Genomic DNA, 144,179 nt, shown 5'->3' with positions numbered 1-144,179 from the left:
CTCGCATTCAAGTCTTTCAACAAAAGACAGAACAAGTTCTCAGTAGTAGAGCTGTTTCTTTTATAAAAACAAAGTACATTTTACCAACATTAGTAACACTATTGACAAAATGTCAAAATTTCAACCTGTTATTTCTGTCAGACTGAAGCTGTGGAAGCTATAAAAAAAATGTTTTTTATGCAAACGTGCAAGACAACAAATTACCTTCCTGTTATATAAAGAACCTAAATATTGCTGTTTTTTTTTTTTTTTCTCTTAAATATACCAAGACTGGTAATATTTTCCAGGACAATATCTTTCAGTGACAAAGAGTTCAAGTTTCTCATCAGTGGAGCAGCTATTGGCAGAAATTCTCTGTTCACTGCAACCTCTATTTCACGTCCTCTGAACCCTCTGATGCAATGATCCATTTTCTCAATCTGACATAGCAAAGTCCAAAGAGGGCAGGAATCTTGGAAGTAATGGAATAGAGAGGCCAAGCAGAAGAGGCAAATGTATAAGACCAAATGTGCAAAGAGCTGCCACAGTAAAAAAAGGCGAAATGTCTCTGATGATTTGATGATCTGAAGAAAACATGTTCAAAGGCAAAGCAAAGCACAACCCTGGAGGACTCTGACCATCTCAGTCTGGGAAGATGAAATCGTGTAAGATCCGGGTGGGATAAGAGCGTCAATAGAAATGTCCTGAACTTTCTGGATAAATGACTTGATCTCTCTCTGCAAGTGAGGACAGGATAAAAAAGACCACAACTTACGTTGTCCACTTTGAAACTGAATTTTATGTTTGTTTGTTCTCTTTAATAATAAACTTGACTTTTTCCCCTATTGTTTTATCCAACAGTTTTAATTTTTTCAATATATGGCCTGAATGAAAAGAAGCAGCAGAGAAAAAGATGAGAAAAAGTAGTCTGATAAACCAAAATGCTTCAAACGAACAGGAAGCCAGAGCTTTATTATGCATGTCCGCCCAATAAAATGACAATAACCTGCTTGTTTTTCATATCTCCACACACATTTGTATCTTTAAAACTTGATTGAGCAGACTTGAGAACATTGCTTTCAAACATGCAATTGCAGTAACTCATTAAACGTCCCCATAAGCAGACGTAGCCTCCATGTTTGGGTCAATTTGTCTTCTTTTTGCATCACCATAGTTATTAAATAATGAAAGTCAAAAGATCTTGTTCTAAATGTTTTAAATATTATTTTTATCTCATATAATTGTCAGAAATTAACATGCATAAAGCTGTGAATATAGACTCCTTTTTTACCCTCTTAAAGGCTATTCCAATAACACAGCAATGACTCTACAGCTGAGTTCCTAATAGGATACACTTGGAAGATTATAGCAGTTTCCACTTAGAAGACGGTCCAAAGAAGAATATGCTGTTAGATCATGTGTGAGTTCCACAGATCCACGCTGCTGCATGGGAAGAGGAAAAGCCTGCAAGTTAAATAAGATCTGTAGGAATGCTCAAGAACAGTTTGTACAACAATGAGGCTTGTGAGCTTCAGATTATCGTTCTTTCTGAAGCCACTTTGCAACATAGATGCAAAAGCAGAAAGAGAGAGAAGGGGGGATGCTGTGCATAAAAAGATGCAAATAAAGAACGGTGAAAAAAAATGAGGAGAAGTGCAATAAAGACAAGAAAGAATTCCCTCCTCAGCAGCACAAAGACATTTGTTAAAGCTAGAATTTCCTGCAAATGTTTCCAAAAAATATTCCATAAATATCCCATTAGCAGCTTTCCAGACAGACACTGTTGGGATGTTCATCATGAAATAGTCAGAATTTGTTTAAGGAGAAAGTAGTCCCGAAGATGCGTATTACTGGTTGGAGGTTGAAGTTATGTGAGCTTGAACCATTATAGATTTGCATGGCCTCCTCCTCAATCTAAGCCTTAACAGGATCGTTACTGAGTGCATGTTTGAAGTTCAGAATCTTGTCTGCTGAGCCAAGTGGCAGAAACTAGAAAGCAGGAAAGGGTTTCACCAAAGTGCATGTTTGGAGACATTTCTTTTTTCTTTTTATTATTGCAGATTTGTATAACCAATTGTTTTTTCTCGATGGGGGAAGGATGCTGCTTTTAAAGTCTTTCCTAAGACATGTAAATGGAATTGTCTTCTCTTTTTTCCTTGGAAAGCAGGGTTTGGTGATACTTTTATGTTATTTTCTTCCTCCCTCTTTCTTTGGAGGATGATCATAACACACAGCTTTTGGTTCTTTTGAGCTGAGGGCTGAGATTAAAATCTGTGACATCTCCACGTCATACCATATGATCATATCTTTCAGAAACAGCTGTGATCTGCAAATAGCACCTGTCCAGAGCTTGTTCTTTGAGACTGCGTTGGCCAATGAAAGACTGAAATACAACTAAACAATTTCTTTTCTCATCAGAGATGCTTGCAGTCAAGCGGGAGAGCCGCTGAGATAGGGGAAAAAGCTGACACAGACTTATAACTGCACAAATCAAAACCTCCAACTCATCAGAGGATCAATTTCCCGTGTGTGCTTTTTTCATGCAGAGTGGCTGATAATGAGGAGAGCGGCTCTGACACTAAGCAGTTAGCTCAAGTTTAACAATTACTTTAATGACTTCTGGTCAATAGTTAGATTACTGTTGCCAAAAACACTTATACACCAAATCTGTAGTCAACGAGGGGAGGGAATTTCTTTCTAAAGGACAAAGACCTTTTTGATTCAGGTTTTCTCATATTTTTCCAGACGACTGTGCCTGCATGGAGTGTTACAGTCACATGATTTTAAAGGTATAAAACGTTGTCACACAGGAGCCATTTTTCTTAGAGATTGTTAAATTTCTCTCTGTTCCTTTGATTTACAGCTGAATACAAAGACTTTTTGAGCTTTTATTTGGCTGGAAGTCTCAGGTTCTAATCTTTTGTATCTGTTTCCACAGTAATAAGTCGAACTGTAGATTTCAATAAGAGTTAAACCAGTATATTTATTTCGATAACATTTGTACTCCTAAATTAGGAGTCTAATATTATTTTCATAAGATGTAGTTTTTTCCTGGCATGTTTCCAATGGTTTTTAAAGGAACTCATCTGGGATTGTAGCCATAGAAACAGTTCAGAGAGGCAAGAACTTTAAATATTAATTTTGCTTTAATTGGCTCTTTGAGGGAAAAAAGCATGTACTTGAAAATAGCATCTGAATTAAATGGATTAAATTTATCCATGATTATTTTGTCTATAACTTAATTTGTCATCAAAGTAAAGCACTGTGATTTTGAACATCTGGGATTCTCTTTTTTTTAAACAAAAAGAAGAATAAATATGATTATCACCGAACAGGCTCCTGTAAGAAATTGACTTGTCCAGATTAGTCTGTTTTTTTAGTTTTGCTGTTTATTCTGATTTAGACAACAATTTGGGTGTTTGGCAGATATAACACCTTATTCATGTGCATGAAGACGTGCATTACTAAGTAGAGTTTTGCTGTATGGGCCACCTGTGTCCAGGTTTCCCATTTTTTCACCTGCAGTCAGCTCATATCCACCTGTAAAGGGCAGTTGTGACTAAAGCATTTTGAATATGCTCCTTTGGCGAAAATACTTTGAACATCAGGTTTACCACTTGAAACTGTGTGCTCTTCATCAAACTCTGATGATCAGACGATAAACTCTTGTTTCTCGTAGTTAACCTTGGTCATTCGGTTCAAGGTCAAGGCTCACCGTGTGGCTTTATAATTTTTTTTGCTTAACACATTTGAGAATATAATTTGATCAGACTTCCTGATCACAAAAAACAGCAAAATTGGAAAGTGACTGACAGTTAATGGCATTTTGACGATCAAGACAGCAAGAGCACTACATTAGCTGGGTCACCTTACGTGGCACATGCTGAAAGCATGGAAAGAGACAGAAACAGTCGCCGCATTAAAATTCAACAACAGGATGTGATTCTACATCACTTAGAGAAGTGATAATTATGAGTGAAACAAATGACAGGACCCTGCAGGGGGAATCTAAGACACTCTTACAATTTCCTGAAGAACTTATTTTCCTAGAGTGTCTCAGAGTCTGCAAAATATCATGGTACATAAAGTCAGAAGCTTTGATACACTGTGGTGACTGCTGTAAACAAGAATTTCAGCTTCTGGTGTTTTGCGATCAGACGTTACTTATAAAAGACCACAAAATGATAAATTTTAACTGAGGGCACCCCAGTGGATGTATTTTATGCACATATTCCTACAAAAAGGCTTGATTTGCATTACACTGGAGAACTGATGGAGTAGAAGGAGACGGATGAAGCTACTGGGATGAGCGGCGAAACGATTCAACAAGAGAAAAAATCACGTCCAAATGCAACGACTCACTTTAATACGTTGCTTTGAAAAATCAATAGGTTTCAACCAAATTTTGCAGCGATACAATTGTGAACCAGACCGTCCTGTTGCTGGAGCATGTTTTAGCACTGTCTTCCCCAATTCCCCCAAGTTCATGAAATAACTTCAATTTCTGAAAAATAATTCAATGTCCCTTCAAACAAGACAACAGTCTTTCTACAAACTGAATGTATGCCACAAGGAAAAAGGATTTTCTCTGAATTCCACTTCCTAAACTTTGGTCCTGCTTCCAGAATGACCGTCTTCATTCAACGTCAGTCTCTGTCTCTAGTGGATTCATATGTGCTCCTATTCCTCTGGTTTAACCCTCATATTATCCTCAAAAATTACTCAAAATTTTCACTCTTGGAGTCAATTTGACCCCAGGGATATTTGCCTTCAGGAAATGATTTATATAAAATTATTAACCACGTTTTTTGTGTCAGGCACATTGTTTATTTGTTGAATACATAAATAACCCCTTGATAATGAAACAGATGAGTGGGGTTGACCTGTTCTCTAGCGCCACCATCAGGCCAAACTTTTAAATTAGAATTAATGTATCTTGAAAAGTTTTCTCAAATTTACTGACAACATTAATAACCACAAGAGTTTGAACCCTATTGGTTTTGGTGACGATATGACCTTTGCTGTAGTGCCACCATCAGGTTAAACTTTCAGTTTTAGAGTTAGTGGATCTTGAAAAAATTTCATCTAATTTTTTTTCTAATTTGGGGTGCACGTTAATGTCTCTGACAAAATAAAGCATATTGGCTGATGTTAGTGAACCACTTTCCTTTTGTGAACATATTTATTTATCTCCTTTTCTGTGACATGTTTGTGGTTGGTCGATATGAAGTCTCACTTCACTGGCAGTGGCAGACTTAGAGAGTTTTTTCTTTTCTTTTTTTAGTGTTTTTGTGTGAAACAGAAAATCATACTGAGAACATAAGTCAGACAGTCAGAACATGGAACAGTTCTTTATGCCCAGAGTCAAGCTTTTGGTCTGCACTACTGTACACAGGATGTGCAGAGAGTTTGTGCATGCTCCTTGCAGACATATTTCTTGCTAAGATGGGTCCCACCAGTTCTAATTACAGTTGGTGTTTTACTTTGAAAACCTGATGAATTCTTCATACATTTCTTCAGATGCATACATGACCATTGTCCAGTCCAATCTGCTCTGCACAGAATTGTATGACTAAATGCCAAAAAAAATGTTGATCCAAAGATAATCGACAGCAATCTAGATGAGTAAATTGTCTTTCACAGAGGACACATGAAGGCTGCTTCTGAACTGTAAAGCAGTAGGAGCCTCTCCGATTGCATAAAGTGGCTGCAGTTAGTGATGGCTGGTGTGACTGACTCAGCTGGATTGTTGAGGGGAGCAGTCAGGAACATCTGTTATCTGGAAGCAGTGCCTGAGGCATTAAACTCCAGTGAGTGTTTTTCCAAAATATCCACAGCAGAAGGCCTTGAATATAGATCCAAAAACCTCTGAAGAGATTATAGCTCATGACCTACGTAGACACGCTTCAGCTTTCCTTAAATGAGTTAGAGAATGTTTTTAAGGAGAAAATTCTACAAGGATTTCTGCTTTCTTGTTTTTGACAGTTACCTTTGTGGTCTAAATTGAAGACTCTGATGTAACAATTCTACCACATAAAAAAACTGTTTTTAGCAATCAAATTATTTGTGTATATTTAAAAATATGCTGTGTTAGAAAATAATTTGTATTTTCTGCTGTTGTTCTGCTTTTTGCAGTCTGTCGTTCTTTAAAGTTTTCTTTCTGTTCTTGCAGATGTTTGCTGATTTACCAAGAGCTAAACAGGAAAACGTGGAGAAAAACAGGATTTTGAGGGACTTCTGTCATGTTTCCATAATTTCAGTCAGACAACTCTTGCAGAAGAATATTTATTTCACAACATCTTTAGGTTGCCATTCACAATTTGATTCTCAACTTCGTTTTGGCATAAGGCTCCGTTCAATTCCTTGAGACAATTATTTTTTCCATACACTTTCGGGTAACAAAACCCCCAACACCAAAATCATCCAGAAGAAGAAAATGTGAATGTATAATCAGTGTGTAAATAAGATGAGGTGTGTTTTCGGCGGCATTCCATTTTCACTTCATTTCATTTTCAGTATGACTGCTATGTGTTTACCCGGCACCATTGACCGTTGGGCCGCTTCCGTTCACCAGGGGAACACACTATCTGAAGAGAGAGGAAAGAATGAAGGGGAGCCAACAAGATTACACAACCTGATTCAATTTTAACACCAATGCAGTTAATACTCCTCATTCTCGGCTTCCACCTGACTTAACATATTCATCATTCAAACCAGACTTATTTTTCTTTGAGCCGCTAATATTTCATCAGAATTTAATCTAACATATCTCTGAAAAGCGGAGGAGGACCACCTTCCCATTGCTTTTAGCGGAGATGATGGAACATGAAGAGCAGCAGTCGTAGCGGCGCCTATTCTCAGGGAGTGCAGGGTGTAAAGGTCTGACGGAAGACCGCAGGACAAGCAGACGTCTTTGCAGCACCAGATCAAGGAATGCAGGGGTGACATCATTCGCCGGAAACGGAGAGCAGACAGGGAAGTAGGGGTTCGCAGGCTCAGGATGCAATGCAATAGATAAAAACAAAGCATAATTAGTCTCGGCAAAGAATATAGAAATAACCCAGAAACCGCTCAGTATTAAATTCTGGATATAAATGGAATAACAGTGCTTTTAAAGAACAATTCTGAGAAGTGAAATTTAGTAGGTAATTAAGTAAAAGTCCCTTTATGGATTCATTGCACCATAAAAACCGCCAGAATCACAAATTCCAGGAAAGAATTGATAGAGAAATATAGAACCTGCACGAAATCTTAACACCAATTTTATGTACACTAATGTAAGAGAAGTAACCTTTGACAATTCCAGAGGGACGCACCTTCAGAAGGTCATCGAGGAGCAGGCGATGGAAGGGTAACCAAAGACCAAGAATATTTGTAGATTAGGAAGGTCAACATCCCACGTAGCAATGGATCGCAGGTCGGCCGGTTATGATATCAGTGGTCCTCAAATAGGTGGACAACAAAGCACAGACTATTGAAGTTTTAATTAGCCAAGGGCGTCTGGATACTGCAAAAGAAGAACTTCAGATCCACGAGGGATCGTAGGTTTAAGTATTTTAGCTAGACTGAACCTTAGCATTTAGAGGCGGAGAATAACGAGCCTCTAAAGGAGATGCCTCTAGCCGAGTGTCATCTGCTTAAGCAGGGCAGATAGAAAACTAATGGACACAAGATTTAACTCTTGAACTAAGCTTGAGAGTGTAAGATATAATGTCTCTGGTCAGGGTTAAAATTGCTCATAGTGTTATTAAAACATTACCCAGTCAACCGATGACACATAAGATTATCATCTCACATTGAAACAGTTTCAATATAACCTCCATGGCTGAATTCTTAAATTGTACTATGCACAATGACAATAAAGCAAATCTAATCTAACCACATGATCCCTTACGAACCATTAGAGCTGTGAATTCAGGCGGCCGGACATACGGAAACCACTCGTCATAAATCTTTCCCCCCAAAACCAGAGGGCGCAGCCTCAGAAGAACAAGTGGAGGGAGACCGAAGACACAACAGTCATCATAACAAACCACTCCAAGCATAGAGAGGGAAAGATCAACGCAAAACACGAAAATCCAGAACAGGAACACAGGGCCCAGGATTGAACTACCCAGAACAATAACACAAGATTAACGGATGACCGTGGTACCAAAGCCACAGCAAATTTCAGGTGGCCCAATCATTGACAAATCATATTCAACCGAAGAATGAATAAACAACACGCTGCACAAAAGCCGGAGATGACATAAAGGGGAGAGGCAAGCATCAATGAACCAACCAGGGGGCCTGTTTCACAAAGGAGGTTCAACCAACTCTGAGGTCAAACCTGAACTCTGAGTTGGTCAATCGAGAGATTGACAACTCTGAGTTTTCAGTTTCAGAGCAGCTGATCCGCGTTAGATCAATCAACTCTGAGTGGACTGATTCGGAGGTGAGCGTGCGCACCGCGTCTATAAGAAGCCATTATCAATGGAGCGCAGATATCACGAGTCACCATGGCAACCGTGAAAACAAAGAGGTCTGCGTATTTTTCGCCAGCTGAACTTGACGTGCTGCTGCAGAGTTGCAGTGAATATGAGAACATATTCCAGAAGAAAAGCAACACCGCTGCATCTGCAAAACAGAGACAGTTAGCGTGGAAAACATAGCTGCTCAAGTTAATGCCTAAGTTTGCATTTAAATCATTGTTATAAATATTGACTGTAATAACTTTTTAAATAGCGTAAGGTGTGAAATAAAAAATGGTGATATTTAGGTGTACTTTTGAAGTGTTATTCCTGGTGTAAATGCATGAAATGCTGCATAGTGTACAGAACCAATCTGGGGGAAAATGCATTTAACGTCGGTAATGTTTAGAGGACTTTTTTGTTAACCTTCCCCTCTAGCAAACGTTGGTCATTTTAATATTAATACATGCAATTGTGTTTTTAAAAGTGAACTTTTGTCTACTGTTGAACCTTTCGCTGCGCAAAGACTTCCTTCTTTTCTCTCGTCTTTCCGACCGTGCGTGGTCAGAAGCGCAGGGGAGATTTCCTTCAGGGCTGAAGGGAATTCTCCTTCGGGGTTCACTTCCCGTTGGAAACCCTCAACCTCCAGAGCGGAATAAGAATGACTCCAAAACAGTTATTCTGGGAATGACACCTTCTCCGTCCTCCTCATCCGTGCTCACCCCACCCCCCCCCCCCCCCCCATCTGCACCTGCAATCGCCCCTCCCCTTCTCTCTCGTGGATCGCACCCCGCTCAGCACACACACACTGCAACACTACCCCTGTATTGATCAAGTGGTATAGGTTTATATGGGATTAAGAAAGTAAGCAGTGCTAGAAAATTGTGTTTCCAAAAAGTAATTGTTACATTAATCTAATTCAATGTCCCTGATTTCATTTTCATGTAGATGCAATCCTGCAGGAATTAAAAGAAACATGGCAGCAGCTAAAAATGAAGTATAAAAACATAATTCAATCAGGTCAAATGTGAGCATGTCATAGATGTAGGCTTTGTTGACAATATTTGACATATGAAACATCTACATAGCAGGACCTAATGTCGTTTTCATTTTGTATATGTAATTGACTGCAACGAAAAACGGTAACGCTCAAACAAAAACGTATGGGGAAATGACAAAACATCGAGTCGAGGTCTCAAAATCCTCGTACGACGTAAATGTAATTCTCTACGAATTAATGCAGCCTCCTCATCTATTGGGTCCTCCAAAAAAGGACAAGCCATTCTTGTCACTTAGCTCGCGTGACGGAAATGTGGGCAATGAAGGTTGAAGCCAAATATAGTGCTTCGTCTTTAAAAAGGGGAGGGGACCGGCAAAAACTTCGAGTTTGGAGAATAAAACCTGCTCCCGACCAGGTTAGGTTCACAGCATAAGTAACCATGGATACTGACTCCGAGTAAAAGTTACCTCTCTTTCAGAAACGGGTTTGACTTACTCTGCTTTCTCTGGTTTGACAAACCTCCGATTCTGAAACGGAAAACCCAGGGTTTCCCTGATTTCCGGGTTTATGAACTCAGAGTTTACACTTAACCTCCTTTGATAAACAGGCCCCTGATCCATAGAAGAAAAATAAATCCGGATGGGTGGAGAACCATACAGTATAAACAACGTGGAAACCCAGATTCGAAAATAAAGTTCTTCCACAGAGATTCAAAAGACCAGGGATACAAAGGAAATTTGGCCACCGAGAAATCATCAATAACTCGCAAAATGAAGGGGACCCATCGCCTACAAATATCCAGTACCGGGCTTCTGATAATAAAGTTGATATGAGGACTGCCATGACTGCTGAAAGGTAAACCGACAAACACTTTGAGCGCCAACTGAATGCCAAGAGACACCACTGAGAGGCATAGAGGCAGAACAGTGAGAACATCAGCGATAACAGTCATCCTCAGCCTTATATTGCATTCGGAGGAAAATCGTGGAGACAGCATGGGCAGCTGAAGAAAATATATACTAATACTGAAAGCGCATGAGGACTAGGCCACTGATCCCCAGAAAGATGAACTGCGAGGCGCTAACAGGTCTAAATCAAGTCACGTCAACCTGAACACTTCCTAGGTGCCACCCTCAGTGGCGGCTTTGAAAATGATGCCCCGGAAGAATCCATCACGTAGCCCCCACAACCTCCAAACCAAACCAGAGAGAGAATAACAAAGTAACTGTCCAGCCGAGAAAACAAGGCCACGACGAGACTGACACACTCACTAATGCGGCCGACACCAGTCCCCGAAGCCAGGACAGGACCCACTGGGGTACATAGAATGGGGAGAAACAGGCAGAGCAGAACCAGATGCAGAAAGTGCGGGGGAACGAACGAGGATCGCCGAGTGAATAAAATGAGCCATAGACGCTGCATAAAAGAGACTAATCATAGGGAAATTGTCCACAGAGGAGAGACGGGTCCAAGAGAGACTAATTCACATTCTGACTAACCAGCAGCTACAACAACGAAGAAAACAAACAGAAGAACCGCCATAATAAAGCCAGCATCGAATTAAAGATAGTCAATATTCACATTCAGCTCCCAAAGAACAAAACAGCAACAGAAAAAAATGCTAAAAGCCACAACAAATTCAGCCAGCATGAGAAACCTGTCCAGACGAGGACCGCCAGCCTTCACAACCACAGAAAAGACCCCACAACCCTTGAAACAATAACCGGACGACGCAGAACTATGGAGTGATATTTCTGCCACCATGTTGCACACAAAACTATCTAAGTTGAACACAAAACTTTCTAAGTTTTTTGCTCAAAAATTTTTTTTTTTTGCTTTCTAAAACGTTTTTTTGCGTTTACAAAACACATTTTGCAAACGCTTTTGTCTCATCTTTGATTTTGCTGACTACTTTGAGCACGACTTAGCGTGATATGACTGCCACTGGCATCGCCAAAAAGAAATTCGCATGCGTTGTGTGTCATCTCACTTTTTTCCTATCTTTGCTAAGTTAAGTTTCGGTTTGACGTCACCAAGCTGCCAACTATGGTGTCAAATTAGCGCCTAAAGTATTGTGCATCAAAACCCCAAATCTGCGAATCAAAATGCATAAATTGAGAACCAAAACCCACAATTTGCAACCAAAAGCTATAACCCAAAGCACAATCCTATTTCTCAGCTGCTGATTTGTTTTCTCGCCATTCTGAAATCCTGTTTTTTGAGTTGCAGTTTTATTTTGAAATTGTCTTTTTGAGTTGCGCTTTTATTTTTTGAGTTGCGCTTTTATTTTTTGCGGTTTTGATTCTAAAACCTGTCGACACGTAAAAACAGCGACATGTCAGTCAAGGGTCGGGGAGGCGGGACATCCCTGAAATCCAGAAGCTCATTGGCTGCCGAATAACACCGAGTCTTACGTCAACAGTACAGTTTAGAATGTGCCGGTAAGTTTTTCATGTTTTTCATATCTTTTACTATATTAAACGATCAAAGTTGTACTTTATTTAACCAGAGGACGCCAGCACAGTCAGATGAGGAGCTCCACCAGTAGCTGCTAGTGAAAAAAGATGTTGGAAAGTTAGTTGTTGCATGAAAAACTATCATCATTGTTCTCCTGTGTTAGCACGCTAGCTAGCTCAATGCTAGCGGGCTTTCCAGCTCTTTTCATGACTTTTATGGATTAAACGAAGTCAATTTTTTACCACAGTGTCAGGATCAGTCTTGTAAACCTGGGAATAATTGCCCGTGAATTGTCACTAGGATTAATCAAAGATTTTTTTCAAGAAGTACATTCATGTATAATTTATAAGGTTTCTCAATATATCTTTAGGGATTACAGATTGATTGAACAAAGAAACATATTTCTGTAAGAAAAGTGCCACCTTTCCTAGTTTGGGATCAAGTTCATCCCTATTTAAAAAAAAAAGAAAAGTAAATTTATGATTCAGAAACACATTATTTATTTGAGGTACCAGAACAAATTTCCCACATGTGTGATCAATAAAGTTTTTCTGATTCTGAACTGTATTCCCAAACCATTTTATTCTCAACCTTAAAGATTGCAGGTTCACAAAGGAAGTTAACTTTCACAATATGCAGCTACTGAGTATCATTTAATGTGTGTGTGTGTGTGTATATATATATATATATATATATATATATATATATATATATATATATATATATATATATATATATATATATATATATATATATATATATTCTGATTTTAACTGTCTTAAATACATTTTTCTTTGTGTGCAGGATGCTGTGGACATTGGACGACAGACTAACTTAAACCAGGCAGAGCAGGGGCCTGTTTCAGAAAGGAGGTTCAACCAACTCTGAGGTTAAACTTGAACTCTGAGTTGGTCAATCGAGAGATTAACAACTCTGAGTTTTCTGTTTCAGAGCAGCTGATCGGAGTTAGGTCAATCAATTCTGTCACCATGGCAAGTCACCATGGCAACCGTGAAAAAAAGAGGTCTCCGTATTTTTCGCCAGCTAAACTTGACGTGCTGCTGCAGAGTTACAGTGAATATTAGCACATATTCCGGAAGACAAGCAACACCGCTGCATCTGCAAAACAGAGACAGTTAGCGTGGGAAAACATAGCTGCTCAAGTTAATGCAGAAGTTTGCATTTAAATCATTGTTATAAAATATTGACTGTAATAACTTTTTAAATAGAGTAAGGTGTGAAATAAAAAATGGCGATATTTAGGTGTACTTTTGAAGTGTTATTCCTGGTGTAATTGGATGAAATGCTGCATAGTGTACAGAACCAATCTGGGGAAAAATGCATTTAACGTCGGTAATGTTTAGAGGACTTTTTTGTTAACCTTCCCCTCTTGCAAACGTTGGTCAGTTTAATATTAATACATGCAATTGTGTTTTTAAAAGTGAACTTTTGTCTACCCTTGTATTGATCAACTGGTATAGGTTTATATGGGATTAAGAAAGTAAGCAGTACTAGCAAATTGTGTTTCCAAAAAGTAATTGTTACATTAATCTAATTCAATGTCCCTGATTTCATTTTCATGTAGATGCAATCCTGCAGGAATTAAAAGAACATGGCAGCAGCTAAAAATGAAGTATAAAAACATAATTCAATCAGGTCAAATGGGAGCATGTCATGGATGTAGGCTTTGTTGACAATATTTGACATATGAAACATCTACATAGCAAGACCTAATGTCGTTTTCATTTTGTATATGTAATTGACTGCAACGAAAAACGGTAACGCTCAAACAAAAACGTATGGGGAAATCAAGTTGAGGTCTCAAAATCCTCGCACGACGTAAATGTAATTCTCTACGAATTAATGCAGCCTCCTCGTCTATTGGGTCCTCCAAAAAAGGACAAGCCATTCTTGTCACTTGTCTCTGTGTGACGGAAATTTGGGCAATGAACATAAAAAAGAAGAAAAAAAAAAACATAAAATTGAGAATAAGATGCATAAAATTAAAATAAATACAAAAAATAGCGTATATTAAAACTAATAGAATAAATTAGCAGTTAAAATCAACTAAAAGCTAAATTAAAAAGGTGAGTCTTGAGCCTCTTCTTAAAAACCTCTACAGTCTCTGCGGCCCTGAGGTTCTCCGGAAGGCCGTTCCACAGGCGAGGACCATAATGGCAGAACTAAGCCTCACCATAAGTTTTGGTCCTCACCTTGCGAACAACTAAGAGGCCAGCACTGGAAGACCTCAAGGTCCGCGAGGGCTCATATTTTAAAAGAATATAATTTAAATAAGAAGGCCCAAGACCATAAAAACATTTATAAACCATTAAAAGAATTTTAAAATCAATCCTGAAACGCACAGGGAGCCAATGCGGCGATTTTAAAACCGGTGTAATGTGTTCCCGCCCTCTGGTTCTCGTCAGAACTCGTGCCGCTGAGTTCTGTAGAAAAAGGGGAGGGGACCGGCAGAAACCTTGAGTTTAGAGAATAAAACCTGCTCCCGACCAGGTTAGGTTCACAGCGTAAGTAACCATGGACACTGACTCCGAGTATAAGTTACCTCTCTTTCAGAAACGGGTTTGACTTACTCTGCTTTCTCTGGTTTAACAAACCTCCCATTCTGAAACGGAAAACCCAGGGTTTCCCTGATTTCAGGGTTAACGCACTCAGAGTTTACACTTAACCTTCTTTCTGAAACGGGCCCCAGGAAACTGTTGGAGTTGTTGTTCCCTCTGTGGCTTGTCCTCTCTCCTCTCAGACCTGTCACTATTGTTCAACCCTTGTGGGACATCGGAAAACCATGGCCAAGACATTAACATTTATGTACTGATCTATGCATGTCATCTCAGCAGGATGTAACAAAAACTAACAATGTGAACAGATCTCATCTGCCTTACAAAATACTGCACCCCTTAAGAAAAGAAATGGCTAATAATCACCACTGGTATTTTGTAATGCTTCATTTTTTAATCTTTGACCATTAAATGTGTTTTGTACAAAAGACTGATGGTTTTGCAAAGATCTTTGAAACACAGAGTCAAGTGTTTTACATTCTGTGAAATTCTGAACCACAATTCAGAGAAATTAAAATAACTGTTTTTAAAACTCCTCAAAAGACTTGAGGTGGAAAAGTCACTGTTTTCGTGCAGGTGGCACTGAGAAATGGGAAGCAGACAGTGTGCCTGGGCATGTTGTCAATGCAATCATGGTCAAAATGGACAACTATTTTAAATGCTTCTCTTTCAGTTAACAGGAGATGTCTGTAAGCCTGCTGGACAGCCTTTGCATCACACCAGGGACGTCTTTGGAGCCTGCATCTGGAAAGAAACAAAGCCAGCAAAGTCAATTAACCAAAAAAAGAAGAGAAAAAATAAGATTAAAATTGTTTTCTTTACCTTAAAGAAGTTGTGGACATCCACTTCGTTGCTACCTCAGTATTCCTGCCTTTTTTGTTATGGCATGCATAACAACGGCCCTTATAGAAAACAACAGACATACAGCAATAGTCCATTTTAAAACCACCACCTAATTAAAAAGAAACTAATAATTCTATTGATGTCTAATACTGGAATAATTTTATGGGGAATAAAGCACGTTTTTGCTGGTCTGCTACAATTTACTCTGCTCTGATTCACTGAACCAGAATTCTGCCTGTCTGCATAGTGCAGACGCATACATACCCCGCTAGCATTGAGCTAGCTAGCATGCTAACACGGGAGAACAATGCTGATAGTTTTTCATGCAACATCTAAATTTCCAACATCTTTTTTCACTAGCAGATACTGGTGGAGCTCCTCATCTGACTGTGCTGGTGTCCTCTGGTTAAATAAAGTACAAGTTTGATCGTTTAATATAGTAAAAGATATGAAAAACATGAAAAACTTACCGGCACATTCTAAACTGTACTGTTGACGTAAGACCCGGTGTTATTCGGCAGCCAATGAGCTTCTGGATTTCAGGGATGTCCCGCCTCCCCTGCCCTTGACTGACATGTCGCTGTTTTTACGTGTCGACAGGTTTTAGAATCAAAACCGCAAAAAATAAAAGCGCAACTCAAAAAATAAAAGCGCAACTCAAAAAGACAATTTCAAAATAAAACTGCAACTCAAAAACAGGAATGGCGAGAAAACAAATCAGCAGCTGAGAAATAGGATTGTGCTTTGGGTTATAGCTTTTGGTTGCAAATTGTGGGTTTTGGTTCTCAATTTATGCATTTTGATTCGCAGATTTGGGGTTTTGAAGCGCGGTTTTACTGTTTTGATGCGCAATACTTTAGGCGCTAATTTGACACGATAGCTGCTGATTGGTCCAGATTCTAACCAATCATATCGCCATATGAATCTAACATGGTGTCTGCTGCCGAGGCTCAGAGGCTGAACCAGCTCTTTTTACGCTCATTTTTGGATGAAGACGTTTTCATTTTTTAAATAATTCGTACTTTCTTTTTTTTTTTAGCATTCGTTCATTTGTATGAAGTCAGATTTGTGAATTTATGGCTGAGGATCTCCTGAAACTGTAAAGTTTATCTGCTGACATTACATCAACAGGTCTGTGTGATCTGTGAATCCTGCAGAGCAAAATCTTAGTGAAAAGTGTGATTTTCTTTAAGGTCTGTTTGTTAAAACAAAACAATAAAAAATTTAAAGCACATATTATTTTATGCTGCACACGTGTTTGGGATCAGATGAACAGCAGTAATAAGCAGAAGAATGATGGCTCACCACAGGAGACTCAATGCATTTATCAGAAGAAGCATTTTTAACTTTTATGTAAATTTTCACCAGTGTCTCATGTTTTAGAACTTGTGAGCGTTTGTCCAAAGTTTTAAAATATTATTCATCAAAAATGCTATTTTCTCTTAATATTTCAACAATTATTTATTAAAATAAAACAAAAGTTCAGATACAAATCTTAAAAAGTTTAACTTCTTCCAGCTGGATGGAGTCAGAGCTCGGACGTTTTTTTTTTTGTTTTTTTGCTGCAGACGTTTTAAACACGGTCTCTACACAGACATGAATAAATACTAAACTCTGTTTTATTTTAGTTGCTTTGCTGCTTCTTCTGGGTTTTACTCTGAGACAAACGGGCAAGAGTGGTTGAAAACGGCAGAACCCCGTACGAACAGAACCGACACAAAGTGCAAAGTCAATGTCAGCCTCGGAGCACCGTCAATATGAGACAGAGACACTTGATTGGTTAGAATCTGGACCAATCAGCAGCTGTTTGATGGCAGCTTGGTGACATCAAACCGAAACTTAACTTAGCAAAGATAGGAAAAAGGTGAGATGACACACAACGCATGCGAATTTCTTTTTGGCGATGCCAGTGGCAGTCATATCACGCTAAGTCGCGCTCAAAGTAGTCAGCAAAATCAAAGATAGGACAAAAGCGAGATTTGACACAACGCACGTAAAAAAATGTGTTTTGCAAACGCAAAAAACGTTTTTGAAAGCAAAAAAAAAATTTTGAGCAAAAAAAAGTTTTTTTTGAGCAAAAAACAGAAAGTTTTGTGTTCAACTTAGAAAGTTTTGTGTGCAACATGGTGGCAGAAATATCACTCCATACAGAACTACACAGCAGAAAATGAATCAGAAGTGCATCTTGAAGTGGACCATGAGTCTAAAAACTACGATTCCCAGGGTCCTTAGGGGCTTGACGTCACCGAAGTAAACAGGAAGCAAGAGCGAAGCCTTAGAAAAAACACGGGAAAAGAACCGCATGCATGAAATTCGGCTGACCACGGCAGACGAGAAGACCCGGACTGCTTCTGCGGAAAGCACACCCCCTGCAGATGCACGCGACCGTGGCGAAACGAACCCGCTGTGCGCCGACAGCCGCCCGCTGATTGCCGCAAAAGAAAAGGAGAGCAGACGCGGCGAAACAAAAACCCCACATCAGAAAAATGGGGATCATCCATCCAAAGGACGGGGGAACATAGCAAGACGCCGACAGAGAAGGAGAACCGCGGGCACGGAGACCGGCGAAGAATGAGCGCTGAAGGTAAGAGAGAATGAACAATTGTACACCTGACTTAAATAGGACACTGAGCAGGTGAGTTAATTGACTGACCCGCCCTAGGGGAGTAACCTGTAATTCTGCAGTGTCTGCCCGAAATGCGACGAGTCGCTATTTAAACTCATTGTAATGTTAATGTATGATATTCCCAGTATTCAGAACCATTTGGCTTTGTCTTGCTTTCAGCTTCCTGAGTGAATACAGATTTACATATTGTCAACACTGATAAGCAAAACTGGACAGTTGGTCTTTTTTCTGTCTCAAGCCTGAATTTGAAATAGAAAAAAAGGATTCCATTGTCTCCTGCAGAAATCTGTTTTTTCACTTGTGTCTGTAATGCTGCATTCCTGTTATGTTCTGTTGTGCTGAATATTACAATTTGGCATTTTGTTTAAGAATAGCAGATTGCTTCCTAACAGCGATAAGAGCCTCCCATTAAGCAAATGCATTAGGAAATAGCAAGTAGTGATTGGATATAATGTTTAATACTCAATTAGAGCCAAGCTGCAATGCAGCAACAGATTTTGCTGCTATCATTAGATGGAAAAAGGTTTGTGCATTGGCTTGTAATTCTTGATACCCAAGAGTTAATGTTTGTTCTTAAACTGTTTGATAAAAAATAAAACAAGAGCAAAAAGGCAGAACTCTATACACATAGAAGGTGGATATAGTTGCCGGTTGAAAGATGTAAGTGTCCCTTCCAGCCTCCTTTAAAAATTATTCTGTTAGCTTTAGGTCATTTAGTCCAAACTTGGGAGATTTTGTAAGGATTGGTGACATTTTGGTTACGTTTTCATCAGTCATTGTTTGGTTTCCAAATTCTGTTTGGTTTCCCCTTGTCACTACAAACCTGATTGAAATGTGCACATATTCAGCTATTTCGGTTTGTGTTGATTATCCTCAGCCTTATTTTGGTATGTTGTTTTCAAATTGTCATTGTCTTTTATGATCTTTTTAGTTTAACTCATTGAGGTTGAGCTTTTCTTGGTCGTGATGGAGAACAAAGCTTTCGAAACCACTGAATCAATTATGTTGAAATGGTTTAGTGTTAAGATTCATAACACCCCAGGAACTTCAAGATAAACATGGAATAAATAACTTTTTGGAATAACAGCAACTTAAATCTATAATTACTAAAAAATTTAAATACAAAGACAACAAGTTAAAGCTACCAGAACTAGTTGCCTCTTTAATTTTTCAATGAATAAAGCTCTCTCCAAAATATAAAATATCTTATGCAACCTAGATAATACTATTTCAATACCAATAACAAAATGGGATGCAAATTTGAGCATCACATGAAAGCTTCTGGTCAGATATTTGTCTATACACATTTAAACTGACAAAAAGTCCAAACTTCCAAGCAAAAAATCCAATTCAAAACTCTTCACAGAATTTACTATACTGGACAGAGGATGTTCATGATGGGTCTCAGTAACTCACACAGGGCTGGGGGGTTGGCGCTGTGGGGGCTGGGGAGACCTGGGTCCAAGGCTGGGAGGGGGTCTGGGGGACCATAACAGTCCACCAGCTGTCCCCAACTTACCCCATTCCTCATATAATTATGAGGAAATACAAAAGGGGTTCATTCATATACAGTATACATCTTGTATGTCAATAGATTCATTGTTGTAAAGCACTTTCAAATTTGTGATATCTGTGATATCCCAAGCAGGGTTAGTTGATGTTAGTCAATTGGAAACTGGGAAACTGCTCAAAGTTACAACTACAACATGGGACTTTTTAGTGTTTTTATGTGCTGATCCCGAGTTCAGGTAAATCCAAATTTTTGGGTCAGGAGGAGTAGCCGCTGTGAAACTGAAGTCGAATGACAGAGTGAAAAACTGCAGAGACTCCTGAACAAAGTAGCCAAAATGTAAAAAAATTCCGATACAGGCTTTACTTGAAGAAGTACTTTTATTATATAAAATACCATTAAAAGGGAGACTGCTGTAAATGTGATTATTCAATAAATTCAGACAATCATGTCAATCAACAACAATTGGAACATTTGTTGGTATCTTTTGTTTTACCCAATAAACATACATTGAGGTTGACAATCTGCTTGATTTTCAATCAGCACATTGCCAATAATTTGAAAGTCAAGTGCCTTCCAGTTCAGCACATTTCCTGGAGGGAAGCTCCCTTTGTTCATGTAGTTCTGGATCTCACATGGAGATAGGATGTAGTCCCACATGTGGACATCAGACATCATGCCAACAAAGCTCTGGTTAATGTCAAACCTCCCACCATGGCTGTCTTGATCCTGTGAAGTATTCAAAGTGATAAAATATGAAGAACAGATTTTTATGTTTTGATGAAGGTGCAAGCATGTAAAATAAGTGTCAAGCTGTTAACAAAAGACCATGCAGGTTTTGTGTGAAGATTACCTGTCCTAAAAGAACTATGACTGTCTGAGTGATGGCTCCAGAGTGAACAAATTTTCTTATTGAAGGTTTCCCATCAAACCATATCTGTACCAGTCCAGTCACAGAGTCCCATGTGGTGCAGATGGAGTGCCATGTGTTTGGCTTATAGTCCCATCCTCCATATGCAACACTTCCAGTTCCGACATAGGATTGTATTTCTTGGTTTTGGTTCTGCCAGAAAGTCAGGAAGCCGTTGTCGTAAGTGGGTGTAGATAAAGAAAAGAGGGCGTGGTCTCTCTTGAGGTCTGTAACTGATCTGTTGGAGGAGACAAACATGTAAATCACTAAAATCTAAAGACTTACAATGAATTACCAATGCATTTGATAGATCTATCTACCTGTGACAGACGGTTATAGCGCTGTAACCCTGTTTTGTTGGGTTCAGCCTCACATGAGCTGTGTTTGTTGGCTGGGGGAAGGTGAACATTTTTCCTGAAAGATCTGGAAAAAAATGACAAAACAGCTTGTCGTTCCTCCTGTACTTCCATTTTCTATTCTCCATATTTCTTCTTCTTTATACGATTCTGAAAGAGGACTACTGGTAACCTATATTGTACATGATACGTTTGTTATACTCTTTTTTATAATATTGTAAAAGAGTGAAGAAGTGTGAGCTTTTTGCGTCAGACCAAAAACATTAAACTGCAAAAAACACTAAAAGAGACATTACTCTCAGTAAGAAAAGTTTAAATTTAAATATTGATAGATTGAAAATCTGAGGGGTAACAATAAAGCCTCACACGGCTTCTGTCTAGAGTTGGTGCTGTCAAGGTCAATAAGATCCTGGAAATTGGTTTTATTGGATCCATCAATGGATTCTCATTAGTAAAATAAATGTAAGTTATGTTAAGTTTAAAGCAATACTACATTATGTCGTTTTAAAATCCAGAGAACAAAATGAATAAAATAGTAAACGAAAAAAAAAATAGTTTGTGTTTTAATAGAACAGCAGACATGTGGTTGTCACTATTTTTTTCCCCCCAGATATTTTTACCAGTTATTTTTTACCAAGACACTAAGTTTCAAAAAGTTCATTTAATATATATAACAAAAGAATCTTAATCACTTTAGTTAAGACAGACATCCCAGTTTTATCAATTTGGTCAAATAGAAATATTGATAAAACCAACCTTGAACCTCTGCAGATACTGTTCCCAGTACCACAAGTAAAAGCAACAACTTCATCTGTTGGAGGAAAGCAAAGTTTACAACTGATTAAAAAGTAGGACAGTTTGACCTGCACTGTGTGACAAAATAAAATGTGTCATTTGTCTGAAATAATAAAAGTAAAAACTAGAAAGGAGAAACATAAACACATATTGCTGCAATCTTACCTTGATTGACTGGCGAGCTTTGCTATCTGTGAAGGGTCGTAAGTTTTTTTCCCCTGTCATCCCTCCTTTATATGTATCTGTTTTCACTTTCCCTTTCGCCCCCCCCCCCCCTTTTTATTATTTTTGGATGATTCAGAAATGGGTGCGACTGTTTTGTGAGGTCGTAGAGAGATCACGTGGCATATCTTTTAAGATTAACTTCATTTAATAAGTCTTCGCAGAACAATATCGGCAGTACAGGCAATACACTTCTTTTTCTCATCTTCTCCTTCCACATCTTACATCGCCCCCTCGTGGCTACATCAGAACACAACATATTCAATTTTTTCTCAAAATAAAATGCAACGTACATATACAACGACAGGTGTTCCAGCAGGAGTATTTGGCTGAACCTCAACATGCAGCAAATCCAATGCAAAAGCTTCAAAACATTTTTCACAGGAATGTTGGAACGAGTCAAGCGTGAAGCAACCACTTACGCCCATCTTCTAAGAAATAAGTTCCCTGTTTTAATTGTTTTATGACTCGTAATGGCCCAGAGAATCTCTGGTGAGCTTTTGGAACATGGGTCGGCTTCAGAACACACTCTCCCTCTAGAAAGGCAGGAACACGTGCACCATGTCACTTTATCTGTGTAAAGTTTCATCTTGGGTTGTTTAGCAGCTACCGAGTCAGCCAAACGTATCCTAGCATTGTCCATAGGGTAAGGGAGCAGGACATGTACGCGAGTTTGCATTTTTCACCCGGGGAAGTAGTTCACAGGGAGCAACTTCAGTGGTAGAATGAGGTTTGGAACAATAGACTTAAAGGAAATCTGTCACAGTCTGACGCCAAGGCTTTTGCCTATTTACTGTGATAATCCACCAGTGTGATTGCATACTTACGGTCCCAAACAGCAGTCTCAAAAGGACCCACAACATCAACTGGTCGCCTTTCCCATGGCAAAGAAGTAAATGGCACCAGTACAAGTGGAGCTGCAACAGGAACTGAAGTTTTATCACTACTTTGACACAGTTGACACACTTTAAAGTGTTGTGTCACTTGATCATCCATGCCAGCCCACTGGAACAAATCTCGGAGACTCTTTTTGGTTCTTACAATGCTTTGATGACCTTCATGTGCCATAATAATTAGTTGATAATGTGAACTGACTGACACAGCCGAGAACCTCTGAACAAGCCGAGAACCTCTGAATAATCATGTTGTACGGAAAACTCTTCCCTTAACCTGAAGTATGGACGCACATTTTCAGGCAATGCAGCAGAGGAACAAGGGAAACCCTTCACGAATTGCAAACGTAAGGCACACAGCTCAGGGCATGCAGCAGATGCAAAAGCAAATCCTGCAAGCGGTATTGCAGTCATAGCATTTGCCAACATTTCAACAAATTCCGTCTCTGGATCAGCACAAACGGCTGAATCTGCACAAAGAGGCAAACGTGACAGGCAATCGGCAATGGAATTTTCAGAACCTGACCTGTACACCACATCATAGTTATTACACAGCAGGCGAGCAGACCACAGTCCAATTCGCATGCCCTCACGATCGGTTCCGTTCAAAGCGAGTAGTGTGGTTAGAGCCTGGTGGTCCATGCGCAGTGTAAATCTACGACCCCATGAACAGGTTCGCCAAAGTTCCACAGTCCAGACAGATCCTAGAGCTTCTTTTTCAATGATGGAGTATTTACCCTCCATAGCAGACAAGATCCTCAAAACAAATGCGACCACATGCTCTGTGTAACCATGAACCTGTGTGAGAACACCACCTAAGCCATAATCAGATGCATCGGTTGAAACAGTAGTTGGCAGAACTGGATCATACAAAGCGAAGGCTGGAAAGTCAAACAGAGTTATTTTTCCACTCTCAAAGCTTTGTTTTGCTTTATCTGACCAATTTAAACTCAACTCCTTGACAAATGCAAGCACGTCAAGTTTCAATCATGGTAGCAAAGTTTGGCATTAATTTATTATGCCTTGACAATAGTCCCAGAAAAGAACGCAGTGTGGCTACATCAGAAGGAGGTTGTCATGGTGCCGCTGGGAGTCCTCCCCCTCCCCTCTCTGCTCTGCTCTCCAGATTGGACTCAGCTGTTGGCACTCACCTCATCACCAGCCAGCTCTACTTAAGAGGAACCTTCACCAGCATTCATCACCAGTTCGTTGCCCCTCTATGGTGCTTACCTGGTCACCTAGTCAAGCTATTAGGTTTACGCTTACCTTGCTGCCTCGCTAATTTCAGTTTTGTGCCTCGTCTACAGGACTAATTCCACATCTGCCAACCTGGATCCTTTCTCCTCTCAGCCCAGCAGAAAATCCTCAGAGATCCTTTAACTCCAGCCACGCCACGGTTCCGAGCCACGTCACGGTTCCAGGGTTCGCCACGATTCTGAACCACCCCACAACTCCAATCCACGCCACGATTCCGAGCCACACCTCGACTCCAAGCTACACCACAACTCCAAGCCACACCCCGACACAGAGTCACGCCACAACTACAAGTCACGCTACAACGCAAAGCCGAGCCAAAACTGCAAGCTTCGCAACCCCACCCAACAGCTCCTCAAGAGTAACTACGCCTTTTACTAAACATCATTCATACTTACCATCTGGTCATTGTTTTTCAAATTCTGTTTGGTTCTCCTTGTCACTGCACACCTGATTTAAATCTACATGTATTCAGCTATTTCGGTTTTTTGTTTATCCTCAACCTTATTTTGACACAGTTTTCAGATTTTCATTGTCTTTTGTGATCTCTTTAGTTTCACTTACTGAAGTTGAGCTTTTCATTGTCGTGATGGAGAAACCAAAGCTTTCGAAACCACTGAATAAATTGTGTTGAAATGGTTTATTGTTGTGAAGCACATTCTAATTTGTGATATATGAAGCCAAGCAGAGGGTGATGTTAGTCGATAAATGGGAAACTGCTCAAAGTTACAACTACCACTCGAGGGTATGTGCTGGTACCAAGTTCATGTAAATCCATACAGTTAGGTCAGGAAGAGCAGCCGGTGTCAAATGTAAGCCGAATCAGAGAATGAAAGACTGTGGAGACTTATGAACAGAGTAGCCAAAAGAAAAATGCAGTTATGGGTTTATCATGAAACAGTATTTTTATGATATAAAAAAAGGGAAACTGTTGTAAATGTGTGTGATAATTCAATAAACCCAGACAATCATGTCAACGAACCATTTGTTTTAATTGAAATCTTTTATTTTACCCAATAAACATAAATTGAGGTTGACAAACTGCTTGATTTTCAGCACATTGCCAATAATTTTAAAGTTGCAATCCTAACTGAGCAACTGTATTCAGGAACTGAATGAGCATTGAGCTCTGACTGCGTGCTTGCTCTGTTCACTAGCAGTGTTCAAGGGGATGTGTTTGTCACTTGGAAACGGTAACCTTCCTGGGTTGTCTGATTGGCCGGAATTTGCAGGTCAAATCCGGCAAGGCAGCGGGGCAGGGCTTTCATTTTTTAAAGGCTTTAATAGAAAAAAAAAAACGGCTGATGTAACGTAGATTAAAACGTTAACAAACAGCCAGAAATGGGTAAGAAAGTGCACCTTTTTTTTTTTGTTTTTTTGTGTTGAATTTTTTTTCATATGAAAAACCATCTCACAAGATTAGTTGTTCAGTGATTAAGGGATTTCAGCTGGATTAAAAGAAAAAGCAGTTAGGATGCGTCCAGAGTTGAGAAAACTTCATCTCAGAAATACTTTAGAGGGTTTAACAGCTCCAAGTAGTAACGATTAACCACCATGTCTTTAACTAGCAATACAAAAGAAATTAAAGCAGTAAAACGAAGATTCATTTTAAACTACATGAGTGACATGCTGCTCCATTGTTTGCATTTGTTAACCACATATACACGCCTCCTGTACTTTGAGTTGCGTAGTAGCTCTGTCTCGGGCTAACTAAAGTGTACATGTATATTTACCTAATAAAGTGATTTTCACATGAGAAAAACTTAAAGCACAAAAACACTTAGTTCCTCAATACACTCGCTCAGTTTTCGTGTTGTGCTTGTTCATTTAATGGCAGCCATGAAACGCCATACTATCATGTCAATCAACAACAATAGGAATATTTGTTGTAATATTTATATTTTATTTTACCCAGTAAACATAAATTCAGGTTGACAAACAGCTTGATTTTCAATCAGCACATTACCAATAATCTGAAAGTCAAGTGCCTTCCAGTTCAGCACATTTCCTGGAGTGAAGCTCCCTTTGTTCATGTAGTTCTGGATCTCACATGGAGATAGGGTGTAACTGATCTGTTGGAGGAGGCAAATATGTTAATCGCTAAAATCTAAAGACTTACAATGAATTACCAATGCATTTGATAGATCTATCTACCTGTGACAGACAGTTACAGCTTTGTAACCCTGTTTTATTGGGTTCAGCCTCACGTGAGCTGTGTTTGTTGGCTGGGGGAAGGTGAACATTTTTCCTGAAAGATCTGGAAAAAAAGACAAAACAATTGGACAAAACCCCTTGTCGTTCCTCCTGTACTTCCATTTTCTGTTCTCCTTAGTTCTTCTTTAAGAGTCTAAAAAAAGACTCATGGTAACCTATATTGTACATGATATGTTTGTTATACACTTCTTTTTAATAGTGTCATGGAGTAAAGAAGTGTGAGCTTTTTAAGTGAGACCAAAAACTTTTAACTGCAAAAAACATTAAAAGAGACTTTGCTCACAGTGAGAAAAGTTTTATATTTACTTTAAATATTGATGGATTGAAAATGTGAGGGGTAACAATAAGCCCCATATGGCTTCTGTCTAGAGTGCTGTCAAGGTCAATAAGATTCTGGAAATTGGTTTTACTGGATCCACCAATGGGTTCTCATTATTGCACTAAATGTCAGTTCTGTTAAAGTAAAAGCTAAAATGCATGTCTTATGTCATTTTAAAATTCAGAGAACAAAATGAATAAAATAGTAAACGAAAAAATAATTTATGTTTAAATAGAACAGCAGACATGTGGCTGTCACTATTTCACTATCTTTATTTTAAATATTTTTACCAGTTATATTTACCAAGACACTAAGCTTCAAAAAGTTCATTTAAAATATATATATAAAAGATTTGAATCACTTCAATTAAGACAGACATTCCAGTATTGTCAAATTGGTCAAATAAAAATATTGATAAAACCTTGAACCTCTGCAGATACTGTTCCCAGTACCACATGTAAAAGCAACAACTTCATCTGTTGGAGGAAAGCAAAGTTTACAACTGATTAAAAAGTAGGACAGTTTGACCTGCACTGTGTGACAAACTAAAATGTGTCATTTGTCTGACACAATACAAATAAAAACTAAATAAAATGATGAGGAAAACATAAACACAGATTGCCGCAATCTTACCTTGTATGACTGGCGAGCTTTGGTGTCTATGAAGGGTCTAAAGTTTTTTTCCTCTGTCATCCCTCCTTTATGTTGGTTTTCACTTTCCCCTTTCAGCCCCCCCCCCCCTTCCTCACACACACACACACACTTTTCTTTTTAGATGAAGCAAAAATATGTGCAGCTGTTATGACTCCCATATGAAATAGATGAGGTTTGTCATCTTTTTATGTCTCCCCAAGAGTTAGAAAGACATTTGTTTCATTACCTTATTATCAATGGGAGACACAACAACACACTTCTTTAATTATTTTGTTGAATTTACTTTTTCATTAACAATATCAACCAAAATAACATTTATGGTGTTCACGTCAGTTTCCCAGTTATATTAGCTTCAAGAAAAATACAAAGATTTCTTGATTACAAAACATAAATATCAGTACACTGTATTACCATACGTATTCGCTCCCTTCCCTTGACTGATACATGCACTGAAGTGTTATCCCATTCATTACCCATACAGTTCAATATGATGTTTGTCCAACTTTTCAGCTATTACAGCTTCAACTCTTCTAGGAAGGCTGTCCACAAGGTTGAGGAGTGTGTTTATAGGATCTTTAGGTCATTCTTACAATAGTGCATTGGTGAGATCACACACTGAGGATGGTTGAGAAGGCCTGGCTCTCAGTCTCCCCTTTAATTCATTCCAAACGTGTTTTATGAGGTTCAGGTCAGGACTCTGTGCAGGCCAGTCAAGTTAATCCAGACCAGACTCAACCAGATTGTGGCCCTACGACAGACTGGCGACCTGTCCAGGGTGCCCCCTGCCTTCGCCCACAAGTAGCCGGGATAGGCTCCAGCAGCCCCGTGACCCCGAAAGGGATAAAACGGTAAAGAAGATTAATATATTAAATATATTATATTATATATTATATATAAATATATTAAATATATTAGGAAATAAACTCATTCCATACATTTTGCTGATAAAGTTGTAAGTTACTTTATGTTTGCTGTGGTTTATCAGACTGATATTAAAATTTCAGATGAACAATATTTGTCATTTTGAGAGTTAAACATCTTTTCCATCCGGTCACTGAACACTTTTAATGTTGACCCTGGCGACCTATAAAGTATGCACAGCTTAATGAAATGTTTCCCTAAATCATTACATATTTCAATTGTAAGACATTCCAGTATTCCATCTAATACAACTGACAATTTATCAATTACTGTAATCTTAATACTTCTTACAACTTCTCCACCTTTTTTTATTTACTGTGTTCACATAGTTTTCATTCTTTTATGGTGCCTCTGGCAGCGCTCTTCCCCCTCCCCTCTCTGCTCTGCTCCGGAGGACTCCCAGCTGTTTCCACTCAACTCATCTACCTGCAGCCTTCATAAGGAGATCCAGATCCAGCATTCATCGCCAGTTCGTTGCTCCTCCATGGTGCCTAGTCTGGTCATCTATGTTTTTGCTCTCGAACCTTTATTCCATGTTAAATATCTGTTTATGCCTTGCTACCAGGAAAACAAACCATCCCCGAGTGGAAACCTGGGAATGCTCCTTGAACTGTTTGGACCTCCTCACTACGCCACAATCCTGTTCTTGCCTATCCTCCAGCCACGCCACGACCTCGAACCTGTATTCCTATCTCTCGATCAGCTTCTTACCTGCAGCCACCAGCTGTCATACTTGCCAACGTCTCCACAACCTGCAAAGAAATAATTCATCTTCACTTACCTTCTCTCTCCTGTCTTCCTTCCGGGTTCTAGCATCTGGGTCTGTTTTCGTTCATTGCATATCATGACACATTCTGGGTTAACAGTTTTTAAAGTCATCTATGCTGTAGATTCAGTGCTTTGAAGACAGCATTTCACGATCTTAATTAGAGAGAAGTGGTTGATGAAATATTTATTGCTCTACACTACACACAACCCAGGATATTAATACTGATAATAATGTAATGTACTTAAGCCTATTCCCTATAGCTTTATGTATTTCAGTGTGCAAATTGTGCAAATATTCTATATAAAAAAAGCCTCAGAGTGAAACACAGTTCAAAATATGTTGTGGTTTAGTTGACCCTTGTGCTATTGGGCCCAAAATGACCCCCCATTACATTGACGTGTTCTCCCTACCATGACAAAGGTGAATAAAGGTGGAGAGGATTTCATGTAATCCATAGACACCAGTGAAGATCACAAATCATTGAAGAAAAAAGGTTTAGTGCACTGTCTTGTAGGGTCCAGATGACCCAACTCCCAACGTTAACGTGCCTTGGAAAGCACAAGGGTTAAATGTCTGTGTGTGACGGTGTGTGTGTGTGGGTGGGAGCTGAATAGAGAGAACAATATAAAAGGAGAAAATATGTTTAGGATGTCATGGTGAATACATTTAAAGAAGTAAACTCTGGACAACAACAATATATGAAATACTCATATTGTAAAAATAGTAAATACAGAGTAAGGGAAAACTAAAACAATGGTTTGAAAAAAAATTAAACCCGCACTCATTGTTAACAAAACTAAATTCATGATTTTCAATGATTTTCATGAAATCGCCATTTTCCTGCAGATTTAGAAATAAAAGTTGCCATTCAGAATCATGGTTTGGAAAGAGTGTCTGAAATCATGTTCTAATTAAGATTGTGAAATGCTGTCTTCAAAACACACATATCTCTGATTCAGTCAAATGGAAGGATGAGCTTGGGTCAAAAAAAGAAAACTTAAAAAAAATGACCAGTGTTATTCTATATAAGGACAACAAATTAAGCTTGAAACCACAGATACAGTAAAGCATGTCAGAGCTAAACTAGCTAAAAGCTTATCAGTGTTGGGAAGAACGCGCCATACACTCACACACAAAGCACATTCACTAATATATTCACCCATAATACTACCATATTTACAGTACAGTGTAAAAGTTTGGGGAAATACTTATAGAACAAAATCTACAGTGTTTGTACGTCTTACAAAAAAAAGCTGTTTGAATTGTTCATGGAGTGGTTTATGGGACGCACACAAATGCACTATTTTTAAAGTCGGGTTCATTGAAATTAGGGGATCAAGTGAAACTGAATACGGCTCTCATTATGTATAAAGCCAGATACAACTTACTTCCAATAAACTTACAGCAAATGTTCAAAGACAGAGACAGGAGTTACAATCTAAGAAAACAACTGAATTTCAAAAAGCAGTGCATTTGAACTACAAAGAAGAAAATGTGTTTATCAAATTGTGATGTGGATTTATGGAACGGATTCGATGAAGGTTTAAAAAAAAGCAAAAGTTTACAAATATTCAAAAAAACCTACAAGAAGTCACTAATAGATAAGGCCTGAAATGACAAAAAAAAGTCACTTTGATCAGTTGCCATGCAAAAATTGTACCATGAATGTTTTGGACATGTCTGTAAATTGAATTATGCGCATCATCAATTGTTGTAAAAAGGGGTGGGATCAGACAAGATTCCTCTTCAACCCACTCCTTTTTAAACACACTGTATTGTTTTATGTCTTTTTTTTCATTTGTGTTTGAAAATGAAAACAATAGAATGAAATAAAAAATCTGGCCAGGCACAAACAGATTTTTCCTTCCTGATCAATTTATGAATGTTTGGTGCTTCCTTGACTTAGATGGGACGACTTTCCTATGTCACTACCCAATTCGAATCCTTGATTGGTCACTCAATTACCCCAAACGGTTATGGAAACTTGTGTAGCTTAACATAAAGATGGGTATCTTGAACGAGGAAGTCCAGAAGCATGTTTACACGTATTTACTCATTACATAGACTTTTCATTGTAGCTGCCTGAACATGTTTTGCTAAGGGTGATGCGGATGTAGAGTGGAGTGAGAATGAGAGGAAGACCGCGAATGGGATGGACAGAGGGTGTAAAAAGAGCGCTAAATGCTAGAGGGATGACTGTGGTGCAGGGGAGAGGGGCTGCTCAGGACAGGGATGGGTGGAGAGAGTTTGTGTATGAATGAATGGATGCGTGTGGTAGACGTCTGGTCTTGGAATGAAGCGGCAAGGGGAAACCAACCTTAGCTGAGGCCCTGCTGTGGAGGTGCCCACACTGGGCTGTGCAGCTGACCCTGGTGCAGTGTGGTGTGGCTTAGACCAGGCCTTAGACCAGTCACACACACGCGTGCACACACACACACACTGAAGGAGGAGGGTTTGGGGAAGAGAATGAGGTAAGAATGTGTGCCCTGTCTAGGCTACCCCAATTTGGTGGGACACAGCCTGGGTGTATAGATAGATAGATATAGATAGTTTGTCTTAATGGTGTGCTTGTGGGGACCTCTTCTAAGTCAGTTTGGGGCAGTATCACCCCAAATACGTGCTGAGGAGTACAAGAGTACAAAAGAAAAAAATGAGGATGATTAAAACCCAGTGAGTTCACATCAACAACAACAGACCTCTGACCATCATACATTTATGCAATAATAGTTTGCCCACTATGAGATGTTTAAAGTAAATATGTGTAAAGCTTTAGCCAAAACTGCCCTTAACCCTCCTGTTATGTTCCGGGTCAAATTGACCCGTTTTAAAGTTTGAACATCTAGAAAAAATAGTCAAAAGTATTTTTTCAGCATGAAACTTATTCTGCTTGCCTTAATTTGCGTAATCAACATATATTATGAAAATGGTTCATCTCACATATATGCAACCCCCCCCCTGCATGTTTATATAACATAGATGATGTTCGGGTCAATTTGACCCGACAATCAAAATGGAGGAACAAGGATGTCTTATTATAAGTAGTATTGCTTTCTTTGCAGCTGTGAGACATATTTCAACCCAATCACACACACACAAACACACACACACACCCACACACAAACACACACACACAGGTGCATAGTTGTTATGACTTTTGACAGGAACCATCTATGTTCTCGTAGGAAAACTCAACCCACATTCAGTGGACACTCAACAGGGGAGGGGCAAAACATGTAAAAGATTCTTTGCATGGGAGTTCTTCCAACATTACACAGGCAGACCTTTACAAAATGAGCAGCAGAAGCAGAATAATGACAGTCCAGGAGGCTCTGGAAGTCATCACTGACCATGATCAGAAGAGGCTATCTTGAGCTAAATTCTGATTCTAATGATTCTGATTTTGAAACGGATGAAGGAATTGCTATTCCTGTTCCTCCAAGCAAGACATTCATGTCAAAGAATGGTGAAATATATTGGTTTTCGTCCTCAAATATGCGTCAGACAAACCTGTCTTCAGAAAACATAAAAAAGACAGTGCCAGGGCCCACCAGGATGGCAGTGACTCATGTGACTGTCAATTCAATTCAACTCAATCTAATTCAATTCAATTCCGTTCCATTTTATTTGTACAGCCCAAATTCACAACAACTGTCATCTCAATGGGCTTCGTATTGGTAATTGAAAAAGTAAAACATAAAATAAAAAGGATCATGAATACTTAGAATTTAATAGGAAAAAAACTAAATTGAACTAGAAGGTGCTGCATTTCCAGAAGAAAATGCAGGGTTGAATGCTGTATTGCTGAATGAAAGCAGAAATATGATGAAAAAGCTGAACATTGTATAAGTAGAAAGTCTAAAATAGGTCAAACATTGTAGAAGGACTTAAGCATGAAAGCTGAAATTGTTGAAAAAATAGCTGAAATGTCCTGGAAATTCCTGGAATATTTTGAAAAGTTAAAGGACCAAAAGTCAAAGGTGAACATTGTAAAAGTAGAATGACCAAAACAGGTTAAAATTTGTAGACAGAGATAAGCATTAAAGCTGGAATTGTTGAAAAAATGGATGTACTGTTGAAAATTTGAAGATGATGCTAAAATGGCTAAAAGTGCTAGCATCAGCATCATCAACTGACTCAAAAAACCACATTGTTTGAGAGTGTCATATTGTTAAAAGCTACATGTTCTTAGTTGACAGAAAATCCACTTTTTTCAAAATGGTGGCTTTTCTATTAATTTTATCTCCATAGCAAACATTTTATGTTTGGGTCGGCATGGGATGAGGAACAAATCGACGTCAGTTTCAGACAAATCGGAAAAAGTAAACCTTTGGACGTCCTTAGCAACGAAGTTTGTTTGCTAACCACGCCCACATTCCTTATATGTCCAGATCCAGTGAATTTCAATCTGTTCAGTTCCAGCCATGGATGAAGTTTATTGCAATATTTGCTTCAGATTTTGTCATAAAAAGGCCACCAACAGTAGGTTGTGTCGACATCCCATAATGATTTCTAAATGTATTGTATAGTCCAAAGCCTTGTGATCATTTTAATGTTTGAACTGTGTCTCTAGCTAGAAGTATGTTGAAGTTATATTCGTTTAAAGAAAAAAAGTCTTCAGATTTGAAAAACACAATATGGCTGCCAAACTGTCTCCATCCCATATTGACTTCAAACCTTGATGTTGTAATCCAAAGCACTGATTATTGGAAATTAAAAATGGAGTCACTGCCTCCACTAGGGGATTTCCTGTTTATTGCTGAGCCTCAAGATTAATTCTCTCAGCTATTCATGTGCCATCAAACAAAGCACACTCATCCACGAAAAATGGCAAGACACATTGATCATCAGCTAGCTAGCTGTATGACACAGCATTATTGTATCATTTAACCACTAACATATGTGGTGTAACAACATGATAGTCACTTCTCGTAACAGCCACCTAACTCATGGTTTGGGAATCAACACTTCCCATGAGCCTTAGCAGCCGTGGGCGACGCTTGTTCACAAGATGGCTGAAGCACATGTTTGAACTGCAGCTTCCAGCTACGAGGAGGAAAATAAAAAATACATCAAAACTAACTTAAATTTGCTCCCCCTGTTTTTTCTAACATACATTGAAACGTCAAAGCTTATGAGTAACCCCACCTCAAAGAAAATTCTTCCATGTAACGAAATCTAACTGAATTAGTCAAACTCAATTTTATCAAGAAAGGCAAGGTAAAAAAAAAATGCAGCTAAAGTTGTAAGCAAGCCTCAAACTCTGCATGATAAACCCCCTAACTAACCCATTGAGCTAACACTTTTGTGCTGATTAAGTGCAGCCGGTATAAATTAATCAGGCTCGTTGTGTATCATCTTATTGGGAGAGGCCGAGTTGAAACGATTTCATGCCACAGTTAGTTTTTTTACGTAGAAAAAACAAATGAAAGTTTTCACTTTTGAAAAGTCGAAGGACCAAAAGTGGTGGTAAAACATTTGTGGATGTAAAAAAAAATTGTAAAAGGAGTTAAACAAGGCCCGAAATTGTTGAAAAAATGGCTGAATTACTGAAAATTTGAAGATTTGAAGGAAAGGAATGAGCTGAACTGTTTCATACAATGGTTAAAGTAAGCAAAAACCTGTAAAAGAAGTTAAGCACAAGGATTCTCTATGTATTTTAATGGAGCAAAAAATCCTGGAAAATCCTGGAATATCTTAAAAAGTTCAATGATTTGAATGACCAAAAGTAATAACTGTAATAAGTTGAAAGAGCTCAACATTTTAAAAGTAAAATGGTAGAAAATTTTGAAGCGTCCGAACCGGGTGTCGAACCGGGCACCTCATGCACCATAACATCCCTATGCATTTTAATAGGGCAAAAATTCCCGGAAAAACTGGAATATCTTAAAAAATACAAGGATTAGAAGTACCAAAAGTCATAGCATCAATAAGATGAAGGAGCTGAACATTTTAAAAGTTGAATGGTTAAAATAGGTTCAAAATTGTAGAAGGAGTTAAGTGCCGAAAAACGGCGGAAGATAGCATAAGAGAAAAACAAAGGGTTGAATGCTTTACAGCATTCAACCAACTAACTAAGAAAACTAAACTAAACTGTCATCCCTGCCCTTAGACCCCCCTTCGCGGTAAGGAAAAACTCCTAACAAAAAAATGGATTCCGGAAAAAAATAAGAAACCTCAGGGGTGCCTACATGAAGGAGGGATCCTCCCCCAGGACGGACAGGCGATGTACCAGAACTCATAAAGAGGAATTAGTTTATCTAACTCTACAACTACATATTTAAAGTCCAGCAGATGAGCTTCATCCAGATGGAGTTGGGGGGACAGCGGGGGGAGCGAGACGAGCCGGAGACAGGATCCAGGTCAAGACAAGCGTGACCTGTGCGAAATGTGCAAAATTAATTTGCACAAAGCACAGTGTGATGACTTGTCACTCTTGTGCTGAGTAGATGTACAGACACACACACAAGTTCATATTGCGATTGCTTGTCTTTTGTATTGTGATTTAGTTTTTTTCTGGTTGATAGTGCATGTATGTAAAACAAAATTTCAAGATTATGTTTCAATGTTATGTAAAACTATTGTATTTTATATGTTAGTCTTTTAAAAGTAATACAGTAGTAAAAATTCAAAAAAAGTTTGAACATGTATATTTTTCAAGAAAAACTAGTGAATTATCAAATAATTGAACCACTTCCTGTTAGTGGTAAAGAAACACCATTTTAACTAAGTTTTTGAAAGAATAACTGGTAATGGAGTTAGTGATGATATATTCACACTGCTTGTTAGGATTTTCTGGGTTTCAGACATTTTTTAATTAATAAAACATGCACAGGGTCAAATTGACCCGGGAAAATCATCTCTGTTCCTCACAAATGAACAGAACAGGAGGGTTAAGGTGCAAACGGCCCATACAGAACAGCCAGGTGGGCTGCATCAAATAGGAGGGTTGTAGACAGTTCTATTACCGCGTAGAGTGAAAATGTTCATATACATTTCTTTGTGTGGGCATGCTGTGTGCGAGAGGTTGTAACAAAACACTTAACATGCAAGGATAAGTAAGAGTGAAGTGTGTGAGACACAGGCACGTCGTACAGATTTTTCTTTTTTTCAACCCCCTCAAATCCTTTGCGCTGTGCACAGAGCCCATTAGTGCTGTTCATGTGAAAGGTTTGGGTTCTTTGTGTGCAGCCCGACTGTTAGAAATGAAGAAATTACACAATCAGAGTGAGTTTGTGTGTCCTGTGGGCACTTGCTTGTCATGTGCACACACCCAGCATTTGTGCATGATCAGTAAGGAGCTGGTACTCGCACATACCCGCCTTTCTAAGGCTTAAGCAAAATCACCTCAGCTTTATGAGATTCAGCCAACTTTTCTCACAGTTTCTAAAATGTCATCACTATTAAGCCAGAAATGACTGGAAATAAAGTGTTATATGTGCCAGTTTAAAGGATGCTGAATTAAGTACTAAATATAAATGTAAATTTTTATGTATAAACTGAAAAGCAGTCAGTTTAATCCAAAGTGTTCAATCGAAACACTTATCCAAATGCAGAGCCATATTTGTAAATGAACTTTTAAATATTAGATCTAAATGTTTAGACGATTTTTTAAAATCCATGTTCTGTAATGTAATGTAAACACTCAGAACAAAATTTAAATCCTAAAAGTAGAGGATAAATAGTATATCAATATGCTGTCAACATACGTTTTTGTCTGTAAGGCTTAGTAGTAAATGTAAATGTGTAAATTCATGTAATGTTTAAATGTAAAAAGTAACTCTAAATGTCAAAGTGATGTTAAATGTAAGCGTAAATATTAATGGTAAAACTCTTTCCTCAGCTTTTCTTTCTCACACTGAAGCAAAATTTTGGGTGAGCTTTTTGATTTCACTCTGCGATAAAGTTAAAGAAAAGAAACCCTGGATTTATGTTCCTTTACCCATCCTAAGTGTCATGATCATGCGAGACTTGGCAGACCCAAATGCTGGAACCCGGAAGGGGACTCAGGGAAATGGATTTAATTCACAGGCCAAGGTTGGATAATGAGCGAGATGGAAGTCCAGAGTTCTTGAGACGGCGAGGTGATGTGGCTGGAGGGTCTTGGCGGCAGCAACCGGATGACGAAGTCTGAGCAGGATGCGAGGCGAGAGTGAGGAGCACGGATGAGTAACAGCAACCAGGTAAGCACTAGTGGAGAGAATTCCTGAAGGCGGGCAGACAGACAAGGAGTTAGCGTGGGGGAAAACAGGCATGAACATAACATGAGAAGGCCAGACTAAGAACCATAGGAGTACAACGAACTAGCATTGAATACTGGGCCTGGATCTCCTTAAGAGGCTGCAGGCTGATGAGGTGAGTAGCTTCAGCTGGTTGCGTCAGGCACAGAGAGACAGGGGGAGGTGGAGGAGACTGACAGAGGTACCAAGACACCAAGCCTTTTAAGAATTTACTAAACAACAATTTAATTTTATTAAAAAATAAAAAAAAAACGAATTACGCAATGACCTCTGAAAAGAGAGCCTCAGCAGAAGTGCAAATTTATGAGAAATTAAATTTGAATCAAACATAAAACAAACTTAACACAAAAGCCATAATGTAGAATAAAACATCTGGTAAAAAAGAAAAGAAAAAAAGACTGCTCTCTGTCAGGTTTGTTAGTGGGAGTCGGTGTGTGCACATGCATTAATGAGAACATCAATCCTTGAAGGTTTCAAATCACATGTTATTCAGGAGCTACAGAAATTCAAGAAAAGAACAATACCTGTCAACAGTTTGTTACTCGACTCCTGAGCTGAGGGTTTGGCAGCGACACCTTTGTATATAGCAGTGAGGAAAGTTGTGTTATTTGTGTCAGAATCAAGACATTTTTGGAGTTTGTTTGTATTTTTTCCAAGATTGATCGACTGAAAGACACCAAATCCACTCTTACTAGAAAAATAAATCGGCATTATAGATCCACTCCAATAAAAATATATGTTATTTATTTTTTAGCATGTATTTGTAGCATTTTTTTCCCTCTTGAAGGAGAACAATTATAAAGAAAAGTTGGATTAAAATTGCATTTCTGAGTCTTTTTCAATTCAAATCCTTGTGAAACAGGAGCAGACACACACTGCACTCCATATACGTCCACTTACAAACAAATAAATCCATGTACGCATTAGTTTTCCTCGTCTGAGCTGGCATCTGGCTCAAAACTGTTCTGCGGAATAGCTCCAACATTGCTCGCCATTTTTGTTGCACCTGTGATGTTGGGTTGCGGGTGTGAAGGGCTGTAACCTAGCTGGACTGAATGTAAACAGATGGGTGATGGGAAGTCCCAGGTATAGTACCACCCACAACTCAGAATTGAATTTCTAATGAACCATTGCCACTCTTCAGAAACTGTGTCCTAGAAAACGACACAGGTGTATAGATTTTGGCTAAAAACAGGCTATTCATGGTTAAAAGACCGAGAACACTTAAAATCAGAAGATTATGGGGGTGGGACTTTAAGTTCTCAATTCTACATTTCTGCGAGGACGCTTTGTGTTGATCAGTCGCTTTGTCCTTCATGACTGTTAAGTCTGTTTTGTGTGTCTTATAATTAATGCATCCTTGGGAAGATTGTTTTGGATATGATGATATGATGAAGCAGAAACACCTGCGGCTGTTTATTAGGTTGTGAGGTTGTAGAGAGATCATGTGGCGTATCTTTTAAGAAGAACTTTGTTCAATAAGTCTTGGCAGAACATGTTGGCAGTACAGGCGAAACACATTTCCTTTTCTTATCTCCTCTTCCTCTCCATCCACACCTTACATCGCCCCCTAGTGACTACATCAAAACACATGTTTCATTTTTTCTCAAAATAAAATGCAACGTAGATACACAACAACAGGTATTCCAGCAGGAGTACTTGGCATGTGAAATCACAACAGGTGGTTCCACATGCAGCAAATCCAATGCAGAAGCTTCAGAACATTTTCACAGGAATTTTGGAACGAGTCAAGCGTGAAGCATGCCACTTCTGCCCATCTTCTAACAAATAAGTTCCCTGTGCTAATTGCTTTATGAGTTGGAATGGCCTAGAGAATATCTGGTGAGCTTTTAGAATATGTGGGTTAGGATTAGAACACGTACACACCCCTCTAGAAAGGCAGGAACACGTGCACCATGTCTCTTATCTATGTAAAGTTTCATCTTGGGTTGTTTAGCAGCTACCAAGTAAGCCAAAGATATCCTAGCATTGACCCTAGGGTCAGGGAGCAGGACATGTAAGCGAGTTTGCATTTTTCTCCTGAGAAGTAGTTCACAGGGAGCAACCACAGTGGTAGAATGAGGTTTGGAACGATTGAATGTGAATATGTCAAGAGACTTTTGGAGTGAACATCTAATTTTCTCCAGTTTTAAACAGGACATGATATCTTGTAGCCACTGTGAATGAGACGGGGGAGAGGCATCTTTCCATTTAAGCAGTATAGCACGTCGTGCCAGGAGTGATGCAAAGGCTATACAGTGTTTTTTGGCAGTACCTGAAACAGCTTGGTCCTCCACAACCCCAAAAATGGCTGTTAATGGATTTGGTTTTAAATCAGTGTTAAATACACGAGACATTGTGTAAAAAATTGTCCTCCAATATACATTCAAATGTGGGCATGAAAAGAACATATGATACAGAGAGGCATCTGTAAGATTACATCTTGTGCATAGTGGACTAACTGTGGGGTACATAGAAGCCAGCTTTACCCTGGAAATATGGACCCGATGTACCACCTTGAACTGAATTAGTTGGTGTTGAGCACAAAATGAAGATGAGTTTACCAATTTAAGAGCAGAAACCCAAGTATCATCTGATATAGGGAGGCCCATATCTTTTTAAGGCTGCATATAAGGAGACTCTGTGCTCCACACCTCTTCTCTTGATACCGGATAGGTCTTTACAACTGCGAAGTGCTATAGCAAGAGGTTCTATTGCTAAGTTGAAGAGTATAGGGCTCAAAGGGCAGCCCTGTCTGGTCCCACGGTACAGGTTGAAAGGGGTTGATATTTGGGAGTTAGTGCGAATCCTTGCAGTGGGCTCAGAATAAAGTAACTTGATCCATAGATTAAAGGCAGGCCCAAAACCAAATTTTTCCAGTACAGCCAGCAGATAAGGCCACTCGACCCGATCGAATGCCTTTTCTGCATCAATAGTAATCACACATTCAGGTACGTCTTCAGGGGCAGAATAAATTATGTTAAAAAACTGTCTAATATTATGATATGCCTGTCTTCCTTTGATGAAGCCAGTCTGATCCTTGGAAAAAATGGTAGGGAGGACGCTCTCCAATCTATGAGCTAGGACTTTTGCTAAGATCTTAGCGTTCGTATTCAAAAGTGAGATGGGTCTATATGATGTGCAATCTGTAGGATCCTTGTCTTTCTTTGCAATAAGTGTAATGCAGGCCTCAGTAAAGGACTGGGGTAATCGATCCAATTTGCAAGATTCTAAAAAGACTGAACGGAGTATCGGTGAGAATAACCTGGAAAACCTTTTAAAAAATTCTGTAGGGAAGCCATCTGGACCAGGGCACTTGTTTGACTGCATTGACTTGATGGCCGCAACTATTTCTGCCTCCAATATGGGCTCTTCCAATTTTTTCCGTAAGTCCTCTGAAATAGCAGGAATATCAAGATTGCTGAAAAAGTTATGGATGTCACTGGCATCCCCATGGGACTCTGAGGTGTACAGTTTAGTGTAGAATTCTTTAAACGTCGCATTGATTTCTGAAAGGTCAGTTGTAGTTCGGCCAGCACCTACTTGTATTTTGGAGATAGCCTGTTTTGCTTTAAAGCCTTTGAGTTGGTTGGCTAGTAATTTGTCAGACTTATCTCCATAGCTATAGAACATGGTCCTGTTTTTTAGAAGCAGACGCTCAGTATGGTGAGTAGTTAGCAAGTCAAATCTGGATTTGAGTTCAACTCGTTTCTTGTACAGTGCTGGGCACTTGTTTTGGGCATATTGACTATCGTTTAGTCCATTTTGGTGAATGAGCTCATTTCTTTCTCTATTTGTTTTGCGCTTCAGGCGAGCAGTATACGAAATAATCTGTCCCCGTAGGTAAGCTTTGAGGGCATCCCACAGAATAAGATATGATATCTGTGGATCAACATTAGTGTCAATAAAAAAAGTAATTTCCTTTTCAATAAACTTAGTAAAATTAGTGTCCGATAGAAGAACAGAATTAAATCGCCACTGCCTGCTTCCAGAGATAATACCAGGGAAAGACATAGATAGTGTAAGGGGGGCGTGGTCAGAAATTACAATTGTTTTGTATTCACATGTAGAAACAAAGTGGAGAAGTAATTTATCAACGAGGAAATAGTCAATTCTAGAGTATGTGTGATGAACTTGTGAAAAGAATGAATATTCCCTGTCTGTAGGATGTAAAAAACGGCAAATATCCTTAATACCAAACTCCGCAAGATAGTCACAACCCAGATTGGCCGATCTAGTAGCTCCGCTGGGGTTACTAGAAGAGCGATCCATACTAGGGTCTAGCCAACAATTAAGGTCCCCGCCCAAAATAAGGTGGTATGTATTTAAATCAGGCAGTATAGAAAATATTCTTTTAAAAAATTCTGCATCGTCCACGTTTGGAGCATAAACATTGACTAAAACAACCAGTGTTTTGTGTAATCTGCCAGAAACAATCACATACCGTCCAAATTTATCTGATATCACATTATGGGATTCAAATGTGACATCATGACTGATCAGGATTGAGACCCCTCGTGCCTTCCCCTCAAAGGAGGAATGAAATCGTTGACCGAACCAACATGACAGCAGCCGATTGGAATCTGTGCTGCGAATATGGGTTTCTTGTAAAAAAGCAATTTTCGTTTTAAAGCGTTTAAGATGGGAGAAGACCTTTTTTCTCTTGACAGGATGGTTTAAACCCTTAACATTCCAGCTTGTAAAATTGATATGATTAGTCATACTGCATAATCAGAAAGATGTGGTGGAAAGAAAAATAAATAAATAAATAAGTCACAAAGACCCAGTAGTTGGAGCAACAGAACAATTTAATCAGCTCTTTTTTCAGTAGCATTATTGACAGTGACAAATCCCCCCTCCCCACCCTCCCCAACCAAAACAGCTACTAAACCAAACAGCAGCAAGCTCTGTAAAATAAACATCTCAAAAGTCCTCTTCAAGTTCCCAAAAAGAAATACAACAACAAAGCATCAAAAGCCAATGCTCCAGCCCAAAGAAAGCAAATAAGACAGCACCTCAAAGAGAGAGAGGAAGAAAAAAAAAGAGAAATATCACCCAGAATGGCGCTGAAGGCTGAAGAAGCGGCAGTCAGTGTTGGAGAAGTGATCCTTGACCCGGTTTATGTCAGCACATCCTTCAAACGTGACCAGATAGTTCAGGATGCTCATCGATATATTTCTGTGCTTCTTCAACGGTGTTAATCCACTTTCTGGCTCCATTGGGTGTTGTTATGCGGAGGCGGGCTGGGTACAATAAAGCCGGCTTCAAACCCAGTTTATACAGTCCAGCCATCACATCTCTGTACCGTGCTCGTTGGCTCGCCACTTCAGCGCTGTAATCCTCCACAATATGAATGTGCTGGCCTTTGTAGAAAAACCTTCCCCTGCGCCGTGCTTCTCTGATGAGCAGCTCTTTCGTCTGGAAGCGGTGCAGGCGGAGGATGACGGGACGCGGCGGCTTTCCAATAGTCGGCTTGGGAGCTAGCGATCGGTGGGCTCTGTCAATTTCAGGAAGCGATGGCAGGGTTTCCTTCCCGTATAAATTTTGCAGTAGTTGGGAGCATTACCGGATTACCGCTTTCGGTAGCTTCTGACAATCCAAGAATGCGCACGTTTTGACGGCAGCTACGTTTCTCCAAATCGGCAGCCTTAGCCTTTAGCTTAGCGTTCTCTTCCCGGAGAGAAGAGCAGGTGTTCTCCAGATCCATGACACGCTGGCTTAGATCATCAGTGGCAAGCTCAAGTGAAGAGATGCGCTGGTCATGATCGTCCAAGAGGAGTTTATTTTGGTCTAGTTTGGAGTCGATTGCATCAAAGGACGACTTGAACTCTGCGGACAGCTTTTCACAGTGTTGTTCAAGTAGCGCTTTAATGGCATGAAGTGTCAGGCTAGGGCTAACACTAGCGTTCTCTTTATCAATAGCTTTCTGTCCTTTAGGCTGCATTTTAGTTCCTTTTGTCAGATCCGGTGATATTAGGAAGTAATAATAGGAAAAACGTAGACAGGGTTAAAGCGTATGAGGGCTGAAAAGGTATGAAAAGTAATAGGTCGGCCGAAGCGTGCTCTAGATGCAACTACTCCATCCGCTCACCCCGCCAAGGCTTATTTTGTCTTATTATTAAAAGTTGTCTACCAACAGCTCACTGATTTTCTCTTATTAAACAATTCATTTGATGTTTTCCAGTCAGGTTTTAGACCCCATCATAGCACAGAAACTGCTCTTATCAAGGTAACCAACGACATCCGCCTGAACACTGATGATGGCAAAGTCTCTGTCTTAATCCTGCTAGACCTGAGTGCTGCCTTTGATACTGTTGATCATGGGATCCTTTTGCACAGACTCCAAGACTGGGTTGGCATCTCTGGATCTGCCCTAAGTTGGCTCAAGTCTTATCTAGAAGACAGGAAATATTTTGTTGAAATTGGGAGTTGTGTCTCAGACTACATGGCCTTGACTTGTGGTGTGCCCCAGGGATCGATCCTGGGACCCCTTCTGTTCAACCTCTACATGCTGCCACTAGGGCAGTTAATACACAGTAATAACATATCTTATCACAACTATGCAGATGATACTCAGATCTATGTGTCACTGACAACAGGTGGATATGGACCGGTGGATTCACTCAGCCACTGCCTCCTACAGATCAGTGCGTGGATGCAGAACAATTTTCTCCAGCTAAACTCAAACAAGACCGAAGTTATTATTTTGGCCCACAGAAACAAAGAGAAAGTATCAGCAGCTACCTTCATTCTCTGTCTCTTAAACCCTCAAATCAAGTCATAAAATCTAGGGGTGATCATGGACTCTGACCTGAACTTTAACAGCCATATCAAGTCAGTAACATCAGCTGCATTTTACCATCTGAAAAACATTGCCAAAATCAAAAACACAGTGTCAAACCCAGACCTGGAGATACTTATTCATGCATTTGTCTCCAGTAGGTTAGACTACTGTAACGGCCTGCTCACCGGCCTCTCCAAACGAGCTGTAAAACAGCTTCAGTACATCCAGAATGTTGCTGCTCGAGTCCTGACCAGAACCAGAAAGTATGATCACATTTGTCCTGTGCTCAGGTCTCTGCACTGGCTCCCTGTACCTCAAAGAATAGACTTCAAAGCAGCTTTGCTTGTGTACAAGTCTCTCCATGGCCGAGCACCAAAGTACATCTCTGACATGTTAGTGCCATATGAACCATCTCGTACTCTGAGGACCTCAGGGGCCAGCCTCCTGTTGATTCCCAGAGTCAGAACTAAACAAGGGGAATCAGCGTTTCAATATTCTGCAGCCAAAATCTGGAGCAGCCTCCCTGATGTCGTAAGACAGGCCTCTTCTGTGTTCATGTTCAAATCTAGACTTAAAACATTTCTGTTTAGCCGTGTATATGACTGAAAGGTCCTATCTGCACTTTTCTTTGCTTACCTTCCTTTATTTTTAAATCAATTTTCAAATTTTTTCTTTTCTTTTAAAGTAAATTTTACGTTGATTATTTCTATGATGTATTGTGATTTTAATGCATTTTTTGTTTTGTGAAGCACCTTGAAATACTTTGTGTACGAATTGTGCTATACAAATAAACTTGCCTTGCCTTGCCTTGCCTTATTTTTTCAAGAATGGCAAACTGAATTCAACTCTTGAGCACTCTGTGAAACCTTTCAACCACACCATTTGCAGCAGGGTGGTAAACAGAAGTTCTTAAGTGCTTTATGTGGAGGAACGCAGCAAACTCAGCTAAGTAAACTGACTTCCATTATCAGAAATGACAGTCCATGGATTTCCAAACCTGCTAAAAGCTGAAGTATGTAAAGAGATCACCGTCTCAGATATAACACAGACTGCAAAACCCTCTTCTGCCCATTTACTGTGATAATCCACCAGTGTGATTGCATACTTACAGACCCAAATAGCTGTCTTAAAAGGACCCACACCACCAACTGTGTCACCTTGTCCCATGGCAAAGAGGGAAATGGCACTTGCAACATCAACTGCAGTTTTATCACTACTTTGACACAGTTGACACCCTCTAACGAGCTGTGTCACGTAATGATCCATGCCAGGCCACTGGAACAAACATGCAGTCTCTGTTTGGTTCTTACAATGCCATAATGGCCTTAATGTGCCAAAATGACCAGTTGATGATGTAAACTCACTAGAACAACCAGCCGAGAACATTTGAACACATGTGTGTAGTGCACAAATAGTGCACATGTAGTGCTTTTTACATTAAGTTTGCGGACGACACTACAGTGGTGGGTCTCATCAGGAGCAGTGATGAGACAAACTGCAGGAGTGAGGTGAGCCACCTGGCCGGTTGGTGCAGAGACAATAATCTCCTCCTGAACGTGGAGAAGATGAAGGAGATGATTATGGATTTCAGGGGAGCGCACACTCAGCAATGTCCTCTGACCATCAACAACACAATGGTGGAAAGAGTGAGCAGCACCAAGTTCCTGGGTGTGCGCATCACAGAAAACCTCTCCTGGTCGGATAACATCACATCACTGGCTGGGAAATCACAGCAGCGACTCCACTTCGTCCGCAAGCTGAAGAAAGCATCCTGACCAGCTGCATCACGGTGTAGTATGGCGCCTCCAACGCATCCTGCCAGACCTCCTCCCCTCTTGTTGCCCCGTTGCCCCCCTGCTCTGCTGAACTCTGACACACACACGTCATCCATCTCATCAGCACTGAACTTCACCTTCAACCAGTCCACCGGTGCTGTAAAAAATGAAGAACTATACTACACTTCATTTTTTTCTTTTTATAGTCACCTTATTTGTTCAGTTTATTCTACCTATTCTGTAACATGAAGTTAGATTCCCCGTTTTACACTGGAGTTTGAAGAGAAACGGAATTTCAATTTCTATGCACGTGAAAACATTGTAGAGATTGACAATAAAGTTTACTTGGACTTTGACTTTGATTTGGCTGTTAAAGTTCAGGTCAGAGTCCATAATTACCCCTAGGTTTCTGACTTGATTTAAAGGTTTTAGAGACAGAGAGTGAAGGTAACTGCTGACACTTTCTCTTTCTTTTTGTGGACCAAAGATAATGACTTCAGGTTTGTCTGAGTTTAGCTGGAGACAGTTATATTGCATTCAAGGACTGATCTGTTGGACGCGACAACGAAGTGAATTCACCTGCTGTCAGTAACACATAGATCTGACTATTGTCGGCACAGTTGTGATAAGATATGTTATTACTGCGAAATAACTGACCTAGTGGCAGCGTGTAAAGGTTGAACAAAAAAGGTTCCAAGACTGATCCCAAGGGCACACCACAGTTCAAGGCCATGTAGTCTGAGTCAATACTCCCAATTTCAACCACTGAATCAATTGTGTTGAAATGGTTTAGTGTTGTGAAGCACATTCAAATTTGTAATATCTAAAGCCAAGCAGGATTGGATGATGTTAGTCGTTATATGAGAAACTACTAAAGTTACAACTACCACAAGAGGGGACTTTTCAGCGTTTTTATGTGCTGGTCCCAAGTTCACTTAAGTCCAGACTGTTAGGTCAAGAAGAGCAGCCGCTGTGAAACTTAAGCCAAATCACAGAATGAAAAACTGTGGACACTCCTGAACAAATTAGTCAAAATAAAAGAATAAAAATCTGATACAGGTTTCACTTGAAGAAAGTATTTTTATTATACAAAACCCAATAAAGGGGAAATGTTGTAAATGTGATAATTCAATAATCCCAGACAATCATGTCAATGAACAATTGGAACATTTGTGTAAACCGTGTGCTGTCCTAGGCACTTTAAAATTGGGTGTTGGGTCATCTAGACCCCACAAGACAGTGCGCTGAACCTTTTTTCTTCAATGATTTGTGATCTTCACTGGTGTCCATGGATTACATGAAATCCTCTTCACTTTTATCCACTTTTGTCATGGTAGGGATAACACGTCAATGTAAGAATGGGGTCAAAGGATAGAACAAGGGTTAAATTGGCATCTTTTATTTTACCCGATAAACATATATTGAGGTTGACAAGCAGCTTGATTTTCAATGAGCACATTGCCAATAATCTTAAGTTAAGTGCCTTCCAGTTCAGCACATTTCCTGGAATGAAGATCCCTTTGTCCATGTATTTCTGGATTTCACATGGACATAGGGTGTGGTCCCACATGTGGACATTGGACATCAGGCCAACAGAGCTCTGGGAAATGTCAAACCCTCCCACCATGGCTGTCTTGATCCTTTGAGGTATATAAAATGTTAAAAGATGAAGAACAGATGGTGAAGGTGCAAACATGTAAGGTTTTTGAGAAGATTAACTGTCCTAAAAGAGCTATGACTGAATTACCAATGGCTCCGGAACGCACACATTTTCTGATTGAAGGATTCCCATCAAACCATATCTGTATAAGTCCAGTCACAGAGTCCCATGTGGTGCAGATGGAGTGCAACATGTTTGGCTTCTAGTCCCATCCTCCATATCCAACTTTTGCATCTCTGCCATGGGGTTGTATTTCTTGGTTTTGGTTCTACCATTAAATCAGAAAGCAGTTTTTGTGATAGACTGTGGGTACAGAAAAAAGGGTGTGGTCTCTCTTGAGGTCTGTAACTGAACTGTTGGAGGAGACAAACATGTAATTGTTAAAATCTATAGACGTACAATGAAATACCAATGCATTTAATAGATCTATCTACCTGGGACAGACAGTTACAGTACTGTAACCCTGTTTTGTGGGGTTCAGCTTCACGTGAACTGTGTTTGTTGGCTGGGGGAAGGTGAATAATTTTCCTGAAAGATCTGGAAAAAAAGGACAAAACAAAATCTCTTGTCGTACCACCTGTACTTCCCTCTTCTGTTTTCCATATTTCTTCTTTTGACGAGTCAGAAAAATGACTTGGTGAGGTCATGGTGCCTCTGTCAGCTCCTCCCCCTCCTCTCTCTGCTCTGCTCCGGAGGATCCCCAGCTGTTGACACTCAACTCATCACCTGCAGCCCTCAGAAGCAGATCCACAGCCAGTATTTGTCACCAGTTCGTTGAGAGAGAGAGAGAGAGAGAGTGAAAAAGTGTGACCTTTTAGCGTGAGACAAAAAAATTTCAACTGCAAAAAACACTAAAAGAGATTTTCCTTACAGTGAGAAAAGTGGTAGTTAATAGATAAATAAATGGCAGTAATTTTAAAGTTAAAGCTATAATCGTGTCTTATGTCATTTTCAAATTCAGAGAACAGAGAACATCTGCTGATACTGTTCCCAGGACCACAATTGAAAGCAACAACTTCATCTGTAGTCGCAATGATCATGTTTATTTATAATTTTCCTTTGTCACGTAATAAGTTAAGATGTCATTTAGGTGCTACTGTTACCTGTGTTAGTTTGGTTTGTTGGTTTGATACAGAGAGGGTGCACAGGGCCTGGTGTTTTTTGTTGCCTGCTTTGTACTTGCTTTTATGAACTCTGCTTTGATGGATCATATCATATGTGTCATCTATGACAATGATGAAGTGGAATGAATCACGACACACACACAAAGTGGATTTTTTGGTCATATTTTTTGTGAAGCGCGTCACATATAGGACCTGCCGCAGCCTATCTAGCGGCTCATAAGAACATCCGGTTCCGGGTTACAGCAGCAGGACGCGTGGCGTGCCTCTCTGCGATTACAACTATCTTCAAATTACTTAAAAAGTTGATTTTTCTCCAAAAAAGAGAGCTGACCATGCCCCCGAAGAAACCCCAGGAATATGAAGAACTCAAGAAGTCTCTTGACATTATTCAAGAAACGCTGAAAAGTTTTATGGATCAAGTGTCGGCTAAGCTAACACCGCTCTGGGATATGATGGAAGAGTTCCGAAGATTTCGGGCTCAAAACGAGCAGCGAGAAAACCAGGTCGGGATTCTGGAGAAAAGACTGGACGATGTGGAACAGCAAGTAAGGATGAATAATGTCATTCTCACTGGATTACCGATCAAGCCTCAAGCCAGCACTGCTAATGCTAGCGCTAGCGTAGCTGGCAGTGCTAATACGGAGGTCAGTGGAGAGTCTCTGGAACAGCAAATACATTCATTTCTCACATCTAAAGGGATTTCCCTGGATCTCAATACCATCGAGACCTGCCACCTGCTCCCCAGGAGAAAGGAGACGGATAAACCAGCGATCCTCATCAGGTTTGTGAATCACAAACACAAGCTAGCTCTGATGAATCTACGCAAAAACCTCAGAGGATCTACTGTTTATCTGAACGACCATCTGACTAGAAGGAATGCTGAAATCTCAAAACATGCACGGCTTCTCAGGAAGCGTAAGCAGATTGAGAACACTTGGGTTAAAGGCTGCAGGATTTATGTCAAACCACTCGGTCCAGAGGACCGGACCAAGGTTCTGGTCGTGAACACCATGAAGGACTTTGAGAAGTGCTTGATTACGGTTGTCTGAAACAACGTGGAGTAATAAACCAAAGAGCCAAATAATTTCAAGAAATATGACACCAGGAATCATCACTTTCTCCATCGTCTGACGTCACCTGAATAACAGCAGAGTTCTGAGCTGCAGACAACTTGACCTCAACTTTCACCGCAGCTGATATCAGCTGAAGAAGGATATGGACCTGAATCTAATGTCTGCAGTCATAACATCGAAGAGAACTATTAACTCTGTTTTGAACCCAGGAGATCAGCTGTTATCAGTAAAAGAAGAAATACCAACCTTGGATAATCGACAGTTATGGACCCTTTTTATTTTTCCCCAACAGCATTACTTTATTATAAAAAAATAAAAAAATAAAAATAAAAATATATAAAAAGAGTAAAACAAATGATTAATCACTTTTGAAAATTGTTAAATTGATTGACTTTTGATGATATTACTTCACTAGCTCCTAAAATTGATAAATTGATTCAAAAATCTTTCCTAATGTAGCATAACTTTGCACATGTTTTTAACTTTTGATACTTGATGAAATTTTGTTAAACAGTGTTGTCTATTTTACTGGTATAGTATTATTTTTTAAAGCATATGAATGATTTTTAAAAGTAACATAATTTGCATATATTTCAGATGCTGCATTTGCCATGTTAATTTCTGACGTAGTTATTTTTGACGTAGTACTTAAGTAATTCATCTTTGGCATGTGCCTTATTGATACCTTATGATTCTTAATTCTGTCTGATAAAACCTAGGAACCGGATATTGATAAATCATGTAATAAAATGGTTATAGTATAACGGGGTGGAATTATATAAGTTTGCTTCCTTCCACTCCCTTTCAAGCAATATTTATTAATTATGTCTAATTATCCTAAGTTTGATTAGTTACTGTATGAATGTATAACTGATGTTTATATTGCTTTTGTGTATAACTTCTATTTGATTGCTTGACATAAACCATTTCAAATCAAATCAAAATAAGCCCACAGCCGCTACATCATCGGTTGGAGGAGAGCAAAATATACAACCGATTAAAAAGTAGGACAGTTAGACCTGCACTGTGTGACAAAATAAAATGTGTCATTTATCTGAAACAATACAAGTAAACTAGAAAAATGATAAGGGAAAACATAAAAACATATTGCTGCAATCTTACCTTGATTGACAGTCGAGTTATGCTATCTGTGAAGGGTCTTAAGTTTTCTCCTTTGTCATCCTTCCTTTATATGTTTATTTTTACTTTCCCCTTTCAGTTCTTCCCACTTTTTTATCAGTTTTGGATGAAGCAGAAACACGTGCGGCTGTTTATTAGGTTATGAGGTCGTAGAGAAATCATGCAGCGTATCTTTTGAGATGAACTTTGTTCAATAATTTTGGCAGAACAAGTCGGCAGTAAAGCCAATACTCTTCCTTTTCTTATCTCCTCTTGTTCTCTATCCACACCTTACATCGCCCCCTAGAGGCTACATCAGAACACGTTTCATTTTTTCTCAAAAATATTTAACGTACATACACGACAGGTGTCAGCTTCAGAACACGTACACACTCTCCCTCTAGAAAGGCAGGAACACGTGAACCATGTCTCTTATCTGTGTAAAGTTTCATCTTGGGTGGTTTAGCAGCTACCAAGTCAGCCAAAAGTATCCTAGCATTGTCCCTGAGGTCAGGGAGCAGGACATGTAAGAAAAAGGCTTTGAGGAATCTGCTTTCTTAATGCAAAGGTAGCTTAATATAAGCAGATTCTAAACCAAGAGTAGATAACACAGTTGCATCTCTGAGTTTTCATTGCATTCAATCATATGTGGAAGTGGAACTGAACTGAATGTTGTTGTTTTTTTCATTAATAGCATTAATCAAAGCGTCCCTTTTTAAAAAAACGCCTCGGGTTCGTTTTTTTGGTTTGACGCGCCGCGTCGAAAACTATACGACCAATGAGAATGGCGCTTTTGCACACGTGTCTGGAGCTTCTGAAGTTACAGTAAAACACAACTTGGGGACGCTCAAACACAAAACTGCATTTTTGAGCACATATACCTGCGAAGAAGATAGACGCCAAGTAGCGTCTACACTGCCGCGAAGAAATAATGACGGACATTCTAAAATATCCCCGAACCAAGCACCAGTTGGAGCAACTGGTGCTTGAAATAATCATGTTTTCTTTGTATGATTCTGACAAGCGCGTAAATACTTGCTCTCTTCTTCTGAGTGAAAAGCGACTTTAAGAAGGGTAAAGTTGCGCAGCGCCACCTTGTGTACAGGGGTATTTCTGTTTTACATTAAGTGCCATCTAATGTCAGGGAATGAAATTGCATGTTCGCTCGGCTCATCGTCAGCGAAAATCGCCTGGGTGTGAACACAAAAAACGTGGCGAAAAACGCTGGTGAATAACGCTTGCGAATATTCGTCCCGGTGTGTACTGGACTTAACATGTGCATAATATGACATGCTAAAATATATTTAGATTTGTTCAGAACAAAAAGGCTCTTGGCTACTTTGTTTTTTACATAAAATATACGAGATTTCCATGTTAATTTGTCATCCAACATAACCCCTAAAAATTTAAATGCAGACACCTGTTCTAAGTTTATGTTGTCAATGAACAAAGTCACCTCTGTTTTTTTCTTTATTACCAAACACCATAAACTTTGATTTTGTTAGATTCAAAGATAGTTTATTGTAGTCAAACCACATCTTGAATTTCATCATTTCCCTTTCAATGCTTTTAGCTAAGGTTTTCAGATTATCCCCAGAACAGAAAAAGTTAGTATCATCTGCAAATAAAACAAACTGTAACAACTTAGAAATATCACAAATATCATTTATGTATAAATAACGAGTTAAATATGGCAATAAATAACAGCAGCGGTTTCAGCAGTCCTAGACCGTATTGTTGAATAGACTGACTGCTGTTGGGACGAAGGACCTCCGCCTCCTTTTTGCACTGGGGGCGCAGCAGTCTCTGGCTGAACAAGCTACTCATGGTCCTCACCGTTACATAAAGAGGGTGAGAGGGGTTGTTCCGGATTCTGGACAGCTTGGTCAGCATCCTCCTCTCACCTACAGAGTCCACTGAGTCCATGGGACAGCCCAGGACAGAGCTAGCTCTCTTGACCAGCTTGTCCAGTTTCTTTTTGTCCCTTTCATTAATTCCTCCACACCAGCAGACCACAGCATAGAAAGTTGTTGATGCAACGAAAGTTTCATAGAAGGTCTTGAGTAGTGGCCTACACACACCAAAGGACCTCAGTCTCCTCAGGGGGTGGAGGCGACTCTGGGCCTTCTTGTGCAGGACCCTTGTGTTATCTGACCAGTCTAGTTCATTGTTGATGTGAACGCCCAGATACTTGTACTCATCCACCCTCTCGATGTCCAGTCCCTGAATTACCACTGGAGGAGACGGAGAAGCCTTTTTGCAGAGGTCCACCAGCATCTCCTTTGTTTTGGTGGCATTGATATGAAGGTGATTGAGTTCACACCAGTCCACAAAGTCCTTGAACACCTTCTTATATTCCAGATCATTTCCCTCTGACACACGTCCAACGATGGCTGTGTCATCGGAGAACTTCTGGATATGGCAGCTGTTTGAGTCATGGTGGAAGTCAGATGTGTAGAGTGTGAAAAGAAAAGGAGAGAGCACTGTCCCTTATGGAGCCCCCGTGCTGCAGACCACCTGGGCAGACACACAGTCTTGGAGCCTCATATACTGTGGTCTGTTGGTGAGGTAATCAACAATCCAAGAGGTCAGCTGGTTGTCAACCCCAGCACCTTCCAGCTTTCCCCTGAGCAGTTATGGTTGAATGGTGTTGAAGGCGCTGGAGAAGTCGAAGAACATGATTCTAACAGTACTTCCAGGTTCCTCCAGATGTAGCAGGGTTCTGTGCATCAAGCAGATGACAGCGTCATCCCCTCCAATGCCCAGTTGATTCGCAAACTGCAGGGGGTCAAGCACTGGGCTCAGTAGGGGCTGGAGATGATTCAGGATCAGCCTCTCTAGGGTCTTCATTAGGTGAGACGTAAAAGCCACAGGTCTGAAATTGTTGGGCTCTCTTACCTGTGGGGTCTTTGGTACTGCAACTACGCAGGAGGTTTTCCACAGCACAGGGACCTTCCTCGTGTCGAGGCTCAGGTTTTACATGTACGCTACAACCAGGCAAAGTTGGTCTGCGCAGTCCCTGAGCAGTCTGGAGCAGATGCCATCTGGACCTGTGGCTTTCCTGGGGCCTCATTTATAAAACTTTGCGTAGTATTTGCGTCAGAAGTGACATACGGATGTAACATAGGACGTGCGTACGCACAGAAATATTCGGATTTGTAAAACCGTGCGCACGCACATCCCACGCATCTTTCCCTTAATAAATCCCAAACAATTCTAAATGCAGCGCAGCTTTTGCGGTTTCAAGACACGCCAATAGTTGCCCATAAATAGCCCGTGAAACGCCCACAAATAAATATTCATTGATTGCGAAACCATGGCGAACACCGAGAGGAAATGAAAAAAACGTAACTCAATGTGAAGTAGAAGTTATCGTTGGCGAGGTGGAAAAGAGGAGAAAAGTGTTGTTTGGAGGGCACAGTGTGGGCATTACTAATGCCAAAAAGACACGTGAGTGGCAAACGGTGGCAGACGGCTGTAGCCTCACAACCTCGGACCGTGGCCGAAATAAAAAAGACACGGTCGGACATCAAAGTCGAGGCAAAAAAACGTCTGGCGCTGCGTGGCCACGGGGGGGGGACACCGGAGCTGACCCCTCTTGATGAGAGACTGGCGGCAATAATTGGGGAATCCCTTTTAAGTGGAGTGGTGACTGAGGCGCAGGGGGAACACCAACGCCCCAGATGCACCGGGTGACACCCCCCTAAAAGCCCGCAGAGGTCTAACAGGACGGCTCGAGGAAGTCGGAACCGGCTCATAAGCCACTCGTCCTCGTTTGCCAGCAAGTCTTCTTGCTGTCTAAAGATGCGTTCACTCCCAATTCTTCCATTTGCCACATCTTCTAAGAGCGCAAGATCAGCCATTGTGCGTCATTACGCATTGTGATGGGGCATTTTATTTCCATCCATTTAATTACATCTGACAAGCTACAGATGTCAGTAATAATCAAAGTGGAAATGGGAAATTGATCAGCGCAAATGTAATTTCTTGTTCCTCCTGAATGGTTGAGACATACGCCATACATTTCCTTATCAAAAATAAAACAAACTAAAGGCATATGCATGAATACCATAATTCCGTAGCTTATGAAGAAATGTTTTACTATGAAAACAACTTTCCCCAGTGGACAATTAATATGTCCGTCTGTCTGTCTGTTTAATTGCACCTATATCTGCTCCGCAAGACACATTAACGAGAATATCAGTTTTGTACATTATTTCGTTCTGTTAACTATATTATTTACGAGGATGAATTGCACAACATGCCAATATTGCAGAACCTATTTCACTTTTCTTTCGGCAAATATGTGTTCATTTGAATTTCTGTTGTAATTTTCGTTTGATATTTTGTTTGTTTCACTGCTGATCGATCAAACGGGTGTTCGTGTAGGCTGTTAATTGTAAGACTTGCTTTGTGAAGTCTTCATGTTATCTAATAGAGGCAGTATTGTCATTTTCACTTTCACGTGTTTCTTCCATCTGCCGACGGTGTCGCCGTTTCTCATTTTACCCGTTTTTGTGCGCACGCCTGGGTCAGAGCTTGCGTGAAGGACAGCACATTTTCCCGTCAAGTTTGCTTTTTATAAATCTCAATTATTGCGTAGAGAGTGGCGTACGCCTTCTTTTGTGCGTACGCAACGTTTATAAATGAGGCCCCTGGTCTTGATCCTCCGAAGCTCTCTTCTCACCTGATCCTTTGTTATGTTGACGCTGGGTGGGGGGTTTTGAGTGCTGGCAGTAATGCAATGCGAAGAAGGGGATTGTAGAGGGGGTTGGGGGGGAAGTGTTAATGTTGTCCTGGGGATGTGTGATGGCACGGACGTTGATATGTAGGTGGGGGGTGGCAACTGAGACCAGCATATTGGGAATTTGGAATTGTTTTCAAACAGCAACCTGCCATTAATCTGAAAGTTAAGTGCCTTCCAATTCAGCACATTTCCTGGAGTGAAGCTCCCTTTGTTCATGTAGTTCTGGATCTTACATGGAGATAGGGTGTGGTTCCACATGTGGACATCGGACATCATGTCAACAAAGCTCTGGTTAATGTTAAACCCCCCACCATGGCTGTCTTGCTCCTGTGGGGTTTTTAAAGTGTAAAAAGATCAAGAACAGGTTTTTATCTGTTGATGAAGGTGCAAGCATGTAAAATAATTGTATAGCTGTTGACAAAAGACAATGCAGGTTTTTGTAAAGATTACCTGTCCTAAAAGAAGTATGGCTATCTGAGTGATGGCTCCAGATATCATATATTTTCTAATTGAAAGTTTCCCATCAAACCATATCTGTACCAGTCCAGTTGCAGAGTCCCATGTGCTGGGACTCTGCAACTGGTTTGCATACGTTCCACAGCCCAGACACATCCTAGTGCTTATTTTTCAATGGTGGAATATTTAACCTTCACAGCAGACAAGATCCTCAAAACAAATGCAACCACACGCTCGGTGTCAACATGAACCTGTGTGAGAACAGCACCTAAGCCATAATCAGATGCATCGGTTGAAACAGTAGTGGGCAGAACTGGATCATACAAACCCAAGGCTGGACTGTCAACCAGCGCTTTTTTTACACTCTTAAAGCTCTGTTTTGCCTTATCTGACCATTTAGACATTTAGACAACTCTTGCAGAAGAATATTTATTTCACAACATCTTTAGGTTTTCACAACATCGTTAGGTTGGCATTCACAATTTGATTTACAACTTCGTTTTGGCATAAGGCTCCGTTCAATTCCTTGAGATTATTCTTTGTTCCTTACACTTTCGGGTAACAAAACCCCCGTAACGGAGCCCACAGGTGGAAGCCGGGGAGGAGGGAGGGGCAAAGAATGAGCGCTGAAGGTAAGAGAGAATGAACCATTGTACACCTGACTTAAATAGGACGCTGAGCAGGTGAGTTAATTGACTGACCCGCCCTATGGGAGTAACCTGTAATTCTGCAGAGTGTCTGCCCGAAAATGTGACGAGTCGCTGTTTCAACAAAGTGTGGAAGTGGAACTGAACAGAATGTATTTTTCATTAGTAATATTAATTAAAATAACATTGATGGTTTTTGGGTCAGTTTTCACCCATATACATTAGCACAGAGAAAATGAAAAATATTTGTTTTACTTCTCTTGATTACAAAACGTAAATATACGTGCACTATATTACAAAATGTATTAGCTTCCCTTGACTGATATATGAACTTAAGTGCCATCCCATTCCTAACCCATAGAGTTCATTAGGATGTTTGTCCACCTTTTTATGCTGTTACAGCTTCAATTCATCTGGGAAGGCTGTTAAGGAGGTTAAGGAGTGTGTTTATAGAAGCTTTTGGCCAATCTTCCAAAAGTGCATTGATGAGGTCACACACTGATCTTGGTCGAGAAGGCTTGGCTCTCAGTCTCCCCTTTTATTCATTCAAAAGGTGTTCTATCAGGTTCAGGTCAGGACTCTGTGCAGGCCAGTCAAGTTAATCCATATATTCATGTCTTTATGGACCTTGCTTTGTGCACTGGTGCACAGTAATGTTGGAGAAGGCAGGAGCCCACTCCAAATTGTTTGGAGTGGGCTCCAAACAGGTCTCTACACAGGTCGAACAAAGAATAATCTCACTCCAAATTGTTTGGAGTGGGCTCATTTGAACTAAGGGGCCAAGCCCAAATCCTGAAAAAAAGCCCCACACCATAATTCCTCCTTCACCAAATTTCACACTGCAATGCAGTCCAGAATGCAGTCCTTCTCCTGGCAGCCTCCAAACCCAGAAGGTTACCCCCCCCACACACACACATACCACACACACACTGAAGCAGGCAAAGCAGTGAGGAAAGACAGAGAGGTGCCCCTTCTTGTCACATGAAACGAAGTATGCAGTCAGTCTCCGCGCTGTTGCCCCGACGCTACCCTGGCACCGTTAAACAACACCAATGAGGCCGAAACTTATCAGTCCGGTTAAAATTGATGACGAGGAACTGGTACCAATCTGTGCCGGTTTTGGTACTAGGTCTGGTAATTAAGACACCTGATTCTGATCATTTGGATGGGTGAGTGGATAATTTTGATAATAAAGTGTGCAACTGAAAAGCAGAATTCAGAATTAAAAATGAATAAATAAATAAAACGAAATAAACAACAGCTAATCAGGCAAATTTACGCCATTTCCAAATTCCTTCAATACTCACTACATAGTGCACTTTATAGTGTAATTTTGTAGTGCTGTCCGAATGTGCAATTTTAAAATCCAGGGCTGTCATGGTGCCTCTGTCAGACTCCTCCCCCTCTCCTCTCCGCTTGGTTCCTGATTATTCCCAGCTGCTTCCACTCACCTCATCGCCACACCTACCTTCATTCCGGGTTCCAGCATCTGGGTCTCTGTCGTTCTGTAGCCATGACAGAAGGGACTGACCCCAAACCCCGACCCAGCTGACCCGGAAGGACTCAGATTAGCCGTATCGTAGCAAGGCATTATGCTCGAACGTCAGGCCGACGCTCTATCCTAGATGGCAGCAGCCCAGCAGGACCTTTTTCATCGCCTGGACGGTTTGACACAGACTTTGCATGATTTAACCGGACATTTTTCTCATGTTTCTTCAGTTACTGCTCAAGCCTCAGCTAACACGGCTCCTTCTACTTACGGATTACCCTCCGCTCATGAAAACATCCGGCTGCAACCGGAACAATTTTCCGGGGACGTAGAGGCCTGCGGAGGATTCCTCCTCCAGTGCCAGCTGATCTATCAACAAGCTCCCTGTCATTATCAGTCAGATCACAGTAAGATATCTTTAATCGTCAACTCATTACGCAATAAAGCCCTCCAGTGGGCCCAGGCTTACCTCTCCGCCAATCCCATAAGCCATATCACGTATGAACGTTTTCTCAGAGATTTCCAGTTAATCTTTGACCAACCACGCAAACAAGAAGAAGCTACCTGAAAGTTACTCGCACTCAGGCAACGTAATCGCTCGGTTAGCGATCATGTTGTGGATTTCCGTATCCTGGCGGTCGAGGCAGGCTGGCCCGATTTAGCGTTGAAGGGAATATTTTACCAGTCATTGACTGAAGAAATTAAGGATCATCTGTGTTCTCAATCAGAGGCCCGGTCGCTTGAGGAACTGGTTTCTGCGGCACTCCGCTTCGATGTTCGCCTGCGAGAGCTTCAAAGACAGCAAGCGCCGGTTTTCCAGCGTGCTGCTTCCACGATGTCCTCCGATGTCTCACACACAGTTCACGTCATGTCTCCCGACTCCCACATTCCCTCCAAACCACCGGAGGAGCCCATGCGGATTGGACACTCTAGATTGTCCGAAGAGGAGCGCCACAGACGGCGCGAGGAGGGGGCCTGTTTCTATTGCGGAGCAAAGGGCCACATTGTCAACACCTGCCCGCTTCGTTTAAACACCCGAGCCCCTCGCTAGAAGACAGGCCTCGCGGGGTAGCAAACATCTACCTGGCCGGTAATGATTTTTTATTTATCCCTGTCAAGTTAAGTCTAGACCTCCATGTGCATGAATTACGAGCCCTGGTCGACTCCGGGGCTGAGCAGAGTTTGATCGACCAGCAGCTTGTTATTAATCTGTCGATTCCCACAGAACCCCTGGAAACACCCATCGAGGCTTCAGGGTTGGGCGGTCAACCCTTATCCCGCATCACGCACCGCACCAAACCTATTCTGCTCATTTCCTCCGGAAACCATCGTGAGTCTATCCGTTTATCCTTCCTTATCACTAAGTCCTCCCATACTCCCATAGTGCTCGGGTTTTCTTGGCTTAAATTGCATAATCCTCAGTTTGACTGGGCCCAGGGGACTATAATCAAATGGAGTCCATACTGTCTCGCTAACTGTCTTCTGTCAGCGCTTCCCTCTGTTACTTCTCCTAAAACTGAGTGTCTTAGTCAAGTAGATCTCTCTAACATACCTCACTGTTATCATGATTTAAAGGCTGTATTCTGTAAAACTAAAGCTAGTGCGCTCCCCTCTCACAGACCTTATGATTGTGCCATAAACCTATTGCCCGGCGCTCCTTTGCCCAAAGGCCATTTGTTTAACCTGCTCGGACCAGAAAAGAAAGCCATGGAAAACTACGTGCAGGAAGCCCTCTCCCTGGGTCACATTCGATCATCCTCCTCACCCGTGGGAGCTGGGTTTTTCTTTGTTCAGAAGAAAGACAAATCCCTCCGTCCTTGCATTGATTATCGAGAACTTAATCAAATCACCATAAAGGACAAATACTCACTGCCATTAATCACCTCCGTATTTGATTTGGTCCAGAAGGCTTGCATTTTTACCAAATTAGATCTCCGCAATGCTTACCATTTGGTCCGAGTTAAGGAAGGGGACGAATGGAAAACAGCCTTTAACACTCCGTTAGGGCATTACGAGTACTTAGTAATGCACTTTGGCCTCACCAACGCCCCGGCAGTTTTTCAAAGGCTCGTCAATGATGTACTTCGACATTTCATCAATCGGTTTGTTTTCATTTATCTTGACGACATTCTGGTTTACTCCCACGATCTGGCCCAACACGAGCATCACGTCCGTCTGGTCTTAGAAAGACTTTTAGAAAATCACCTTTTTGTTAAGCATGAAAAATGTGAATTTCACTCTCCCTCCGTGCAGTTTCTCGGTTACATCATCGAAGCCGGCTGCATACGCTCAGACCCGTCCAAGATTGAAGCTGTTACCAACTGGGAACCTCTTAGCAGCCGCAAAAAGCTCCAACAATTTCTCGGCTTTGCTAATTTTTACAGACTTTTCATCCGCAACTACAGCAGTATAGCCGCTCTACTTACACGGCTCACCTCCATAAAACATCCCTTTTTCTGGTCCACCGACGCTCAACAGGCTTTCGACAAATTAAAGCAACTTTTTGTCTCAGCCCCTATCTTAATCCAACCGGACCCCTCACGTCAATTTATTCTTGAGGTGGACGCCTCTGACTCAGGGGTGGGTGCAGTCCTCTCTCAGAAGGAGGAGAGTTCTGGAAAATTAAAACCTTGTGCGTTCTTTTCACGTAAACTGTCCCCCTCTGAGCAGAATTATGATGTTGGAAACCGTGAACTTCTAGCCATCAAACTGGCCCTGGAGGAATGGCGTCACTGGTTAGAGGGAACCGAGCAACCATTCATCGTCTGGACGGACCATAAAAACCTGGCTTACCTCCGCTCCGCCAAACGACTCAACTCCAGGCAAGCTCGTTGGTGTCTCTTCTTTGACCGTTTTCAATTCATTATAACCTACAGGCCAGGCTCTCGCAACATCAAACCCGATGCCCTCTCCAGGAAATACAGTCTGTCTGAAAACATCCCGTCGTCCATCCTCCCTTCATCCTGCATCGTTGGAAGTGTCACTTGGGATATAGAGACCAAGGTTCTTCAAGCCCTTGAGGGTAACTCTGACCATCCACCCGTTCCTAGGGGTACACTGTTTGTACCCACTCATCTCCGCCCTGACGTCATCACCTGGGGTCACACTTCCCGTCTGGCATGTCATGGGGAGGTTCACCGTACCCTCCATTTGATTCGCAGGAGATTTTTTTGGCCTTCTAATGGGAAAGGACTTTCGGGAGTACATCTCAGCTTGCACCACCTGCGCCCGGTCCAAGACCTCATCCTCAGCTCCTGCGGGGTTGCTCCATCCTCTCGCTACGCCTAACCGACCCTGGTCCCAATTTGCAATGGACTTCGTCACGGGGTTACCCCCATCAGCAGGTAACACCGTCATTCTCACTGTCATAGACCGATTTTCCAAGATGGCCCACTTCATTACCACTCCCTCAACTGTCCACTGCCGAAACTGCTGATATCATGACCAACCAGGTTTTTCGTCACCACGGCATCCCTACGGACATTGTATCTGACCGTGGCCCCCAGTTCATTTCTCAGGTCTGCTTCACATCCGGTTACCATCCCCAGTCCAACGGCCAAGCGGAGAGAGCGAACCAGGAACTGGAGACAGCTCTCCGCTGCCTGGCGGCACAGAACCAATAGGACTGGTCCCAACATCTCGTGTGGATTAAGTATGCCCACGATACTAATCCCTCCTGCTACTGGGCTCTCTCCCTTTGAGGCCGCGCTCGAGTACTCACCACCTCTGTTTCCGTCACAGGAACTGGATTTGGCAGTGCCTTCTGTGCAACATCACGTCCAGCGATGCCAACGCATCTGGGCTCAGACGAAGGCTGCTCTCCTCCGCACCAAGGAGAGCAACTGCCGCATCGCCAACCGTCGCAGGGTGGTGGGACCCGAGTACCAACCTGGCCAAAGGGTTTGGCTTTCCACATGCAACATTCCCATCCAAGCTACCTCCAAGAAACTGGCCCCGCCATTCATCGGACCTTATGTCATCGAGAAACTTATCAACCCCACCTGCGTCTGACTCCGTCTTCCCAAAGCTCTGAAGGTACACCCGTCGTTTCATGTTTCTCAGATCAAGCCAGTTCTGGACAGTCCTCTGTGTCCGCCGTCCGCTTCCCCACCACCCGCCCGGCTCATCGACGGCGCTCCGGCTTACACCGTCAACCGGGTCCTGGATGTCCGACTGGGTAGGCTACGGGCCGGAAGAGCTCTCCTGGATCTCCCGCTCTCTCATTTTGGACCCCTCATTGACGATTTCTACCGGGCCCACCCAGATCGCCGCCCTTGACCGCCTGGAGGCGGTCGTTGAGGGAGGGGGGGGGGTACTGTCATGGTGCCTCTGTCAGACTCCTCCCCCTCTCCTCTCCGCATGGTTCTTGATTATTCCCAGCTGCTTCCACTCACCTCATCGCCACACCTGCCTTCTTAAGGAGCTCCAGGATCTTCATTCAACGCCAGTCCGTTGCCCCTGATGGTGCATATTGGCCTTCACGTCAAGTTTACGTTTGCTTCCTAGTTTCTAGCCAGCAGTTAATGAATGTTGCTTTACCTGACTGCAGGAAACCTCAGTCACGAGTGGTCGCCCGAACCTGCTGCACTCTGGAAGCTTCCTCTGGTCTGTTCCCTCCGACCTCACCACGAGCTTCTGCCGAGCAATCACCCTCAAGAGACGGATCCACTTTGCCGACTCCGGACTCTACGAGGACATTAACCAGTGACGCCACGGGCCGCAGTCTCTCTATCTCTGGACCTCCAGAAACTGTGCCTTACCTATCCTGCTACTTCATTAAATCCCCTTTCCTCTCGCCAAGTTACCTGAACTCTGTGTCTCATTCCGGGTTCCAGCATCTGGGTCTCTGTCGTTCTGTAGCCATGACAAGGGCCCCACAAAATTCCCAAAAGTCTCTAAGAAAAACCAGTGTACATTGATACTCACTAGATAGGCAAATATACCTTCCTGGGTTATCTGATTGGCTGAAATTTGCAGGTCAAATCCTGCAAGGCAGCGGGGAAGGGCTTTCAGTTTTTAAAGGCTTTAATAGAAAAAAAACGTTAGGGGAGCCGGTTTAGCTCGTGCTGGTTTGCGGCGCCTTCCGTCCGTGAAACCAGGGTTCGACTCCGGGCTGCTCCCTGTTCCCTTCTCTACCTCTGTGCCGGTCCCAAGCCCGGTTGCATGAGAAGGTTGCGTCAGGAAGGGCATCCGGCGTAAAACATTGCCAAGTTTACCATGCGACTCGTTCGCTGTGGCGACCCCTGATGGGAAAAGCCAAAAGAGAAACAATAGAAAAAAAACGACTGATGTAAAATGGATTAAAACGTTAACTAACAGCCAGAAAAGGGCAAGAAAGTGCAGCAGGGTTTTTTGCGCTGAAGTTTTTCTCGAGTGATAAACCATCTCACAAGATCAGTTGTTCAGTGATTAAGGGATTTCAGCTTGATTAAAAGCATAAGCAGTTAGGAGGGCCAGAGTTGAGAAAACTTCATCTCAGAAAAACTTTAGAGCTTTACAGCTCCAAGTAGTAATGATTAACCACCATGTCTTTAACTAGCAATACAAAATAAAATAAAGCAGTAAAACGAAGATTCATTTTAAACTACATGAGTGAGATGCTGCACCATTGTTAGCATTTGTTAACCATATATACACACTTCCTGTACTTTGAGTTGCTTAGTAGCTCTGTTTCGGGCTAACTAAAGTGTACACGTATATTAACCTAATAAAGTGATTTTCACATGAGAAAAAACTTCCAGCACAAAAACATTTAGTTCCTCAATACACTCGCTCAGTTATCTTTGTTCTTGTATATTTAATGGCAGCCATGAAACACCATACAATCATGTCAATGAACACAATTGAAACATTTGCGGTAATATTTATATTTTATTTTACCCAACAAAAAAAAATTGAGGTTGACAAACAGCTTGATTTTCAATCAGCACGTTGCCAATAATCTGAAAGTCAAGTGCCTTCCAGTTTAGCACATTTCCTGGAGTGAAGCTCCCTTTGTCCATGTAGTTCTGGATCTCACATGGAGATAGGATGTACTCCCACATGTGGACATCGGACATCATGCCAACAAAGCTCTCGTTAATGTCAAACCCCCCACCAGGGCTGTCTTGTTCCTGTGGGGTATTTAATGTGTTAAAATATGAAGAACAGATTTTTCATGTTTTGATGAAAGTGGAAGCATGAAAAATAACTGTCAAGCTGTTGACAAAAGGCCATGCAGGTTTTGTGTGAAGATTACCTGTCCTAAAAGAAGTGTGGCTGTCTCATTGATGGCTCCAGAAATCACATATTTTCTAATTGACGGTTTCCCATCAAACCATATCTGTACCAGTCCAGTCACAGAGTCCCATGTGGTGCAGATGGAATGCCACATGTTTGGCTTGTAGTCCCATCCTCCATATTCGAGTCTTGCATCTCTGACATGGGGTCGCATCTCTTGGTTTTCGTTCTGCCAGTAAATCAGGAAGCCATTGTCGTTAGTGGGTGTGGATAAAGAAAAGAGGACGTGGCTTCTCTTGAGGTCTGTAACTGATCTGTTGGAGGAGACAAACATGTAAATCGCAAAAATCTAAAGACTTACAATGAATTACCAATGCATTTGATAGATCTATCTACCTGTGACAGACAGTTACAGCTTTGTAACTCTGTTTTATTGGGTTCAGCCTCACGTGAGCTGTGTTTGTTGGCTGGGGGAAGGTGAAAATTTTTCCTGAAAGATCTGACAAAAGGACAAAACAATTGGACGAAACCCCTTGTCGTTCCTCCTGTATTTCCATTTTCTGTTCTACTTAGTTCTCCTTTTTAAGAGTCTGAAAAAGGACTCTTGGTAACCTATATTGTACATGATACGTTTGTTATATACTTCTTTATAGTAGTGTTTTGAGTAAAGAAGTGTGAGCTTTTAGCAAAAAACATTAAAAGAGAGTTTGATCACAGTGAGAAAAGTTTTACTTTAAATATTGACGGATTGAAAATTTGAGGGGTAACAAAAAGCCCAATTTGGCTTCTGTCCACAGTTGGCTGTCAAGGTCAATAGGATTCTGGATATGGGTTTTACTGGATCCACCAATGGGTTCTCATTAGTGCAATAATTGTAAGTTATGTTAAATTTAAAGCAATAATACATGTATTATGTCAGAGAACAAACTGAACAAAATAGTGAATTAAATAATGGTTAATGTTTTAATAGAAACAGCAGACATGTGGCTGTCACTATCTCAGTATCTTTATTTTAAATATTTTTACCAGTTAATTTTAAAAAGTTCATTTCAATTATATAAAAAAAAAGATTTTAATCACTTCAGTTAAGACAGACATCCCAGTTTTATCAAGTTGGTCAAATAAAAATTTTGCCCGAACCAACCTTGAACCTCTGCAGATACTGTTCCCAGTACCACAAGAAAAAGCAACAACTTCATCTGTTGGAGGAAAGCAAAGTTTACAACTGATTAAAAAGTAGGACAGTTTGACCTGCATTGTGTGACAAACTAAAATATGACATTTGTCTGAAACAATACATGTAAACTAGAAAAATGATGAGGTAAAACATAAACGTATACTGCCGCAATCTTACCTTGATTGACAGCGAGCTTTGCTATCTGTGAAGGGTCTAAAGTTTTTTCCTCTGAAATCCCTCCTTTATATGTTTGTTTTCACTTTCCCCTTTCAGCCCCCCTCCACTTTTCTTTTTAGATGTAGCATAACAAGTGCTGCTGTTGTAACTCCCGTATGAAATAGATGACCTTTGTCACGTTTTTTTGTCTCCCCAAGAGTTAGAAAAACAGGAACATTTGTTTCATTACCTTATTATCAATGGGAGACACAACAACACACTTCTTTAATTATTTTGTTGAATTTTCTTTTTCATTAATAGTATCAACCAAAATAGCATCTATGGTGTTTGGGTCAGTTTTTACCCATATAAATTGGCTTCAAGAAAAAGTCAAAGATTTTTTGTTACTTCTCTTGATTATAAAACTTAAATATCAGTACACCATATTACCAAACCTATTCGTTCTCCTCCCTTGACTGATACATGCACTAAAGTGTCATCCCATTCCTAACCCATACAGTTCAATATGATGCTTGTCCACCTTTTGCAGCTATTACAGCTTCAACTCTTCTAGGAAGGCTGTCCATAACGTTAAGGAGTGTGTTTATGGGTGTTTTTGAACATTCTTCCAAAAGTGCACTGGTGAGTTCACACAGATGTTGGTCGAGAAGGTCTGGCTGTTAGTCTCCCCTCCAATTCATTTCAAAGGTGTTCTGTCAGGTTCAGGTCAGGACTCTGTTCAGGCCAGTCAAGTTAAACCATACCAGTCTCTGTGTGAGTGTGCATGGGTGTGGGATTGTGGCCTTACGACAGACTGGCGACCTGTCCAGGGAGCTGCCCTGCCTTCGCCCACAAGTAGGCCCAGGCAGCCCCGTGAACCCAAAAGGGATAAAATGCTAAAAAAGATGAATGAATGCATAAGAGTAGCACTTTGAGCAGTGATTCTGCTAGGTCTTGTTATATTGCTATAAACTCATACCATACATTTTGCTGAAAAAGTTGTCAGTTGCTTTATGTTTGCTGGGGTTTATCAGACTGATACTAAAATTTCGGATTAATAATATTTGTTATTTTGAGAGTTCTGTTAGTACAAAAGTGGTCCAAGTCCACAATTTTTCAAAATAGAGATATTATATGTTCTATGGTCTTCAAGGGAAAAGCTATCTGATTATGTGCAAAAAGGTCCCAAGTCTATTGTAATGTATTGACTATGGTTGACATTTAAAATGCATTAAGTGCAAAATTCCTGGACTTGGGCTTTTCTTGCATGGATTTTGCTTTATCCCTTAGATGGCAGCACTAGTGTTCCCATATGGTCCCTTGTTTAATTCAAGAAGGGCCCAGGTCAAGAGACTTAAGTTTGCTAGTCCTCTGAAATTATAAAAGTGAGGTGCTTCATATTATAGCATCTGTAAGCTATGAACTGATGCTAAATCTGGGTAAAGTATTAATCATTTGGTGTAGCCTCCCTTTAAGTTAGGCAATTAAAATCATTTCCTGGAAAAACAAACCTCTTGGACTTGGGCCCCTTTTGAACTAACTGATTCAATTGTAATACATTCCAGTATTCCATAAAATGCAATTGACAATTTTTCAGTTACTGTATATTTGATATTTCTTTTGTGACTCCTCCACTTTTTTTATTTACTCTGTTCACATAGTTTTCCTTCTAGGTTGACAGAGTCTTTAAAGTCATCTATGCGGTAATATTTGCAGTCCAATTACATCCCTTTTCTTCTTTTGCTATTAAATTTAAAAATGACAACATTGGTGTAGAATCCTTTTTTAAAGCTATACATGCCTTACACCCGCCTTTCTAAGGCTTAAGCAAAATTATCTCAGCTTTATGTGATTCAGCCAACTTTTCTCACTGTTTCTGAAACGTCATCACTAACCCCTGGGCTGAAAAGACCTGGGCCCTATGCTGGATGGGGTCGGGGGACAATTTACCCTCTTCCTCAAATAATCTCTTATTAGGGTGATGGGGGGGGGGGGGGGTCAGCCTGTGATGTATCTTGGGGGGAGGAGTTACTTGGCAGCACGCATAGGTATGCGTGTGTGAAAATTATTTGTATTGTGTACATATTGACATGTGAACACTTTTGGAGCCAACAGGTATGTTTATAACATTTGAGTGTGTGTGTGGACTGGCCCCGCCCCCCCTTCTATAATCACCCTCCTATCCCCCCTTCTCTAACATCCCTCTGTTTTCTTCCCTCTTTCCCTTTCCGTCCGGTCCAACACAAAAGATTTTCAAATATGATTAAAATGAACAAAGTTTGGACTCTATTACAAAAGGTCTTTATTCAGACATACCTCTGGTTTTCAGAAGATTCAGAACCCCTGTTGTTCAAATAAATAATGTCCAACACAAGAGGCTCTCATCTGTTTGGCCAGCTGTTGGACCGGACAAGTTAAAAAAAATGACTGAAAATAAAAGTGTTGCATGGGGCAGTTTAAAGGATGCTGAATTAAGTTCTAAATCTAAATGTACATTTTTAAGTATAAACTGGAAACCAGTCAGTTTAATTCAAAGTGTTCAATCTAAACACTTATCTAAATGCAGATTCATATTTGTAAATGAACATCTAAATATTAGATCTGAATGTTTATCTGATTATTTATAATCCATGTTATGAATGTAAACATAAAAGTTAAATATCATCTCTAAATGGCATTACACCTAAATGTTTTTCAAATCAGAATATTTAATAGAAAATATAGATATAAATGTAAATGTAGTTCACAAAATAAATACATTTTCAATGTTAAATATGAAATGTAAAATTAAATGTCTATTTAATAAAATCTAAATCCTAAAGGTAGAGGATAAATGGTATATCAAAATGCTTTTAACGTACATTTTTTTGTCTATAAGGCTGAGTAATGAATGCAAATGTGTAAATTCATTTAATGTTTAAATGTAAAAAGTAACTCTAAATGTCAAAGTGATGTTAAATGTAAGCGTAAATGTTAAGGGTAAAACTATTTTCTCAGCTTTTTTTCTCACTCAGAAGCAAAATTTTGGGCAAGCTTTTTGATTTCACTCTGTCAGGAACTCGTGGTGGAGGACCCAAAATGCAGGAGACTAGGATTGGTGACAGGAACTAAAACATTTAATTAGCAAACTGAAACATGACAAAACTAGGAGGGGAAACAAAACTGTGACAAAACATAGCAGATGACCTGACAAGGAAGAACAGAAACCAAGACACTTAAATAGGCTGAGGGCAATTAACTGAACTGAAGACAGCTGTGGATCATGAACCTGAAGGTGTGACTGACAAGAAGGAGACCAAAAACATGACAAGGAAAACCAAACCGCTGAATCCTTACACACTCTGCGACAAAGTTAAAGAAAATAAAACCTGGATTTATGTTCCTTTACCCATCTCAAGCCTTTTAAGAATTTACCAAACAACAATTTACTTTTATTTAAAAAACAAAAGTGAATTATGCAAGGACCTCTGAAAAGAGAGCCTCAGCATGAGTGCAAGTTTATGAGAACCTAAATTTGAATCATACACTGAGCTGGGATAAGAGTTCTGACATCCTATAAGCCAAATCAAAACATTGCACCTTTCATCTTAACTGAATGCAGTTCAGCAAAACAGTAAAGTGGGACTTCTTTTTTTTGGACAAGTCCTATACACTTCTTATAATGACACATACGTTTTCACAAGTGTACCATAAGAGATTTCATCTCTAAAGAAAATCATCGACCTTTAACTGCTTTCTTTTTATAGTCGACCCTTTTAAATATATCATCTGGACGGCTTAGACTGACAAGGGAGATAAAAGACTCCAACAATGGAGAGACTCCAGCTTTAAATGTCAAACGATTACATTCTATAGGGGTCGCTTTAACTTAACACAAAAGCCATAATGTAGACTAAAACATCTGGTTAAAAAAAAAAAAAAAGACTGCTCTCTGTCAGGTTTGTTAGTGGGAGTCGGTGTGTGCACATGCATTAATGAGAACATAAATCCTTGAAGGTTTCAGATCACATGTTATTCAGGAGCTACAGAGATTCAAAAAAGAACAATACCTGTCAGCAGTTTGTTACTCGTCTCCTGAGCTGCAGATTGGCAGCGACACCTGTGTATGTAGCAGTGAGGAAAGTTGTGTTATTTGTGTCAGAACCAAGACATTTTTGGAGTTTGTTTGTATTTTTTCCAAGATTGATTGACTGAAAGACACCAAATGCACTCTTACTAGAAAAATAAATCGGCATTATAGACCCACTCCAATAAAAATGTATTTCTTTTGTATTTTTAGCATGTATTTGTAGGTTTTTTTTCCCCTCATGACGGAGAATAATCATAAAGAAAATTCGTATTAAAATTACATTTCTGAGTATTTTTTATTCAAATCCTTGTGAATCAGGAGCAGACAAAAAATGCAGTGGGAAAAAGCCTGTAGTTGTTGGGTACAAACTACAAACATCAGGCCACAATCTTCCTGCTGCACTCCATACTGATACTTCCACTTACAAACAGATAAATCCATGTACCCATTTGTTTTCCTCGTCTGAGCTGGCATCTGGCTAAAAACTGTTCTGCGGAATAGCTCAAATATTGCTCGCCATTTTTGTTGCACCTGTGATGTTGGGTTGCGGGTGTGAAGGGCTGTAACCTAGCTGGACTGAATGTAAACAGATGGGTGATGGGAAGTCCCAGGTATAGTACCACCCCCAACACCCCCAACCCCCCAATGAATCATTGCCACTCTGCAGAAACTGTGTCCTAGAAAACGACACAGGTTTATAAATTTTGGCTAAAAACAGGCTAGTTAAAAGACAGAGAACACTTAAGATCAAAAGATGATGGGGGTGGGACTTTAAGTTCTCAATTCTACATTTCTGTGAGGACGTTTTGTGTTGATCAGTCGCCTTATCTTTCATGACTGTTAAGTCTGTTTTGTGTGTCTTTTAATTAATGCATCCTTGGGAAGACTGTTTTTGATAATGTCGCTTTGTTGTCGGCTGTTCCTGTAGCAAATTTACTTGAGTGAATCTGACAAGTCCTCCGGAGTGTCTGTAAATGTTAACCTTAGTGAGACACGATATTCCATTATATGGGAGAGGACACTTTCCACGGCGGTGAGCGTGCATGGCTCTCAGCCCTGACAATGAGAAGGGACTGTGTGAAGTCTGTCAAAGGAGATCACGTTCCCAAAACAGATACTTCTCATGGGAAAGACAGGAGAAGTGAGTGATGGTTTTCACAATTGCTTTAAAAAAAGTGTTTATCTCCCACCACATAATAAGGAAATCTATCTACACACAGAATGAGACATAGTTTGGGGGCTTAATGTAAGAAAAAAAAAGATCTAATTAAAGCGGCCTTATAGATTTTTTTTTTGATGATGCATTATTTATTTACCAAGAAGAAAGAAGTGGAACAAAAAAAGTTCTCATAAATTGATAGTCTATGTTTGCACTCTCAGCAATGATCACATCAAGAATTATTTTCTGCTTGCCTTTAATAATCCAGCACCAAATTAAAGGTAGATTTTGGCTCATTTTTCTTACAGTATCCTTCAGCTCACCGAAGGTTTCGCACATTCACTGTATACGCATGAAATTTCTCTTCAGGGTTGTTTCACCCTGAAAAAGTTGATTTCCTTGGAAAGTTTGCCTTTAGTGGCATGCATAATAAAGTATCATCAGGACATGAACTCTGGACCCCTTAAGGGTAAAATATGAATGCATAAGGTGGAAGAAATAAGCCAAAAATATGGAAATAAGAAAAGGAGAAGCAACAACATTAACATTACACATTTCGAGTGTGGAAAAGGGTATACAAATGATCATTGTGCAAAGGCACAAATCTAAAAAAGTTTAATATTATCTCCCTGGCAGACATAGTGAGGAGGTAAAGATATTTATTCAAAATGGATAAAATATACCTCTTTTTTTTTTTTTAAACTTGTCCTGTCCAACAGCTGGGCAGACAGATGAGAGCTGAGGGCCTCTTGTGTTGGACATATTTTACTTCAACAAGAGGGGTTATTAATCTTCAGACAAACCAAAGGTATGTCTGAATAAACCCCTTTTGTAATTGAGGCCAAACTTTATTAATTTCAAACATGTTTGAAGATCTTTGGTGTTGGACCGGACGGAAAAGGAAAGAGGGGAAGAAGAGAGAGGGACGTTAGAGGGGGGGGGGGGGGGGGAGTAGGGTGATAGTAGGAGGGGAAGGGGGATAAGACCATGAAGCAGCATAAAGCAACAAGTTTACTGGTTGTTAATCACCATGATAAGGCTCAAATGCAGTACAAAAAGGGCGGAGCCTGTCCACACACACACCCAAGTGTCAAACACACCTGCTAGCTGCAAAAATGTCCATCTGTCGACATGTACACAAAAAAATATAGTGCTCACACGCATACTTATGCCTTAAAACCAACTAGTGTGAAACATTTCACTCATTCAGTCACGCAAACCGCCAGTGCAAAGGTGAGCCAACACCCGTGCTCAGGTGAGTGCTCATGTTCTTCTAAAATGGATGGTGGAATGTGTAAAGAAGGAGGGAGAGCGCCCAGCCATCCCCACCCCAAGACCCCCACCGCAGCAGCAGCGGCAGCCGGAAACCCCCCCAACGCCACACGGAAACCGGCAGGGAACAACCGCCGCCCGGGCGACCAAGCCCGCCACCCAGGCCAGGGCCAGCAGGACCGCCGCAAGGCCCCCAGAGCCAGAGAGCAGAGAGGCACGGAGGGAAAGAGAGGGCCGCCCCAGCCCAACCAGGAGAACAGCCCCCCCGCCGCGCCGGCAGAACCCAACGCAGGGCCCCACCGGGGAAGGACGCCCACAGCCCCAGACGAGCACCCCACCACCACCCAGGAGTTCTGGGCATCCCCCCGCCCCAACCCCAGGTACGAGCCAGGACCCCCCAAGGGAGACCCGCTCCGCACTCCAGGCAGCCATCCGCCCGGCCCATGGTTGGTCCAGGGAGGATAAAATATACCTCTTTTTACCTGGATGCAGTGGCGCCTCCAGAAATTTTTCATGGGGGTGGCCGATAGGGGGCCACATTAAATCTTGGGGTGGCACACAAAAACCATGAGCTAAATTTTTTAAATTCATTCTACTAAACGTAGTAAAACAACCTTTAGAAAACCAACAGAAAGTGAAATGCCTACTGATTTTTTTCTAGAACATTAACTTATTGTTGATACTACTATAGATTCTAGTAGATATCATTATGCCAATGTTTTTTAACCATTTTTGAGCCACGGCACACTTTAACCTTGACAAAAATCCTGCGGCAAACCAGCAAAAAAAACTTTAAAAAAACAATTTAGAAAAAAAGGAGAAACTCATAGTCTGTATTGACCTACAGTCCCTCTGCAATCTCACATGCATTTTTGTGATAATTGTGGCAGAAAAAGCTGATGTAATAAAAGTTAAGTGAAAAGATTCAAAAACTGTTTGATGTGTGTTCGTTGTTGTTACAAGACGTTAAGAGGATGGACTCATTGTGCGCTGAGATGCTGTCACTTTAACCCAATGCATCATGGGAGATGTAAACAGCCGCCAAACGCAAAAAGACTAGCGTCTCTGAGCTTCATTGTTTTGTTCACTTTTCACGGTCTGACACCAGATTCTGTGAAAAGCTACACCACTAAAGACGAACTTTATCTGGTACTTTTGTTGGAACTGAGCGGCTTTATGAGCAGAATCAGAACAAGGAAGTGAAGACTTTAACCACTTCTGATTGGTCAGACTGATGACGTGTGATTAAGCCTCCTAGAATGATTGGTGGAGACAGTAAAAGGGGCGGGACCTTTCAGAAAACAGTTAAAACTGCAGCTAAATCGGGGTACCGCCATTCTTATCAAAATGTTTTTAATAGAATCAAATAAACACAAAGAAAAAAGTATTTACGATCTTTCATATTCCTAATTTCAAAGTGTTTTATCAGGGGCTGTTTGGATGAACACAGAGCTGATATCCTGGAGATGGAAAATGTTTTAGATCAGTTAATGACGGTAATTTCCCATGGCACACTGGTGCGCTGCGGCACACTGGTTGAAAAACACTGCATTAATTCTAACTTCACCAGTTGGTCCAGGAACAGGTGGAAGACTTTTTGCTGAGTTCTGCCTTGTTACTCTGAGCAATGATGCTGACTGTCCCTCATCAGATGCTGTCTCATCTTTGTCTTCCTCATTCTCTTCTGTCATTCATGCTGGCTGTGGATCATGCTGCTCTGTCTCATCTTCCTCCTCCTCACTACACCTCTGTTGCTCCCCTACCATCTCTTTCGCTCCTTCTGCTGTACTTTTCTTCTTAAAATAAGAATATATGTTGAATTTCTCTTCATTCTCTGAAAATTGACTTGCACAAGCATCAACTATGACTATAGCTAACTATATGTGGAAACAGGACAAAAACCCATCAAAATGTTGTGGTAACACAACAACCAGTGCTTAAATAGTGCCATAAAAATGAGAGGCGCGTGTGACAGGGCCATTCTTTTTTACATATTAATAAAAAGTAATGGCACATCCACCACCGCTGATGATGTCGGCGTATTTGCACCAAGTATTTGCGCAAAATACAGATCAGGTGACCTAAAGTACAGTACAGAGATTGTTAAAAGACACCACTGAAAATATTTAACAGGCATGAAAAGAAATGTAGTGTTTTGGGATGCGTGATTGTGTGCGCGTGTGAGTGCGTGCGTGCGCGCGCATGTGTGTGTGCGTGCAGAAACTGGTGCTCGCGCGATGCAGGAAGAGAGGGGGGAGAGCGCGTGTGAGTGTGTGGAGTACATACACACGCGGTCAGTCGCCGTTTTGGACTTAAGGAAACAGTACTAAAGAAAGTTCACCTTTAGTAACTGATACTGGTTCTTTTGTCTAACGGCCCGGAGGCTCTGGGGGTTCGAACCCGGAAGTGAACCCCACGTCTTATACATGTTCTGCGTCCAGCGGCTCGTCTTTAGATGTCTGCGCACTCAAAGGCAGCAGGGAGGGGAGGAGGTGTGGGCCTGTTTAGGTCATCAGAGCGACTTGCCAGCTTGCTGGCTGTGCATTTGGGATGAAATGCACAACTGATCCTACCACAGCTTATAGTGGCTAGTGGGGTGGGGTGGCCACTGGGGTGGCCAGGTGTCGGAGAGGGGTGGCCGTGGCCACCCCCTGGTGGCGCCACTGCCTGGATGTACTAGTAACACGTAATGCCCGTACGATGCCATGGGATCCCCACACAAATTACAAATGCTCTGATTGTATAATTTCTTAAGTTCTAACAGTCAGGCTGCGCACAGGGAGCGTGCAACTTTCACTTGAGCAGCACTTATGTGGAGTGTGCAGGTTTGGGGGGATTTAAAAAGATAACGATAAAAAATCTGGACGACACGCCTGCCTCACACCTACTTCACCCTTAATTACCTTAATTTGTTGTTAAGGTGTTCACTATGGCGTGTCACTCGCAGCACGCCTGTAAATGTGCATGAAAATTTTCGCCGTATGATCTTGATATGTTTTTGGGGGCCACCTACATGCCCCTTACAGGTTTGCCTGTTTTTTGCCCACAGACAGCCTGAATCCACTCATAAGGGCAGTTTTGTGACCTAAAATGTGGTCTTTGCTGTGTTATTTTCTTTCTGATCAGTCATTTTTTTCTGACCAATATCACCAACTTTCCAAGCAGATTGATTTGCTTTCAAAACCCAAATGACAGTCCCAATTGTTTAGGCATCCACCCCCCAGTGGAAGCACACCCTTCTGACTGCTTTTTCCCTTTAGGTCCTGCCATAGCATTTCACTTAAATGTCCTTTTTTATTTTTTGGATTTGTCACGGTGTTTCTGATCATCCATCTGTTGAACGACCCAGTTTCTATCAAACTTTAGACTTTAGTCAAACAGACAGATGTCATATTATTTGCCACAGCAAAACTCAAAGACTTTATGAATCTCTGATTTATGCAGAACAATACAGTGGATATCCAAAAATGGTACTCAAGTAAAAGTAATGTACTCATTTGCACATGTAGAAATAAAATTGTCCATTAATTAAAGAAAGGAACTTCCTTTTGTTTGGTCTTTTTGCCAATTTGTGAGAAGAACCGAAAAAACCTCGCCACACATCACTGCTGCTTTATAAACACTATTGACAAAGTCGTCTGAGATTTTAACTCAGCAGTGCTAAAGTTGGTTGTAATCACACTACACAGGTCTGTGTGTTTTCCTTTTCATGCAGTTATCTGCCAGTATTAATGCAGGGGAATAAATGAAGAAAAGGCTTGACAAAAAAAGTAAACTGACCGGTATAGTTCAATGTAACTGAGTACATTTAACTTTTAGAAATCCACCTTTGATCCAAACACTGTCTCCTTGCTTAACTGTGGAAATGTCATGTTTGTGCTGAAATCTTTTGTTTGCTTTGTGGCACAGAGGCACTGAGGTCCAACTCCACTTCGTTTTCAAAGCACACACGCAAACCTGTTGCTTTTTTAAAGGCAGGTTTGCAGTTCACCTTATTTTTTTTGTGTGTGTGTGTTTTCAAATAAATCACACTTGTGCTGTAAATGTACTTACAGATACTTTGACATTTAACATGCTCAGATCTGAGAAGCAGCACTTTGTGTGTTCTTTCTCATAGTTTCCTTCTAGGTCTGACCTTGGGCTTCTTTTACCAAAATGGTACTTTCTTGAAATTGGCAGCTATCTTGATTGTTTTTCACTTATGACTGAAAGTGTGATGTCAGACCAGATTAGAGTTGGCTGGAACTAACACTCTTCTAATGTATGCAGGAAGATTAAACAGTCCTTCTTTTCTTTTTTCTTTTTTTTTTATAATATCAAATCCAATCAGAAAAAAATACTGTCTGTCCAAAAAACATGTACCGGTAGATGTATTTTAACACATGATTTAAACATTTAATGTAAGTCAATTCTGATGGATGGATCGTTTGTGTTGTGTAAAAAGTAACTTCGCATTGGTGTTGCACTATCGTAGTAGGAAAACATTTTTACTGCTTAACCTTTAATTTATAAAAAAAAGGACTTTTAACCAAATTTTGCCACATTTTATTTGTGTGTCCACATTCTTAAATAATTGGACAGCAATTTACTAAACAAACAATTATAAAACTGTAATTTCTCACACAATTACCAATATTATGGAGTTAAAGTATGTCCTAATGCGCAGTAAGAACCGTGAGAGTTTGGATCAAAGTTCACTTGGCTTCATAGAGAACTGCCATTTTTTTCTGATTGAATTACACTTTTTCCCAATTGCTAAAACACATTTTCTGAAACAATTTAACCAAACACCCAAATACGAATTTCAAAATGTAGGGTAAATACATTTAACTCATGAGTCAAAAGCTCACTTTGAGACCGCAATGAAGACTGTCGTCAAAACTAACAAACACAGAGCAAAAACAACACACTACACAACATAACACTTGACACTATTCACAAAATGGTTTATGAAGAATGATGACACCTCACACCCCACCCCGCCTTCCAAAAAAGACAAATTAGAGCAAAAAAGTGCTCAAGATTTCTTTTTTTTAATCTTTTTCTACTACTTTTTTACATTTTTACTGCAAGCCCAAGTTCATATTTACCTTACGTCTGTGTCGGGTCAGACAGGAGGACTTCATCCACATCACAGGCAGTGTTCACCCCAGAAACACAACAGGAAAAAATGATCTTGTGTGCCTGATCCAGCCTTGACAAGACAAAATTGAAATGTCATCACAAGCCATCCTCCATGACCTGCAACAGGTTTCCTCGAGTGTATGGTTGTCTCTTGTAAACCTTCCAATACCAAATAGAAAACATTCTTGACAGTTTTTCTCAATTGTTTACACACATTTCCTGAAAGAATGCCTCTTATAATTAGAACTCTACACACAAATCCAATGTTTACTCATATTTTTTGAAAGCATGCCTCATATTCTCAGAACTCTACACACATATCCAAAAAACACACACAATGGGCAAAACGCCTCAATTTTCCTGCAAAATGAAACTTTATATTCAAAACAATGTTATTTCATCTCAAAATGGGATTGTGTTTTTAAATGACACAAACAAGCCATCAAATGTACAGACATTTATAAGAGCCAGCTGAACCCTTATGTGCTCAATGTAAAACACTATGATGAATAGTTCTTCTGCATTCATCATAACGACTTTAGGCCTTTTCTTGGTTCAGTGTTACACTTACTACAGACAGTCTATACATAAATGTGTTGGAAGACATTTGATAATATTATTTTTATACTCTAAACACAAAAATACATGGCAGAAGAAATTTATTTTTCCATGAAAAACAATGTACACAGTGCACATCCCATTCCCAACCAACACAAAGTTGCACATATACAATACATACAAAACAATAGAAGGACTTACTGTATATAGTTACAGAAAAAAATAAAAAATTGTGCTGCACCCTTTCTTCTGTTACGGTCTGGCCACAGCAACTCATTCACATCACAAGCAATGTTTTCCCTGGCCAAGCAGCAGGGAAAATATTGCCTAGCATGACGAATCCAGCCATGAAAAGCATCAGCTGCTATATCTCCACATGCGTCCTCCTTGGCTTGGAGAAGAGGTTTACGTGTTTGTGGAAAAAATGCCTCAATAGTATTGAGAAGTGGAGAATATGGAGGGAGATAAACACCTACCGGTATTCTCATTTCAGTAAGTCTGAATGATGAATGCTATAGTGAACCTGCTCAAATCTGGCTGTACTCTTTGCCCACCCTCCCTCATTGTTAGACCATGCTTGACCACATGATCAACCAAAGTGGCTTAGATGTCATCAGAGATCATGGTCATTTGCCTTCCTCAACCTCCTCATCCTCGTCCTCCTCCTCTTTCTCTCACTCCAATGGCTCTCCCCCTATTTCCAATGTTGCCATTCATTGCTAACAAACAGAAAAAACCACCTGTTGCCCTTTCATGCTAATGCTCTGATTGCCAGCTGTAAAACTGTGTGACAGATGTTTGCCTTTGTGATGAGTCAGTGTGCATTCTTGAATGGCAGTGTGGTCCTTGTGAAAACAAGCTATTTTCTGCATCTAAATTGTGCCAAAAGCAGAGAATTGTATGTAGTGTTTTGAAAAAAGTGTGTTTTAGAACTTAATTTGAGTGTAAAGTAAGAATTGTGCTTGTAGTTTAGCAGAATTGGTTCAGGGGGTTGTTGAATAAGTTACATGTTGTGGTCATTGTGTTTCATGTACCAAACTTTGTGTGTAAACGATTGAGAAAAACTGTCATTGGGACAAGGAATGGAGAACACAGTGGAACCAAGTTTTGCCTCTTTGTGTTGTCATGTGTGCCAACTGTGTTTTAAAAGTGAGAATGCATCATGTGTTCCACAAAAAGTAGACTCAGTGTCTTGCAAATTGTGTGTTAACTGCAAATTGTGCTTCAGGTATAGACCAAAGAGTGATGTTTTTGAGAACAGACTTAAAATAATTGATCGACTGGTTTGCAGAATGGCACTTAGTGTTTCAGCAAATTGGAAAAACTATAATAAACCCTCTCTGGGGAAAAACAAAGCTGCCAGCTGATTAAGGCACAAATTACAGCATCACTTCCTTGTCTGTGACGTTTTACAATATCGTGCAGGAGACACTTTACCAGTCCTAAAAGATTGAATCCAAACATCAATATCAAACAGGATGTCAATTAGATTCTGGAAAAAGTTATTGATTCTCAAGCATAGAGAAAAAAGATGAAAACAAGGGAAATGGAAGATGGAGTTTATGACATCAGAACCATCAAAGGTGTGTGATAATAGCACAGGAGTCCTAGTCTGGTCTGAAATAACAGAGATTCTCTTACTGGAAGCTCTCACCTCACTTCTTCCATTTCCGAAATTTAACAGTCAAATACTCACATTACAACAAAAATAGTTTTAAAAAGTTCGATAAACTATCATAAACTACATTACTGAGGGATCTGTTGAACTGTTCTGCTCAGTTATACTGAACTGATTTGCTGAATTTTTTTAGACAGACTGCCAGTCAGTCTTGTGAATTTGTTGTCTTTATTACAGTGGAAAGGGTAGAAAGAAACCTAACATGTGCTTCTACTTATGAAATCTATGACTTTCTTCATAAATGTTCTATTAAATATCACCATGTAGTCACATTTATGAATAACCCTTTTGTGTGATGCTTTGGCAAAATTTCAATAAGGAAGATCTACCCCACTTACACTGGGTTGTGATGTTACTCTACACACCATTATCAATTAGGTCTTCACTTTGACCCAATGGCTAAAAACCCCACCTTTCTTCTCAGCCAATCACAATCATATTTTGCCTTTTAATTCATGAATGGTTGTCTCTCTATGCGTTCTTGTCGATTCACCCTCCTCCACCCTATTCTTCACGTCAGCATCTAGGCTTTGGAGTGTATACGTGTGTGGTCCAAGTTCCCCCCAAACACGCCAGATGTCGTCAGCCCAGAGCCTAAATGCCAAAGATTATGGACTTCTTTCATGCACATTTTTCAGTAACACAAATAATTCTCATATTTCTAATATCTCTGCTTTTTAAAATATAAATGCCTGCATGTTTGGTTCATTGTGCCAACCACAACTACATTTAACATTTATCAGCTGCTTTTCTATTTTTTAGGTCCACATTTTAAGTTGATCATAATTGATGAACACCAAGATCATTGGGGTGCAAACGCACCTTAAGTGGAAGCATCTTCTTCAACAGACCGTACGGCGTTTTTTACAGATTGTGTTTTACAGAAGAGTGAGTTGGCAGCTGCGACTCAGTGGGTCAAGGTAAACAGCACACAGCTTCAAGTGATTCATTGTTTAGTGACACATTTCATAATGCTTCCCTTCGACGTATCCTTGTAAAAGAGATTCACTCGATTGTATACTGCAGTTTGAAGGTGGCTTCAGCATTCTTCATGCATCTCCCTGCTGCGTGTTGCACAGCTCTGCTGTTTTGCGTTTTTCTCACACCATTCAACATCTTTCCCCCGAGGAGCTAAGAAGAATGTCAAAGTTTCGGGTCATGTTATTGTCTGCTAAAATTTATAACGGCGTCCAAGCATAGTAGTCCAGAGCAAGTGTTAAGGACTGAAGGACTACAAGGAGCCTAAGTGACTTTTGTGAGACAGCACAGGAAACAATTCATCTATTGTAATATTACACACAAGAAAGGCAAATCTGCAGTGCACTTGAGGAAGAATAGAAATAAAGCAAGAGGACTTTGCTATTAAATCATCATCAGGCAGCTGATAAGAGAATGTAAGTCCTGTCCTATCTCTGTCCTTCAGTACCAACCTTTTGCTTTCCATACAGGAGTGCTGGATAATTAAAAGATGAAGTGATAGCACAGCAGACCGCTAAGACCTCATCTCTGTTCTCCCTGCTCTGACATAATTAATATAAGGGATTTAAGAAGTCGCTCATTAAAGTCAAGCTCATTTTTCCCGCTTGCTTAACAATCTGCGCTTGTTTAAAAATATGCTGCTAAACAACCTGGAAAAGAGCATAGAAGAATAGTTTTCATAGGTCATGACTGCAGTTTAATTGTCTTTGATCTATAATGGATCAGCACATTTAGGTAAATAATTCACTGCTTTCTTTAGGTCTTGATTTCACAGTAATGACATCTTCATGGGACAGCTATTCCAGCTGTACTTATCTGTCAAGATTGGTGGAATCTGAAGGAGTCAAGTGGAGTATGACAGAGCTAGTTGAGGAAAAAGGTTTAAAAATGTTGAATAAAGTACCAAAAAAAGGATCAATTCCTAAAAATTTGAATAAGCAATAGTAACAATAAATATGACATACTTAACATATTTGAATTAAAGTACAATAAACTGAAAACAATTAACAAAGAGTACCATACAGGTGACCAAAAACACGGAAAGCTGGAGACTTTTAATCAATGGGTTTGTGATTCCAACTTCATCAGCAGGATTCTATTTCTTTCAAACTGGGATTATCTGTTTCTTTAATTTTTTACATTTGGAAAGCCTTAATGTAACCGTGGAAATAGTATTTATTTATTTATTTTATTTATTTATTTTGTTAAGATTGCCATCAAATAAAGGCACAAGAAAAAAGTATTTGAACTTCACTTGTAGCAATATCACTTGTAAGCATTTTTTGTGTTTTACACTGCCATATTATTACTATTTTAAAGAATCATTGCAACATTACAAAAGTTTTATCTATTTGATTTGGCTATTTGAAAATATTGCCCCCCAAAAAATATTATTATCGGGCAGCAGTGGACTCAGTTTATTTTTTAGACTAGAAAATTGTCAGAAAAGCTCTTTCTTCAGCTGCCTGTTATTAGATTTCTTAGCAAACAGAAAACATAATACAGCTGAATTCATTACTAAGGATGTGTTTGGATTTGTTAGAGACAATGTAAGGATTACTCTGTTTGTAAAAAAAACTGTGTATGATAGACGAGTGTGCTTCATTTTTCTGATTGTACCATGTTCACAATTCCTAGCTTGTGTCTTTTTGTCAGTTTTACAAATCCTCTGTTTACCTCCCTGTGTATTTGTGCACGGAGAACCAGCCTCTGAACACTAAGCCAATCAAAAGAAAGATAGTATGAAGTGAGACGTTTTGTCAGAAGAAACCTGGCCCCACATAGATTAAGTATCACCTGGACTAGTGTTAGTTAGACAGAGATAAAAAAAAAAGGAGAAAGAAGAATATTTGAATCACAGCTCAAGGATGTTTAAGACTCTCCCAGAGATACTAAATCAGAGAATAAAAGCAAAAAGACATTGCAGCATTAAATGAATATTTTGGTTTTAAACTCTATTTTTTTTTAAACAAAAGCTTTGAGGGAGTGAGCGATGATGAAATCAGAACAACAATTTTTGGAAAAAATGTGATTGTTGCAGACTTACACAGCTTATAAAGAAGTAAAGCAACAAGTATTTTCTTGTGACGTTTTACTGGAGAGGGCAGACATCATGGCAACAGTAACGGTATTGAGTGTCGAGCTGCAGCTTTCTGGCTGCATCAGAAAATACTGGTAAAGGCCAAGTACTAATTAGCTCTTCATTCCAGACTATTTGCTGACAGGCCATTGGCGGTTTTCCAGCATTAACTTGAAAGCTTCCAGGTTGCTGACTTTGTTTTTTTGTTGTTTTTTTTAGCTTGATTATTTTACAATTATGTCAATGTTCAAACACTGACATCCAAAACTTTAACGTCAGTAACCTGGCAATCTCTGTAGAGTTGAAGTGCTGGGAGACCCATTCTGCACACAGACAAAGCTTTTGTTTTTTTAATGTGGTTAGTGGAAACACTTTAATTACAACCTGTCAGGTTTGGACTAGTCCTTTGAAATGCACTGACAACTGTGTGGTTTTCTATAAAAGGAGAGACATTTACAGAAAGGAACTGTTTCACATCAAGCAGATGAATTTTAACATCAAATATTGATGATGACATCCTCTAACTTTGAAAAAAAAACAGTTTCTTGTGTTGACAGTCAGTCCTGCCTGTCCTGTTTAGACCAAAATGAACAATTATCCAACAAGAGTCCCTTTTCTTCTTCTTTGCCTTTGCTGTTTTCTTTAGTGGTCATTACAGTGTTTCATCTGCCTCCATCCATCTCTAACCTCTGCATCCTTTATGTACTCCTTCACTGCTACTTTTTTGATCTTCTTTTGGACTACCTTTAGCCTCAGCACCTTTTTCCAAAATAGTCATTCTTTTGTCACACATCACATCTGAAACCTTCCTCCAGCTGCTCCAACCTGCGCACACCTCTTCAGCTCTTTCCCACACTCTTTGTTCCCTCTAAGCACTTGAAGTCCTCCACCTTCTTCTCCTCAGCTCCCTGTAACCTCACCATTACACCTGATTCGCTCTCATTCATAAACAGGTCCTCTGTCCTGTTGCACCTGACCTTCATTCCCCTCCTTTCCAAAGCAAACCTTCACCCCTCCAGACGTTCCCTCACCTGCTCCCTGCTCTTTTTACAGATCACAATGTCATCTACATACATTTTGGTCCTCAGAGGTTCCTGTCTAGACTCATCTGTCAGTCTGTCCATCAAGGCTGATCCTAGGTGCAGTCCCACCTCCACCTTGAACTCCTCTGTTACACCTACAGAACATCAGACATTTTCATTCTTTTGCTCAGCAATCACATGATCTGTTTCACACATCTGTCTTTTCAAGATTTGGTAGTTCCTGTCAGGACTGCCTACAACCAACGTGTATGTTTTAATGCTTTACCATATTTTTAACCCTTGTGTTTGTTGGTAGTACAAAGAGCTGCTACATCAGCAATACCATGGGAACATATCAGTTGTTTTCTTTCTTTGCTTCTTTTTTATTCTTGTCCTTCCTCTAAAGCCATTGACTATCCATAGCTCCATTGTCTGCTTCCTTTCAGCCGCTACTATAGGCAAATCAATATTCTCTGAAACTCGGCTTTCGTCGTGTCTTTTTGGGAACCTTCACATCCCTTTTTCCATTTTCTGTCTTCCCAAACCACCTTCTCCAACCCACCCCACTGTAATCCCTTCCTGTCTCTCAAGCCCTCATTTGCTCATCTTGCTTATTTTTTATTCTCTTTTTCCCTCTTTGGGCCTAGAGCTTCTTTTAGCCTTGAGGTGCGTGTGTGGCTCTGTATACGTGCGAGTGTGTGAGGGACAGAAAGAGAAAGAGAAAGTCCTACTGGGGCTTTTCTAAATCCCAGGTAAGAGCAGAGACTCTCTGAGGGAGAATTTCATTTCAACACCTCTCATCTTGCACAGAGACCAGGAGGATAGGGCTCAGTTATGAAACCAATAACCATCGTCTGTGTGCTTTTGTGTGTGTGTGTGTGTGTGTGTGTGTGTGTGTGTGTGTGTGTGGGGGGGGGGGGGGGGGGGGGTGTGTGGGTGTGGGTGTGGGTGTGGGTGTGAGTGTGTTCTGCTTACAACAGCAGGAATGTTGGCTGAATTTTATTCTTCTGCTTAGATGTAAATTTGCGTATTTTGATCAGTTTCTTTTTCTTTACTTCTATATTTTAACAGAAACACAATTATGCATAGACTGTATGGCAGATGTGTCAGTGTCTGCCAACTTGCATGAGATTTCTTCTTTTCTATTGTTTTATCCTTGTAGGCTGTTTGATGATTTACAGTGAGAGGAAGAAGAAGAAAAAAACTAACTATAATCTCAAGCATCTGCAAACCTACCAAAGATTAAAAATTGGTAGTTTTAAGATGGTTTTGTTAAATTTAACAAAAGGTGATCAAATGTTTTAGCATATCATTCAAAAAATACTTGAAAGGTTTTCCAAAGACATTTACTTGCAGCAGATACAACGACAAGAAAACGCCTTAAACTGCCTCCATGATTAGAGCATAACTAATCTGTCAGAAATTATACATGTTTCCTGATAAATACAGATGAAAATAATGTTGCTGTTTTTTTTTTTTTTAAAATAATTAAAATTGTGCAGCACAAAAGATAAAGACTATTATTTTTTTAAAGCAATTGTGACAGATGTTTATCCGTTTTAATCGGTTTGGATCCAGCCCTCTTCTCTTTAGATTTTTAGATATTTGTTAACAGATAACAATTCTGCAAGCCTTTCAGTTTACGTTACAACCTTGAATGCAGCCGTTTGGTCATCGTTCTTTAAATTTTGTTTATTAATGTCTGGCTACTTTTATTTTCCTTCTTCTTTTTTCTTTTGTTAATAAAAAAAAAATCTTTGTTTTTTCTTTAGTCATGCAAACCCAAAAAAGATTCATTTCTTGAATGCTTGACGCTCTTTGTTTTTTAATCACATAATGAATCAGCGCTCTGGCACTGACCTGTTTGTTACTCAACAGTGTTCATGTGTTTAACAACTTGTTTAAAATGGTAAAAAAATAAAAATAAATAAATAAGAGATTAGAATTAAAATGACATCATAGCCAGAGAAAAAATATGTATATAAAGTATATTTCAAAAGCTCCAGGTAGCTACAGCAGAAATCACTTGGTAAGATTACAAAGACTGGCTCCTTGGAAGCTAAATTTAAAGAAATGCCAGTTGAATCAACACTTTGGAAAAGAATTGCAGGTAATCTAACAGTACTTTAATAAATCAAAGTTCCATTGTTATTTTAAGTGAAACAGAAAATAAAAATCTGCTGAAAATGTAATGCTTTTTCACAGTTATGTTAGAAAACAACACTGAGACGTTTAGATTTTTTGGTACAAGTGATTAGGTGACAGGTTAAAACTTATTTAATTTTAATAATTTGTAATACCAAATAACTATATTAATATATGTAAATGTGTAAGAAAACTGCTAAAACTATATAACAGCTTCACCGTATTTAGTACAGTAACCACTGTGAACATTTTATTTTCTGGCTGCTAAAATAAGTTGTCGAAAATATTCATTTGTTGCCTCAGCATTAATTCAATTACTAGATTGAATAACCTATTGATTTGAATCCAACTGAACAATTATGTTGATTAAAAAGGCTGGAAACACATGTCATTGTTGAGCTGGCTTGATGTTTTACAGCTTTCTTTAAATTCTGTGTAAAGTCCACCTATTGTTAAGTTAAATTTCAGAACTCTGGACAGATGCATTGAAGCAGTCACACAAGGAAAACAGGTTGAAATAAGGGGAAATAACATTTCTTCATCTTTGCAAATTCAGAGAGAAAACCCAAGGAGAGATTTCGATTTGAACAAATATTTGTCCTCCGGAAATACCTTAATCTAACATGAAGGAGAATCTTTTCATTTGTTCATTGTTTTGTATTTATTTAAACATTATATATATAGAATAAAGCTGTGAAGACATTTTTCACTACCAAACCATTATATAAAATCATGCTTTTTGTTAAGTAAATGACTTAACCTGAAAAATATTTGTCCAGATGTTAGAAAGTATGAAGCTTTAATAAGATGTTCTACTTTAACTGAAAAACCTTGTGTTGTCTGAATGCCCTGCAGTATTTTTTCATATACTAAAGATGAAGATGAATACTTTCCTGTTTCATGTTCTTTTGGCATTTTTCTCATGATCTGAGACATATATAAAGAAAATTCAGATTAAAACTGCCTTTCTAAGTATTAATTTATTCAAATCATGGTAAACCAGGAGCAGTTAAAAAACGTGTATCTGTTGAATACAAACTGGAATTAGCAGGCCACAAGCTCCCTGCTCTGCTCCATTCTGATGTGTCCACTTGTAGACAAATAGTACGTCTTGCTTTTCCTTTTCTGAGCTGGTGTCTGGCTCTACAGCTTACGGCTGGATAGCTACAATAGTGCACATTTCTTTTATCAGGAGAGAGTGTAAACAAAGGCATCATGGGAAATGAGAAAAGGCTTACTCCATTCTAACGGTCCTGCCCACAACTCAACTTCTACCGCTCTGCACGAAACATGTCCTAAAAAACAAGACATTTTTTTTTATTTTTATGTTGGCTAAAAACAGCAGGATCATAATTAAAAGACCACTGGGAGCACTTTTACAATAGATCGTAAAAGGATTGGATTGGAACTTTAAAAAAACACCGTATCTCTTTAACCGATTATGAGAGTCTTGTAAATCAGTTTATTCTGATGCTGAATTTAATGCACTATACATCACAAATGTAGAGTGTTGCAAAACGGGGCAAAGCCGCTTTTCTCCACAACAGAATCAGCTGGAATTTACGTAAACTTTTTTGCGTAAGCACTTCACTACTGATCCGTGTTGCACATCAGGACAAGGGTGCTTTTCTCCACTTCAGAATCCACTGGATTTAGGTTAATTGGGTAAACTGCCGAAGAGTTACAATAGTAGAAAGAATGTAAGGACTGGAGTTGAAGCTCTGGTGTTTAAGGATCAAAGTTTACTCCTTCAGAAGGCTGTGGACTCTCTTCACTCCAGCTGTTCACATGCACCTCAGTGACAGAATTGTTTCTGACACACTATAACATAGTTTAAGCAACATTTAAAGAAAATAACAAATTTTCTTGAATGTGAACAATGATTCTGTGCCTGTGTGTCTCCATAAGGATGTGTGTGTACAGAGGAAAGGGTCATTCCTGATTGAAGGTCACTCCCATTGACTTAAGACAAAAGGTCAAAAACCAACAAAGAAGAAAAAGAAAGACTAAGAGAAAGATCGGACTGAATGAGATTTGCTTTTGTAGGGATTTATTCATGTGAAAAACAAAAAGGCATCGGGGCAGTTTGGAAAGCGAGCATGTGTGGTTAATGTGAAGGCTGCATCAAATGAGTTATCCTGTGTGTGTTAATAAAACGTAACTGGCACGCATTGATATACATATTTAAGCATTATTCGGCTCACTTGAAACAAGCGAAAGCTGAGGTCAGCTCTAAATAATTACAGGTCTCCACAGCAGGCCCAGCTACCACATTAGATTAAAGTCCAGTTGATAGACCCAGCCAAGCACATTAAATACACACACATACACACTTGAGTGTGGACTATACATAAAACTGTGTCTCCAGCACATTAATCACTGTGAGGCTGGATGTAATGTGCTGTGATGTAGCTTTGGTTTCTTGTAGAGAAAGTGATGCAGTTTGCTGACCCCTGATCAGTAAACAGCCTTGGAGCAGATAAAAAGCAGCTGCAGTCCCAGAAGAGCCGACTGTTGGGAAACCAGCCTATTAGGAAGTTGAAGAGACTGATTTGATTAAAGCAGGCTAAGACGGGTCACCACTCTGGTCCTCTGGCTCCAAAAAGCTCCAGCCACCAGAGCTTTGCACACTAAAGCAGTGCAGCAGATACTGGGAAATACAATTATTTGTGGGAATTAAACAATATTTGTGTGCATCTGGATGGAAGGGAGAGGGGAGACAAAATGAATTGCAGCTGCTGTTTATCTGTTTGGCATCTCTCCTTCCCAGCAGAACAACATTAAAAAGCTCCACTGGTGGGCTATTCGTTACTGTACCGTCTGGTCCTATACCCCACTCTCTCCATCACTTGTTCTTCTATCTTTCTGTTCAAAAAGAACAATAAAAGATGGATGATTTTTATCTTTCTTTTTTTTTTTTTTTACTTCACGTCTTTGCTCCTTTTCTGCACCAGCGGCATGTCGCCATATCTCTCTCGAAAAGGTGATGTACGTGTGACCTTCAGCAGTAAATTTGCCATTTGCAGCCAAGTGAATCTTTAACTGCGTTCACATGACCTCACCTCCCATGACCCTGCTAGGTGCTGCTCGCCGCGGCTGGCAGCCAAGAGAACGAGGGCAACGAGCCAGGCCAGATAAGGGCTCCTTCAATCAGTTCCCGAGCACCTTGATAGCTCCCCCCTCCTTTCCATCTCCTCAGTTCCCATCTCCTCTCTTCCTCTAGATATAGGGTTGCAGGCTCACTTCTCCTTCCAACACCATATTTATTCCTAACTGTCATTGCTTTGAAGTGCAATAACTTAAGATGTGAAGACTTGACTGTTGCCCTCCCGCTTGACGAGAATTGGTGGAACGCGTGCCTCAGCGTCCTCTGGGAGGAACCGGGGACCCCATGCGCCGACCTTATCAATTATTTACATGATGCCAGTGATATAATAAAGACACTAACTGCCGCTCCAAACAACTTTGTTCTGCTGCAAACGGAAAAAGCGTGGTCACATGGTTTCTGGCTCAGGCAGAGCAAAAACCTTTTGATGTTGCAAAAAGATTTTAAAAGAGGCTTTACAGTGCAGAAAAGTTATGAGATGACTGTAAAAGTTCATGGCACACTCGCAAAAGCAGGTCAGAAAACTGCTGGATGTAGAAACTTATTGTTGACAATAATAAGAATTTCAAAATAGAAGTTAAGACTTTGTTAATCAGAAGATGAATCGCAGTTTATGGGCAAAATGTTATTGTTTTTCATTTATGCAATGCCTTTAGTACATTTTAATATGTGAATTATTTTAATGGCTGTGCATAATTGTGGGTTCACTGAGCGCACACAAAGCTGTGTGACAAATGATGATGCGGTCTGGTGCACGGATGTTCGTTACCGCCTTCTTCTGCATGAATTTTTACGGATTAGCAAAGAGGTCAAGGGAGGCGACGGAGCTGCAGAGAGGTCTGTGAGCAAGACGGAGGTGAAGATGGATAAGATATGTGAAAGGAATTTTTGTCAAAGAGCATTAAAACTTTATTTTGAATTTCCATCCTTCCAGCGTGTGGCACATGGAGCAGAGGTATGCGACTGCAAATGTCAAAATAAACACAAGAGCAATGCGAGTGTCAGAAAAAATTACACATTATTCACTTCATGGTTGGAAATTTCAATCTTATTAATAATATTTGAATGGCATTACACCTCAGAGATGCCTGTCTTGACACCATTTTATTTAGGCTGCAGGTGCAGCAGGGTTCATGCCAGGACTGTCCATAGCTCTTGCCACAAGCACATCTGAATGCTTTACCAAAACCCTTGAAAAAAAAGTTTAATAAGAATTGAAGCAAGGTTATCCCCACATTTACAAGTCTTATGACCCCCTCCCTCACATCAAAGCCACCTACACACACCTCAGCTTCACACTAAAAAATCAAATTTGGGACCAGGGCTACTCCTGTTCTTGCACTTCTGTTTTCTTTTTCCAATTCCCACTCACTTTGCAGTCTGTACCAACACCGCTCCACAGTGCAATCATAACTAAATATAAATCATCCCTTCTCTTACACTTATATTCTGATATGCTTGCCACACTCTTTCATTTGTTCTCTTCTTTTCATCTCTTTTCTGTCTGTCATTTTCTCCCTTTCTTGCTGCCCACCTTACACAAACACAGCTCTAATAAATCGTGCACTGGTAATTACACAGAACCCACCGGTAAATTTCACTTCCATTTACATTTAGATTAAGGAATATTTCATTCCCATCATTCTGCAGTGCAAGACCCCAGTGTGCATGGCTCTACCCATATGCAAACACCACCGTTCATAGCATTTTTATATTCTCGCTGGAGCATGGAGACACACCTACATGTGTGGAAACCATCTTGGGGTTGAGAAAAATATACATGAAAAAGCGATATACATGAAAATCACACTGGCATACGCATGGATGGATGAAATAAATTTATCAGCATGCATGGGCAGGTGCACGCCCATGAATCCGAAATTGACACACAAACTATCACCCACAAATGTGTTGTGGAGTCGAATACCATCAATGTCTACAGGCAGAATATTTTTTAGAACAAAAACATTTTTTTGTCTTGAAACTAAAAACTTTCACAAAGTCCTAACGTGGTGGTTTTATTCGCAGTGATTCCACTGCAGGTCTGTGAAGGGAATTGGGCTTTTAGAGTCCCTTACACACACAGGCTTTTATTCTCTCACACAAAAACGCCCCTTTTCTGGATCATAATACATTCAAAACCAATCTAATTCACTGTGCATAAAGACAGCAATATGCACCCCAAACCTAACTGTGATTTTTCAAAGGTTTACAGAAGAAAAGAAAGAGGAAGAAAGAAAAGAAGACCTGGAGGCGGTCACTGAAGAAAACAGATACCACCAAGATTTCTCCATCCCTCTGCTTTCTTTCTTTTTTCTTCTACTGTCTCTCTATCAGCCCAGCCTCCACCCCCTCCTCCCCCTCCCCCTCCTCCTCCTCTCAGTATTAGTGCATCATTTCCAATAGTAATGAGCGCACCAGGAGCAGGAGAAGGAGCAAGGGAGAAGGGAGGGTTCTTCAGAGAATTAGAGTGTTTAAAATATACACAAACTGGTTTTCTCTGGTGGATTATCAGTGCAAATAGCATCTTCCTTTCTGCACACAACCAGTGAAACCAGCAGGAATTAAAGACGGCCATCACACAGAGGCACATTGCATGTTGCTGGTGTTATTACAGGATTATTAGCAGAGGGAGCTCTCATTTCCAGTCACCAACAAGAATTTTTAATTGTCGGAACCGGCATCTATTGCATTACAAGACTATTTAGGGGGACACACTGTTTGGCACTCTATAGAAAATTGATTAACCAACAACACCTATGTGGATTAGTCATCAACTAATTCATTTGTCAGTTGAAAGTAATTAACTGCGTAAAATTGGTTTCTTCCTCCTTATGTGTGGGAAGTGTGAGCCCACTCGAACGCTGGGGCTCATAAAGCGAGCACATATGAGTATCGACAGGTTTTTACACGCTCCCCCTCCGTGCACAGCAGCTTTACTGTCATTAGAGAGTTGTTTTGACATAATCTGTTACGTTTCTTCATGGCCACTGGCACCACGAAGAAATTAAAACAGCAGCATGGTGTAATAGAGTTCAGACTGTTAAACAGTGGGGCACCAACACGACTGATAATGTCTCATCAGATAAACAAGCACACAAATGCACATGGAAGCTTCACCCACTGGAAAACCAGGAAACCTTTTAGTTGAAATGAGCCAGCTTGTGTTGAAACTCCAGAGTTCTCATGAAAAAAATGCTATTAAGTCGAATAGGAATAAAAGTGAAGCAGGAATTTTTAAAGAAAAGAAAACTGTAGATAAAAATGAGAGAGAAGTTCTAACAAAATGTGTTGAAACAGGGTTATGCGGGTTAAAGCTATAAACGTAATCTGATCACCCACCTCCTTATATTTCTGACTCATTATCCTGCCTTTAGGCTGTATTCGCTAATTACATAAGCAGTGATTAAAGTAAGCCTTTTTCAAACCTGAGTTTTTTCGTTTTTTTTAAAGGTACAACACTTTAATGAAACCTTTAATTAATCATCTGAAACATGTAATAAAAAGCTTTTTTTTCTGTGTTGAATTCTTGGGTTTGCTAATAAATAATTACTTTAAAACATAACAATATTTCCATTTAAAAAAGGTGGTGTTTTGACTAAAATGAAAAAGAAAAATTCATTTTGAGAAGTAAAAACCTGCAAACATTTCATCAGAGTTATGTAATGTGCCGGGTTACATGTGGGTGAAAACAAAAGTTGAAAGTTAGCCATGGCATTCATGCATAGACAAAGAGAGATTTAGTGATGAGTAACATAAATCAATCCATTGGATTTAAAGAAAAACAGCTGCAAAAGACTATACTGAATAAAACATGACAAAAAAGCCAGATCTCTGTGAACCTAACACACCATCTTGACAGTTCTGCTCAACAGTATTAATTGTTTATGTGCGGAAAAGACAGCCGTTTTACAGAGATGAATCAAGGGTTCACTTTGGACTTAAACTGAAAAAATGTAACATAAACTAATTGAAGGAAGGAACTTTTTTAATTCAAATCAAGGCTACATGACTTACAGAACATATAAGCTAAAATTTTACTCAAGAAACAGACAACACAAATGTTTAATATGGGAAATTAAGCAGCTTCTTATAAACTTTATGCTTGAAACAAGTCTGTATGCAGCTGAGATCAGACAACATGTGGTGCTAATGGTGGTCGGCAAAAACACTTTTGTTTTATAACCACAATATTTACATCTTTGCAAAAAGTTGTATGTTGTTTGTTTTCATGGGTGAAACACAGACATGCTGCCAAGGCCGACTCTGGGTTGACGTCATGAAACGAGCGGCACCCGCAAGGAGTGAAAGGCGGTGTCTCAGAGATCGAGTCGTCTTACTTCCAGGTAGGAAAATGAACTGCGAAAATAAGTTATATTTCTTTAAAATAAATATAAATTTATTGTGCCAAAGGTAATAAATTATCATTTAGATGGATATAGTTTACTTTAAATGGCTTAAGAAAAGTATGATATAGACCCTTAAAGATAATTAGACATAAATGTTACTAATGTTATGTTGCAAACCAAATGTCAGCTCATTTCAAAAATATTTTAGTCTTACTTCACCTAAATAAAAAAAATAAGTCTTGAACTTTTTTATACTTGCTGAGAATGTCATTTTAAATAAATTTCTGTCTGATCAGAATCTTTTGGGGGCCTCATAAATCTATCCCAAAGGTGCGGAACACATTGAACATGTCCGCAGTCTTAAAAAATAAAACAAAAAGGTAATAGGTAAAGATTTTAATCATTACTAAGTTACACAAACACTGTTTGTGACTATAACTTACTTTATTCTGATCAGCATCACACTTTGTGGTTTGGGCACAGAAATGATCAGAACACAGAATAAGTAAGAAACTTAAATAGAATATGGGAGCATACCATAAACGGTTTTCCAAACCACTTTTTCCATATCAAGGTTTCAGTTGCAATGGGTGGAAGCACACAAACTCAGTAATCCGTGTATCCAGTTATGTCCTTCAGCCATTCCTCAGTAATCCTCAACTGAGCTCGGGACAGCTGGGACATATAATCCCTCCAGCGAGTCCCACGTCGTTTGGCACAGCTGGCTGTGTCCGGCAAACCTCGAGAGGGCAACTCTTTGGAGACTTCCTAAACAGGTTCACATGTCTTTTCTGAGTTAAAGAGATTTAATTTGATAATGCTATCTTCTCAAACGAAAAGAAAAAAGCCTACCGTACATCTTTCCATGTGTCTAAAAATTGAGATTAAACTAAAAATTCGGAGCCAGTTCTTTTTTATCTCGCATTAAAGAAACACTAAAAAGGACTCGTGACATTTTACTTTGGACTGCATTTCTTTTAAAAAAAATCAGACCTAATAAGATTGCATCTATCCCAGAATAAGTTATGCTCTCTGGTTTATAAATGCCATTGAAATACGGCTAACAAGTAAAGGGTAGGTTGTTATGACCTGTGAGTTAGAACACAGTAACACACTCAGTGCAGCATCTTTGTGATCTGTACTTTTACTAATGCATTTATCCACCTCTTATCCGTTTTTTTTTTCTTTTTTGTTTTGCACAGCAGGTGACACACAGTCACCCCAGAACGTCAGCTCTTCAGGCAAACCAGTGAAGATATTATTTTGGGGACACAAAAGGTTATGAGTCTCTCAGAAAACCTGAGCTGAAACAATGCGCTGGACACATCTCACTGCTCCTTTTTACTGCAGTGAGAAGCTGTGAAATCCCAAAGAAAGACAACATCCTATGAAGAAGAGCATGCAGATTAAAAAAACAGAACTATCACACCATCTCCTACTGGTATCAGATAAAAAGCAGCATGCAAAATGACTTTGAATAACACTTCTCTGCGGCTGGTTCTTGTAATGATGCAGTCCGCGACACAGGCCCTCGCTCTGGGAGGCCTGAGAAGTGAAAGGAAACCAAGATGAAGGACTGGACAGAAACTTGTGGGGTAATTGAAAAAAGCTTCAGAATCTGAAGGTTGCAGATGACAAAAGACACTTATGTGAATATAGAACTTCTAAAAACAAACTTCCTCACCATGTATTTTTCCACACAAAATATAAGTTCTGGATGAAGGTGGACATCTTCTTTTTCCTTTTTGAAAATATTTTGAGAACAAACAAGTTAAATCCTTAAAGTGCCTGAAAAAAATAGACATTTAGGGTTTAATATTTCTTTACATAAAGTGGCAACTGTGTTTTTCTATATTGGCCATTCAATCTAAAAAAAATAAAATATAAGTGGTACTGACGTGAAAGCTATTTCCCGTGAGAGGAAATGGAAGGAAAAGGGAATTTTTCTTCAACTTTGCCCCCTGGTATTACTCTTTAGTTTCACGGTCACTAAAAAAAGAGATCAGTCAGCTGCTATCGCTGCTGACATGAAGCTCTGATGGCTCCCTAATGCTGCTCTGAATACATGCGGATGAGTTTCAGCACCACATTCGGGGACAGCGCCACGCGCCAACGCTCAGCTGCAGCTGGTTCTGAGCCGCGGGTGACTCGACCAGAAGGAAAACCAGAAAAGGAGCCTTCATCTGTAATCAAATGATGCTCTCCTGTCATCCTTAAGGGTGTTGGGATCGAATGGGCTAAAAGCCTGTCGTCTTTACTTTGAAACCCCGCATAGTAGATTGATTAGAAAGTCCTGAAAAAAACGGCCCCTTCATCACCGATTGATTGGCCACTGACATGCGAAAAGATATCTAAGAGGAGAGTTTGAGCGTTGAAGGAGGTGTGTGCGCTTTTTAGTTTGGTGTAATGCAAGCGCAACAGTGACTAGACACCCCCCTTCTCCCTAAGACCCCCACCCACCCACCCCGTACACCCAATCCCAAACTGACTGACTGATAAAACCCAAATCCGGTGCCGCCTCGCAGATGAAGCATGCATATTTTCAAAAATTGAAAAATATTTGAGAGAAACAGAGGTGGGGGTGAGGAGGAGGAGTGTACGGGTGCATCATGTGTGCGTGTAGGGGAGGGGGGGTGGAGAAGAGTGAACCACTTCAGTTTGCTCGCGCTGGAGCCCGATAACTACAGGAGCGTTTGTTGGATGGATTCGCCGTCCCTCCCACCTCACGCCGCAGAATTTCATTCACAGGACAGGTGACTGTGACGACGGAGGAAGAAGGAAAGAAAGGGACCCGAGTCGTCGTCCCCCCCCCCCCCCCCCATCTCTCTCTCATGCATGGAGGAGAGGGGAGCCGAAAGTATCTTGATTTCTCTCCTGCGATTTTCGCGCGTGGTTTGCCCTTCTCTTTGGCTAAAAGCGAACCTTTACAGACTGAAGCAGAGGGCTGGATTTGAACAGACAGAGCAGGGATCAGCAGGAGTGTCTGTGTGTGAGACTGGAACTGGATCCATCTTATCCTCTGGCACTCCAAATAGCGCTCGTCCGTTCATGAAAGTGAAGTCCGGCAGACACAGACTCCAGTGCCAGTAAGTGATTCATTTTTACCTTTCTTCCCTCTTTTCTACCTCTTCACAAACTCACGTCTGCATACCACGGCGCATTAATCTACTCCCTTTAATTTTTCCCACCCCACGCAGGCAGATTTTTCTTCAGAGGGCAGGACAGACTGAGGCGTCCTCTTGCTGCGTTGTGCTCTGCACGCGTATGGTGCAGGTGTGGGTACCTGGAGCAACCGGAATCGCGGTGGGAGAACTTGTTTAATGGGCCCCAAACCTCGGGAGCACCCCGGGATGGCGTGCAGCACGTGTTACTACCTGGTTATCAGCTCCACTCACCTAAGCAATGGACACATTCGGCGCGTCAAGGGGGTCTTCAGAGGACCGCTGTGCGCAAGCAGTGATTCACCGGTAAGGACAGCATGTGGAGCCAATGATTTCCAAAAGTTTGAAGGATTCTCACTAAAAAGGTGCATGAGAGCCAAGATTTGGAAACTTTTAGATGAAGCAAACTATTTTTGACTCTTTCTCCAAAACAAAAGTGCTCTCCAGATCTAAGAGGATAGGTTACAAGACATATTCCTCATCCCTTCTACTATCTGGGACATGAATATTTTTGCACAGAATTCATTTTTTCCAGTCATAAAAGGACAACTTATTGGAGGGCTTGACTGTACCAAAAAGAGGAGAAAATGTGTATCCAAGCATGAAGTCATTGCCCCTCCATGCCTCCTTGTGTCTCTTATGGGAATGGGATGAATCAAATTACTTAGTTCTTTGAGGAGGAGATGAGTTGAACAGATAAAAATAGACCTAATTACCTTGAGTCTATAGCATCCCTTTGTATGAGTGTGTGTGTCTGTATGTGTGTGTGTGCGTGTGTTTCCTCCCTATCCCAATGCATCATTCAAGGATCTAATTTGTGACTAAGTTATTTGCAAAGTTTGTAGTATGTGCACATGTCTGTGTTCTTAGTGTGAGTGAATTTACAGTTGAAGAAAGCAGCAAAAAAGGTAATGAATGAACAGAAAAGAAGGAAACAAAATGTGCTGCAGATGAACAACACATGGAACTTTGGGATGTTTCGACTGAGCTCGGGTCCTCTCCATCTCCATGCTTGAGCATGCATATGTGCTGTTGTGCTGCTACATGTTGCAGTACACATTCAGAAGTTGCTCAGAGGGTTTCTGATGATCACACATTATTCATGAGATCTAAAATGTGAGATGAGACAAACTGGCGAAGCTGATGACAAGTCCGATGAAACAGGAGGAAAGGAACAGCTGGTTTGTGTGCTTGGGTTTGTGTGCACGTTTGTACTGAAGACATTACTGATCTATCATGTTCGGCGCATGTTCATAGTGTGATGAGAATGAGAGCACAATGATGAGCACAGCAGAAGGACTGAAATTTAGAGTACAATGAATCAAAATCACTAAGATTTTCTTATAAACACATCCTCAAAACCTTTCTTTTGTAAGATTTTCTTTTTAACACTATTTTTCATCAGTGTCTGGGTGCTTTTTATTGGTTTCTGTTTAATAAGCAGTCATTTTTCTGTCATTACTAAGTGTAATTTTGTTTCGTTTTGCATGTCTCACGAGCTGCTTGATGCATATTTGTTTCAAAAAAGGAGTTATAATTCAAAACTTTTTGCATCACTGTTGCAGTTAGTCATACATAGGCACCTGTTTAACTGCATATTTGCTATTGTATTTTCCAAACGTTGCAAGGTTTTATGCCTTAGCATAGGCAGTCAATACTTACTTTTGATTATCCGTCAATTAATCAACAGTTTTAATGGCCACAGAACAAATCTGCAGCTGTTTCGATAATCAGCTTTGCATTTTGATTGCAGCGATTTAAAGACAATCATTATAAGCTCATTATTCATGCTTTTTTATTTATTTATTTGTTTGCTTTTTAACAAAATTAGCAGTTGACAGTATTTCTGTTGATTCTGGTTAAATATTTTTTTCTAGTATTTAATGTCCTTTTTATATACACACCACTTAATAGATTAATCAAAGAAAAATTACAGGCAAGCTAATTTCATGACAATTTGCAGCTTTAATCAAAAGCGAAGCTGCTCTCTTTGTTTGCTGGCATTCGGTTGGTCTTTGATTAGGTATTGACTACGTTTTTTTTGAGAAATCTTTAACCCTTTAGTCCACACAAATGAGGAGTTGGGGATATTTGTAAAATCTTTGAGTCATTCCCCAGCTTGCAAATTAAAAGGAAAAAAGATTAGACACAATTGACAATTTTCTCCTTTTGCAACATTAAGGAAAAACCCATAAACTGGATTTTCAATTTTTTCTAAACTTCAAATCAGACAATACTGCAACATTATGGAAAACTAGCCATGCAATTTGTCTTTAATATTTTGATTCAAAGCAAATTACGCTTTAAATATGGAATCTTTTTTTTTTATCTTATTAAGGATCAAGTTGAATGCCAACTGCAAAGTCAAAGGTTTCATTGTGGCTTTAAGGACACCAAAGTTTTGCAGTAATATTTTTTAATAAACGTGTAGAACTTTGCATTTTTTTTTTGTTTGTTTGTTTTGAAGCTCGGCACGCTATTCCGCCCTAAAATATCTCAGGACTGCTGTAACGTCCCCTTGTTTGTTTTTCTTCTCCTCAGCCACAGTCACTGTGGCCTTGTATTGTCTTGCTAAAATAGCCACAGATGTTTCAGCAGAATATGTCCTCTTAAAGGCAGCATACGTTGCAATAAAATCTCCTCTGTAGATGTTTGAGTTCGCTTGGGACACAAATCCCATCAGAGCGGGAGGTTTTAATGTTACAGCGGGGGGAAGCATATGGTCAAAAGATAAACTACAGGTGCCGCAGTGACACCTGCTTTGGTAAGAAATGCGCTATGTTGAGGCGGTTGGAGGCACATGACGAAGTTCAGGTGGAGGATTAAAGCTTTTTTTCACTGAATGTAAAATGAGAAAGGGGGGAAAAAAACTTTGAGCTTTGTTAGTTTAATGCTTTGATTACACATTGTCAGGATACTTTTCATTGCTACTAACATCATCATCACATTAAATGGAAGGGAGCAGAAGGTGCAATTTCAACAAAAAGCATTGCCAATTTTCCAAATAGGAATGAGTGTGAAGTGTCAGGTAAAGCCTTCTGATTAGGTTTTCTTTCTTAGTCCACTTTGCTACATTTACACTGTCATTTCAGGTGTTTAAACTAAAATGTCAAGGTCATCACTTAATTTCATAATCTGGAGCTCACAGCTTGCTTTAGAAAAAAAACACAAAAATATTCAACACACAATAAGAAAGAAAACAGACTTAAAACTCAAATTCTTATCAGAATATGTTTAGAATTTTCCAATTATGCTGTTTTAGAATTGAAAAACCAAAGATAAAGCTCTACATCCATCTCTCCAGGTATTCATTAGAAATTCATGGCATGTTTTGCAATGTGGCAATTTATAGAAAAACAGCAATAAACATTCGTGAAACAACTCTGTTTTCCTCCCTATACCACTGTATAATAATAAATAATCATACAAACTCTTGGTTTGTACTACATTACACTTGTTTTATTATGACAATTTGTTCAAAAACCATAAATGCTAACAATGTCTCCTTTCTACCATGACTGCACAGCACAAGAGCAAGCAAGCACAATTACACACATGCAAAACTAAGGCCTCAGGAGAAGTTTTTGATCATTTTTGCTACTGTACATAGCATAAAAATATAATAAATGTGCATAGAACTAGTTACAACGATTCATTTAGCTGTTGAAGTAAAACATGCGCTGACATTTAAGGAGGTTTGTAGGTATAATTCTGATCTATAATCCCTTTAATATGAAAAATCTGCAGTAACACAACACCCATTTTTGTTTACTTTTTAGCGTGTGGCTGAAAAGCCTGTTCAAATGTCAAAACCGCTGGTTCCCATTTAGCTCTTACAAGTCCAACTACAGCTCACCTACTTTTACAAATATAAATGTGAAAGATGCATGTAGTGCGCTTTAGGGACACATTGCTCATGCACATTTAAGGTCAGGTCAAAGATAATGCAGGAAAAAATCTAGATCCACGTTTTTTGACTCACAAAATGCTGGCTTGGGAAATATGGAAGGTCAAAAAGTAAAAGTTGTTTTTTTTTAGATTTATCTATATTAGTTTAGACAAGGTGGGATATATGTGCCTGTCAGCATGATAAAGAGTCTGCGCTCATGGTCAAGCAGTTTAAAAGTGACCCTTGTGTTCAATGAAGCCAGGAGAGTGAGTTTAGCACATGTCTTTAAAGGCAGTTAAGGATGCTGAGCGGCTGCCTTTGCTGCCAATCGCCTCACTGTGGAGAATGAGATGTAGCCAGCTGCTCTTTGATTTAGCTGAGATCAGCGGAGTAAAGAGGATTTGGCAAACAGGATCTGTTAAGAGTATCTTCTTGTGTCTTTATTTTCAAAAGGTGATGTGGCATTGAGAAAACCCTGGTGAGTGGTGAGGAGCAGCTGCTTCTGAAGGCGGGCTCTGCATGCCTTCCACTCCAAACCCTCCTGAGTACGTTTAGCTCCCTTTGTTTTATTTAATTAGCTTCCCTTAGGCGTGTTCTAATTCAAGGACAATAATTTTGTTTCCATTTTTCACCTCTATTAAATGAATGCCATAATTTTCTTGGACATGTTAAAAAATATTTGAAGCTACATGTAATATTAGTGTTTAATTGTCCACAGAGTCATTCTTCGGATTCAGATTCTTCATTAACACTTTAAAGGTCCAATTGTTCTCCAGTTTCACAAAGTAGAGTGGAAAAGAGAAAAACAAGCAAACAGAAGCAAGGAGAACTTTTACTTTTACAGGCCTCGTGCATCTGCCAGTACAAATAAATAAGCTTCAGGCCTATGATGGAAAACCAGTGATACACGGCTTACAATATCTGCTGCCAATCACTCAGGAGCGGCGGAGCCCCATTCCCATTGGACAAAAACCCACTTACTGCAGCTGTGAATGGAAACTATTGGAACACAACACTTTACTGAAGAAAGTGCCCTGCCTGTTTCCAGCTTCATCTTTACATTCTTTGCTGCTATAAAGGATTTATCGGCCGCAGGTGTTTCCAGGTATTTTCGGACTATCAAAGTGCCGTTTTGCTCCAAAACAGCCCCCAATTATAGAGTAAAACTCCCTAAATCAATACACATTTTTGCTATAAGGACTTTAAAAAAAATGTGATCTGCACTTTAGTTGAAGGAAAAAATGATTTACTTGTATATATTGTTTTATGTTAAATATAAAAACCATTCATGTTAGGTTGGGGGTAGTCCCTATTGTTTTCTACTTTATGTGCTGTTCACTGACTCACTCATCTATTTATAACCACCAGCGGGGGATTTAAGAACCAGGAAAAGCTCACCTTTGTTTATTACTTTAGTTTGCATCAGAACTTACTGCACATAAGACCTAAAAGTAAACCGCAGTTTACCATTTATTTGCTGTACTTTAAAAAATTTTTACTTTGTGTATTTAAAAACAAAATTTGATGATTAATTAAATAAAATCTCTTTAAAAATTTCTCCATTTTTGGAAAATGAAAGCCTATCTGTTAAATCCCTTATTCCAGTAATTTGCAGTTCCTAAAGTGACCGCTGATTCAGGAGGGAGCCAATTTCCATTGATCACAATATTTAAAAAAAAAATCAAGTTTATACCAATAAAAACATGTACAGCATACTTCCTTTAAATCCTTTTAATCTTTTGGGGGATGGGGGTGCGAGTGTCAACAGCTGATTTGATTTAAAGAGGTTTCCTTTGTTTGTAGGGTAGACCTTTGAGTAAACCCAACAAAACTCCTACTTTACACAGCGCCACTCAATTACCTATTTTTGGAACGATAAAGTAAGGTGGAGATATTTTTTAGAGATGGTTCTGGCTCTATACTTGGATCTTTAGCTCCAGTGTTGACCTTCGGTTAACTACCATAACTCTTCAACTGTTTACGCAAATAATGTAATTCCAGTAGATTACAAAGCAGGGGAAAGCTGATTGGCACTGACATGCAACACATTGCAATTGTGAAGCTATGCAATCAACGTAAATCAGCTGATTCTGTCGTGGAGAAAAACGTGTTTTCTCCACCTCAAAATCAACTGATTCATGTTGATCGTGTAAATGGTCAAAGAAATTTTTATTCATTGCATGTCGAGCACATGTGAGGAATCAACAATAAAGTTGACTTTGACTTTGAGACACAAGAAAGTCAAAGAGAATGTGTTATTCAGGTGTCGCCCCTCAAAATACTATGAGGTCTGAGATATTCCATTCAGTGTATGTCCATGTTTAATATACTGCTGGAGGAAAAAGAATTTGCATTCATACAGTATTTTATCTTTTACCCCATTCTGGGTTTTTGACTGAACACAAAAGTTGCACTAGTAGCAAACATAACATGTGTTTGTTAAACTTTTGCACTCTTTTACCCAATCCCACAGCCTAAACCGATTTGTTGTGGGGCCAAATAACTAAAGACCTTCCTATTGGATGCTTTCATCATAGAATCAACTGACTGACAGCTGCCTCATTGTGGAAAGGATAGGGTTTTTTTTTACCATTCCAGCTTGTGTAACCACAACTCACTTGTTTCACTTTCATCCCAACCTCATAAGGATTCTGCTTTGCGCCAGAGACACATTTGGCTCGACTGGGTTGTGTGGTGATATAACAACTGTTAGTCAGATATTCCAAAATCGATGTTTGCGCATGCTGAGAAAGAAGCAGTCAAACAATCCCGACATTGACTCAAATCTAAGAAAGTGAATTGGCACAAACTCTGATGTGATATGAAAACCTGAATAGTGTACAAAAATACTTGTGTAAACATAGTTTACAGAATGTGACATGTCGCCATCTGAATGTATAACAATATCTGACAACAAATGGGCACTGCACAAAGGCCCCTTACTGATCCAAGCATGGACACTGTGAAACAGACACATGAATAAAGAAGGATTTGACAGATTTATTAAAAACCTGCTCTGTGGCACCAAGCTCAATCCTGCTGGTAAAAATGTTTTTCCCTCGGTTATTGTCAAAAGAAAAATGTGTTAATTGTTACCTTTACTGAATTTTTAAGTGAAGTTAGACCCTTTACTGTTTATTGTTCACTTTTAGGGAGGGGGAAACAAAACATATGAAACTGTTGCGTAAAAGAGCGACATTTGCAACAGTGATACACAAAAGGGTTATTTTTATGTGACATTACTGAACACCTTTTGCCTAATATGGCCACAAAAAAAATCCACTTGTTTTATTTATTTATGTACGTATTTTTAACCTTTTCCAATCATATTGGACACCTAACGTCGTTTGTTTAAACTTCCAATCCGATCATCTTCTGATCCATTGTAAAAGTTTTCCAGCTGGTCTTTTGTTTATAATTATGTCATTTTCAGCCAAAAACCTGTGTTGTTTTCTAAGACATAGTTTCTGCGGTTCATCAGAAATTTGCCTCTGAGTTGACTGTTGATATGGAGGAATCCCGCCCCTCTTCCCCTCCCCTAAGCAGGGAGGTTGCCCTGCTCAGTGTATTTTCTACATCACAAATACGCTCTAATCAAACTGAATTTTTTTGTCTGCTCTTGATTCACTACCATTTAAATAAAGAAATACTCAGAAAGGCACTTTTGAGCTTAATTTTCTTGATATATGTCATCAGAAAACACTAGAATGTGTTAAACAGAACAAAAACACGATTTTCATCGGAGTGGGTCAGATCTAATGTGACACATACAATTAAAAAAAATCAATATTTGAAGATGCTGGCATTCTAGATTTTTCAGAGAAAATAAAAAACATATTATTCTATTTTGATTTTTTAGGTCTGTTGTTTCACTCATGTAGGTATAGCTTTTGAAAAGATGATGTTGAAACACCAAACATATGATTCATTATATAGCTTTGGCATTTCAGCAGTAATTGAAACACATGCAGCAGCACTTTATTTTTGTTCTCCTCTGGCTATGGTAAACATGATAAACTGGTCTGAAATAAACCCAGCTTCTCTGAACGCTGCACAAATTAGTAGATAAGTTAGCCTCCTTCTGTTTTACCCAAACGCTCACACACTGCTTTCCATAATCGTATAATCTGAAAATGAGACACTCCTTTATCATAAAGGGAATCAACTTTACCTACAAAAGATGTTTATGGTGCTTACATGTTTGTAGGTGTTTCATTTTTTTGGTGAAAGATAATAATTATTCCTTTTATGAACCCTTCTATTCCAATAACATACCTTTAAAAGAAAACCCGGCTATCTGTTGTTACATTCTTAGCTTCTCAGCCACTGCAGAGCACCTTGATATATATTTCACTCTGGCTTCTGGAAATAGATGACTCAAATTGGCAGCCTAGCATGGTGTCAAAGTGAGTGCGAATGCACCAAAGTGTGTGTGCGTGTGTAGGTGTGTGTGTGTGTGTGTGTGTAAATCTGTGGATGTGACTCCACATTTGCACCATCGTGTTTTCATTGATTCTGGAGGGAGCTGAGCAATGTTTATGCAAATCAGGGGACATTTAAACATATGCCTCCAACAATTAGCTTGAAACAACAATTCAGCAGCACAAAGCCACTGCAGTGTTCAGAGAGTGTCATATTGTTTGGCTGCAAATATCAACCCTACATAAAAGGACTCGGGCAAGTTGAGCCAACTGGATGCTTACTAACACACACAAAAAAAACTCAAATCAGACTCACATACTTTTATTTTTGAACATCACAATAAGTGAATAAGATCAAAGGAGAGCCATAACAGAGTCTTAAATCATCAAGGTACACAAGTCAGAAAGAAGTTTTGGAGTTTAAAATACTGCAGGGGCCTACTGAAAACACTCAGTGCAACTGTTGGGTTGTTGAGTTATGTGCTGCTACTTTATCCCGGTGAGGACCTGTAGCTACTTACATTCATAAGGTCTAATGCTGCAGCATTGACACACTCACCAACTCACTGCTTAGACCCTGGAGGAGCACTTAGACGGGGAGCAGGTGAGTGTTGCTGAATGCTAAAGGCCTAGCCAACTGGGTCTTTTCTGCTGACCGCTGCAAAGTGCTCCCGCTGATCACTGCTAATGTCCTCCATCACAGTTTACACTTAGCCCTCTGGAGAAAGCCTGAACACAAGGGTATGCTTGAAGAGAAGGGGGAGTCTAATCTGGACAGATGGGTGAGACAGGGGGGAGAGTGAGACAGTTGGCATCCTTTGTAGTACTCTCTCAAGCTCTTATTGACGTTTCATTTAGCTAATGAATTCATTAGTGCTTCATAGCATAATAAGCTCTACCTGATAACTGGAATGGTTCCCCGAAGGAGCAGTGTTAGTCTGCTGTCTGTGCTCTTTTAGTTTCTGCTTTTTCTTATTTTAGCAAACTCAGTCTGAGGTTTATTTGTCTTTCCTGACTTAATATTACTGTAATAATGCAGGTTATTTTTTCATATTAAGTACCTTTCCTCCCTGGTAGTTTGGTTTTCATTGTTTAACTTGTAATCAGATGGATTTATCTGTCAGTCTCTTAGCAACATGTTACCAGAAATGTAGAGAAGAAGCAAGACTATATTTAAGTCTTAGGGCTTCTGCATCAGTGTACTTTTTAACTTTTTTGTAGTCGTTAGTGAGATAAGTTTACTCTGTAAGGTTATGTTGTGTCCTTTAATGACCTTTCTCTAGAGTGCAGCAAAGTATCAGCATACATTGTGGAGAAAAGCCCCCTTTGCTTGGGATCATAATAAATCTCCTTGCTTCATTCTAAGCTGAGGATGTCACAACATCCCCTTACACAGGAGATTGGACAAACTTCACTTGGGGGTTTATTCATGAACCAAACAGCTACTGTAGCTGAGCATTACAGGATGTGAACGGAGTAGGAAGAAGGTAGCCATGAGCTGTGGACAAATGTGGCGCAACGATGAGACACAGAAAATCATTGAAATGTTGTTGGATGAATGCGGGCTCATTAAAACAACTTTTAATGTGATACACATTGCTTCTCACACTGTTTTAACAACAATCTATGTCATAAACACTTATCACAGTTTATTCTTTGTCGCCATTCAGTAACCGCCATTGACTCTATAATATATAACTGGACAAACCGTGTGTGACATCATCCATAGAAAATCCCTTACTCCAACCAAAATAAGTCAATTCAGTCGCCATTTTTCCATGATATTTCCTTCGCCATGTTGGAACCAGACGTCCTCAGAAAGCCGTTACTGGCCCGTTTCTATGGCAATCACTCTTTCCAATCAGGAGTGAAGACTTTAAAAGACCACACCTCTTCCATTGAAAGCAGGCTCGGGAGAATCTGTCAATCAATCACTTCAAACGTTTGACGCAAGGCCACCTACTTTTATTGAGGCTTCTGATTGGTCAGTTTATAACTTGAATAACTTGTGCTACAGCAAAAATAAAAAAAAAAAAATAGTATTAGCAAGAACACGTTGATATAAAGAGCAAGAATGGTTATTCCGACAAAGATAATGACTAAGTAATAGCTGTTTATTTCTTAATAGAAGTCTATGGGGTTTTTGCTTTTTGGGACGAGTGGGTATTTTTTATTTGGAACACGAGGGGGGAGGGGTTCTTCAGTCCAGTTCTTATTTTACTGTCAATGGTAACTACCTTACTGCATGTCTCCGCCACACCAAAGCAATGAGTAAAAATGTTGTCAAAATTGTTGTAAAACGGGGTGGCCGTGGTGCAGTGGATGGGTGAATGGATTTGTGACTGTAAAGCGCTTTGGGCCTTTGAGAAAGGGAGAAAAAGTGCCACATAAGTATACGCCATTTGCCATTTGCCATACCTGACATATATACAGATGTTAAAAATTGGTCAATGGTCAATGGTTTACAAACTGTGGTCTGTAACAGAATAGTCTTGTTGAAGGCATTCTGAATACAGACCAAACACAAGATTCAGAACTTGATCCAGACCAAATTAGGCAGACTCAGTCCATACTAATGGACCTTGCCATTTTTGATTACACCATAAATGTACATCCAGATTTGAAGGCAGGACAGTCACACCCACATAGATCCTGCTTGATGGAGCACTAAAACAGACAAACAAAGAAACAGTTGGTAAGGATACATATGTATCAAAAAATCGATCTAGTTGTGAAGTAATAGCAGTATCACTTGAAAACCACATACATTATATTACTAGGAATATGTTGGTAAAAAGGTGTCAAATTGATCAGAAAGAAAATAGACAGTTTTTGGCAAACTCTACTGTCTGCCTTTTATGTTTACGGGATGCAAACAAAAAGACGTCCAATCAAAAAACTTGCCTCAACCAAGTCAGGTCAATTACAAGTGGCTCAAGATAAACCACAGTGAGGTGTTGTGTGCAACAAACATACCATAACCCTTATTTTTACAGCACTGTAAACATTACCTGAATGAATTAAAATTACACTTTTTAATCACAAAGAACAAAACAGTCAACAAAAGAACATATGTTTTCCCTATTAAAAATTTATTTTCATTAATCATTTTAAATCCTAAAAAATAATAAACATCTAGATTGCATCCATGTAGGTAAAAGAATTGGACTGTTTTGTATCACCACAAAGTTTGTTGAATCTTTTATGTATCGATTCATGGACCATGAATGTGTATCAAATCATATGAGAGAGAAAGCTACACAATCCAAAAATATATACAGTACACATTTCAGCTAAATAAAGGACCCTGCTCTCTTCCTGCATCTTCAAAATGTCCTTGTAAAGAACATTTCACTTTTGTCTTGCAGTCAACACTGAATCTCCCCTTTTTTTTCATTAGAGTAAATATGACTGACTGCTAAGAGTTTTCTGGCTTTGTAACAGTTTTGATCTCGTGTAGGAAAATAATTCAGCATCAGCCAAAGTAAATCTGTCCAATACTGTTAATATTTGGTGGAGAATATTTCTTTTTTTTAACTTTTACACCCACAGTAGTTAGCTGTTTACCTTTTTTTCTATTCATTAGTGTGGTCTGCACTGATTATGGATGAGTAGGTCAAAAAAATCCTTCAAATAATTGAAAAGAACCCTTTGATGGGTCATTCTGGAATTATTTGAGTGTGCTGCGTGACACACAAGTTGACAAACACTCTGAAATGTGCGCTTACTAGCAGACCCAGCAGATGGCCGACCTCTCAATTTGTGTACTATCTCAGGACAGATGTTTGCCTGTGTGGTCATTAGTGATCACAGCATCAGATAATCACCTGGAGACACACCAGCACATAAACACACACTCACACACAATTAAGGAGTGTTTGATAATTACAACTTGTTTGATGAACCATCTGGTGAACCACTCATCCACAGACACCCTCGAAACTAATTCAAACACTTAAAAACATAAAACTATCAGTAGATCATCAGCTGTGTTGGGGGTAACTAATTACAGAAGTAATCTATTACAGCAACACATTCATTTTTGCTGTCAGAAAAGTATTGTATTGCATTGCTTATTTAGTTTGAGGGATATTTTACCCATTTCATGTTCACAAAAAAGCAACATTTTGCTTATAGTCAGTCACTTTGAGCTGTTTTATACCTAAATTATTGAGTCAAATTTTCTGTTTGGGGTCAATGAGCCGAACACTTTCATTTCCCTTTGTGTTTTTAATATCTGAGTCTAGTTCTGTTTTGTTCCAGAGCCAAAAACAGTTTTGTTTTTGTTTTTATATTGGCAATTGGTCACATTCTTAAGTATAGTCATCCATGCAACTTCCCATCCAAACCAGCTAAATTCCTTTTGGGGTCATGGAGCCCAACCAGCCACTGTCAGGAAAATTCCAACACCCTGAACAGGTCACCAGTCTGTTGCAGGACCACACTAACAGATATGGTGACTAAATTATATAGTAACTAAAACATTACCATTCCATTCATAGATACTAACAATAATCACTATATCTACTTAACTCCTGAACAGACTTGGATTGTGTTTGTTTTGTGAATAAAATATAGTATTGATTGTTCTAATTAGACAACGTTGCCCCATATTTGAATGTAAAATGCTTTGTCAAGCATTTGTCGCTTCGATTTACTGTACATGAGAATTGGACATGGTGAGTGTAATAAGACCCATCGAAAACGACTATGAATCTGTCAAACGTTTTGAACGGTCGAGATGGGGGCCAGCGGGCACCACATACTATTATTGAGGCATCTGATTGGTCAGTTTATGACTTGAATAAATAACTTGCAATAAAGAAAATACATACATTAACTCCTTAAAACCTGGCGTCCACATGTGTGGACATCCCATTTTGGGTTAGATTACCATAGTATTTAAGTGTGCTTAACTGGGGCATGGAGGGTCAGCTCAAATATTAGCTCGGGTCTTAAGAGGTTAAAAATTAGGTTAAGCAAGAACTTGTTAAAAGCAGGTTATAGAGCAATAAAGGTTTACCTGACAAATATAATGACTGAGTAATAGGTGTTTATTCCTCAGGTTAAGTCTAAGGGATTTCGGCTTCTTGGAGCCAGCGGGTACTTCCTACTGTAACTTGAACATGAGGTGGGAGGGGTCACACTGTCCAATTATTTTATACATTCAATGGTAACTTCCGATTTTGTTCTACTTCCACAGATATTATGCTCAAAGTAACCAAAAATTATGAAAGGCAACTGTGAATTAAAGCGATTCTGAGGCTGTAATATTATAGGGTAATGGATTACTTTTGAACATCAGTAAAACATTATTTGTAATGTGTTACAGCCTGGAAGTACCTTGCACAACACTGATCATCAGCAAGTGAAAAAAAAATTCTGGATTGCAAAGTGAGAGGTGAGGAATTTATTTTTTTGTCTGGAAATGATGTGTCACTCAGGGTTTGGTCTCCTCAAGTGATTTTCCCCTTGCAGTGTAAACTGCATCCTCTCGACCTGCCTTTTCTCCTTTTATTTTTCATTTGCTAAAGTCTGTCTCTTCGCCACGCCACCTCCCTTTCCATTTCTTTATAGCCAATACCTTTGCTCTCAACCCCGTCTCCCTGACACCTCACTCAACGCCCTTTCCTATTGCTTTTCATCTCCTCTCTGAAGCCCATTCATTTTTTAGCAGGTCAAAGGTTCAGATGTTTAGGCCTTTGAATCTTGTGTGTGGGGGTGGATGCAGGGGTGCATATGTGCTTGCAGCGTCCTGGTCTGGGTAGATGTGTGTGTGCCTGATAGGACTAATATTGCAGCAGCAATATTGCTGAAAACTCCTTGAAGGTATGAAAAAAATGGTTTTATTTTATCATCAGTTTCTGCTCCTCCACCTCACTTTACCTCAGATTCTGCTGCTTTGTTTAAAGTCCCGCACTTGCAGATGCAGCTATAACTGCAGCCTGCATGGCACAATGTGTGTGTAAAACATATTTGCCCCTTTGGTCTTAAATGCCCGGTCATCACCATCACCGACACACAGGCCAGGGTTAAGAGCAGCTCAGACAAATTAATTATCTCCTCTCTGGAGGAAAAGATGAGTCACAAAAAAGAAAGCCTGTCAGCCATCCTCCTGGATGCACAGGGAGGAGGAATTATTCCTGGTCTAACAGAGGCTCTTTCTGAACACAGAAACTTGGATTTTTTTTCTCAGCTTAAACTTTACATCATATTTTTCCCCTTCTCTTTACTTTTCTTATGTGTAGAGAATATTTATAAAAATAAATGTAAGTGAAAGAAGTCGAGCAGGCGCTTGGCATTCACAGATCAAAGTAGCTGGGAAATTTCAATGCATATGAACAAGTTTAATTCCCAGAGTTCATTGATATAAGATCAAGGCTTTCATGTTTTGCATTTTCAGAGTTTGAGTTGAATTGGCCGCAACACTGAGGACACATCTTTTAGGTGGACTAAATGTTAAAGAACTTGGAAAATTAAAAATGTAAATATGCAACACATTCATTTGTTTGTAGTCTGCACGGAAAATGGCGAAGGTTTTGCCACAATGGTTTGTGATGGAACGATAACTTCAGTTTATATGTTATTTTCAGGCTGGTTTTGTGACGAAATAGGGTGAAACACAAAAACCATTATATTTGTGTTCTTTTTTCTTTTTCGACATTCAGTATAACTTTCAAAGTACTGCATTTCTGTGGAAAGTTTCTTGACTGTCTGTCCTACATATGTGTCAGCTGGAGTGCAACCCCTATTACCAGAGGGGCAAAAACAGAGAGATCTCTTATCGTTGGGGGGAAAAAATTAAAGTTATTATGGTTTCATAACTTTTTTTTAACACTTTCAGGTGGGTCACTGAACTGACTGTTCTCTAACCTCTAACTTTCACTTTCATTTTTGACTTTTTTACGAGTCCCTCGGTGTAGAAATAGAATGAAAAATGTCAGCTCATGAGTAAAGAACTTAAAGGTAGAAGAACTTAAATTACTAATTTGGTAACTTTTGGAACCTGTGTCAAAATAAGGATCTTACCTATTACATCATAAATCTGTGCACCCATGAGAAAGATGAAAACTGCAGCGGGGCAAAAGCTGCATAGCTTTACTCTAACTCACATCCTAGTGTATGTTCACTCTGGTGTGGTCTCATGTTTATGTATCAAAGCAGATAAGACATTCCAGAACATTGTTATAGCAAAGGTTTTTTCATGCATCAGTTGCAATACACCAAATCATATCATACTTACCTCCTCTGGCTGTGTGTAGACACCCATAATTTATGCTGTTTGCTTCAAATGGCCTTCTTATGAGCCACAATAGACAAAAAAAATCATTTCAATAATCACAAGCCACAGAATTAGTATGTTTAGCAGATGCCAGACGCCTTCGTTTAGTGCAGAAATGTTCTGGCTCCGTGCTGTAGGGATGGCAGAATCACAGTGGTCTGCAGCCTCAACCTTCCAGCCACCAGGCCTTGGCTAAGTCTCTCTTATGGGCCAGAAGCCTGCCTCTGCTGTCTGCCAGTATATGTACATTTGGCATGATTGCACTTGCGCATTTTGTACAAGTTTGCCATGTGGCCTTCCTACTATCGCTGTGAGGTATATTCTTAACACTGGGGTGCAGGATTAGTCACAGCATTGAATAGGCAGACATGGGAACCAAGAGAGAAGAGAAGAGAGATGACAAAAAAAGGCACATATATGAAAAGCAATGTGTGGGTGGATTTTGTGTGTGTGTGTGTGTGTCTGTGCATATGCTCATGTAAGCCATGGTTATTCATCAGTTTTTTTACCATTCGCTTTTTTATCCTGCACCATGAAACCCAGAGGCAAGGAGTGTGCACACAAACTCTGCAAGAATCTTATTATCTTTTTGTCGCTGTCTCACACTTTACTCTTCCCGCGTCAAGTTAGCAAAGCATTCTTGCATGTGTGAAACTCATCTGTCACGTAGTGAGGGAAAACTAAAGTAGTGCGGGGTCCACAGGATGTGGAACATTTGTTTCTTTCATCTGTGGGAATGCTGGTGTTGCAGCTGCTGAATACTTGTCACAAACAGAATGAGCCCAGTTTGAAATGGTTTATCCATAGCTCAAATAACTCTCCTCTTCCATGTATGACAGCGACTTGTGCTTCAGGAAAATCTTAAAGACATTGCCCCCCCCCAGAAAACCTGAAGCCTGCATTGTAAGTCAAATATCTATGAATTTTATGTTTGTGTTTGCGCCCTGCCTGTGGAAACAGCAGCATGTGAATTATGTAAATGAGTGTCAACGGTCGAGGAGGCAGCAGAATTCCCAGGCCTGATGAGTGGCTTAATGATTCATCAGCCTAGCTGAGGCAGGCATCAATAATGGATGACAGAGCGGGTCATGCAGGATTGCTCGCCCCTTGATTAAAGTGCTTCACAGCTAAACGACTCACTTCCTCGCTCTTCTCACCTATATTCTGCAGGGATAAATAGAAAAATGTGCTGTGCACGCACACAGTTGAACGCACACACTTGGGCGCATGTGGTCACAGACAATTTCTTCAATATCCGTCTGTATAGCTTAATGTCATCGCACCTTTCATATGTTTAATAAGCTCTCATCCCTTCCTCGTCTCCACACTGTGTTTTTTGGTCTTAATCCAATAATGACAAGTGGAAGAGGGAAGGAAAAGAGTAAAAAAAGGAAATTAATAAAGAGTAGGAAGACAAAGATGGAAAGTGTGAGAGAGGAAAAGAGAAAAGGCCAGAAATGCGTGCTTTATGGCTTGTGCAGAATGGAACCTTTCTCCTTGGAGACATGACAGGAGCATAAATGCTTTTCTTCCTCTTGCTGAGAGGAAGGAGTTGTTCTCCTGCTGTGTCTAGCTGTAAGCCGCATGCGAGTGTTGGTGTGACAGGACAAATCTCTGTCTATTAAGAGACATAAACCTCTAAACTCTGAGCCACGCTGCCATACATACTAATGCAGCCATACAGAGGATGAGATACAAGCAAGAATGATAGTTGAGGGAGACCGTGGACAGGGAAACGATATGGTAGAGCAGGGAAATAGAAAGAGGATGTTGAAAGCAGAGAATCCCTGGTCAGCGCCGAGGCTTATCTGCTACAGTTCCACGGCGTTCAGAGCGGTCTCCAAACTAAGCTGTTTACATCCTTTAAACAGTTTACTTTTATCTTCGGAGGTATCATTAAACTTTCCTTGCACTGGTACTGTAATGTGCCAGGGAAAAGCTCACCCAGTCTTATTGGAAACCCTGGTGTTCTCCTCTGATGAACCACACAAAGAGAACACACACGCATGCAAAGTGTGCCGCCGCGCCGGAAAAGCTTCTGAAGAATCGGCAATCATAAAAGCTTGAAAGAGAGCAATCATTCCTCAATTCAACAGCATCAGCAACCCATAGTTCCCTCTCATCCGTGCTCGCCCCTCATCTATACGTTTGTGAGACCGAGACAAGTATTAAGAGTAGTGTATAATCTTTGATTACATTAACCCTGCTCCCAAGACTGATTATCCTCATGTGCTTCACTTGACTTTCACTCTGATCTGTATTACCACAGAGGCAGATTCCAGTTTGATCATTGTAACAGATAGATGTGTACTTATCCCTGAAGCGGGCCGTCAGCTACCTTTGATGACAGATGGGAGGCTGACAGACGAATAGAATCTATAAGTAATTCTTGTGTGTGATAACTCAGCATCTCTATATCCATGAATTCATGCAGGTTTTGAATTGAACTTGTAAATTGAATGTCAAGAGTCAATGGTCCCTATAATTCAATTTTTTTCTTCCAGCTGGGAGAGAAAAATGTTCGACACTGGGGGTGACATTTAAGCCAGAGAAGAGAAGACTGGCAGACACGCAGATGAAAGGACACATAGGTGACACATGCTTTTAGTGTACAAGCGGGAAAAATATGATATACAGGAGGAATCTAAAATATGCAAAGGATACAACAAAGAAGAGCTAAATTACATAAAAAGAGAGAAAAGAAAAACATTTTATTTTGAAAAACCAAGATTGACATTCTTATTTCATAAATGTTAAATTTGAAGACTAGCGTGTACTTTTTGTCAGATCATATTTATGACAAATTTCAAAAGGGCGGAAGCTAAATCTGACCAGCAATACAAAAGCAAATTCTTGCAGGAACTGAAACATCCCACAAAGATTTTGAAACATCTTAGAAATTTCTTTAAAAATGCCATGAGCAATTTGTCTGTGCGCTGTTATAGTTCATATTGATTCTACCCCAAGTGCAATTTAGAGAACATGCAAACTTCAAGCAGAAATTTCAGAAGGGAATTCAAATTAAGTTCCCATGCTGTGAAATGATTGTGGGAACCACCACACCAACTTTTATTTTAGATAGTTGCATTTAAATTTCAACTTAGATGCAAATGGTTCCGTCTGAGATGAGATCTCACGCTGGCAGCTGCATCCATGTAAAATGAAGTCTCTCAAATGAACTTGGTATATAGGCCACGAACAGAATTTGATGCATACGACTTTGAAATTATATTCTGAGTGGCGTGAATGAAGACAACTCAGACACTGACACTTTTGAAACTATGAGTCAAACTCAGCAAGAGTACTTTAATCAGCTCAAAGGAATTCTGGGAGTTAAGTCAAAATTCTAAATAGAATAAATAAATTCATAGAATTTTTCAGATGAGTCACTTATTCTACTTTGGAAAGGATTAGGTGGAAGTTTCCTAAAACATGCCTATATAGTATCTGGTTAAACTAGAAAACAATGCCAAGGCATCCTGAGCAGCACATTTTTTAAGGCCAGAAACGTTTTGAACATTTTGTTGTTTTAAACTTGACTTGCTTTGCTTTGGTCAAGATAATATGGTCAGGATAATATCTATTTAAAAAGTGTTCCCAGTGGTCTTTTAATAATGTTTGCCATTTTAAGCCAAAATTAAAAAAAAAAAAAACGTCATTTTCTAGGGCATGGTTTCTGCAGAGCGGCAGTTGCCTATAAGAAATTTGCCTCAGAGTTGTGGATGGAACCGTGGCGCGGAGCAATCCCACCCCCCCCTTCTCATCACCCATAACTGAGGGTTCTCCGTTTAACCGCTCTCCCCCTCACACCCCCAATCTAACATTACCTGTGCAAAAAAAATAGCGAGCAATATTAAAGCTATCCAGCTGATCCAGATGCCAGCTCATACGAGGAAAACAAAGACGTACACGTCTACAAGTGGATGCATCAGAATGAAGTGGAGCAGGGTGCTTATGGCCTGCCATTGTAGGTTCTATGTCACAACTACAAGCTATTTTAAACTGCATTTTCTTCATCTGCTCCGGATTTTAATAAATATAGTAAATGCAAATTTAAGCTTAGTTTTCTTTATGCATGTCCGGAATCATCAGAAAGGTGCCACGTGTTAAAAACATCACGAAACACAAATTTCATCATAAAAATTAAAAATCTTAAACACAAACAACCCGAGACACAAAATTGGAGACCAGAACAGATAACCTGAAAAGCAGACACTTAAATACACTGAGGATGATCACCTTAAACGAATACAGCTTTGGGTAATTAGCAGATGAAACCAGGTGAGACTGTGACAGCGGAAAAAAACCCAAAAAACAAGCATGAAAAAAGAACACTACAAGAGTAAGACAACATGACTGGAAAAAAAAAACCACTAAATCAAGGTTAAAATCCTCAGGGATGAGCCTGCTACTTCATCAACTAATTACTGTTAAGCAAGGATAAATCTCAGCAAAATAATCAAAACACATATTTGTCATTACAAGATTGGAATAATAAATTATGGGTTTGTTCTGAATCAGTACACAAACCAAACGCAGAGATCACTATTTATTAAAGAAGAGATGAGCACAGTGACCAAGGATGTTGAGAGGTGTTGACAGGTGGAAGATTTTAAATGTGTCCAAGAATATGGCGGACTCGCTGTACACCTCTGAGAAAACAAGGTAGCCTGGTCAATACAGAAGAGAAATTGAGAGTGACAAGAGAGAGTGAAGGAAGGAGGGGTGAAGAGATCAGCACCGAGTCTCCTGCGGCCTTGCATTGCGATCGACAGTGAATTAAACTTTGATTGCTTGCTGAGTGATCGTTTGGTTGGGCCATGTGACTAATCATAGATTTATGACTTCGACATTAGAGCGGTGCAATTTGCCGATGCTCCAGTCTCCATGCCGCAGCCCCAAACAAAACCTTCTTCTGCAGCTTCAGAATTAGATTTGTTCATTGTTTTTTACTGTCCCTCTGTTTTAGAGTGACATAATGCACATTTAATAGATTCAAGATGCTGCATTGCAGTTTTTGTTTTTGTTTTGTAGAATCTATTCAAAGTATAGATGTCCACATTATCGGCATATTTATGTTATGGAGCACTGCAGTAACTGCATTAGAGCTTCAGAGAGCTTGAAAGCACATGTTCCTTTTAATATGTAAGCAACTGCAATTAAACTAGATTACGATTTCAAGGTTTATTGACTTTGAATGTAAGTGTTTTTGATTGTGTTCACATTAGTTGACTGTCACTTTAGCTGCAGGGCATACAGACTGTTGTTTGGGGAGCAGGCAGTTCTTTGTTTAGCATGTTGGAGATCCTTAGTAAATAAGCTTTTATTAGAAAGTGGGGTCCAATTCTCAGGTTTACAGTGAGCTTATAAAACTGAATTGGATCCTTGTTGTTAAGTGGAAATTGCCTAATAAAAATTCATTTCTTTTGTTGAGTTTTTGCATGCTGTTGTTCTAGGACAGATGAATTTGACAGGTTCTTCAATCACCAGAGATCAGTCTTTGGTTTTCCTCCTGAGAAAATTGAACACATATTAATCAATCCTTGATTTTCCACTTGATGAAAAGTGGTCAGAGCTCAATTTTTCCAATTTATGTAGTCATACATATTTGCAGATGGCAGTGTAGGAAATGGATGGCAGGTGTTGGCCCGTTTTGAAGAAAGATGTTTGTAGTTCAGTAGTTATCATTATTTCACTCAGCAAGTGTGTAACTTTGAGGTACAGTATAAAATTAAATGAAGAGGCACAAAAATGTACTTCCAGTTTCAATTATCACTGTCATCAATGCACAGAGGACAAAACTGTCTTTGAAACCAAACCACAACAATTTTCTTTGTACAGTTAGACTTTTGTCCATTGTAAGAAAAAGTGGCTGACATGGTGGGTTGCTTGGTCAGTTGACGTTGTCTCCATTTACTTTTGTTTTTAAAGAACTTCAATCTGGAAGTCTACTACCATCATTTGAGACAAATGCCCGTTCTTTGTGTCAATATCAAGAAAAAAGTCAATGAGAAATTGTGGCCTACATGAAATTGCAAATTGTGTTTCATGTTTGTGGCCAAACTCTACCCTTCAAAAAGGACATTTTACTGTGTTGTTATTGGATCATGATGTTAAAGCTATCCTTTCAGGCACACATATTTCCTTTGAGTGTTTGTTGTTATCTAAAACATTTTAAGATGCCTTCTCCTGTTTTCCTCTGTTTAAGTGGATGGTTGCATTTTACTGATGCAAATACACTCATCTTGTTGGCTAACATAACAAACCCAACAGATCAACAGATCTGCCATTTTGGACACGATTCACAAGTTTGTTTTTTTTACATTGGTGTAATGATTTGGTTTAAGCAATGGCACACAAATGAACGCATAAAACATAGATTAAAAAAACAAAAGACTTCATTGCAAGTACAGCTACATACCCCATCATTAAAGTAATAAATAGGTGGGTACAGACCATGAAGGTGCATTTAAGGCAGTCAAGGGAGATGCGTCAGGCCTGCAAATATCAGCTCATTAACACTCTGTTATCTCACTTGGCTGTCTTGTGCCTCAGTGTGTGCGTGCTTGTGCACTAGTGTCCCTGCCACTGAGATCTACAGGTCATTACTATAACGAGCAATTGAGCCCGCAGGTCAGCTGTCACAAGCTTCATAAGAATGGCAAGAAACTTTACTGCTCTGCTGGACTTCTGAGCTGTGGGAGTCTCTCTGCATGACTGTCTGACAGAAACAAACAGGAATGATTTTTTATGGCAGTAAAAAAGGTTGGGGGGAAAAAGGACAGGTTTGTTTATCTTTTCAAATTAAGTTGTTTGTATTCTTACCCAATTGAGAGTGATGGTTATAGATGAAGGTAATTTAAGACTAAATTAGAGTTGATAAACAGTTCTGGATCGTTAACTGAATTCTTTTCACTTGGAAAAGTGTCAATTAGAAGTTCTTTGAATTCATATTTGTTAGCTGCATCTTTTTCTTCATTGTGGCACTCTCCTACTTTAATCATGCGAGACAGGAAGAAAGCACTCTGGTAGTTGTAAGGTTTAATGTACCAGAACAAAATTAAAAACAATTATGTGATCTTTAACAGGTTATTATTTAAACAGACAACACCCTCAATTTTGGATAAACATTACTGTGAAATATATTGCACCATGTTGCTAGTAAAAGTTTGAAGTATGACTAGATATTACCCATCCATTATCCTAACCTGCTATATCCCTCTGTCACGGGGTTGCTGGCGTCATCGCAGCTTCTGCTGGGTGATGGTGGGTTACATCCTAGATAGGTTGCCAGTCTGTTGCAGGGCATACAATCACACCTAGGGACAACATTAGGGTAACAAATTTAGAGTAAATAAAATTTCAGTTTTAAATATAGATGTGGAGAAATGCTGGCTTGTTTTTCTACTACTTCTGCTACAGTTCAATGCGTTTTTACATTTCAAACCCTTAATGTTTTGCTGGTATGCTTGTTTGTCTATTTTTTTGGCCCCCAACACATTTTTAAAAATTATCCAAAATCTGCACACACTTAGTGGTCAGTAAAAAGGGGATTTTTGGCATTTTTAACCCGCACAAAATTATGTTTTGTTGACCTTAAAATGGGATTGCCATCTTGAATTTTTCAAGAAAATAACCTTTTACACTTTCTACAAATTTAAACTCCTCGCAGAAACTCCGACTTTGGAAAGCTACTTGGAAAAAAAATTGGGTTTTAAAGTTTGTAGATTTTGAACAGCATTGGCGTGGCAAGCTTGCAAAAGTGGCGTTTCCCTGTTGCTCGCATGTTTTTTACCATGATATTGTGAACAGGTAATACATAAAAGCTTAGCTCAAGCAGAACAAAAAGGAGGCCATGACATGAACATATTAAGAATGTGAGCGTGGTTAGCAAAAAAGTTCTGTTGCCAAGGAAACCCAAATAAATGTACTTTTTTTGATTCTTCTAAAAATGACAGACCTGTTTGTCTCCTAAGGTGACAAAAAAATAAAATGATTGCTATGGTGATAAAAGCATTAGAGAGAAGCTGCCATAAAAAGTCATTTGTGTGGATGTTTCTTTTTTCCATTTATTTGTTTTTTGGCATATTTATTTCAGTCATAATCTCCATATTTGGGTATTTTTTACTCTCATTGGGAAAACATAATAAGGTGCGCTGTGTGTTTCACTTCTGCGCCTCAATCAACTCTGAACTGTTTGTTCGGGTTGTACTGGAACAAATTTCGTATGTCAGTGTAAAAGATGTGCATGTGGCAATAAAAGGATTCTGATTCAGAATTTAGAATTTTGACTGTACTTATTTCCACAGGGGAAAAAACTCGTTTGAAACACTTGCAACACTGATGGACTGGCTAAGTTGTAATGCTAATACAAAACAAACAGGTCAAAGCAAAAGCAATGAAACAAGGGAGTGCCAAGTACAGCTTCTTTGAATAATTTGTTTAAGCCTCTTCTGTTATTTGGATTTTTCTAAGAAACTTGCCTTTGTATTTGCAACTGCTGTCATTCATATCACGTCACAGTGTGAATTTCCCTTAATGTTTTTAGTTGCATCTTTTGTAGTGACTGCAGTAAAAAGGCTTTTCAGTTTAACTTAGTTGGCTTACATTTGAACAGAGAGAATCTGTAACCATCAGGGCTGTTGCTCCTACCCAGTTTCTCCATTTATTATGCATGCAGAATGTTATTCTGTCCTAATTTCTGCCAGTTCTGCTGTATTTTGAATTTCTTACTGAACCAACATTGCAATTAAAACTTGTTTTGCAATGCTGTTAACAATTATCATATCTGATCAGTACCATCCCAGAATGTCCAAGTAAACATTTCTCATAAAGAATGCAAAATGAACTGGGTTCACTGACTGTAAGAAAAGGCATTGGGCATCAGGGAGTTGGATTCATTTTCCAAAGAGTTACAACTACGGTGGGTCTGCTTTTCTTTTTCATACGATAAAAATCGGACTTAACTCTCTAGAATATTTTAAAACTCACTCATTTTTTTAAACATATATTTTTGTGGTTGATGTTTGGCAGAAATGTAAAATTTCTTTTCAAACTGATAAAGATACCTGGTGTAATCTACTGGGGTTGTATTTGTATTTCATTAATTAACAAATTCTATCAAGGTTTTATAAAACATGCCAGTTAACTATGAGAAGGAAAAAAAGCCTACTGTGATGTTTATTGGTGACTCCAAGGTTTTTATCAGCCTGAGCATAGTGAATCTATCAGATGTCTTAGTGCTTAAATACTCTGCCTGTTTACAGCAGGGGTTGATGAAAAGAGAAAGGAATTTTAAAAAAAAAAGAAGGAAAAGACCGGGTCAGAGAAGCAGAAAAAGGCTTTGTGATATCCAGAACGGAGCCTGTCTTCATTAGAAAACTGGATAGATCCTGGATAGGTCGCCAGTCCTTCTCGGGATATTGACTTCGATTTAAAACTAATCCCAGGAATGATGAAAGGTCGCAGACATGAGGGAAAATAGAATCTGAGGGTTGATTTCCTCTGTGTTCAAAGTATTAGATTTTGTGACATAAAGTAAAAGCTGTTGTTTTTTTTTGTTTTTTGTTTTTTTGTTCTAGGTCCAACACATAAAGGTGAATCTATTCATTTGGTAAAAGCATTTTGGTTATTGAAATAATGCACTTAAGTATTTTTATGCGGGATGTGGAGTCTCAGCCCGCACATCTTTTTCATAAATGTTTGATTAGTTCATCTTAAAACGTCTGTTTCAGTTCTCAGAATGAAATATTCTTGGGGTTTACAAAAGTATATTTATTTAATTGACAAATATGCATTTTAATGGGAATGGCTGCCTGTCATTGGTAGGATTGTGCTCTATGCTTTTTTCTTTTTTCTTTTCAGGTGTTGTGTTTAGTTAGTCTCACCTGGTTTCCTTTCATAATCATCCACAGACGTCTTCTTGAAAGTCACTCATCATCTGGAAATGTAAGGGTTTGGTTTCAGTCCAGTTTTTTGTCACATCCTCTGTCAGTGTTGTTGTTGTGGCCTTTGGTCATGGATGTGTTGTGCTATGAGCATATTTATTGAAATTTTACATTCCAGTCTTCTACATTTTTGGATCCCACACCAATTCCTGACAATGATATTTGTTAATGAAAAGCACTTCTGTTTAATTTTGCCTTATACAATTATTCAAACTATCTTGACTCTCAGTTTGACCTGCAAACTAAGAGAAGATTTTTAATTTTTGAAATTAAATCGTCTTGTTTTTTTGTTTTGTTTTTTGCACACATCTGAAAGTTATGATCAGAAAGCTGCTATACTCTCTAGAAACGCTTGTCTACATTTTGGTGTGTTATAAAAAAATGCATCATTTTAACATGTTCAGCAGTTAGGTTCTGTCATCCATTGTCGTCAGCAGAGAGATATGTTGGAAGAACTGAAGCAGATGAAAGAGGGGGCTTGGAATTGATCATGTAGCTGTGCTTGGGGGATGAAAGGCAACTGTGGCAGTTAAGAATGGAAACCTAGTGTTCTTATGGCACACGGGGGGAAAAATCTGGAGTAAAATTTGAACTACAAAATCTAAATCAAAACAAAATGATAAAAAATAAAATAAAGAGAAGTGGTATCCCTGGCATACAGAGGGACACGTTTTTCTGTTCTGTTTTTTTTTTTTTGTATCCTGTAGAAAATAGTCAAAAAGTTTAATGTGACTTCTGTTATGATTTATAAGATTCTATGATCAATCCTGTTACAGCCTACAAATTTTTATTTAGAATAGAGAAGTTTATACCAAACCTGATTTTGAATTCCGACACTTATCAATGGTTTTATGCACTGAAGAATGAGTCATGGTTATTTAAATGTGTTTGGCATAGGAAAAACGAGTACAACATGAAGGGGAAAGGTGAATGAGGACCAAGGCTGAAAGGCCTTCAACGGCAACAGTCTGGAACAAATGTCAGTTGAAGTATTTTATGCAGCAGCTATTCAGTTAAAACATAATCTGAAAACTAGAAATGTAAGTGTGTTTCTATTAAAATAGTTTTCACAGAGGTGTTTAATATTCTTAGAGGGTTATTAACTAGTAACCATTTATTTGATTGTCATGTTTGTTTTTATTCTTTCACAGTTCCATTATAAATGTTACAAACACCTTTTAAAAAGGACATTACTAAAGACTGAGATGGATTGAAGACATTGGGAAAACTGTTTTTAGACAGAAATAAGATTGTTCATTTCTTTGAACATATTCAAACAGCTGCATGAGACTGAGGAGTTAAAAGAACCTCACAGAAACATTTTGAGCCATTATGATGGCCTCCCACAAATGCTGTTTAGAACAGCCTCAGGCCATTGAAATGGGGGCTTGCTAATGCCAAAATAAACATAACATATTCATAACTAGACATGAGGGCACGGACATACACATGGTGCAGTTTAAGGCACAGAAAGGTAGTTTTGTTTTTAACTGCACCTAATGAACAAAGAGGAATTGATTAGCTTTAAAGAGATGCCAGAACTTTGGCAGCATTCAAGAAAATTAAATAAAAAGAAAAAAAGAAAAAGGAATAAGTGAAATTTGACTTTTACTGAAATTATATTACAGTATTACTGTTATTGTATTGTCATATTTTATTCTAGTAATATTATTTTCACTAATGGCAGCTCAAAAGCACAATATTTTATGTTTGGACTTAAAAATGGAAGCACTTCAATAACATTTTATGCTGATTTCTGGTGTGTGCACCATTCTAGCCAAAAACAGTTTCGTTTTACCTTGTTTAGATTTTGTTCAAGGTTTTACCAGTTCATGGCTTTCAGATTTCCGAGCTCGGTTGGATTTTTGCTCTACCAATAGGTCAGGTTTTGGATCGAACATCGTTAAGTTAATTCTAACCTCTAAATAGCCAGAGTTCAGACTTGATAACAGGACTGAAGTTCTAATTAAAACTCTGGTTTTAAAAGTTTTTTGGATGAGTAGACAAAGTATTACAGCCTGTGGAAGAAGAAGACAAAAATCTGTTTCTCTAAACCTTGTTTGGACATGATATCTCTGTTTGACTATTTGGAGATAGAGACAAGCTGATTTAATTGTGGTTTCCCTAAAACTCAAGTTTGAATCTAATTTGACACAGGATTTCTAAGTTGACAATTGATATTTAATTCCTTTAAAATTCATAAAGCTGAGAGTCATCTGAATAGCTGTGGTATAAAAATGATTAGTGTGCACAATGTGACTCAAAATGAGGATAAACAGGGCTGAACAGCAGAAGTCCAAGAATTGAACCTTGAGGTACTCCACATTCAGATTTATGGTTACCTATTTTCATAGGTAACCCAGCACGTGTTTAGGTCAAGATCTGGCCTAACTGTGTATGAACATACCGGACTGTCACATCCATTTTTCCAGCCTGTCAAGATGGATTTCATCGTCCATAAAGTCAAAGGCTGTCCTCAGATCAAGAAGCACTAAAACTGATCAGTCAGTGTTTTCCTGAGTCGGTGTTGATGTGGAACTTTAACAAGCACAGTCTCAGTGCTGCAATTTTGTCCCTGGCTAAAATTTGTCTAAGAGTCTGTTCATGTTAAAAAATTATACTGCTGAACTGAACCTGCTTTTTTAAAATCATCTCTCCGATAAAAAGGCAATTAGAAATCACCCTGTAATTGTCAAATATTCAAGGATTAAGGATGCTTACTACAAAATGACTTTAACAACTGCAGCTTTCAGTGACTGTGGAGAAACACCCGACTGGTGTGAACTGCTACCAGTTTGTCAAGTCATACTTTTTTAGATCCGTTAATACATTTTTTTTAATTAGGTTGGAAGTGTCCAGAAGATGTTTGTGTTCTCCTTGTCCAGTCATTAGTATTAAGCATAAATGAACATCAAACAAAAACTCTTCAAAGTAAAAAAGGAACACAATACATTTTTAAATTAAACATAATTGTCAAAGCACAGGATAATCCTAGACAGTCCAAACAAAACTAAACAGACAGAATGCTTTAAGATACTGAATTTGTACTTTTCTCTCTAGTGTTTGTGGAACTACTGCCGTTCTCTATAATCTCAGTTTTATTCTGGCAACACTATACTTCCACTTTTGTTGAGACTGAACTACGAAGAACCTTTTAATGTCTTTTAAAGAGGTTCTTTGTAGGAAATGCAGCTCAGGCCCCTGGAAAGTTTCCAAATGAGGTTAAAAAACCAGCTTTTATTCGTCCAAAAGCTTTAGTGTTTTATTCAATTTTAGAAGAACAAAAATAAGTTGACGGTTTTGAACTTTTTACCTTTTTGTCCTAAATCCTTTTTCATAACATGCAATAATCTGGTCAAATGTCTGAGTTCATCACAGGCTCCAACATAGATAATAAATCCAAGTTTATCTCATTTCTTGCCAGCATAATTAAATGTCTCTCACTATAGGGTCTTTTTTTTAACCTATTTTTCCCTATTGTGCAGATCTGACCATTTCAATTGCTTTTCAGCAAAACAGAAGCTTATTATGGAATTATAATGATCAGCCCGCATATCACAGCAGTGTGTGCAAATTCTATATATAGCTACAAATGGCTTTTCATGCAATGCCTGAAATTGTTTTGATTTTTGTTTGCTTTATTAAATTAAAGTTATTTTCCCTGTTAAGCTTTATATCCGGTGCGAGTTTCATCAACAAAATTTGAAACAAAAATTCTCCCAAAGATGCTATGCTGCATTAAACATTAAATCAGTGTGTCCGACTTCAAAAACTAATCCTGACACAATGTTAGTTGAACTCAGAGCCCATAAAAGTGCAGTTGAACGTTAAATTAAGACAGCCAAAGAGTGACTAGTGCAGAAAAAGAAATCGTTTTCTGAATGTGTAAGAGCCTAATGCATGACCATCCATCATATGATCATCTTAAAAAAAACAAAAAATTGACTGCCTCACTAAGTCTTCGGTATCTACAGTGAAGTTATGACAATGATTAAAAAAAAAGATCACTTCTCTTATGACTCTGTAATTTTGACATAAAGGAGGTTTGACTTTGAACTAATAGAAGACATGAAGGTGAATAATGCTGTAAGAGATTTCATTTTGGAGGAAATTATTATAATTTGACCAGTCTAGACAGCCATGGGTTTGTTTTAAATTTGAGCTGATTCTCCAACTCTTTACACAGAAAAAACCTCAAACAAAACTTTTTGGGCACTTGTCCACAGGAAAGTCAATATGAATAAATGGGCTTTAACACTAATATAAAGTAATCATTTCATTTTAATAAACTTTGGCGAAGAACCCACTTCCTCCTCTCATGCAAGCCAAAGCTTCTGGCTCTGACTGGCAAGGATCTATGAGATGAAATCATTCACTGGAAAGCTTCCGTTTTGACCTGAGGTTTCCCTGAAGGCTCCTTTTCCAGGATGAATGCATCCTATTATCTATACTTATCACACTCTAAAAATCTATTTGAAGAAAAGGGTGGGGATTACCCTGCTGCTTTTATTGTAAGCTTTAGAGTAGTAATGCTTCACAGTGTACATCTCTCTAAGGAATTTCTGAATTACTGTTTACAAATGATCTGAAAGATTAAGAGATTTTCAGGGAAATAGGACAAGTACGGCTGGCACCCTTTTTTTTCTGATCTACATAATCTCATGTCAAAAAATGGTTCATTCAGATCTCATGTACGGTTAAAAAAACAATTTGTTTTTTACAAATAAAAATAAAAATTTATTTTCCTAACAGATTCTATCGTTTCTTGACTTGAGGTTTGTCCATCTTATAAGAATTAAAATGTACTTTTTAAAGGAACAAAGGAAGTTTGCCACAGAAACAGTTTTTCCAAAGAAATCCTAAATTTCCATCACTTGTTTCTTATTATCATTATTTTAATGTGTGATTATATGAAATGTGTATCATTAGTTTTCAACCCTGCAAAGCCCACTACATCAAACACTTGAGTGAAAATTGCTTTTTTTTCTTCCCTTTTTTGAATTAAGATGTTTTTTGTTAATCCTTTTGATGAAATTCACAAAAAACGTAATATAGCAGTGGTTAGCGCTATTGCCTCACAGCAAGAAGGTTCCTGGTTCAAGTCTGGGCTGGGGGAGCTGAAACATAACATCATTGGGGGATCTTTCTGTGTGGAGTTTGCATGTTATAATGCTGACAAACTGTGTTAGTAAAACAAGCTGATTTTCCCCAAGAAGCCCAAAATATTAGGTAACATGCATGTGTCAGACACTTTTCAAAGGTTGATGGTGGCACATTCATAATTGAAAATGGCATTTTTCTTTGTAAGCTCTAGATAAACAAAGAGAATAAGCGTGGAGGCACTGAAGCACTTCCACAGAATCCTGCAGCAATCACTGTCCATTCAGGTCTGCAATTATCTGAACTGTGCTTATTCCGCAGACACATTTATCCTAGTGGGGTGAAATGAGGTCTGAATTAATTTGGCTCCGGCAAATCAGATTGACAGACTGTATGTGATTGCGCATGAAGAGAAGATGTATTTCTGTTCAAGGGTTTATGCATGTTGGTCTTGAGGGTAACGGGTAGAAATCTCACCCTGTGTGTGTGTGTTTAAAGCAAATGAAGGTTGTCATGTTTGATTTCCAAGTACAACAGAAAAATAGCTGTGCATAAAGCCTGTGACACAAACAAATGACTCCTTGTGCACACACACAAACATACACACTTTTCCTTTTTTTGGCTTATATGCATTCACACCTCGTTTCTTGTACTTAGACTCCCCATGTATCATTGTTGTGGTAATTAAGATGACGGATTACAAAAATGTGTGCAGGGATAAAGTTAAAAAGTAACGAACAGACACAAAATATACGCAATTTTCCTCCAAAGTTCTTGTGCAATTTGGACAACTATGCAGCGGTCATTATCTCAATCTGGTTCCCTCAGTGGAACTCCGCTCTGGCTGATTGAATCATTTCCGGGAAGCGACTTAAGCCTGCAAGACAGATCGATGCCATGGCACACACATGCACACCGGGAGAATCACTGGATCAATACATATCAGTTCTCTCTCAGTTGATTTAGGCATAGCAGAGTCCCGTCAGCCTTTCCTTCAATCTTCAGTCCCTTTCACTCATTGTGTGCTCAAGACATTTACTCAACCTGCAAGAAGAGAGACTTCTCGTTTAAGTAAAAAAAAAAAGCAAGGAAAAAAAGAAAAGCCTGGAGTGTTGATAATGATTATTACAATTGCAGTATAAGCTCCAAGGTGTGTGTGGGTCAGTCTTTTTGTTCAAATGGTAACAGTTGTATCATCTCTTCCCTGCTTTCCTGCAGCACCTCTATTTCCCCTCTCGCTTATGCTCCTGTGTGCAGGGATATTACTGAAGCAAAGTGGGGGCAGCAGACTCTATCACTGCATGACCCCAGCCTCACCAAACAGCAGAGAAGCGCAGCGGGGAGAAAAAAAGAGAGAACACAAATAGAAAATGGGAGATTGAGTAAAAGAGCAAAAGAATGAGAGAAAAGTGGAGCATTCAAAAAGTTGGGGCATTAGAAAAAGAAGAGGGAGGAAAGAGAAAGATGTGGACAGAAGGAAGGGAAGATGAGGACAGTGAGAGAAGTGACAACCTCAAATTAAATTCCCATCATGTCAGTGAACAGAATTCAATAGTGTTTATTGGCAGCCCCTAGCCTGAGGGAAATTACATTCTGAAGCAGAGCATGGAATGAATACGCACACACGCACACGCACACACACACACCCACACACACACTTTAACATAAAACACACAAATGCATACACAGGCAAATGAACACATCTATTGTGTATAACTATGTGAGTATCTGGACAGGCTATTTATCCCCTGAAGCCCGTGTGGTATTCGTGCATGCATGTGTGCGCGTTTCTGGGCGTCATTATATGTGTTTGAACGTTCTTCCTCGCATGCACAATTTCACAGGGCTACAAAAATGTAAGATGTGCATTTCTATCAGGCATTTCCCATTTTATCGTCACTCAGACACACCTTATTTGCAATAACAGTTCATACACAAGTTTATAGTGGCTGTATTAAATGTGTCCCCAGGTTCAAGCTGCCATGAAGACGGGGATTCAGTGGCTTTGTTCGGCTTCCAGCTGCAGTAAAGGCTCAGTACTTTTTAAAGGGGATGTCGTTTAACTGTTTTACACCGAGCACGCACAGAAGCTGTTATTGCTGATGTCTCTGGGATGCAGATTTGCTTCAAATGGCTCACAGTTTGCCACTCTTTCAAAACCCTCTCCCCCACTTCTCATTTCCCATCTCTTCTCGTCTAACTCCCTTTAAACTTTCGTCGATGCCTTTACCTTGACCTTCTTTCTCATTCTCGCCTCTAATCCCTCTGTTCATTCTCTTCGTCCCTCTCCTCCTCCAGGAATGCACAGAGAGAGCTTTGGGTTGCTCAGCAGAGGATCTGAAGTCGCTTTTCTACTGTGAGCTGTGTGACAAGCAGTACCTGAGACATCAGGAGTTTGACAACCACATCAACTCCTATGACCACGCACACAAGCAGGTACAGCCAATGCACCTGATGCAAGCACACACAGTCATACGAACAGCCACAACCAGGCCCATATGCAAGCTTTTTTTTTCCTTCTTTTTGATCTCCCCTTGTAGAATTTAGGTGAAGCTTTTGCATTTTAAGTCTGATGGAAACCTGTGTTGCCATGCCAATCAACTCACTTGGTTGAGTTTCCAGGCAGCAGGAATGTTACGGCAACATCATGTCCTCTAAGCACATACACTGATGTGAAGCACTTTATTTAAAAGCAGCATGAAGACTATATGTATTCTGAAATGTTAAAATGTTTTGTTTTTTAAATCAATGTCCTAATATTCTATTTCTTATAGAGTAAATAAAACTATGCATGTCCCCAAAATTAATAAAGTAAAAGCAAATGTCTACATATAAATTAAAATAAAATTATGATTAAATGGTTTTTGATTGTTTTATATTAATATTTTCATTTCTGAAGAGTCATCTGAAGGACAGAGATGAGCCCATAAACAGATTTAAGGAAACAAAAGGTTCAAAAACAATATTGCTCATTATAAGACTGGAAAAGATTTGTATTTTACTCATTTCAATTAGTGTTAAATAATTACGATAAATCTACTAAGTAAAGGTCACATATGCAAGACTAAGCTGGACACTAAATGATCTGCAGTCAGTTAGAAAGCACTGTGTCAGAAACTGCAATGAATAGCAAAATGACCGCATGGGTGACACATTACGTTAGAAATCTCTGTTGAGCTTGACATAGCAGGTTATTAAAACTCTGTAAAAACAAAAACTTTTCAATGCTGTAGGAAATTTACCAAACAAGGTAGAAACGTTATGGTTATTTTGCATTATTTACGCACCTACATTTACATGAGTTCTCAATCAAAAACCAAATTTCCATTTTTTTGATTTATTCTAATGATAGAAAAATTATTTTATAAGAAAATTAGCTGAAAACAATATGGTTGGATTCTAAGGCAGGATCTGCTCTCTCTCAAAATCTTAGAGGTGCATGTGTATTTCAAAACAAGTATGATACCATATTCTACACTCCATAGGATGCCCAGCATCACTGCGTGTGGGGCTCCATGCATTGCCGACCTGTCAGGATGTGTGCAGTCTTGCAAAAAAAAAAAAAAAACACAAAAATTCTACAACAATAAGGTTGCTGCAGTGTTCAATGGTCTAAAAAAGAAGCTGCTTCTAAATTCAGTACAAATATTTATTGTTCCAATTCCTGTTTTTTTACTATTTTTAAAAAGTGAAAAATAAAAAACAAAAACAAATCAAAACATGACACTGTTGATTGGTTCATTTGACTGCAGTTTTGTATGTAACAATTAAGCGTTTACCTTAGCAAGACATTTCTACATTTATGTCAGCCTTAGTAAAAGATTAGAACATTTATTTTACTTCTTCCACAGTCTGGGCTTGATTCAAGGTGCCCTGGTACCTCACAAAGTGGAAATCAGGCTTGCCTTTGGTTCAGACATCAAATCTGAATGAATTCTTCCTTTGGCAATGCTCCACCTTTCCACTATCTGTCCAGAAAATCAGCCTCCCAGTTTTTATGTTCTCCTGCAAACAGAAATAAACGGCAAAGTAAAGCGTTGTGTGGTCAGATTCTCAAAACAAATCAAATCAAGCTTTTCACTGAATATGTCTCCAATGAGGAACAGATTTACGTAAAGGATGAAGCAAGGACAACAAATGTTGCAAAAGTAATTATGTAAATGGAACGTCATATTACCAAATTTCTAAGCGCTGTGTTTATCCACCCTCTTTCTGTCCAAATTTACCAGTTCTTGTTTTGCAGCTGGTCCAAAAATATGCCTTTGCAAATAATCTCATTACCAAGATTGCATTTTCTTTAAAAGACAAAAAAATGTGCATCAAATAAACCACAAAGCTGTTGGTCATAGACCCAGCATAATTCTGTTAAGCCAGTTTGGACAAGAGAAGGCAACTGGACCATTAGGAAATGCCCCGACAGCAGGTTTCCCCCTGCTTTCGCATCCGCTTTCATACACAGCTTGCACTCTGGACTAACAAGCTAAAGGTTCGGCTGAAAGCTCATCCTCCAACAGTTTTCTGTTGTCATGCCAAGACATATACTCACATGCACAGACAGAAAGACTTGCACTCACCCATGTACACACACTTGTCTTCAAAAACAGGCAATCTCTCAACTAAGCCAAGTCGCTTCCCACTTCTGAACGCCCACACTGTGCATCAAGAAATAAACATTGAATGAGAGGGTTCCTCCTCTGTCATTGTTCTTTAAAAATAAATTGAAGCAACTGCATACCTATGTTAATGCTTTGTTTTAGCCAGCGGCAGGCACATGAAACGAGCTGCGTGAGGCACTGAGCTGACAGTAGCCACTGGCACTATGGGAACACACACACAAATACAAGAATGCATGTGCAGAGCAGACAACAGAGGAAAATCGTGCAAAAGACAGCCTCCTTACAGCAGTATTGGCTTTGGAGACTTGGAGAATTGGAGCTGATTGCGTTTGCTCCGTCTCCTTTCCTTGTCATTGATTCAGGGATGAACATGTCTAAAGTCAGGGCTTCATCAGTCCTTAATGCTAATCACGGACATCGCTCATTTCAACACAATCACATCTTTTTAAATAAAAGAGCTATCTGCCCATTAGCATGTCCCCTCATATGCAGCTTAAGTACATATAAGCCCTCATGCTAAGGCCCTGGTGGATTTGAATTAAGTCTGATTCATCCATAGTTGCCTCAGCCTGAGCACTTCTTAACACATCTAAAAGAATATTGATTGAAGCTTTGACCAAAATCTTGAGCTGCACAGCTCAGTGACACTGAGAAAGGGCATTTCATGGCTGTCTTCTGTTTGTGGGCATGGCGATATGTCTGATGATAACATAATCTACTTTTGAGGAGGAAAAGCAAACCAACTGTTTTTATTTTTTTTGCAAACATGATTCAATGTTGAGCATTTTGTGTGCAGTAAGAGACGTCTTTTAAGTGAGAACATTCCATTTGGCCAAGACTTTGGCCGAATTCGAATTCTTCCCCTACCCCTGCAGCTTCTCCCTATCTCTCCAATCGTATGGGGTATTTGGAGGGATAGCTGTGTCCGAAACAGTTTTTTGAAGCGGAAACCCTCGTGGCGTCTCGTGCTTCTTGGGATATGGACAGCATAGAAGGGTACACCAGACCAATCCTTGAAATCTGGAAAAAGAAGGCCCTATTCGTTGGCCGCATTTGAAGGAGTCGTTAAATTTAGACAGCACTTGTCTCGGCGCTGTGACGTAAGCAGCCTACAAATGCAGCCCTGAAAGAACGCAGTCCTCAAATTTGGACACAGCCTATAACTCTCCGTTTGGAAGGCTAAATGTAGGGTTGGGATAAGGCGTAGTGCAAGAATTCGGATTTGGCCTTTTTCACAGTCCAGCCACAAACAGTAACAGAGGAATTACAAGGAGATTCTTCTTTACTGTTCTTAATTTACTTAGGTTCATTATTTCTCTGTTTGAACATGACTTTGTCACCGATCAAAACTACTTAAGAGTTTTTAATTAATGCACATACATATTAAGGAGTGTTTGTTTCAAGAACCCAAACACATAAACTCAATGGTGTGTTACTAATATGTCTCTAAATATCCTGAGAGCCGATTTGAAGATTTATAGTTATTTAAAAAAAGACGGCAGCTTCTGTGAAACTATTGTGTGATTAACCTGCATTAAATCTGAGTGCAGAAAAAAGGGAGAAAATAATCATACCTGATGTCTAAGGGGTTGGTCTGATCATGCTAATATATTTTTAATGATATGATGGTGCATGTTTGTGATACCTAATGTCAGGTGGATAATAAAGCCTAAGCCCAAAGTGTCCTTTGTAATTTAACTTCACTCTGAAAGCAAAGTGAGGAAAAAACACTGGTGCTTGATACCTCGTTCGGCTTCAGACTTAGTCAAGTATAAACAAAAGGATGCACACCGACTACACACATCTGAAAACACCTGCCAAGCAGGATAAAGGATAGGGAGACCAAAGAGAGAAACATGAATCATTGTTTTCCAGCCAGCGCAAGTATACCGACGGCTATAGCCGCGTACACTAGTATAAATACACTCATTTGTGTGCACATCTGTAAAATCTTCAAAAAAATTCAGAATAAAGGCATCTAAATATATTAGTCAGTGTCTTTTAACCCTTGTGCTATCTTAGATGACCCCACCCTTGCATTGACATGTTCTCCCTACCATGACAAAGGTGGATAAAGGTGGAAAGATTTCATGTAATCCATGGACACCAGTGAAGATCACAAATCATTGAAGAAAAAAGGTTCAACACACTGTCTAGTGGGTCTATATGACCCAACTCCCAACGTTAAAATGCCTAGGATAGCACAAGGGTTACAAACAAATAACTATTTACGCTTTCTTGAAGTTTAAGGCCAACTCTTTTGTTAGTTAGTGAAGTAACAGTAAATAAACACAGAGGTCAATTGGGTTGTGTCTTGAACACTTTCAAAGAAATCTATAAAATATATATATATATATATATATATATATATATATATATATATATATATATATATATATATATATATATATATATATATATATATATATATATATATATATATATATATATATATATATAGGGGCTGCACGATATGAAGAAAACTCACGATATGCGATATTAGTAATTAATATTGCGATAACAATATAATTTGTGGTATATAAACAATTAGCAAAACAACCAAAAATATTATTCCCATTCCATTACAACAGCTTAAAAGTTATACTACAAATGACCCTTGTTGACGTAGGAGGCGAACATACAACATAATAGGGCGCCATCCGATTAGAACGTGAAGGGGTCCATCTGATTGGTCAAATGCAGAAAGGGATTCTTTCAATCCATTAAACACTTCAAGCTGCCATAAGATTGTTTGGCAACATCTAAGGTAACCATTTACTGCAAATTTGCTGTCTTTTGCGATATATATACAGTACAGTACAGACCAAAAGTTTGGACACACCTTCTCATTCAAGGAGTTTTCTTTATTTTCATGACTATTAAAATTGTAGAGTCACACTGAAGACATCAAAACTATGAATTAACACGTGGAATTATAGACATAACAAAAAAGTGTGAAACAACTGAAAATATGTTGTAAGTTCTTCAAAGTAGCCACCTTCTGCTTTGATTATTGCTTTGAACACTCTTGGCATTCTCTTGATGAGCTTCAAGAGGTAGTCACCTGAAATGGTCTTCCAACAGTCTTGGAGGAGTTCCCAGAGATGCTTAGCACTTGTTGGCCCTTTTGCCTTCACTCTGCGGTCCAGCTCACGTCAAACCATCTTGATTGGGTTCAGGTCCAGTGACTAGGGAGGCCAGGTCATCTGGCGCAGCCCCCCATCACTCTCCTTCTTGGTCAAATAGCCTTTACACAGCCTGGAGGTGTGTTTGGGGTCATTGTCCTGTTGAAAAAGAAATGATGGTCCAACTAAACGCAAACCGGATGGAATAGCATGCCACTGCAAGATGCTGTGGTAGCCATGCTTGTTCAGTATGTCTTCAATTTTGAATTTTAAACATAATTTTCCTCAAATGTGTCCTCCATCATCAGAAAAAAGTCACAATAAAATGTTAAAAACACAATTTTCATTAGAGTGGGTGTTTAACATAGTTTTCTAACATCAATCTTTTACATTTTGTATTGCTGTATTTTGAAACGATAGAGCACAGCCAATTAAAAAGGGAAAGGTTTTTTTCAGTGCATAAAAAGAAATGAATGAGTGAACTGCAGGTGGCGCAGTGGTTAGCGCTCTTGCCTCACAGCAAGAAGGTCCCCAGTTCAAGTCCTGGCTGGGGGAGCTGAAACAGAACATCAATGGGGGACCTTTCTGTGTGGAGTTTGAATGTTCTCCCCGTGTACCCATGGGTTTTCTCCAGGGTCTCTGGCTTCCTCCCACATGTCCAAAAACATGCTTCATAGGTCAATTGGCAACTATAAATTGTCCATAGGTGTGAATGTAAGGGTGAGTGGATGTGTGATATGCGGCCCTGCAACTGACTTGTGACCTGTCCAGGATGTCCCCTGCCTTTGCCAACAAGTGACCAGGGTAGGCTCTGGTAGCCCCATGACCCCAAAAGGGACAAAGCGGAAGAAGATGAATGAATGAGTGAACACTTTAAATGAGAGGAACTACGTCAACAGCTGAAGAGCTGGTTGTTTCATTTCTAAGTCAGAGTTGCACAACTGTGCTGAATGAAAACTTTTAAAGATGATAATGTCACTACAACAGTTGGGGAACAGCGGTGCCGTCATTAAATCACTCATTCCATGTGAGTCAGCCGCTTTTCTTTTTTAGCTTGGTTTTGTTTGGTGTCATGCTGTGTGCAGGAGGGGGCCCTTCATTTCAGCCTGAATGAAGTAAATTCAACATGAGCTTTGAAACGCATCTGCAAACACTCCTCGCTGATACTTTGAAAGACAGCTGCTTGCAGAGAGCTTCTTGAAATTAATCTTTTACTTATCCATCCCTCTTTGTTTCACACTTGCATCCCCCCCCTACCCACCCACCCCCTGCCATCTTTATCCTATATTGCCCCTCCATTCTTAACACCTCCTCTGCTCAAATGTCAACTTCCTGCAGAGACTGAAAGAGCTCCAGCACAGAGAGTTTGTTCGCAATGTGGCCTCAAAATCTTGGAAGGACCAGCGCAAAGAGGAGAAGGCTCTCAGGCGTCTGCACCAGCTCGCACAACTGCAGCAAGAAACCCAGAGGTGAGTGGGAGGAGTGTGTGTGCGTGTCTGCTGGAGTTTGTGTGTGTGTGCGATGAAACCAGTGGCAGGAGTCCAGGGAGGGTTAGAGTGCGTCACATTCAGTCAACATTTCTTAGATTTGATGGATGCAAGCACAGATGTGAGAGCACTCTGTTGGCCTAGATAGGTCACAGGTGAAGTAAATAGAGGATAAAGACACATTCTGGCTGACACACTGAGAGCAGATGATTACAGAGTGCAGGTAAAATAGAGCCAACATTAAAAATGGGTTAGATCAACAAAATAAGACAACAAAAGCTGCTAAACGAAATTTGGCTAATTCGTTTTGTGCTTCTTAGGCAATCAAAACAAATTTAAAAAAGCATTACATCATGCAATACTTTTGATTGCTCCTATTTCCTTTGCAATTAAATGCGTACTCTTATAATCAGGTGGCAAAACGTGAATAGCATAAATAAAAGCCTTTTCTTTTTTCCCTTCTTTGTTTCTTTTTTCTTCATCATTTGAGCACATTAACCATTAGTATTCCAGGACATGTTTAAATCTTTTTACAATTTGCTCTATTTACTTATCTTTACACAGTTTTCTTTTTGTGGCAATGCTTGATTTCTGTCTTTTTAGTACAACCCCAGCTTATTTTTTACTGATATATTTTGATTAAATTGCACAATAATTTCACAGTGAACCTGAACTTATGAACTCAATTCCAAGTGGTAAATGTTGTCATTTTCTTGCCACAAAAATCAGAAAAATAAAGATCAAACTGTTTTCATGTTTCGTAACAAAGAAAGGAAGACTATGTCAAAACAATGTGAACATTTTTTAAATTAAACCAGACGAAGCTTCACTGAACTATATGCAAAGTTTAAAGGATTTATTTATGAAGGCATATCACAATTATGTCTGAACTCTTGTTATCGTTTTTTTTAAACCAAGAATGTTCCAAGCGCAAGACTTTTAGAAACCTTCACGTTAAATTTTAAATGAAAGTAATGCTAATGGGGTGGGGGTGGGGTTATTGCTACACTTTGAATTTGAATTTTATAAAATAAAATAAAAAGGTGTGCGTCTTTCAAAATAATCAATAAAAAAGACAATAAGTTTTGAAAGTGTTTTTAAAATGTAAAACCTTAATAAATGAATAAAAATCGGTACATAAATGCTTCTCAGACCTTGGAATATACAAAATCTTTTGCCTTATTATTTTTATAGCTTTAGTCAAAGAAGCAAGGCAGGCAGCGACGAAACGAGAATGAAGTATTGATTTTTGTTGTATCATATCACAGAATGCTCTATAGCTACAATGCTTGTGCGACCTTTACCCAACAACGCATAAAAATCAGTGCCAAAAGTGGCGAAAAACAATGACTTAATCCTAGAATATCATTTCTAAGTAAAGTCATGCAAAAAATAGAAACAGTAAAAAGGAAAGTTTGATCAGGATAACCCTTCTTAATTTATTTGTTTTAATAGTTTGAAGAATGTATTTTAAATAAACTTTTTTAAATAAACTGTTCTGGGTCACAAACAGGACTAGTTGTCCAGACTATAAATTAATTTGAGATAACTTAGTGTCAGGCTGTTTAGGTTCCTCTTCACTACTCTCTCTGACATGCATCTCAAACCTGTTTGACTCCAGAAGGAGCGATTATAACACTTGGTAATTTCATGGCTTCTTGGATTTCCCATTAAACACTAAAAGTCAGCAAATACAGCACTTTAGGTTACAAGACAAGTGAGGAGGAGCTTGAAAAAACGACAGAGTCAAGACAAAATTGTTATGGAAATGTGAAGCCTTGTCTTACGTTATCTATTTATTTCTTTTTTGCAGAATCCCAAAAAAGGCGTGTGAGTTGCGACAGCAAGAGGACCAAGGTCCTGAGGAAAAACCTGAAAACTTTCGCTTCACACAACAAACCTTTGCTTCTCAACACAGGACTCAAAGCATTCAGTCAGAAGTTTCATGCCGACCTCTTTTCCAAAAACCTATTGCTGCAGCCGAGTCCCCGCTGATCACTTCCACTGCTGATACAAGCCCTCCTGCAGTGCAGAGCCAGTCTTCCCACAGCTTGTGTCCCAAGCTGCCTCTCCCTACACAAGGGAAAGTGGGAGGCAGGCTTGGAGTATCCTTCTGCTTTTCACGCAGAGGGCCCCGACTGGAGCCTTCTGCCTCTGTCTTCTCCGACCTGGAGGAAGAAGAGAGGGAGAAGCGAGAGCAAATAAAAGAAAGAATAAAAGAGATAATGGAAGATATCGACAGGGAAATTGGGGAGGCTGATGAAAGGAAACGCAGTGTGAGTGCAAAGAAGGACCAGTCGAGATCTAATTGTGTCTCACTTCGTGACATTCAGCCTGTCCCAGAAGGGGGGATGAGAGACCTGATGGAGAAGACAGACAAAGAGGAAGACAGTTTCCCTTTTTCCAGAACTGCATTTGACAATCAGATCCGTGACACAAAATTACAGACAGAAGTGACTGTGTGGGACACGCCGTTGGGCCGCATGGACATAAACCACAAAGAAATTGAGGCTGGGAGAAAACAAGGAGCACAGACTAAGAGGGAGGAGAGTTCGTTTGTGTCTGTTCTGGGGAAAGATGATTCAACTCATCTGAGATGGCCTGTCAGTTTGCTTAAATTCACCAAATCTCAGCCGCACGTCTCTTACAGCTGCAACCCGCTCTGCATGAACCTGCATCCACCTGAGAAACTCACAGAGGAACTACAAGAGTCACAACAAAATCAATTGGGGGCTTTTTCAGATGAATCAAATCCCTGTCTACCAGCTGCTCCTGCACCACATGCTCATTCCCATTTGCAAACGAAGGCAAGACATGAGCAGGGTGCACACGAACAAGAAAATAATAAGATTTATAATCAGGAAGAGAACATCGATGAGCAGCCAGAAGCACATCTGATCCTTAAAAACAAATGCCTTGCATGCTTAGTTACAAGACCACAATGTGGTGATGAAAGAGAATGCAGAACAAGCGAGGGGAACTGTGAGAGGGCAGCTTTCCATCCATTTGACCCCACTCAGACTGACAGCTCTGGTACAAACTCCACAAATCCTCTGGGAGGCAGACTAAAGGATGAAAAAAGGATCAGGAGGAGAGCCATCACAGCCCTGAGCTGTAAATTAGAATCTGTCACCCAGCTGGCCACGCAGGGGACATGCATCAGCCCATCCAGGTGTGATTACAGGAGTGAGACAATGAGCAAGTGTGCCAACACTCCAATGCCATGCGTGTGTGTCCCAAAAGTGTCGCCCAGAAGGAGGAAAAAACACACCAAGAAGCACAAACTGAGAAAGACAAAGCAGACTGAGGGGAGAAAGGCTTCAAAGAAGCAGCAGTCGGTAAAGTGCAAAGTTAGAAGTGTTGTCTCTGCAGTTTCTGCTGGATTACAGAGCAGAGAAGAAACTGGGGGAAGCTCCGGAAAGAGAAGGAGGCAAAGAGAAAAGAGGATGAGGAGGGTGGCTGTAGCATGGAGCCACTGTCTCCCGGGGAGATGTGAGGCTGAGCCAGTATCTGTCTCTGTCAGGAAGCGGAGGCCTCATAGGAACCACAACACTGAATTCAAGTCACAGCAAGGCAGAGCGCAGGCAGAGCGCTCCGGCATCCACTCTCAACTCAGCAGACACGCAGCAAACAGGGGTAATAAGGGGGTGGGAAATACAGAAGGAGATGGGGGGACTTTTCCCTGGCGGTCTCACTTCTCCTCGCACTCCTTTTCACCAGGTTGTAACTCAAAGCCGTTTTGGGAAAGGGGTCACCATAGCAACCCCAGGAGTTTCATTGACTGCTGTTACCCTGACAACAGCTGTGGTAGCAGCCCACCAAAAAGGAGAAAAGTTCTCCATGGGGACAGGACATTCATTCATAATAAGAGGAACTGTGAAGTCTGGGAGGACAGGGGAAGGGAAATAGCAGGACATTCAGGCTACAGAGACAGAGACCTGATTTCAGATACAGGGCAGTGGGAGTGGATGAGGGGGAGCTGTGAAGATGATGATGAGGAAGGTAAGTCAAGGACTGCCTGGAGCCTAAAAAACAGTTCAATAGAGTGGGATAATGTGGAAACATTTACTCCTAGTCCTGACAGCTGGCGTAGGACATGCAGAAACTATAGCACAGAAGATTTAGACTGGGACAGAAGGAGCATGGACAGGTGGACATGGGGCAGCAGTGACAACTGGGAGGACAGGGGCACATACAGGTCCCTTTCAGGGTCCAGGAGGAGCACAGAAAGCAGGGAAAGTCCATGCAGCATGTGGCGATGCACAGTCACCAGAAAGTCCAGTTTAAAACCGTTTTCGAGTCATGAAAGCTGGAGAAAGAGACGTCGCCATCAGAGTGTGATCAGGACTCAGATCAGCCAAAGCCCACGCTCCTGCAGCCCATGCAGTAGCACCAACACATCTGAGCTGAGCAGTGAATGGAGCAGGAGCAGCACTTTTTCGGTGGACAGTATGAATGGGGTGAGGATCAGCTCATGCAGGATGTCCTCACACTCTGCTGAAAAAAAGCACAGCAGCCCCTTATCCTCCTCATATGCCCTTCCCTGCATCTCATCTCAGTCCCCTATCCGTGCATCGTCTCCAAAAAATTCCAACCTGACAATGAAACACTGTGAAAGCAGCTCCCCAAAGCTCAAAGAAAGGAATTCACAACCAGACTGCTCCCCTCAGCTCAGCACCCATGTCACACCAGGCAGCTCAGACAAAACTCTGACAGCCCTGTGTCCCACTAAGACTCTGGCCCAAAAGCCTGCGAGAATATTGGTTTTCCCTCTTATCGGAAAACTTCCGGCAATACAGAGAAAGGCGAGAGGAATCAAAGGACTGTTGGAGAAAAGTCACGACAGGCAGAAAGGCGAGAGCCAGCAAGAGGATCTCGGCACAACTTTTGACCGTTCAACACATGCCTTGGATGATCCAGATCCCAGCACTTTGCCAAATCCTGTGAAGCAGATTAGGACCTGTGACAAGCGGACAGGTGGAGAGACCGCTCAACCAATTAGCTTTTCGGCTGCAGAGATGGACAAATATCGTCTGTTACAGGAACAGGCAAGAGAGCACATGCAGAAAGTCTTGGAAACAGAACACGAGAGTGGAGATGCACACCTACAGATGGACTCTACCCCCAACTTTGAGCCATTGGGCGACCACTACTATTCTGCAGGTTTGCAGGTCCCTGCAAAGCCAGATCAGTTGTTGCATAAAGAATCAATGGAAAGACATGTTCACCATGCTCTCCATAACAGTCTCCCCGCCCCACACTTGAGCCCACAAGAGAACATCACACAATCAATGGCTCTGGAAGTCCCTAACCTCCCCCCTCTACCACCAATCTCCAATCTGCATCATGTCATTTTCCAACACGCAGCTCTCTCCATGCCCCTGCACTCGTCCTCCGCTTCCAGCTCTTCCCTCTCTCCTGCTTTCCATCCACATCTGCCACCTCACCCTCCTTCTGTCCCAAATCCCTTTGCCCTCCCTCCCCTCTCCATCTCTTCCCTGTTTCCCTCCCTCCTGCTCTCACATCACCCCTTCTCTTTCCCTCACCAATCCCCGGTTTTCCACACGTCGGCGCTCACCCCGCTCTTCCCTGTAGGCCTTCAGCCGCTGAACCCGCAGCCTTTCATGGACAGATCGTGGCCGGGGAGGTTTCAGCAGAAGGCGATATGATTTCTTTCAGAGTGCCTTCCACATTAATTAATCTTTCCTGGCAATGCTGATCACAGACAAAACAAAATGAAATGGTTCACAAGAGAGACAGTTTTTTTTTTTTAAACAAGGTTGTGTCAGTGCTTTTTGACTGTTTTCAAACGAAAATATTTAGCGCGAGCTGTGCTGCGCTGGAGATGACAAGCAAGGAAACAGACTTTGATCCTCTCTGTTTTCCATCAGTCCTCATTTCGGGCCAAAATAATGGGAAACGTACACCTGGTATTCAAAGACAAACTGAGCGGTGTTAACCTGTCTCTTTCTTTTAAAGCCACAGACAGGCCAGCTGCTGTTTGAAGAAGCCTTCAAGCCAGGGACAGAGCAACAAGAGAAAGTAACAATACTCGCCCCTCATCTCCATTTCATGCAGGTCAGCTGAGTTGGTGTAACTTTTAGCAGACTAATAAGTAATGTACCAGAGGCCAAAGGGGCTAAAAAAGCCATTTTTACCTTAATTGCATAGGAACATGTTTGTAAAAAATAAGAGTATTTCTGAACAGACCCCATATCACATTAGAAGGAACAGCAGCTTCTTTCCATGTGTGACTCAAGCAAAACAAACAGACAAAAAAACTATCCTGCTCTTTTATTGTACATGTAAAAAGCCTGTGGTGAGAAAACTGACTGGAAACATTAAAATATGTATTTAACCACAACTGTTTGTATATTGATTTTGACAACATGTGGTTTCTGTGATGAAATATTTTTTCACAGGTTTCAGTTTTTTTAGAAACCTAAACAAATCCGCTGCTGAGGCACCATTCAATTCATTCGATGTGTTGCATTAAAGCCTGAATGAGAATAAATGAGCTTTAATGTGTTTTTTTCTGGTTGAAGTATTGTGGATCACGCAAAGTGTTACAGCAACGTTTGAGTAAGACGTTGATAATTTGTGGCTAACGCCTTTAAAAATGAGGCGTAGTATTATTAAAAATCCTAGTCTGTAAATGTTTTTGCTTCTAAATACGGTGTAAACAAAAGTTTGATCCCGCCATAGCACTGGTATTCACTGCAAATGTTTGTGAAGTGCCTAATCTTTCAACAAGCACAAAAAAATACCAAAAAAAGTATACCTTTGAATAAAAAACTAGGGGAATAAAGTTTGGTTTTTTTTGCTGCTTTATGCATAAAAAATTGTTATGCCTTTCCAATTTCTTTACTTTTATGCAATGTTGGACCTTTCATTACAAAATCTGAGTCATTTTGTCCAAAAACTTTCATTACTTTGACCCCCTTTCAAGTTGTTTCAAGAAATAAAAACACAGATAAGTGGTTAGAATGAAAACAGCCTATTTGTATAATTAATAAAATGGATGGCTTCTTTCTTGCATGTCTTGCCGGGGTTATGAATGATGGTAACTGTTGCTATGCATTCAAGGCTAGTAAAGCTGTTTCCCAAACAGTTGAAAGCTGCAGCGGCGGGCTCTAAGGGAACGGAACACAGAAGAGAACAGAGCCACATCCAGATGGTCTATGGAGTCAGACTACCCAGAGTGCTTTGAGAAATTGGATTGATTTGCCCTCTGTGATACAAGTGGACAAAACCCAGAACATGCAGAGAGGGAGGGGGAGGTTACAGCAGGGGTTTGACATTAATTCAGACACAAGATGCATGCTCCATGTGCTGATGGTTCTGGATAGAAATATAAGTAAGCTTTAGCAACGACTCAATAATTACAGTGCAAGTCTGTCTATACTGCTTGTGACCCTTTAGCTTGTGTGCGAGTTTAAATTTGGCAGAAATATGGGATCTGTATCTTTCTCCCCAGGACCAGAGATCAAACAGACTCTCTGAAATATAGAACAGCAATAATTAGCAGCTGTTACAGCATCAAACTCCTCTATCTCTACCTCTCATTCTCTGACACACACATGACCTGCTGCTCTCTTCATTCTTCATTTTTTTCAAATCAGACAAAAATCATTTTGTTTTTTTTGTCATTCTTGCAAAACTGATATCCAGGTGGATGACAGTAAATTACCAAAACCACCCCTTTTTTATCTTTCATCTTATTTGAAGACTTTCCATCTCAACCACAGAGAAAATGAAAAAGGAAAAAATGAATTAAGGATGGGGGGTTGTATTTTAAAAAGAACTTTACTGTAACATTCGATAGGATTTCAAGTCTCCCTTTCTCACAGACACACTGGGCTATCTATTCGTGCTGTGGTCATGTGGAAATTAGTAATCACAATATCGCTGTACTTTCTGTCAGTGACTGATTAAACCATTACCTAAGCCCTGAGACTTGCCCCCTGGTGTGTTCATGTTTTTGCTGCTGAGTGTGCGCCCACTGGAGTGTGCCTTGATTTATGATCGAGAGGAAGCAGTTTCTTCAGTCAATCCGCTTCTGAGAACTAATGAGGAATAAAAACTAAAGCTGGCACTCAGTCACCAAAAAAAAAGGGTAAGAACTCAATGCTTTCACAGGATCCCCTCTACTGGCACCATATTTGATTAGTGCATTGTAGAAAATCAATAGAATTGAGCC

General features: G+C 39.8%; 3 protein-coding genes and 1 long non-coding RNA gene across 6 annotated transcripts; 1 reads left to right on the top strand and 3 right to left on the bottom strand.

The window, feature by feature from the left end:
* Positions 1-14,841: 14,841 nt before the first annotated feature.
* LOC111949004 lies at positions 14,842-15,882 on the bottom strand. 2 transcript variants are annotated; one of them, XR_002875014.1, is made up of 3 exons: positions 15,776-15,882; positions 15,285-15,364; positions 14,842-15,206 (listed from the first exon to the last, which is right to left on the bottom strand). It is a non-coding gene; the product is annotated as an uncharacterized LOC111949004 (long non-coding RNA). The 2 variants fall into 2 exon arrangements; XR_002875013.1 differs by lacking the exon at positions 15,776-15,882 and having other exon boundaries at positions 15,285-15,588.
* Positions 15,883-19,802: 3,920 nt separating this feature from the next.
* On the bottom strand, positions 19,803-21,754 carry LOC101165759 (C-reactive protein). The gene is made up of 5 exons (XM_004078106.4): positions 21,668-21,754; positions 21,464-21,518; positions 20,672-20,774; positions 20,295-20,589; positions 19,803-20,170 (listed from the first exon to the last, which is right to left on the bottom strand). Exons 1-5 carry the CDS (start codon positions 21,725-21,727, stop codon positions 19,934-19,936), a joined length of 750 nt encoding a protein of 249 aa, XP_004078154.2. The 5' UTR covers positions 21,728-21,754; the 3' UTR covers positions 19,803-19,933.
* A 41,956-nt stretch (positions 21,755-63,710) lies between these two features.
* LOC111946276 (C-reactive protein-like) lies at positions 63,711-65,546 on the bottom strand. Its single transcript, XM_004077854.4, has 5 exons — positions 65,433-65,546; positions 65,223-65,277; positions 64,475-64,577; positions 64,098-64,392; positions 63,711-63,972 (listed from the first exon to the last, which is right to left on the bottom strand). Exons 2-5 carry the CDS (start codon positions 65,275-65,277, stop codon positions 63,736-63,738), a joined length of 690 nt encoding a protein of 229 aa, XP_004077902.1. The 5' UTR covers positions 65,433-65,546; the 3' UTR covers positions 63,711-63,735.
* A 29,989-nt stretch (positions 65,547-95,535) lies between these two features.
* LOC105355926 (zinc finger protein 804A) lies at positions 95,536-143,933 on the top strand. 2 transcript variants are annotated; one of them, XM_011485217.3, is made up of 5 exons: positions 95,546-96,037; positions 96,149-96,418; positions 129,050-129,187; positions 135,831-135,961; positions 137,793-143,933. In XM_011485217.3, the coding sequence occupies exons 2-5, from the start codon at positions 96,272-96,274 to the stop codon at positions 141,646-141,648; spliced, it is 4,272 nt and encodes a 1,423-aa protein (XP_011483519.1). In that variant the 5' UTR covers positions 95,546-96,037; positions 96,149-96,271; the 3' UTR covers positions 141,649-143,933. The 2 variants fall into 2 exon arrangements, with proteins under 2 accessions (XP_011483521.1, XP_011483519.1); XM_011485219.3 differs by lacking the exon at positions 135,831-135,961 and having other exon boundaries at positions 95,536-96,037; positions 141,959-143,933.
* Positions 143,934-144,179: the final 246 nt, after the last annotated feature.

The sequence above is a fragment of the Oryzias latipes genome, chromosome 16 (genome assembly GCF_002234675.1).
Source record: "Oryzias latipes chromosome 16, ASM223467v1".
NCBI classification, from domain to species: Eukaryota; Metazoa; Chordata; class Actinopteri; order Beloniformes; family Adrianichthyidae; genus Oryzias; species Oryzias latipes.
The sequence above is the reverse complement of the archived record's forward strand: the minus strand, read 5'-3'. Positions and strand labels throughout refer to the sequence as shown.

What these genes read in the sequence shown, in the direction of transcription:
- LOC101165759 (XM_004078106.4), bottom strand. Translation starts at nt 21,727, where the DNA reads ATGACAGGGGAAAAAAACTTACGACCCTTCACAGATAGCAAAGCTCGC. An exon ending in GCTATAACCGTCTGTCACAG is followed by an intron (nt 20,590 to 20,671) that starts GTAGATAGATCT and finishes CTCCTCCAACAG; the next exon opens with ATCAGTTACAGACCTCAAGA. An exon ending in TCATAGTTCTTTTAGGACAG is followed by an intron (nt 20,171 to 20,294) that starts GTAATCTTCACA and finishes AATACTTCACAG; the next exon opens with GATCAAGACAGCCATGGTGG.
- LOC111946276 (XM_004077854.4), bottom strand. Translation starts at nt 65,277, where the DNA reads ATGAAGTTGTTGCTTTTTCTTGTGGTACTGGGAACAGTATCTGCAGAG. An exon ending in AGTATCTGCAGAGGTTCAAG is followed by an intron (nt 64,578 to 65,222) that starts GTTGGTTCGGGC and finishes TCCTTTTGTCAG; the next exon opens with ATCTTTCAGGAAAAATTTTC. An exon ending in GCTGTAACTGTCTGTCACAG is followed by an intron (nt 64,393 to 64,474) that starts GTAGATAGATCT and finishes CTCCTCCAACAG; the next exon opens with ATCAGTTACAGACCTCAAGA.
- LOC105355926 (XM_011485217.3), top strand. Translation starts at nt 96,272, where the DNA reads ATGGGCCCCAAACCTCGGGAGCACCCCGGGATGGCGTGCAGCACGTGT. An exon ending in GCGCAAGCAGTGATTCACCG is followed by an intron (nt 96,419 to 129,049) that starts GTAAGGACAGCA and finishes CTCCTCCTCCAG; the next exon opens with GAATGCACAGAGAGAGCTTT. An exon ending in ATGACCACGCACACAAGCAG is followed by an intron (nt 129,188 to 135,830) that starts GTACAGCCAATG and finishes AACTTCCTGCAG; the next exon opens with AGACTGAAAGAGCTCCAGCA.